We start from the raw sequence: 144179 nt of genomic DNA, 5'->3' as shown, positions 1-144179 counted from the left end.
CCATCACTGTATTTGTGACCATCATTGGTTAGATCTACTGCACCCTTCATGTAAGCCCCATGTGGTCTGTCAGTGCACTGCCTCTTCTGGCCAGCTGCGAGCCAGACTATAATCTGCAATAGAGATGTCCTGAAGCAGCCAAGCTCAGGATAGAGGACTAGTGGAGAAAGGGAAAAACAGGTGAGATTCCAAAGGGAAATCATCTCTGCCACTGTCTTTAGTTAATCCTTTCATTTAGCCTTTCTATTCTCTTCTTCCTTTTCTCTTTCTCCTGCATTGATTTTTCTTCCTGCTTCCCTCTTTTCTTTCCTCTCTCTCTCCCTTCTTTCCTTATACTTTTTACTGAATATCTAAAGTAATGCCCTGTGCTCAATGCTGTGGTCTATATGCATCATGGCGGAGGGACAGACCAACAAACATTCTCAGCTGTAGCCTTGTCCAACAGTGGGATTAGTAGTCAAGTCATTTTCTCTTTCTTAGACATATTCATAAGTTGAGGCTCTTGATCTAAATGATCTTTAATTACCTTCAAGTTCCTACATTCTATGGTTCAAGAGACTTGGATTCTGTTCCCAGGGCTGTGAAATGAGCACAAAAAGTTTTAAACCTTCTCCTCTATTTCTGGGGTCTTGTTTGTAACAGAGACTAATTGCATCCCAGTATCCATCTTCCTCTTATTCCTTAAACAATAAAATTCACCCAGTTTTAGCAAGGAAGATGATTTCCTAGCTAGAGATTATATATCCAGCCTCCCTGATTAAGTTCTGGAGATGTGATATGTGTGTGTTTAAGGAGGAAGCTACTTGCCTTCCACTTCCCCTTTCCCCTTTCAGAGGCTGCCTTGGCCCTAAAGACAGAAGTCACATGTTGAGGATAGCAGCAGTACAGCTCCTCAAGCCCTGGGCTACCCAGTTTTGCACTCCCACAAAATAGAGAAATAGAATTCTGTGTTATCTAAGTCAATTCTGTCTTTTGAGTCTTCTTGTTACGGCAGCTTAGCCTAGACCCCAAATAATAAATTATTCTCTGACCTTGACCTTGATCTTGACCTTGGATTTCTAATCTGTTAAATGAACTGGTTTAGACAGAGAATCCTCAACATTGTCTCCAGATTAAACACTGCAGGATTTATGTTCTGGAACTTGATAGTTGTGAAGAGATACTGTGTCACAGGGTGCCTTGCACTGAGATTTCTGAGCCCAACAGAAAGAATTTAAAAAGCATGTGGACAGGAACAATAGTTATCCCAACACTAAGGGATTTTTGTTGCCTAGGCATCCTGTCTGACTTCTCCCCTCACTGCTGCCCAGATTGCTAGTCTAGAATCCTAAAGAAATCCTGGAGAAAGAATCCTGGAGAAGGGACACCTCTTGCTCTTAGAGACTTTGAGCTCCTGGTTGCTGCCTGCTGGTTTTAAGCACTTACTGAACTCTGATCTGCACAGTTTATAGACTCAGAATCCTAGAGGTTTAGATAGAGAAAGTCCCCTAGAGACATCTGCCTTCTCCATGGCTGTAGACCCAGAGCTTCACCTTAACCTCCAATATCAGTTCTGCAGACTCAGCCGGCCCCGCTCCCCACCACCCTTCTGATCACCCCCTGCCAACTTGGCATAAAGGAGAGAATAACAGATCACAGAATTTTAGAGTACAAGTGACAGAAAGAAACCTAAGCATCGTTGTTTTTATTTTTAGTCTGTAGACTCTTTTTTTAAATTAAAGAAATTTTATGCAAAATCTGATACATATGAGATATAATAGCACAGCTTCTCTGATTGAACAGGCTATGGGGACCTAAAGCCTGCATGTTATTCCTCCTCTTTGAAAGCCATGATGGTCCCTGAAGCACCTGCTGGCTGCCCATGCTTTTCTGAATTTAGTGTGAAAACCACTGGTCTATTTCAACTCTCTCCCCAATTTACATATAGAGAAATTAAGGTGAGGAAATGGTTAATGATATGCCCAAATTTCTTGATTCCAAGGCCAGGGTTCTTTCCACCAACCATACTGTCCTCCCTCCACCCAACACACACACGTTGTGTCTTCTTTATCAGGCTTATTGTATGTACTGCACATGGAGACTCCACAAATGTTCTCAAGTAAGAGACACGTTGGAAACAAAAGCAAGCCTCTCTGTATGTGTCTGTTTCTCAATGAGTCTTCTGAGGTCGCCAGAATCCAAGCCTCCAAATATAGCCGCATAGTCATCAAAGTTCATTTTAATGAACAGTGATATTGCTTTACCTGACACCTTTCTTCAACACATTAGGGTGACGGTGTCTAAGTTAAGACTGATGAGCTTTTCCTTGCACTGGAGTAGACGCAGCTCTAAATAAAGGCTAGAAAATGGACTGGAGTCTCCTAAACTTCCTTCTCAACCCTAGAGTTGATGCTGTTAAGATTCTGGTTCCTTCTCCTTTGTTCAGAATGGGGGATCCATCATCTCTCCCATCTTCCATTTCCACCTGGCTCTGACTGTAAGCATCCCAGAGACCCACTGACTTACTCTGAGAGGTTCTACTTTCATCTTGTAGGACAGAGGTGGCCAAACTTTTTCTGAGAAGTGCCAGATGGTAATTATTTTAGCTTTGCAAGCCATGTACAGTCTCTGTGGCATATTCTTTTTTTTAATCAGTTCTTTAAAAATATAAAAACCATTCTTAGCTCAAGGGCTGTTCAAAACCTGCTACAGGCCGAATTTTCAAAATTATAAGATCCTTTTTTTTTAACAGTTCTCTCAATTTACCTCTCTCCTCTCATGTTATACTATGGGTAACAAGAAGAAAACAGGCAGCAGCTTGGAAACCTCCTTTGCTAACAACCAGGTTTATCACTTATAAGTTCTTCTTTCCACATGACTTCGGGAGATAATTTCACTAAGCTTTCTGCCACTACATAATAAGGATCCAGTTTCCATAACATCATCCTCCAGTTTCCAATAACATATTCTTCACTTCCTTCTAAGCCTCACTAGCAGGACTGTCAAAGTTCATATTTCTAACAGTCTGTTCAAGGCGATTTAGGCTTTCTCTGTTATGCTCCTCAGAATTTTTCTAGTTTCTGCCCACTGCCCTATTATAAAGTTGTTCTCATTTGTTTTTAGGTTTTTGTTACAGCAGCACTCCACTTCCAGGTACCAAACTCTGTGTTAGTTATACATTGCAGTGCAACAAATTATCGTGAACTTGGAACTTAAAACAAATATCCACTTACTACCTCAGTTTCTGTGGATCAGGAGTTTGGGCATGACTTACCTTGGTCCTTTTTTCAGGGTCTCACGAGACGTCAGCCATGACTACAGTTTCATCTGATACCCGGGTCGTCTTCTAATCTCACGTGATTGTTGGAAGATTCTTTGTCTTGAATGTCTAGAATTTTTCTGGCCTCCTCCTTGAAGGCCAGCAGGAGAATCTCCTTTCAGATCTCTCTGACTTCTTTTAACAACTCGCCTGGTAAGTGAGCCTCCCTTTTGATTGACTCAAAGTCAATCGAAAGGGACCTTAATTATATCCACAAAGTCCCTTGAACTTTGGCATATAAAGTAAGCTAATCATGGGCAGGATATGCCATCATAGTCACAGGTTCTGCCCACACTCAAAGGGAAAAGATCATACCAAGCAGGGGTTTTAGGGGCATCTGAGAATTCTGTCGACAACAATTTGGAAAGACCTTCAAACAAGTGTGAAAATGCAGCACAATTCTCTGTTTCATTCTCATGAATAATTTTTTTGTTTTTCGCTTAACCATGCAAATTGTAATAGGCTTAGTATATGACTAAATGAAGCCTAGTTCTCGCTGTTTTTAACCACAGCCTTAATACAGAGTCCTGGTCTGGGACTCAGGAGGTTTGCTTTTTAATTGCATTTCTGCCACAAGTTGAGATGGTGAATATGCTGCGAAAATAGACTGCATCTCATCTGGTTTCTATTTCTTTTTAAAGTATTGAACATAGTATCATGAGTTTTCCTTCCAGCTCTTAGATCTTTGGTTCAACGATTTATATTCCTGAGGTATAATTGTTTGATGGCATATCCATAGTGGAAAGTAGAATTACTGGGTGAGGGTAATAAGAGCCAGAGGCCACCAAAGACAAGAGAACAGGGTAAAGGGCAGGGAGCTGGAGGTAACAACACAGCTTCGCCCAGACGAGGCAGGCTCTGCTTGGGTGTTTGGAGCCTGAATCTTCCTCAGGGGGTCTTCAGTGAGCATCTCAGAAGCCAGCAGAATGTGTGCATTCCCAGGCCATGTACTTGCCCCTCGCAGCCTGAAGCTGAAATAGCCTTTTCCTGCTAGCATCTGAACTGAGAGTGTGAATGTTAGCTTGGCTGTTTTCGTGGTTAAGCGGTTTTACACTAGGAGCTTTGGAGCTAGAGGTTTTCATAAATAAAATTTAAAGACAAGTTAGATATCCCTAGCTCCTGTATGGACTAACCTCCAAGATGGAGGTTTTCAAAGGGCAATACATTTTTTTAATCAGCTCACCCATCTCTATGGTTGGAGCATTTCCCACAGATATGGCTGCCAAGTCTGTGGCCAAAGTTTTTCGTTAAAGCTGAATGTGTCTTGTAGATGAGCAGTTTTCAGGCCTTCCTTCAAGTGTGGCCAAGCTTCAGAGCAGACAAATTGCAGGGGCTGGTCCCTGGCTGTGTGGTTCTATGTTAGAGTCATAATTGAATATGGCTTCTCCAGGCCTGAGATGGAATGAACAGACCATGAGCTCTGGAAAGAGTCAAACTGACTCAGAAGGTGACTCTGACCTTGTGAGCCCTGGGATCTACTAACCAATTCCTTTCCACCCTTACGAAATGAGGGATAATTATGACTACAAATTATTTGGCCTTGTCATCCTGGGGTCACTACTGTCTGTCCAAGGTCTGCCCTTCAGCCTTGCATGTTCTAGTTGCTTACTAGGGCTGCCAAGTTCTTGAACAAAAAAGTCAATAATGATTGAGGGTCACTCTATGATGCATCAGGCATGACTGTAGGCACTTTGCACGTGTTTTCTCTTATAGTCCTCCTAACCTCATTTATGGACTGAAATGGGTCTCACCAAGATTCATATGTTCAAGCCCTAATCCCCAGTTGACTGTATTTGGAGACAAGGCCTTTAAGGAGGCAATGAATGTTAAATGAAGTCATCAGGGTGGGGCTCTAATCCCATAGGACTTGTGTCCTTATAAGAAGAGGAAGGGACACCAGGAGCAGGTACACACAGAGGAAAGACCACATGAGGACACAGCAAGAAAGGGACCATCTACAGGTCAGGAAGAAAGGCCTCACCAGAAACCAACTCTGCCAACATCTTGATCTTGGACGTCCAGCCTCCAGAACCGTGAAAAAATAAATTTTTATTGTTTAAGCCACCTTGTCTATGGTATTATTATGGCAGCCCCAGCCGGCTAATATACCACCCTCTGAGGTAGGTGGTATTTTCTTTTACAGAATACATTGGGGCTGAGAGAAGTGAAATTGGTGGCTTGTCACAACACAATTCATGGCCCGTTGCCACTTGATTAATTTGTGGAGGTAGAGGCAACATGTATGCCTTTTTGTATATAGAAAACATTATGCTGCGTACCTCCCTCCACTTACAGCTTGGGGCCTGAAACACAGAAATCTTGCTTCAACAAGAAACAAAACGTTCCAAATTGAACTTTTTGATCAAGCCCATCTACACTTGGGCTTATGTGGTTGGCAGCCAGCTCCTGGCATCTTCAGGAAGAACATGTGTGAGGAAGTTCTCATTAGTGTTGACTAGACTTTTTCAGAAAAGTTCTCTCTGTATATTCTTTTTACGTCAACACTAGGCTTCCTAAGCCATTGTTGCATAAGCAAAATACGGAGGATGTTGCAGAACTTCCTAAGAAGGAAATCTCTGCACTCAGGGTCTGCGTTTCCCCACTTTTCACAGAAAAGACACCAGGAAGAGGGAAGGAATTGAAGGAGGGGGTCTTTTCCTCCCTCACAAGGGTACTAGATTCCTGGCAATAGGTGAATATTGAGGCCCATAACAATCGATGCAATTAGGGCGCTAATTATTTTGTATCTTTGTCTTTCTGCTGTCCAGGGTCAGTTGTATCCATCCTTAGAGCTCAGGAAAAAGTTATAGAGGTCTAAATGTTTAACTTACCCCCAGCAATCTTTCCTCCCCTAGTTTTCTGTCATCTTATACAAAAGAGGACCTGCTTATTGAAAGATTTCTTCATGTTTGGAAAAGTATTTGAATGAGCTCTATTTTGAGGTTACTAACATTTCCCTTTGTTGCTGATGCAACAATTTTCAGAGAAATCCTTTAGACTTAGCATCAAATTGCCCTTCATTTATTTGCAAGCTCTGTTCTGTTTCCTTTGAAGATTATCATCTAAAGCACAATCTCTGATGAAACTTCGTACATGTGTGAAGACATAGGCGTAGCTAGGACATGGCTCCTTTTGCTTGATTAGAGAATGAAAATGCAGAAGACTTGGCTGTTGGAAAGATACATGTTCTGAACACATTGAGATGACCCAGACTTCTCCCTTCACCCTTCTTCACTGCTGGTGGCAGTGCAAACTGGTGCAGCCACTATGGAATGCAGTATGGAGTATCCTCAGAAAATTAAGGACAGATCTACCATATGATCCAGCTATTCCATTGATGGGTATTTATCCAAAGAACTTGAAAACACAAAGGCATAAAGATATTTGCACCCCTATGTTCACTGCAGCATTATACACAATAGCCAAGACTTGGAAGCAACCTAGGTGCCCATCAAAGGACGAATGGATAAAGAAGATGTGGTATTTATACATGATGGACTACTCCTCAGCCATAAGAAATGATGAAATTCGGCCATTTGTGACAACGTGGATGGACCTTGAGGGTATTTTGCTGAGTGAAATAAGTCAGAGGGAGAAAGGCAAATACCATATGATCTCACTCATAAGTAGAAGATAAAAGCAACAACAAACACATAGCATTGGAGATTGGATTGGTGGTTACCATAGGGGAAGGGAATGGGGAGAGGGCAAAAGGGGTGATTAGGCTCACATGTGAGGGGAGGGACTATAATTAGTTTTTGGGTGGTAAACATGATGTAATCTACAGATAATTTGAAATATATTATGATGTACATCCGAAAATAAATAAAATTAATTAAAAACAAAAGACTTCTCCCTTCAAAAGCTCCATCTTCAGATCTGGGTGGGAAAGCCATATATCAGAATAACCAATATGCTATATGCCCAGGCTTGAGTTCCTAGAAAAATTAGACCAATAAATCATCTTTTTTTTATTTCTTTAGATTCTATCAAAACTCCCATATAAATCATACCATTTTTAAAAGTCATATTAATCATACGAATTATTCTGAAAATGACAGTTTAAACTCAGATCTTTCGGTTGTAAAGCTAAAACACCACCAGCATGCCTAAGTAATATACCTATTAATTATATTTTCTTTAAAATGTCACAATTTGATACACACCAGAAAAAAAGGATTTTCTTAAATGATTCATCACATCTAATTAATGATCAAAATACTCTGGAATAAGAATGTAATTGAGTCATCTGTTCATCCTATACCCTTTTCATACATGAGAAGACCAAGGTTCTGAAAACTTAAGTCAAATACTCAAGGTCACACCATCGGTGGAGCAATGGCATGGTCTAACTTCCCTGACTCCTCAGTGTCAGAGGGTTGGAAGGTCATAGATTCTTCCTCTTGTGGGACCAAGTGTTCTGACGTATTACTGACTGACCTTCTCTGAACATACTTTGCCAAGCAAAACTAATCAATATGCCATAGTTGACAAAATAGTATAAGAAATAAAACTTTTTTCTAAACCTATTATACTAAAGATAGATCATAATAACTGGAGAAGCAGGAGAATCATATGTGGTTTGCTTTGATCATTACTATGGTCTGTGTTGTAACATTTTAAGAGAGCTCAAATACATAGTAGCTGAATTAAAATATTATTAATCGTAACACTGAAAATTCAGGTCTATAAATATTTACTATAATCCTATTAAGTTCAAACCTTTCCCTAAGGAAATATAGGAGTCTAAATATGAATAAAAATCAGCTCTTTCCAGTGAAGAATGTCTAACAGAGGACATGAAAAAGTCCACAGAGAACTGAAAATCAAACAGAAAGTGATTGGGCCATAGACTAGATACAAGTTAAAGACGATGGAAGCACAAAGGAGGGAGTCATCAACGTTGATTTGCTGTATTCATAGCAAAACTATTCAATTTTCCAAAACGCTATTCAATTGACTGACTTTAAAACTGTTCATTCTCCAAACTAGATCTCAGTTGGAGCTACACAGTAAGAATAATTGATAACCTTTCAGGACTGCAGTAATAGCCTTAAATAATAAACTGATTTAATCCTCACAACTCTCTATCTGCTATTAATATCTCGTTTTATAAAGAGGAGGAAATTGTGGTTTAGTGAGGGTTAGTAAATTGCCCACGTCTGCATAGTTGTTAAGTGTGAACAAAGATGTGAGCTTAGGCAATGTGAATCCTACACCCACGGTTCAAGCACTCTGCTGTGCACACCAGTATTAACAGTCGCAGAAGATTCCTAATAACAACTGTCAATGAAAATAATCCATAACCAATCTATAAATGAAAATTTGGGTGAGTTTATTCTGAGCTTAAATCTGAGGATTATAACACGGGAGAGTCTCTCCACAAAGGAACAGAGAACTCCAAAGAAGTGGGGGTATACAGGGTATGTATGTTTCACATATGATTGAAATGTCCCTTTTACAATAGTCACAAGGCTGCTCTGTCAGCACAGCGATTGACGGAAACAGCAGATAGGTCTGCTGTCTCAGTGAATGCCGCGGGTGGCAGGTGTGTTGCCTCGGGCTGGGCAGTCACAGATGAGCGCTGCAATCGGTTCCCAGCCTAAAGAAAGATGCTTAATCTTTAAGGAGATGCCAACGTTGGGAGGGGGAGAGAAGTATCACCTTTGTCTCAAGGGCCTTTGCTCTTGCCATAGGGAATCTCTAAAACAGATAGACAATGCATGCTCAACGGCCTTGGTCAGGCCCTTTTGGAAAGACAAGGTCAGGCCGAATTAGGTTTACACAAAATGGCTTCCTCATATTCTCCAATATATCCTATTACTTGCCATTTTTATTTGTCACAACAAAGTTGGTTGACTTTCTATAGGTCGTTATTAGCAACATAATAGTTAAATGTTGGTGGCAGCTCTCATGAATAGTGGCCTTTGTTTTGGCCCAGTAGATTTGTAGACCACTTTTCTGGTAGAACTATGATACCAGCAAGTACTGACTGTTTGACGTCCTGTGAATTTGTGATAATAAAATTATAAAATCTGCATATAAAAATATAATTTTGTTTCTATTATCTAACCTAAAACAGGAGAACATACATCTAAATTATTCAAAATTTGTATCCTATCACTCAGGAATGCATGTTAAACAAAGATAAAGCATTTGCTGATATTGTTAGCTGATAAGAGAAATTTGCATTGACCGTACTCCCCTTGGCAGTCTGAGGACACAGGATATAAATGAGTAACATCAGCTGAGGGTCTTTATTGAGCTCCTGAAGCTCAGTCATAACTGATCTCTGATCATACACAACGGTCAAAGGAAGATTCATGAAGTAGAGCAAATAATCTTATGTTATTACTCACAGATTTCTCCATAGTGAGCTATTTAGGTATGAAGTATAATCAAGGAGAGTCAGAGAGATACAGAACTTTCGTGTCTACAGTTACATTGTGCCCTATAGAACAATGATCTATCCACAAACACACACACACACGCACATATTTATTAGGTGAGAATTGACCTGTAGGAAAACTACTATAATCTCCACTTTATTGATGAGATTACTGAGGCAAAGAGAGGTGAAGTGACTTGCCCACAACCACTCAATTGTGCGTGTGCGTGTGTGTGTGTTGCACAGTGGGGAGTATGGAAAAGAGGTCAGAAGCAAAATGTCTGAAAATCTAATGAAATTTCTTTCCGTTTATATCATTGAGGACACACACCTTTATGACTCACAATGTTGCAACTAAAAGATGGCCTAGTCTGTCCCTCTCATCAAGAGATAAATTAATTTGATGGGAGATTCAAAGTCTGAATTAAACATCCATGTGCAGATCACTGTGATATATCCAAGTTAAATTACAGCTGAGCCATCAGATAAAGGCTAGTAACTCCTGAGTTTCTGTAAGATCCCCTAAAGAACTAGGTTTATCCTTAACAGAATTGCCTTTGCCTTCCCCATGATGACTCGACCCCTGAGGGGCTCTGACAAAGAGCAGGTAGCCATATTGCAAGGTTTCTCAATGGCAAGACTATGAACATTTTGGAATGTGTAATTATTTGTTGTGGGGGGCTTTCCTGTGCATTGAAGGATGTTTAACAGTATCTCTGGCCTATTTTCACTAGATGCCAACAGCACACCCCTCCCAGTTGTGACAATCAAAAATGTCTTCAAGCATTGCCAAAGGTTCCTAGGGGCGAGGGGATGAGGGAAATCACCCCAACTTGAGAATCCTTGCTTCATTAAAATCCAATTACAATGTATTACAGTGCTGAGCCATGATTCCCATTGATAGTCATAGCTATCTAACCACAGGCTGGATTATCATTGGTTCAATCATTTTTTCAATCTGATATTTATAGAGCATTTAATAAGCATCAGATATTGTGTGCATTCATATCTTCTATACTTGCCCTTGAAGAACATTTTACATAAGTATATAAACTTCATCACCAAATGAGAATCTACTTTTTACAAGTTTATAATCTATATAAATCTATGTGATTTTTTTACCACATTAAATCTTGAATTTTTACTTTATATTACAAGGATATTTTCATATTTTGATTTGGTCTACACAACTTTTATTTTAAGAGCCACCTTATGATATTCCACTAGACACCTATTAATGCTTGGGGTATTTTAAAATATTGATCATGGTTCAAATTATTTACTATTATAAGTAATATCTCAATGAATATATTCATATTCATGTTTCTTTGAAAATAATCCTAAAGCTAATTAGTAGGGCAAAGTGTGAAAATATGTTTTGATCATGGTGCAGATTGCTACAAGCTTTCTAAGGAATATAAAAGCTCTCAGGGTCCAACATCAGTGTCATATAATAACACTGGTTTTCTGACACCTTCTAAACAAATGTTAATAACTATGTTGAGTGCTTACTATGTATAGTGGCCTGTCTAAGCATTTTTCATGTGTTAGTCATTGACACTCTTCATAACCATTATGACGGGTACTGTTATAAGCCCCATTTACAGAGAAGAAAATTGAGCAATTGACAGGTTAACTTGCTCAAGATCACACAGCTAGCTAGTGGCAGAGCTGAGATTTAAACTCAGTCTGGTTCTAGAAACTTTGGTCTTAATGACACTGCTATATGGAAATCCCCATACTACTCTTTACATTTTACCCACAGCAAAACTATGCAGACATGATGGCAAGATCCTTAAAAACAACTGAGGTTTCAATCTATATAATTAACATTCAGTGAATGAAATAAAATTTATACAAATGTCAATGCGAAGGTAACGTCAACAAAAGTTTACCTATGATTTGAAATACTCTTTGCGATCATAGACATGAAGCCCAGATTCCTAATTCTAAATTCAGTCCAATTATAGAGAATGGAAAAAAACTTCCCCCGTACTCACTGCTGGGCTCTTCTGCTGGAATAGATATGTACATTAAAACTTAAAAGCAGGTATTTTTTCACTTATTTCTAAAACTTTTAAATTCATTTTTCTTAATATTTTATATAAGGATAAGTTATGAACAGTCTAAAAACTCAAAGCCAGTATCAAGTCATACATACTACCAGTGCCCAAGTTAGCGCAAATATAAAATTGGAACCTGGGTTTATTCATACATTTTTTTTTTAAAAGATTTTATTTTTTCCTTTTCTCCCCAAAGCCCCCAGGTACATAGTTGTATATTCTTCATTGTGGGTCCTTCTAGTTGTGGCATGTGGGACACTGCCTCAGCGTGGTTTGATGAGCAGTGCCATGTCCGAGCCCAGGATTCCAACCAATGAAACACTGGGCCGCCTGCAGCAGAGCGCACGAACTTAACCACTCGGCCATGGGGCCAGCCCCTATTCATACATTTTTAATTATTTTCTCACTCATTTCATGAGTGTGGGAACTTTCTCCTTTTTGTTGTTCTTTCTCTAGTACTTTAAACCAGCCCTGGTACATAGTGGACACTGAGCAAATGGTTTTTGAATGAATCAGTGAGTCCTTATCATGTGCCTACTCTGGGGAATATAGTATAAATAATGTGCCATTTCTGCTCTCAAAAATCTTAAGGAGGAATAAGGATGAAAAAACAAAACAATACAAAATATTGTGAAATGTGTTAAAATGGAGTATGATAATGCACAACATTTTAAATTAATACGGAAGGTGGGATGATAAACTGGCAAGAAAGGGTCAATCAATATAGCAAAGCTGGGGCCTGGGCAGCAGAGGAAAAGACGAAAAAGTTTCCCGGGCCACCAAGGAAATAAATGGATGTTATGGCCTGGAGATTGAAGACAATGTATAAATGCATGAAAGAATGAGACAGGATCATGTGTTCAGGAAATTGTAAGTAACTCACTCTTACAACAAAATAAATTGTAAAATGCAGGATGGGCTATTATACAGATCAGAACATGAACTTGTTGAATGAATGGTGCTGGGAAGAAAGCAGGTTGTGAAATGTCGTAAATCAGTGAGGAATTTGTTTCACTCCTTCATTTGCAACTAATCATGGAGCATCTACTGTGGAAAGCACAGCGCCAGACCCTGCGGAAATGTGGAGAACATGACAAGCACTATTCTGTCTGCATGGCGGCTAACTTCTAGAAGGTGGAGGCAGACGAATCAATGAACAGGTAACAAATAAAAGTAAACAAGGTAATCTCAGATAGTCAACAATATAATGAAGAAAATAAAACAATAACATGTAAGACGAAGACTGAGAACTCTTCTTTGCATTGGGTCATCTGAAGCCTTCTGAAGAGGTAACATTTGAACTGACTTGAATGATTTGAAAGAGCCAGGTTCGAAAAGACCTAAGGTCACACAATTCTAGGCAAAGAAAACAAGAAGTGCAAAGCCAAAACGTAAAATTGAGCGTGCCATATTCTAGAACAAAAAGAAGGCAGGGCACCTGAATTTTAGTGAGCAGAGGGATGGAAGAAAGATGGTAAATTACTTCAGGAAGGCAGCCAGGGTCTTTTTAGGCCATGGTACGCCATTTGGATTCTTTCTAAGCGACACTAACTGTCTTCTAAAGGTTTTACATAGAAGACTGCACTGCGTAGTACAGATTTAATGGGGTAACACCAAAATCAGGGAGACTAGTTATGAGGTGATTTCCAGGAGCCCATAAGAGAGATGATGGTGGCCTGGAGGGATAGAGAGGAGTGGATGGATTTAGGGCCAGGTGGTCAATGGTGGTGCCATTTCATGGGACTGATCAACACTACTTCTGACTCTGAATCAGTGATTATTTGTAAAGTTGTCCTTGTCAACTAGTTATAGGCAGATTCTTCAGAAAAGGACAATTTACCCATTGTCCTCCCTTTTCTTCTCCCCAGCAGTGAATTGCCTAATAAGGCAATTATGCTCTCTGAAGGAACCATCTTCTCTGTGACCTCTTTATGCCTTAGGAAAGAGAAGCTGACTCTTGGAATCTTACAGAAGCAATTACACTCACAGAGGCTCTGGTTTTGCATTTCTACAGGACGTGGTTTGATTGTGTGGCACAGAGTGTTGCTCACCTCAGGGTCCTGGTGGAAAAGTTGGCATACTAATTAGGAGCATTTCACAGTGACTCAACATCTCCTTTGGCCTCTTTAGACTTCCGCCTTTTGAATACCTGCTAACTGGTTTGGAAAAGCACAGTGATTAGCCCTCAGTGTCCTTTTCAGGCAGAGCTTTATGTAGCCATCTCATAAAGTTTTTCATATATTATCATCTTGGTCCTCTCTCCTCCTGACCCAGAGACAGTAAATGAAGACACAGCGGTGATTTGAGCCCTTCCTGTGGCCATTTCTTCACTCAGTCCTCTGGGATTCTTCCTGATGTTCACAAAACCTAAGAATCCAATCGCCACATCACGTCCCTGGAAATCTTTCTGCAGCCCCCAAATAGCTCACCATTTCTCCGAGATATCTAAAACATTAATTAAATCTACTTTTAAAACTTTTCATTAAAACACAAAATACATACACACACAAAAATCATAAAATGCATCACTCAATGAGTTATTATGAAGTATAAAGACCCTCTAACCACAACCCGGGTCAAGAACGAACTTTGTCAGGTAAACAAGTCTCTCCATACACTTCATCCAATCATAGCCCAATTCCTCTCCCCAAATGTTACCACTAACCCAATTTTTATAATCATTTCTTTTTAGTTCTATTATCCAAGTGTGCATCAGGATATTGCTTCACGGAGCTCCTTCCTCTGTTTTTATGCAGTGTTCAAAGACATGGCAGTCTTCTTTCTGAAACCTCTTGGTTTGGTTGCCCAGCACTTTATTTAGAATTATTTTACCTTCTCCTCTCTTATTTCTAACCTGCTCAATACTGACTCCTGTCTTAGCAATTTCTCCTCAGTGTGAGGCTCTGTCCTGGAAGGGTAACTTGGTGGCTTAGTTTTAAATTTTCTTGGTAGCCAAATTCCAACAGCCCCTTCAGGTCTCACTATAGATTCTGATACTGTAGTGAACATACTACACTCAGCTTAAGCTGCTGTTCTCAAATTGGTTTGCAGCATTTTACAGCAAATATCTATTGGCCGAGTTGAGGTTCTAGTCTCAGGTCCTTCAGACACCTTGTTGCTTCTCCCGGCTGTTATCTGTGCTTCTCTTTGCTGATGTCAACACAGATGCTGACACCACTCAGGTTTGTAGCTGTTGGTGGGTTGTCCTCACATGCTTGCATTTTGGGATTCGTGGGGATACCTGTTAGTTTCGTTGTGAATGTTGCCCATGAATTTTGGTTTTGCTATCTAATTTTCTATTGGTTTTCATGTGGATATTCAGAGAGATTATTTTTTAAAAAAAAGAAAACTACATCTTTGCTGCAGCCATCTTTCCATAACTTTCTCAAATTAGTTTAATTTTTAATTTATACCCAGGCATCTTTGCCAAAGTTGTGGGTATATTGGATCAGCGAATACCAAATCTGTAATCTTGACATTCCACATGTCTCAAAACTTATCATCATATTCTTTTTTTTGTTTATTTTGCTGAAGAAGATTCACCCTGAGCTAACATCTGTGCCAATCTTCCTCTATTTTGTATGTGGGTTGCTGCCATAGCATGACCACAAACTAGCGGTGTAGGTCCAATTCCAGGAACTGGACCAAGGCTGCCAAACTGGAGCATGCCAAACTTAACCACCAGGCCATGGGGCTGGCCTGATGATATTCTTTTAAAAAGTTTCTCCAATATTAATTCAGTTAGTAGCCAATGGTAACTAGTAAGTATCCATTCTATGCATGATCTAGAACCATTTAATGTTAAAAAGGAAGAAAATTAAGTAACTTATTCATTAATTCATCTATTTATTTATTCTTTCATCAAACATGACTATCTACTAATTACAGACCCTATGCTATGAATTGGGGTAATAAGAACAATGGCCTGACTTTTTCACTATGATATAATCACTCCATTCGGCACATATGTCTTAGGTGTCACCTTTTATGTTAATTGCTGCTTCAGATCAATACTGAATGTAGAAAAACCATGACTAACTCCCTCACATCAAGATTCGTGACCTTGGGAACATCACAAGGCTTTTCTGGGCTTCATCCTCAAAATGTGTGTAGCAGTACTGTTTATCTACAAGATAATTTTAAAAATTAAATGATATAATAATTCAGAAGGCTTTTAAAAGTTTGTTATAATTTTCATATTAATTTTTAATTTGTTAGATGCCTTCCACATGCAAGATTCATTAATTTATTCATTTAATAAATATTTAGTACCCACTGTGTGTCAGGCACTATATTAGTCTTTGAAGATACAGCCAGTGACCAAGACAAGATTCTTGCTGTCATCAAACTTACATTCTTAAGGAAGAAGGAAGGCATAAAATAAATACATGATCAAAATATCTCAGGTGATATGTGCTATGATGTTTTTAAAACAGAATGAGGTGATCAAGAGAAACCAAAGTGTTCCGTAGACCGAGGGGTCATGGATGGCCATGCCAAGGACTTTGTTCTCCTTCCAAGCCCTCAATGATAAAAAGAACCAGCCATGCAAAGATGATGGTATAGAGTGTTGCAGGCAGAGGAACAGCCATTTTAAGGTTCGTGGTCAGGAATGAATTTGATGTGACCAAGGAATAGAAAGCAGGTGAGTGTAGCTAAAGTTGTGGGAGAGAGTGGGGAACTGACAAAGAGATGAGGTTGGAGAAAGGAAGCTGGGAACTGGATCACCAAGGGCTTCACGCTCTAGAGAAAGAAGTTGGAATTTTTTTTTTGAGAGACAGAGATAGAAACTATGGGGCAATTAAGCCTTTAGGACATTATTTCAATAGTCCAGGTAAGAAATGGTGCAATGAAGAAAGAACGGTGGTGGCTTAGATTAGGGTCATAGCAGTGGAAAAGAACAGAAGAGGTTTTATTAGGAAAATGTTTTGAATATAGAGTCAAGAGGACTTGCCAACGCATTGCTTATGAAAGACTATGTAAAGTGAGTAAGCAAGGATAACTCCAAAGTTTTGGCTTAAGAAATTGGAAGAATGGTAAAACCATTTAGTGAAGTAGGAAAGAACAGAATGAATGGAAGTACTGTTTTAGAATGGGTAGGAGTAGCATTTGGGGGAGAATCAAGAGTTCTGCTTCAAATATGTTCATTTTAGATGCATATTTGACATTTAAGTGGATATGTCAAGGAGGACTTAGATATACAAGTTGGAGACTGTGCTTCCTGGAAGAGGTCAGACATGGGGAGATGAGTATTAGATTACTTATATATGGACGTGATTTAATGCCACATGTGGCTATTTAAATTTTAATTTAAGTTACTTAAAATTAAATATTATCAAAAATTACTCATCACATTTAAAGTACTCAGTAGCTACATGTGGCTAGTGATGACCATATTGGACAGCAGATATAAGACATTTCCATCATCACAGAGAGTTCTACTGGGCAGTGCTTTCATAAAGGACAGATTCCCCTTCATTGGCCTTAACTACCAAAGGAAACATAGGGGCTTAAGTGGTTTAATTAAGAATTTAGAGAAAAAGGAATCTGACTACATCTCAATTTTCTCTGCCTGCCCACAAAGCTGAGAGACACACTAACCACAAGGTCCTGGATGATTTCCAAGGCTGTATGAGGTGAAGAAAGAGATATCACAGTGAAACAGACCAGCAGTCATGAGATGCCATTATCCACAATACAAATGAAAATACATCAAGAAACTCAACTTGACCAGTTAGGTGTGCCAAGGGACTGAGACAGATGCTGCCGGGCCACACTAGCCCCAAGTCCCAAGAAGGTTCCCAAGAGGGAAGAGAGAAGAGGTTCCTTTCGTCACATTAGATTGACAAGTCACTCATCAAGCACTTTATATCCTACACTCTATACCCTCATCTTTGCACAGCTGGTTCTTTTTATCATTGAGGGCTTGGAAGGAGAACAAAGTCCTTGACATGGCCATCCATGACCCCTCAGGCTGTCTGTATGCCCTTGCCTTCTTCTAAAGTGTCCTCTCCTCTCCATCCCTTCCTATTGACATTGCTATCAAATGCTCCCCTGCATGTGAAGCCTCCAGTGATGCTTCCTTTTGTGGTGCTCACATAGCACTTGTACAAGTCATGCAGAACTTAACACGCTCTGGCTTTTCATGTAGCTGTTTGTAGTGGAAAGACTATAGACTTTGGCAGAAAGCCTTGGATTCGAGCCCTCATTTTACCTATCAACTAGTAGTGTGATTAGATAAATTATTTAACTTTTCTGATCTTCAGTTTCCTTCTCTGTAAAACTGGAATAACGATACTTCTTCTGAAGGACTTTTGAGTTTTAGATGAGATAATGTGCTTGAATGTCTTCAGCATCATGTCTGATAGATTGTGGAGGCTGCAAGATGAAAGGTCAATCCTTATGATGCATTTCTCCCTACAGTGAGGGACTGCTATTGAGCTAAGACTGCTCTCTGGAACTCTGTATCACAAGATCCCTTCAAAGCTTTTCATTTGTTATATTGTGTAATTACCACTTGAAGAAAACATGAACTAATTCAGAGATTCACAGATAACGCACGAGGTAGAGATCAGCCTTGACTATAAAACATGAATATAGAAAGCAACAAATGATCCATTGGGAGCTTCAACTCAACTGGGACTGAGGTTATGTTTGTTATTCTTCTAACTTATATCAGACGCAACATCTTGAAGTTAAGTTCTAAAGAATGAACTCCAGGATAATGTCTCAAACTTTTAGCCAATGCTGTTCAATAAAACTGTCTGCAATGATGAAAATGTTCCATATCTTCTCCATCCAATATGGTGGCTATTAGCCACATGTGGCTTTTGAACAAACGAAATGTAGTTAGTGCAAGTGAGAAAGTACATTTTTAATTTTATTTAATTTTAATTATATGACATTGACTAGTTTCATGTAGCTAGTGGTAACAGTCTTAGAATTCACAGCCCTGAGATATTAAGATGGAGAGGACTTCGAGTGCAACCTCTTCATTGTACAAATGAAAGACAACAAAAGAACCAATATTTTCTGAGGAAGTTTCATATGCCAGGCCCTGTACTAAAGACTTTCATGTTATTCTCTTGTAAGCCTCCTAACGGCCTTATTAAGTATATATTACCAACATTTTACATTTAAGAAAACTGTCTTAGAGGCTCATGGTTATGCTCATTCAGTTAGTCTTTGCTAGTGAGGATAGAAAGGTGTGGTGTAACCAATGCGGATCACCCTCTGTAAATTTGAGCCTCATGCAGGGGTCAGTCTCTACCACACGGGAGCCTATAAATCAATGGTGAAACGAAAATCTAATATCAACATCACTACAGCAGAACAAGTGAAGATTCCTCTCAATCACCTTCACTCTCCTGTCTTTCCTACCTTTCAGCACCAGGAAGTTTGTCTTTATATCTCACCCAACTTCCTGGCAGCCATATCTTTCTTAACTGTGTAATGTAAATTTTAGTGCTAGCCTAAGCAGGACATAATCAGGTGGTAGGATTGCTTCAAAAATATGCTGATGATGTATGAAAAATTAACACACCAGTTCCTTTTGCATTAGTCAATCCCATTAGTTGCACCACAACTCCCACAAGCAAGGAAAATTGAATGCTGACAATTTATCCAACAAGTTAGAAAGTTCCTTTCCATCTATCCTTGTGTGGAGTCTAGCAATCCAAACTGAAATGATTGTGTTGTGCAGTATACTGCTGTCTGTTGTCTCACTCTTCTCTTTGACCCTATTCCTATATTCATTTTCTCAAAGCACAGTTTTAATGATATCATTCTCCCTATCCTCATTATCCTAGCATTTCAGACTTTATAACTCTCTCAGGTTACAGAGGGCAGATCGTGGGATTTTTTTGGCCTCCATAATTACATGAGCCAATTCCTATAATAAATCGCTTCATATAAATTCTATTGGCTCTGTTTCTCTGGAGGACCTTGGCTAATACAATGTGGTTGAGTTAGAAAATGAGGTAGCCTTCACTCTCCTGTCAAGGAGCCATCCTAGGTGTCTTGATGGGCAGAGAGGAAACGTGAGGGGATACCAAAAGGATGAGTTCCAAGGTCATTTCTTCCTCTTAAAGGACAGCTTCAGGCTTTGCCTGCAGGAGAGAAGAGATTTGCTTTGCCCAACAGGTTAGAATGAAGAAGTTTTTAGCACCACAAACACAAACTTAGAATTGAAGGAAACATTCCAGGAGTGAAAAAGACAATTCATTCACACTAAACAAATAGAGAGGCTTTAGGAGTGGGAAAGCATTTGTGGTGCTGAAACACAGAATACAAACACTGTTCCTGGAAAGAAAACAGTCAAGACTTTCTCGGCCATGGCAGGAAAGGTGTTGAAAAACCAGGGAGGCAGAGACATTGCACCCGCTCTGAGAGGCAAGTGAGTCTTTGTAACTGGAAATAGGGGAGGATGTGAGCAGAGGGTTAGGAATAAAGTCAGAAGTTAGAGCTGTAGGAAAGAAGAGAAATGTTTTCTCCTCGGAACCACTGTTGATATAATGAAAGGTGGTCCCATTACTGTCATCACATTGTGAGCACAGAACGGCAGAGACATCAAATTTTCAATACTTCAATGCACAAAATGCCCCAGATGTTTAGCCTTCCTGGACCCGCAGGGGTCTGCACAGTGAACAGCCCTGACACAGCCTCACTGTCCTGTTCATAAAGGCCAATGAGGCCTAATGTCTGCAAAACTGTGGCCCCAAACCTTGCAGATGTGTCCACAGGAGAAAGCTGGGGACTCCACATTCTGTTCACATGTTGCCCCTTTCCACAGTAAATTAGGGTAGCCCAGACTATCTTCTCAGGCTTAAGAGGACCCAGCTCTCATAAAGAAGAGATTTGTATAAGATCCAAGATAATTCTTCCCAGAGCAAGGTGAAATCTGTTTGCGTGAATGCCTAGCCAGGCATTTCTCAACAAGCTTTAATATAAAACAGTGAGAATGGCCAGATGAAGGAACACGTCATCCACATGCTTATGAGATTACAGCTGGTTATTCACACCAATTCCTTTTCATAAATTGGTTTCCAGAGTCTGATATTTTAAAATCAAATCAGGTCTCCGAAATCCATTTTATGTTGATAGTCTTAATAACTGACTTGAATTGTTTTCTTATCGGGAAATGGAAATCTCAAAGACTTAGATATGCTCTGCATATCCTGCTTGAAATTTGACCTGAATTGAGGTTTCCACACCTCTTCTTTTGACCGAGTACCTAAGAAGACCTTCTACAGAGGGTGAACATATGCTTTCCCTCACATTCTCAACATTTACCTCTGGGTGCCAGGAAAGTGAATTCACGGATACAAGGAACTTGGGCGTCTATTAAAAAAATTCTTAACAATAATCACATTGGGTCAGTGGAGAAGTTATTTCCAATTTGCCTGAGGAATAAACCAGATTAAGAGAATAAGAGAAGCTCTGAAATAGCTAAGAAGCTACAGCCATCTTAAACACTCTGCTCTGGAAACAGGGGCCATGGGATCTGGGAATAGAGATGGCCTAGATGAGGGCAATTTCACATTTCACAGAAAGGTCTCAATGTAGCATGCATACACAGAGACATCATGAACATGGGCTCTGAAAATGACAGTGACTAGCAAGGGGCAAATTACTTAACCCCTCTGGACCTCTATTTCCTCATCTGTACTTAGGTAAAGGTAGCTGTAAGAATTTAATGGAGATAAAATGCATATAAAATGTTTAAAAGGGACTTAGCACTAGCAAAATAAACAGTATATATTTGATTTATTATCATTTTTATTGTCATTGTTATATGGGACTCCCTAAAAATATCTCCTAAAATAGGTTGGAGTCATATCAAGGCCTTGTCATCAGCCAACGTCTTTTTTCTGTGGCTGCAATCCTGATCCTTTTCTATATCTTTTCTCATCTTTTCTGTAGTGTATTTAGCAAGAAAAATGCTCTTATACTCTGAGACTCAGGATCTAAACTTTGGCAAGATACTGTACCAGTTTATTCATGTAGAACTTTTACAAATAATATCTTAGAATGGAGTATGTGCATATGACTATGCAAACATTCTGGGCGTGACAACAGCAAACAGATGTGGATCCATCTTCCAAGAGTTCATAGTCTAGATAGAGAACAATAAATAAACAGGGGAGAAGATACCCAGCACTAGAAGGCAGGCCATGCCCAGTGGCAGGTGAGTGGAAGGGACTTTTAATACAGCCAAGATTAGTGCTCCAGCTGGACTGGCTGGTCCTCAAAGGGCCAGTAGAATGTGATGCATAAGTGATGAGGAAGTGCAGTCCCAAAGAAGACTACAGGAGAAGAGCCACCCATGTGAAAATTAGCACAGAATGATGGTGAGTGAGCTTTACATTCTTTAAAATAAAATCAATTTCAGTTTCATACTTTAGTTATTTAGACAAGATTTATTTTAGTTATTTGAACATATATGCAATATTGACTTAAACTCTTTGCCTGTGAAGTCCAATGTCGGGGTTTCCTTCGGGAAAGTTTCCAGTGAATGCTTTCTTCCTATGTATGGGCCATACATTCCTGTTTCTTGACATTTCTCATAATGTTGGTGCTTTTGGTTGTTTCTATTTCTGCTGTTTTTTTGTAACTGTTTGTTCTTGGTTGTGTGTAGCCACTGAAGTCTTTATTCAGTTGGCCTAGAGGTCACCTAATGATGGGACAGAGATTTCCTTTTATGTCTTGGACCAATAAGTCTAATAGTCTTTGCTGAGAGGCTCTGGGTGTTGTGGGACACATCTTCAAAGCTCCAGCAAGCAGTTTCCAACTCTGCTTTAGTCTTCACTTCCTGCCTGTGCAAAGCCTCAAGGTCAGCCAGAAGTGAGAGATTAGGGCCTTCTCCTGTATTTCCTGGGCATGTACACAGCCCACATGCATGTGGACTTCCAGATTCTCAGGAATATGTCAGCCATTTCCGAAGCCTCCTTTGGACATCTCACTCCCCAGTTTTTCCTTTTAAGTGTCTTGGTCAGCCTTTTATGAGTCCCAACTGGTATGACTGCCTCATACTTAAATTTGTTTTCACTTTTTGTTATCGCAAATAATGTTGAGATAATCATTCTTATGAGACCAAACTCTGTCTTATCCTTTGAACATACCTGGCACCTCTCTCTGCTCTTGTCATTCTGATCCAGCTGCCAGGAAGGCCCTCTTTCTTTTTCACTCCTCATGTGCTGCAACCTCTGCTTTATGATCCAACCCAATTATTACCTCTTCTGTGAGATCCCATCTGGCTCTTCCACCTAGAGTTAGTTGGTGCCCTTTCATAGCGCTTGATTTTGATTTCTAGGATAGGGTTTATTTTTTGGGACTATAACGTATACATGCTGACATTCCACATAGGCTCCAAAGTCCTTGAGAACGAGACATTTTCTTATTTATTATCCTGAGTCCTAAGAGTATTAACTTTCTATACTCTATTATCATTTTGTTCAAAGACTGCTTCTCAGAGTTCCATCCTTGTCTTTTAAGAATTTGTTTAATATGTATATTCTGGACATTGTATCTTAAAACCAGTGTATTACCTAAGTATGACAAACTGACCAATAAAGCTGGGTCCTCCAGGATTGTTCCACATGGTTTTCTCAAATCTCCCTTAGTTTATTCATAGACTACACCATATTGGCACTCCGTTTCATACCTCCATCTGAACATGGTACCTGAGGTGGTTACTGTCCTGCACCATGATCTGATCTCTATATTCAATGCCCAATGCCATTCCTGCTCTCTCTACCACTTTCCCCCAGCTCTGTGCACCAGCTTTCTACAGGAGACTAGAACGTTGTACAGTGCAGCATCAATTCAACGGCATGCTGGGAAGAGGAGGGGTTCATCAAGATGTTAGCAAATCATAGGCAGAGAATTGCAGCCCCTAGGGAAAGAAATCGCATCTAACCATATAGTATGTCAGATCTTTTCCAGCTCTGGACCAGGTATGGAGAATCAAAGGATCTCCAGGTAACAGACTAGTGATGATTTTGGAGGTGCAGGGTGGTGGGGGTGTCAAAGAGAGAGAGCCAGAATATCCTAGAAACTTTGTCTAAAATAGGGCATGGAAAAATAAGAAGAGAATTTGGTGCTGAGATGTGGCATGGCAGAATCCAGTACACCGGCAAGTTTCCGTTGGAGTCTAACTCGGGGCCCTGCACAATGACATCTACTTCCCTGAGGCCCAAGTAGGACTCCCCACCAGGTTACAGTGTCCTGTAGGATAAGAAATCCCAGGCACAAGGGGCTTGAGAGTTCTTTCACAGGTGTATTCAGGGGGTTATTGTTGATAACAAGGAAGAATCAGCACCTTCTGCCATCAGATAGAAAACAATCACTACAATTTGAAACCCTTTGGGTTTGAGTGATGAGAGCGACTCATACCCTACCCATTTGACGTCTCCCTGGTTCCAACACAGCCAGCAGGCAGCTATCTGCACTGGATCTGCACTGCATTCATTTACTCGTTCACCTGTCTTTTATTTAAAAAATGCTGCTTGTCAGACAAAACGTAGGAGAGGAGGACATAGTCTGTTGATTTGCTGTAGAGAGAAAGGGAAAAAAAAGATTTTAGGTATTCTCTGTGTTGTCACTTGGCAGTTTCAAATGCTTCATTGCATCTATTTACAACAGAAAGAACTGAGAATCTGCGACAAAAAGGTGCCTGTCCTTTGACTGCTGGTTTGTGATGGTCAATTAGGTTCCCTGATGGGGAGTTTGCTTAAAATGCAGAACATAGTGTCCGTCTGTTTTCTTCTTGATGTTTACTGCAGTTTTGACATAACAGTCTTTTTTTTTTTCAGCATGATAATTACATCAGGCCAGTCAGTCCTCTTATGTCTGAGGGACAGGTCTGAGCACCGGGGCTGAACGTAAATATTTTCAAATGAGAGGACAGACAGCATTCTACAGTAAAGAGGGTCTCTGTAACTATTTTATCTGAGAAAAAATGAAAACATATAAGGTCCTTGAAGTAATGAACGCTATTCTTTATAATATTTTTTTTCCTTTGTCTACTTCCTCCCTTACATAGGTGGTGAGATGGCGTGAGGATTGTTAGTTGTGGGTCTGATTTTAAACTGCCCTTAGAATTGTTTTATTTCCTGTCAGTGACTCAGCTTAAAAAAAAAAAAAAGATTCATGGGGAAAAGAAAGTGTCTCTTCTGAGGAAGCAAGTTTTCAATAACCCGAGGTCGATTTTATGGGGGTCAGGGTCAATGACTGGAACGTCAATGGGATTCTAATCTTTGATCAGATTTGGTTATCATAATAAGCAAAGGCACTAGAATTTTCTGAGCTCTTTTACTTAGGCAGACTGTTCTTGGAAAATGGATCCATTCAATTTATAGTCCTAAAACAACATTTCATCCTAAAAATGTTTGAATTTCTCTGAGAACACTTTAGCATGATGAAGTAAAGCTCTGTTCACTCAGTGGCTCGCCATGCTCCTAGGGAACACTCCAGGCATCTGGACTTTACCCTGCTAAGTACCAGGACTTTTCTTTGTGAAAGATGTCGAAAAGGGGAAAACTTTTATTTACATCTTCTGAGTTAAATATTTCCAGAATTTACTATACTTGTGTTTTTCATAGTGAATTCTCTTGAAATCCAGTCCCGTGGCTTGTATTATGAGGGAGATAAAAGAGTTTTTAAGGTCAAATAAGTTTACGCAATGCTGAGTTAAACAGCACGAATGAAAATGGTCTATTTATTATTACATTTATTAATTTACATGGTAATATGTAGTGTGAATCATCTAAAGACTTACATGAAATGCTGTAATTCAAAATCTTATCTGGCCATAAAACTCTCTTCTTTTCAGCAGTTCATTTTTGAGGGACTGCTATGTCACAAAATATGTGTATAGAATCCTTTTATTATAACTTTCCTGCCTTTTAAAATAAATTACACTACATATTTCTCTTGGTGACTTCTATGCTTTGGGTGATCAATATAATTTTGAGTTGTAACATGATGGATGACCTTAGATGCTGGAGAGGAATAGTGAGTAATTTCTTCCTACCTCAAATGGCTAGTAGTGATGTGTGTGAGGATGGGGTGGGGGGTGTAGTTCTTTTGCGTGTTTATAAAAAGCAAAATTCCATTAGTAGCTGTAAGTCACTCACATGACGCTGGTGTGACTTTTCTGTCCCTTTAGGCAATGGTCTGTTGTGTGCCTGTGGTAATGCCTTCGCCACCTGCTATTTTTTGTGCCTCACTTGCTACATATTAAGGAGCCAAATAATGGATAATTTGGGAAAACGGCACAGGGCAGGGGAAAAGGACAAGCGGGGCCATTTGGAGTCAATTAGAATCATGCAGACCTGACTTCAAATCTGGCTCTGCCCCTTACCAGCTGTGAAACTCAGAGAAATAGGTGACCCCTCTGAGCCTGTTCTCTCACCTACACAATGAAAGCAGTGGCATCTGTAGAGGAGAGAAAGCTATTTCCTTTCCCCCTGCCTGTCTGCCCCATCCATCCTAGATCACTCCACCACTCATGAAAGGAGGGATTTCTCATCAAATGGCTCAACGTCTGGAGTATTAATTATGCCCATTTACTAGTAGACAGATTCAATGGGCATTATGTGGTCACATCTACAGGCTTGAGGCCTCCACTTGGAGCATGGCAGCTCCTTCTCTCTCCTATTACGTCATTAGGGGGTGAGAGGATGACAAAATTTGGATTGAAGGCCTGGGGGAAGGTGGAGACCAGTGTCTTTTTCTTAGTGAGCCCATGACGGCGCTGACACAGTTAATAATTAGGCAGTAGTTTTTCATTTTCTTTCCGCCAGTATTCACTGTGTTTTCACAGAGTTCAGTCCAGAATCTCTAAGGGAGGGAGAGGTGCTCTGTGGGGCTGTATTCACCCTAAATTTTGGTCACATTTCCATTAAATGCCACAAATACATCTAAACACACCTACCTCACTCTACCTCACAGCGTAATAGGGAGAGTTAAATGAAAAGATTCTAAAGTTGTTGTTTTTCTGCACAGGAAGAACCCTTGTTTTTGTTATAACTACTTCTAAAGTACAAATTAATGAACTCAGAATGCATTTCTGATGATCTCTCCTATAAGTAAAGTGCATACGCTGTTGTGTAGACTTCACAGATCACACCTATGTTCCAGACACACACCTGGATAAATGAGTGTTGCCATATTGATGCTTGCCATTTGGTATCTAAGAAATATTTAGTTTAACCTTAATGAACATAATAACATGAAAAAAGAAGATGATTTCTTCTTAAACAGTCATTTAACATGTTCTATTACAAATAATAACCTCATAAAGGGGTTGGGAACCTGTGAGATGGCTTCAATTAAAATACCTGGAACCACAGACCACATTAGGGTTTGTTCTTCAATAGGTTTAATTGGTTCACTTATTGGCTACACATGAGATGCTATTTTCTCTCTCTTTAACCTATCTTATTGAGGGCTTAAATGGCAATCTATTTGATCAGGAAGAATAGCATCCCCTGGGCCACAGGTAAAATTAAATATGCCAGTGGCATTGTGTGGGTTAGTCAGATCTGGCTATTTGTTGAATAAATGCAGATGTTAGGAGAAGTTCTCTGCTCTCCCTGCCTCATTATCCTGATGAAGATTGAATTTGGATTTTTTTTTTTTTGGCTGAGGAAGATTAGCCCTGAGCTAACATTGGTGCCAATCTTCCTCTATTTTTTTGTATGTGGATTGCCGCCACAGCATGGCTGATGAGTGGTGTAGGTCTGCACCCAGGATGCAAACCCATGAACCTGGACCACTGAAGGTTGGAGCATACTAGGCCATTGGATCAGCCCTGAATTTGAATTTTTAAAAATAGAAAACACACTCAAGAGCTTGAGATGGGATTTTTTTTTTAAAAGAAAAAGATTTCTGTTGGCCAATGGAGTAGGAATGACAGTACCTTTTTTTTTTCTTTGATCTAATGCTGCCTTTGGTAAGTCTGACCTCTTTTGTTAGGAATTAAAAATTTTTTACAGAATACTCTGGGAGAAAAAACTCTTTATAGTGTCCAGAAAAGTGAGAAAATTTGTATTCAATACCCCAGAAAAGTAAATCTCACAGCGCTATGCTAGTATAGCATTTCTAATTCATGTCAGTTACGTATTTGGAAAGTTAAATTTGAATGTTTTTCTTAAGGGACATTCTTTTATGACCTTAAACAATAATAGCGCTAAGCAATTTGGATGAAAATCATGTGTTATTCATAGAGGAAAAGTAATACTCCATCACATTTGTACTTTGCTGTTCCATTTGCAAAGCTCTGTCACATGTGACCTTTCATCCAAACCTCATTATAGCCTTATGTGAATAAATTTTAATAAACATAAGGTAATTGAGTACAGAGAAATTAAGAAACTTACCCAATGTTATCCAGCTATTGAGCAGCATGGACATGTATAGAAATGGGCTTTGATTTCTTATTCTCAACTCCTCTTCCCCTCCTTTTTGAAATTTGACAACACACATTCATACATGTGTCAGGTACTATCCTAGGCCCAAGGTCTCTGGGATGTAGAAGGCAGGCTGATCTCTGCTTTCAGGGAGTTTCATTTCAGACAAATGACATGAAACATTTGTCAGATGAAACACTGGTCAGACAGATTTAAACGGCCAAACCATTTAACAAACAAATGTGATAATATTGAATAATCACAAGTGAGGGGAAAAAAATTACTAGGGAGGGCAGGCATTTGGCCAATTTATCTAGGGTGGTCATGGAAGGTGTGTCAGCTAGGACTCATACAAATGGCAAACCCCAATTAAAGCTTAAACTATAGCAATGTTATCTCACATAATGAAACCTGCAGGTAGGCAGTTCTGGGGTTGGTTGACTCAGCAATAAAACAATGTCAGGCTCTGGAATGTTTCCAGCTTTCTTCTCCTAAATGTATGATGACTGCTACAATTCCAAGCTACAATTCCATAAATGATAAATGAAGGAGTGAGATTTCTTGCTTCCTTTGTGAAGAGGAATGAACTGCCCTGAATACTCCATCTTTGAGGAGGCTGAATGGCATCACATGACCAAGCCTAAATCCATCATCCCTGGCAAGGTGAATGACATGATCAAACTTGGCCTGGATTAACCGACAATCCTCCCACCTGAACTGCAGAGGTCTCATGGGATACTTGGGCAACCGATACTTGAACAAAATTGGCAGAGAGGCCTTTGTGAGGCAGTGGTATTTGAGTTGATGTTTGACTGAATTGAAGGAGGCCACTTGGTAACAAGCAAGAGAAGCACATGCCTGATAGCCTCATGATGCCTCATATTTATTGAGCACCTTATATGGTCCAGACACTGCCCTATGTGCTATTTATATTAGCTCATTTAATGCAGCAACACTACTATGAAGTAGTTTCTATCATTATTCCCATTTTACAGATTAGAAGACTGAGCCACAGAGTGGTTAGGCGACCTGTCAAAGGTCTTGGAGATAATAAGCAGCAGAGCCCTGATTTGAGCCCAGGCAGTCTAACTCCAGATCCCACATGCTTAACCACACACTACATTGAGAAACAAAGATTCTAAGGCAGAAAAAAGCCAGTTGTGCTCAAGGAACGGGAAAGACGGCACTGTGATTAGAATATAGCAAGAAAAAGGGCAGTGGCAGGAAATGAAATCTACATGTTGAGACAAGGGCTCCATCATTTAGGGCCTTGTAGGCGACATTTAGGATTTTGGATTCTATTCTCAATGCCTTGGAGAGAAATTGGACAGTTTTAAGCATGGGAATAACGTAATATAATTAACATTCAGAATTAAAGATGGTTGAATTAGTCAGGATATTCTAGAGAAACAGAACCAATAGGAGATATCTCCATCTCTTTGTCTATCTCTATCTCTTTATCTATCTGTCTGTCAATCTATCTATCCATCTATCTATCTATAAAGATTTATTTTAAGGAATTGGCTTATATGATTGCAAAGCCTGAAAATATGAAATCTGTAGGTGAGGCCAGCAGGCTGGAAATTCAGGTAAGAGTTAATGTTGCAGTCTTGAGTTCAAATTCTGCAGAGCAACAAGCCAGAAACTCAGGCAGTAAGAAGAATCCCTTCCCTGGGAAACCTTGGTCTTTGCTCTTAAGGCCTTCTACTGATGGATGACTCTCACCCACATTATGAAGAGTAATCTGCTTTACTTTAAGTCTACTGATTTAATTATTAATCATATCTAAAAGTTATCCTCACAGCAACAACTAGACTGGTGTTTGACCAAACAACTAGGCACCATAGTCTTGCCAAGTTGGCACATCAAGTTATCAATGACAATAGCGTATAAGAGAGTGGTCTATAAAATGTAAATCCTGCTCTTCAATGCCATTATCTCCATCCTTCCACTTTACTCTATAGTCTCCACACTAGCAATCCCTCAACTGTTGGTCCTACTGGCTTTGTACTTTCAATTCTTCCCCACGTGCCCTTATTCTTTCAGTACTCCAACTTAGATTCCACGTCTTGGCATTATAACTCTTCTGTCACAAACACCCTGACTTCCTCAGTCCCTCCCTCCCTCCCAAGGTTGTGCTTGCCTGTGAAGGCCCAAGTCGCAGTTAAATTCAACTATCCACTCACTCCACTTCTGTACTTGAGTCACTGAGTGTTATTGGATTGAAATTACATAGTTGCATTCACAGGACTCACGTCATATTTATGAACACTTATTTCAAATGTCATTCAATACTGCTAGTCACTACATTTCTCTATTGAATTCATTCTTCCATTCTACAAGATGGCTATTTCACATCACCTTTTCTCTCTTCAAAGCTCTAAGGACTAATCACTCATACTCTCAGCTGATCACCTTCATAAAGAAAAGAGAGCATTCAAATGAAATCTACCTCATTTTCACAGGACCAGCTTAATAAACCACGGTATCAGGACTTACTTTTTTGATTTCTTATTACAATAGAAGAAGTAAGCTCTCATTTGAGTCCAAACCCTCCACTTACCCCAACTGCATCCCATCTTACTTTCTATAGATCCAAACTTCAATGTTATGAATTTCCTCTCTAACTGGATCACTCTCAGCAGCATATTAACGTGTTTCTAAACTCAAAATTGCACTCCAATTGCAATCACATTTCTCTGTTCTTCTGAGTGTCAAAACCCTTCAAAATAATGGTTAATACTCATCCCCCATGTTGTCTCTTCACGTTACCTCCTCATCCCACTTCCAGGCTTTTCTATCCTTTATACCACTGAGATGGCTCTTAACAATTTCACTGAAAATTACATCTTGCCAAAGACAATAATCAATTTCGGCCATCCTTGTTTGAACTCTCAGTAGCATCTTAAGACTGAGTTGATCTTTACTTTTTGAGACATTTGATTACATAGCTTTCAATAAAACTGTCCTCAACTGGTTTTCCTTCTATCTCAGAGTGTTTTTCTTCTCAACCACCTTTGATGTATCTTCCTTCTCTTCCACTTTAAGTATTGAGGTGACCCAAGAATACTTTCTCCACCTATGTCTTTTCTCTCTTCTTTATTTACATCCTCTCCTAGGTAATCTCATTTAATCCCAGGCAGTAAATTCCTCCAGCCCAAATCTCATCCTTAAGTTCCATGTTCTGATATCCTATTGCCTACTCAACATCTACACTTGCTGTGTAATCATCATCTCTGTCCCAATATGGCTGAAACTGTGACAATGTTTTCACTCTTCCTCAAATTGGCTTTTCTTTCCCCATCCAGCCCTGCCTCCAATCCCATTTTAGCATTTCCTGTCTCTCCCATCTGGTTGCTCAAGCCCGAAACTTCACTGTCATCTTTCTCTTTCTTGTGCACCCTAAATTCAATCCAGCAGTAAGCCTTGTTGCCATTACCTCCAAAACATACCTTAAATACAACAATTTCCCATCATCTCCCTTTCCACAAGACTAGCGCAACCACCACTCTATCTCCCTGGACTATTTGTTTGCCTGTTTTTGCCCCGAGAGTCCCTTCTCTCATAGCAAACACAATGATCTTTCAAAGCACAAATCAGGTCTAGTTGTTCCTGCTTAACACTCCACAATAGCTGCTAGTGGGAGATTTAGATTATTTTGCACTTAGAAAATAATGCAAACTCTATCTTGTCAAGTTGCTTCTTGATCTTTCTGTCCCCTGCCTCCCTTTCTGACGTCATGCCCTTCACGTTTCCTCTTCTGTTCACTCTATTCTATTTTATCTTCTTTATAGCATTCTTCTGTTCCCTCAAAGAATCTTAATTATTGGTTTACTTGTTTTATTGTCTGTAAATTTCCACCTGAGTGTAAATTCCACAAGCATATTTCTTTTTTATTCCCTGCTGTACCCTGTGTACTTAGATTAATCACCAACACTTGGGAAGCACTAGTTAAATATGTGTTTGCTGCCCATCTTCTGTTTTCCCACTTTTGGTAGAAGTGTGCATAAAAGAACTATTCTACTTTCCTCTGAACTTTACTATAAGAAGACAGCAACTCCTCATTACAACCAATTAAAATCAACACCCAACCTTGCTGAGGGGACATTAGGGACTGGAAGGATCTGTGGAGATTAGGAAAGCATACATCTCATGCAAAGGAGATGGCTGCTGTTCAGCATTGGCCAACACTTACCCAGACGGAAGATGAGTCCAGGGTCACAATACGTTCAATTTTATTTACTCTTTAGGAAGCCTCAAGTTCTGATTTTAAGTGATATCTCTAGATTTATGAATATTCATAATTAACTCTATTTTTTTAAAACCCTGTATGAGGACCAAACATAACCCATTTGCAGAATGGTTTTAGTTTGTGGACTCTCGTTTTTCAGCCTTTACTGTAGGATGATTTCATGGCCGAGGAAAAAAAGCCTAAAGAGACTTAATTGAGTGTCATGGCTGATGAGGAGGAGGACACTGGAATCTCTAGGCAACTCTGAGAAGCTTCACCAGTTTCAGAGTTTTACCCCTAAATAGGGCCTGACCAAGCATTGTGGAGTTGGGCCAGAATAAAGTCTGAAGCCACAGCCTACACAGGCAACTTTCAAAAGGGCAGAGACATTTTGTCTTCCTGCAGGACACTGGTTTTCTGTGGTCCACAAAAGCAAAAGTCACAGAGAAATAAGAGGAAGGTAAAAACAGCCAGAGACTTCTTGGGTGATGGGGGGCAGGGCAGGCAGCACAGAAATTAAAATTCTGCACCTAGAGTTTGAGGGGACCTGGAAACGCATCTAATTCAGCCTCATACTTGCCTTAAGCTCTCACATTCTGTGATCAGAACAAGCTGGAAATTTATCTTGAGAAATGTTAACATACATTTATAAAGAACAGTGACAGGGGCCTGCCCTGTGGCGGAACGGTTAAGTTTGCACTCTGCTTGGTGGCTCAAGGTTTTGCCAGTTCAGATCCTTGGTGCAGATGTGGCACTGCTCATCAGGCCATGCTGAGGCAGGATCCCACATGGCACAACCGAAGGACCTACAACTAAAATATACAACTATATACTGGGGGGCTTTTGGGAGAAGAAGCAGCAAAAGAAAAGAGAAGATTGGCAACAGATGTTAGCTAAGGTGCCAATATTTAAAAAAAAAATTAAAAAAAAAGAACAGTGAGTATGTCTCCTCCTCCATTTAGATGACTCACAAAGGTTTAATGTTTCAATTCAGTTCCTTTCAATTTAAATAAGCAAACATTCTCTGATGTTTTCCTATGGACTACACACAGTGTTTGTTGCTGTACAAACAGCTGAATTAAATAATACAGGTTTTGCCCTCAATGAGAAAAATATATTCTCTACCCCTCTTCTTCCCTGTCACTTGGGATCACTCCCTCATCTTCAGAGCCCCTTTGGAGGAGAATCCGAGAGAATCATTGGCAATTGCACAAGCCTTCTACATGGTGTTGATTGATCTATCATGTTCATGTCATGTTTCTATCACCTTGACTGCAAGCTTCTGAAGGGGAAGAACATTTCGAACGTCTCTTTTTCACTTCAAGGACCTTGCATGGGTTGGGCCTCCAGGATTTTTTCAATTATTCCATGTTGGCGGATGGACCAGCTTAAAACCTCTATGCCAGTCGAGGACACTTGCCACTGGAGTTTGCCCAGGAAAGGGCATAAATGGACAACTGGCCAAACTTTATTTTTTTTGTCATCATCCCTCCTAAAGTAGGAAGAGAAATGTTTACACTGCCACATGGGAAGATCTATTTTTTAGACTAGCTGGCTGTTTTCAGAGTTTCAGCAGAAATTCCAACAAAAGTAGTACCTTCTCGGGGTTAAGCTGCACAGAAAATGGTAGTAGAGCCTCAGTCTGGGAGTTCTGGGGAGTCATGGCTTTTCTCACAGCCACGAGATTTAAAAGAACCTCGGTGGTATGCGTTCTACCTCTTTCCCATCTTGGACATGGATAATAAATTCCACTATCAGACAGAACCAATCTGCCTTCAAAGTTGATTGAGATCAAGTTTCTCGCTAGAAGAAAACAGCAGGACGTGCCTCAGAACTGAGGAGAGTCACCTCTCCATTCAGAACAGGCAGAAAGAAGCTTGTGATGAAACAACACACTTGAAACTCAGTATGGGCTCCCCTCACACTGGGCTTTAGCCAATGAAATGCTGTGAATATCAAAGCTCTTAATTAATGCATTTAACACTTCTATTAGGCAAATTCATCTGTTTAATCTCATTTATACTAAGAGACAGAGAGAAATTAAATGACTCAGAGTCATGGAAGCTGAGGAAAACAGGCTCAGCCACAGTCAGTCTTACCTAGAGCATTTGCAGGGAAAACAGTGGCTCTACACCCACAGAATCCATTTCAAACACCTCCCTCTCTGCTGTGCTGGTCAGTGTCCCTTCTGCGTTACTCCTGAGGAATGAAGGGGGCCTGTAGAATAAACCCAGAAGTAATGAGAAAGAAGGCTTTGTGACTCTGAGTTTCAACAGACAAGAAGGGCCCAGAGATCTTGGATAACCCCAGCAGACCTAAGTTTTATTTGTGCACTTGCACAGGAAGTAAAGGGGGCTAGACCCCAGATTGTCTCACTACGCAACTTCATACATTGTCCCCTTTGAGTCTATCCTCTCAACAACCTTCTGACATAGATCTATTAACCACATTTTACAGATGAGTAAGCCATAGCTCAGAGAGGTTAAACAAATAGCTGAAGCTATTAAGCAACAATATTGTGATTTGAAATGATCTCAGAGTTCATCCTCTTTGCATGACTCCAGTCACCTTCCACACAGCAATTAATAAGCTATGTAACCCTGGAAAAGTTACTTCACCTCTCTGGGTCTCTATAAAAATGAAGGAGTTGGAATCATATCCTGGCAACTGTAAAATGTCTGTAGCTCTGGAGGGGAACTGCTTTTCTATTTGGCACATTATGGGCCAACCCTGTAAAGAACTGTGGAACGTCTGAAATTTTACCCTCCTTGAAAGCTAATAAGTGAACCTGCCACCATTTCGTAGATATTGGCAGTAAAAATGCGATTCCTGGGTCAGAGACACAGGACATTATTACTCACAGCACAACAGGCCACATGAGCTTTAAGTTTTTCATCAGTTCCTCTTGCTCCCCAAGTCCCACATAGTGATGCGAAGAGATCCAGGTGGATGCTACACGTATTGGATTTGTGTCACTGCTGAGTAACCTGAGCTCATGATGCCCAGTCTTATAAAGTGGCTGCTAGCAAATCTCCCCAACATTTGCCCCAGAGGGAGATACGTGATGCTGGTAAGGAAACAGATCTGCCCTCTGTCTTAGAATGAAATAGTACCACTATCTTTGGACATTGTTTGCTACACGGACATCCTTGGAAGCATAGTCTGCAACAGAAGCTGAGAGAAGACTTGTAGAAACACCACGGAGAATCATCTCTCAACAAACAGTGCTGAAAACCATGAAGTGCTGTGGCCAGGTTTGAGACCAGCACCCTCTCTGGTTCAGTTCAACACCATATGAGCAAAGCTTACCTGAAAGTTTACTCTGTGCTGGGTACGGAGGTAACACTGTGGATAAAAAGATGAATGAAGCAACTTACATGGGAGAGACAAGTGAGTAAAGGAATCATTGCCCTACCAGTCATAAGGCCTGGGACAATGTGTAGCACAGGTTAATGAGCGAGCAGGGCAGAGGTACATTTAACATAGCCCACAGGTTAGAGAAAGCTGACACCTGAGCTGAATCTTCAGAATTTGCAAGAATTTGGGGATGTGGAGAGATGGATTTCTAGGTGGAGGGAATAGCTTGAGTAAAAAGTGCTGACAGATATTCAAGTAAACACAAGAGGCTCTGTCTTGCGAAAATGTCAAGTGTAGGGCAAGGAGGGGGTGGATGCTCTTGGCTAAGTCAGCAGCGCTTGAGAATAAAGGTTCTTGTTCACAAAAATGCTTAGATTTTGTCCTGAAAAAAAAAGAAAGCAATGAAGGGTTTTAGGCAGTTGAAGATAATTCTGGATGCTGTAAGGAGAATAGATGCAGAGTTTGATGCCGAGGGCCTGGAGTACGGTTAGGAGGCTGTTGCTTTTCTCCAAGAAAGAAACAAATTAGAACACTAGCAATTGGGCTGGGAAAAGAAAAAAAGACACAATGACCCAGAGTCTTAGACCCTTAGTAAATTCACTGTCAGGTAGACAGAACCAGTGGCTTTTTATGGAACAAAGGTGAAATGACTGATTCCAGTAGAATTTGGAAAAAAATCTTACCACCTTGGGATATCAACCGGTAGTTAAGCATAGAAGACTGGGGGCAGGAAGACTTGGGTTTGGGATTTAAGCTCAGTCACTTAACAGCTTTGTTATTGTGAAAATGTTACTTAACTTCTCTGAGCCTAAATTCCCTTATATGTACAATGGGGAAGGTAGTAATACCTATGACATAAAGTTGTTGTGAGGATTAAATAAGGGACAAAATAAAAGCATGTAAAGTACACAGCACAGTGCCTGAAACATAGTGAATGCTCACAAATATTAGGTTTACTATTATGAGCCAGAAAACTCCCATTACCTCTACTCTCTGCTCCCTGAAATTCAAGCAGTAGCAGGTTGGCATGTATATGTACATCATCCATGATTATTGCTTGTTAAATTCATCAAGGTGATAGTTTTGGGCGTCTTAGATCTTTTTCTTTTTCTTTTTTTTTTTTTTTTGCTGAGGAAGATTGGCCCTGAGCTAACATCTGTGCCAATCTTCCTCTATTTTGTATATGGGATGCCACCATAACATGGTTTGATGAGTGGTGTGTAGGTCTGCACCCAGAACCCAAACCCACAGACCCCAGGCCACAGAAGTAGACTGTGTGAGCCCAACCACTACACCACTGAGCCAGCCCCATCCTAGTTCACCTTTAATACACTCACTTAATATTCCCACTCAAGAATTAAACGACATCCCCTAAGGACATTGACTACACTAGTTCCAGTTACTTCAAGTGGTAAAAGTAACAAAACTTCATTTCTATAAAAATAGGACAAAATTTCTATTTTCACTAATTATAATCAGCCTTTCCCCCAAATAGTGTGAATTAGTAAAGCATAAGGACTTATTGAGATCTAAGGCTTATTCAAAAGATTAAAATAGCTTTTCCTGTTGACTTAAAAAAATACATACTGTTTTCTAAATGTCATTTTACTCTCAATATTCTTATAATTCTATATTTTGCCAGGAGGCAAGAAGTGAGCACTACTGGAACTAAGCTTCTTTAATCAAACTGGGGTCAAGTTTTCACTGACTGTGTAGCTTTGAAAAAGTTAATAACTTCTCTGAAGTTCAGGTTTCCTCATCGCACTCCTCATATCTACTTTGCAGAGCTGAGGATTACATGAAGGGTGATGAGTAGGATGGAGTAAACAGAGGCAATTCCTTTCAAATGTATAGAAAAAGAAAAATATAAGTTCCTCATGTCCTCATGGCTTTGGCCCCCAGTATCTATGTTTTACTGCATCCATCATGGTCCCTCTGGTCTCAATTCCTCCTGGATTAGCTGGCTAATTGTCTTGGAAGTTCCAAGTTTAAATTAATGAAACAGGAAATTGAATTTATCCAGCTCAAGTTTGTGAATGAGGTCATTGTACAGAGATTGAACTCCAGACCATCGGACACACTGGTCTTCGGTCAAATTCCCACCCTGCTGCAAATACCTACCCTGGGTGTTATTTGAGTGGGGAAGGAGGGACATGTCAACTCGTAAGAAATGTGGACACCCAGGAGGAAACTTCAGTGTAGTCTTTGGGCAGAAGAGTTCTCCATGTGGGTTGTGGGTAGGCATAGTGATTGGCACACAGAAGGACGTCTAGGAGTGTTTGTTAATGAACGAAGTTCTATTTCCAGATTTACATGAAATTACTTATTTCCAAAGTTCTTCTCTAGAGTATAGTTTTAGATATTTAGCTTCTGTACAGGTTGGGCCCAAAGCATGTATTTCTTACCCCTCCACTTAAGAGTCACAGAATCCACCACACATCTGGGATTCAACCTCTTCCTCCTTTCTGGGCAGATAACTTCCCAGGTAGGCCTGGTTTTGATGTTAGGTGTGGGGGCTGTTAAGGAATATAGGGAATTCATATACAGAAGTAATTGTCTCAGAGAAGATTTTCCTCCTTTTGTTCTGAGCCTGACCATGGAGCTCAAATCCAGTCAAGGCAGAACGAGTCTTCAGGCACCCAGCTCTTGTTCCGTACATAGGAGGACAACAACACACAAACCTCTTTGGTGTTTCTTTACACTCTTCTACTTTACCTTCCCCTACAGGATCCCTGTCAATACTGTTGTTCTTTGCATATGGTCACCTACCTCTAGCTTAATCAATTTGGCCTGGTTTGCCCAGTAAACCCTTCAGTCCTGAGCAAACTGAGATTGTCATTCTACTTACCTCATGCCTCTTTTTATTCCAGAGGTCATGACTCACCTTATTGCACACCTGCTCCTCTTCTCCAGTTGTCAGTCATATGGCATCTATTTACCATGGTATGACATGTACACTCAATTCTTATTCCATAGCCTGTACAATAAATGTTGACAGCTCTGAACCAACCCAAGGCTTCACGTTGGCTCCTTGGTGATTTGTTATCTAGCCAATGTGGCACCATTAAAGTGATACCCCAAATCTGAGGCACTTTATTGACACCTTGATAACCTATTGCACCATACGAAACTTCCCTAATGAACACCTTTCTCCTATTTTCTGATAGTCATAATTCCCAGGCATTATGATTTCATGTTGACTCCAACCCTTATAGTCGATTGGAATGATTTAATGGGTTTTAATCACTTTGAAGTTTGTATTTAACATTATTCCTCCTGGGATCTTTAAGAGACTTGAAGAGAGATGCAACTCTTGATACAAAAGATTGGCTCTCTAATTGTGCTCACAATCAGTATGGCATATGCCAGCGGGTAGGGCCATGTTGGGGTACATGCTTATTTCCTCTGAATTTGTGGTGCTGTGCTTTCATTTTTCAAGGCTACTATGGAAGTGGAGAGTGGTGACAGGGACTAGGACAGGGGGATGACCACAAATCCCCCTGGTCTTCCTGAAATTCAGCTGCTTTTCTTGAATAATGTTCCCCAGGTTGCTATAAGCCTTTGGTTACTCTCCAGATTTCTGAAAAGAAAAAAGTTAATTATAATCTTTTTGCTAGTCTTTTAAGTTGCTTTTAAGGAGGGTAGAATATTCAGAGGTTCTTAACTCCAACATTTTTGCTCACATCACCTCTTTATTAGATTTTGAACTCTTTAAGAGAAAGAGAATTGTCTTATTCATCTGTGTATTTATAGTAATAATTATAGGGCTTAAAACACATGGAATGATCAATATATTTAGGGAGAAGTAAGAAAGAGATGGAGGGAGGGAAAAAGGCAGGGAAATAAAAAGGGAGAGAGTGAGTGAGGAAGGGAGGCCAATAGGCAGGTACATGGTTGTGTTCTCTTCCAGCTGATGGGAATGTGTATTTTCTATATTACCCTGGAAAAACAAAGGCATTCAATATTTTAAAAGAATTTTTGAGCATCAGAGAGCAATTGAGAATACCTTTTGCTGAGAGGGAGGATATACGTGAGGTGCCCTCAAAAACACTGTGTAGGAGTCCCCAGTCATATGGGCAAAGAAAGAAATTGTAGGAATGGGTTCTTTCACTCCCCTGATCCTTCACATCCAAATCTGGCTGGGACACTGTGGAGCCCAGGACCACCTCCTTCACCAGAGCTTATAGTTAAATATACCTGGGCTTATAGTTTTTTTTTCCTCTCTCCATTTTCTGCCTTTAAGTTATTTCCTTAGGATAAAGTCCCAGAAACAATTTTACCGCATAAACCTGGATATGGATTTATTTTTATGACTTTTGAAATAAATTGCCCATATCCAACACCCAGGGCAGTGCACGGTGTCCCAGCTTTATTGCATCATCTTTCCTTATATTGGTCATTACAATTTCAGTTCCTTTTCTTCTACCTTATTCACCATAGCACATCTTTAAATACTAAAACCTTACTGTGCCTGTTAATTGAATGTGCCTAAAATTAATAGGCAAGAATAGAAAAGGTGCTGGTGAAAGCTAAACTCCAAATGATTACTCTAGAGAATGAATTGAATCACCAGTTAAAAATACAGAAGAGAAAAAAATCTCATAAAGAATATCTGATTTTTCAATTCTCTCCAAGACAGGTTTGTACAATCTGTACACAGTTTCAAACTTACTTATTCCAGCTCTCTGGCTCCAAGTAGGGAATTGACAAAATCTTATCAAGTATTGTTCTATATTGCATTGTGAGAATTTCAGCATTTATCTAGAATGAAGGAGGCAGAATTGGAGGCAGTAAGAGCCTGATTGGAATTTGAAGACAGGCACAACTTATTCTGAAACTGTCAGGCAGCTCCTCAGCGAAGCCCAGTTCAACCTGATAATTAGCTTATAACTGAACTGTTCAGATTTGTGATGAGCTTTACCAGGTCCCTCTTCTCTCCAAGCTCTACTAAAGATGACTGATTGCAGTTATAAAGTTTGAACGACTGAGATTCTCTCCAATTCTGATATGTGATTCATGAGAAATGTCACTTGAAAATCAAATATAAGTTGAAAGTGCAGGTACCCCCTGAGATACATTACTAAATTTAACTTATTTTATGATCGTTTCAAACAATTGATGCATAGAACGTGCTAGATTTTTTAATCAGCTGTCTGAGAATATTCTTGCTATATCCTTGAGTGCAAACTTGACCTAACCCTCCATCAGCTCTCAGATTACTAACAGCATCCTCACTGGAATATCTGCCTCCACTTGGTTCTAATAACCAGAGTGACTTTTTTTTTTATTAAGACTTTACTTTTTAGAGGAGTTTTAGGTTCACAGAAAAATTGAGAGGAAGATATGAGATTTCCACCTCCCCCCCGGGCCCCAATCGTGCATAGCCTTCCCCATTATCAACATCCCCCACCAGAGTGGTACATTTGTTACAACCGATGAACCTACATTGACACATAATAATCCCTCAAAGTCCGTAGTTTACATTACGGTTCACTCTTGGTATGGTATGCGTTTGGACAAACCTATGCCATGTATCCATCAAGCTTCTCAAGAACAAATATAAAGCAATGCTACAGTGGCAGTTTTATAAGCAACTCAAGGAAATCAGGCCAAACCATCATTCAAGTAACAAGGCTATAGAAAGCTATTTTTGAACGTGTAAGAACCCAAAGAACACCATACTCTTGAGTTCTTTTCTGAGGACTATATTAAAGGATGGGCTCCAGGAAACTAAGAGTTGACTCAGGGAAATTTTAATTTATCCCCATAGAAACACAAACAAGCTTTTTTACTATAGCTAGACAAATTGATACTAAATCCATATGGGAAAAAATAAGCATACAATAACTGTCACAGTAATACTGTAGAAGAAGACATGAGGGAAGGAGGACCAGTGTTAGCAGATATTAAAACATAAGCTAAGTCTACTAAAACATTCTAATGCGTGAATAGACAGAAGACCGATGGAATGAAATAGCAAGTGCAGAAACGCATTGAACTATGTATGGATATTAGTATATAAAAAAGGTAGTATCTCATATCAATGGGGCAAAGAAAGAGTTTTTAGTAGATGCTGTTAGGATAACTGGATAGCCTTTTGAAAATAGTTTAATTGAGATCCTTTTCTCCCATCATATGTAAGAATAAAATCCAAATAGATCAAACGCTTAAATGTAAAAATATATAACTATCCAAGTATTAGAAGAAAAATTCTTCTATAACCCGAGTATAAGGAAAGGCTTCTATGACACAGAATTCAGCATCAATTTTAAAAAAATTGATATTTGGCGACGGACAATTTTTTAAATCATGATAAAATATATAAACAAAGTCACAAGAAAATAGATATATTGTGAGAAAAAATTGTTGTATAGATCACTGATAAACGACTAATATTACTAAAATATGAATACTTTAATTGGTGGGGAGAAGACCAAAAATGGGCAAAGGACATTAAAAAATTCACAGAGAATATATAAAATGTCTTTTAAACATATGAAAAGATACCCAATCTTATTCATGATAAAAGAAAAGCAAATTAAAAACTACTAAAATATCCTGTCTCACTAATTAGATTAATAAGAAATTCAAAAGCTTGATAAAAGACACTATTGGCAAGGCTGTAGGCAGTCACTCATATATTGTTGATGGAAATGAAAGCAGTATAACCACGGACAGACACTTGACAATATTTAGTAAAACTACATGTTCACTTACCCCTTAACCCAGAAATCCACTTCTAGGAATTTAGCTGATAATACATGTCCAACAATAGGAAAATACATTTGCATACAGTTATTATTTGCAGCATCATTTGTAATTACAAGATGTTAGAATCAGCATAAATGCCCCAAAATAGGAGATTGGTTAAATAAACTGTGTTATATCCACACAATGGAGTGCTATACAGCTGTAAAAATGAATAAGGAAGGTATCTATGGACTGATATGAAGTGAATCCAGGATATATTGTTAAATGAAAAAACACAAAGTATATATAAAATGCTAACTTTGGGGTAAGAAAGGAGGTAACGTAAAACACATATATCTGCTTATACTATTGCAAAATGAAACACAGGAAGGATGAACCAAAAAACAGTGAAATTGATTATCTGCAAGGAATGAAAGGAAAGCTGAGTGGAAGCCATGACGGCAGAAAGACATTTTCTGAATATATTGGTTTTGCATAGTTTTGACTTTTAGAAGCATGGTAATGCTCTATAAATTAAAACATACAATGAAATCAACAAGGATAGGATTAAAGAAAAATCTAAAAATGTAAACAGAAACAAATGAACCCTACTATACTTCAGTTTAACAGCATAACATGCAGAAATGGAATCTCTGGTGTGAAGGTTAGAAGAGGGAGGTTGTTTTCCTCGTTTATAAATGATAGCCCCGCCATTTTCACAAAGAATTTGTGTTCCGCCAGACCCTTACTGTTCAGGTGGAAAAGAGCATACTTGAGGCAGAGGTTGCATTTGTGTGTGTGTGTGTATGTGCACACCACTACGTGTGCGAAACACGTGCATGGAAGAGTGAGTGGATTGAGCTGGAGAAGTCCTGAATGCAAATCCCAGATGTGGGGTTTGGAGAGAGTAACGTAACCTCTAGTTTCCTTATACAAAATATCTTGATTGGTGTAATCACAAGGAAAGATTACACGGAGGATTCAATAACATAATGTGGTTCAGGGCAAAGGTTGTGCAATCCTATGCCAGGGAGCCAATCCCAGCTTGATCTCATTCTAACTTTGGAGTCGTGGCTACAATATTTAACTTACTTAAGTTTCCTCTCCTGTAAAATTGAATAAATAATTGTACCTGCATCCAAAGTTTAGGGTAGGGACTAAATGATTGTATTCATGCAAATAAATGAGGGAATTCCTGTGGAGGATTTCACTGGAATGCAAGCTCCACAAAAGGGCAGTACCTTCAGTCCTAGACTCTGCCTGGCATACATTCAGCACTCATCACTTACCTGGGGAACGAACGAATAAAAATCTTTTCCTGGCCCCTGACACATAGAAAGCTACATAAATGTTAGCTGTGTTGTCATTATCCTCATAATTATGAACATGCTCATTATGATTAATATATGTACAGGTGTTTTTCTTCAAAAAACAAGTGGAGAAATGTAGACAGTCTCTTTTATTTTCAACATGTGTTGAATTTCATTGTGTAACATGAAGATTGACAGCTGACGAGGAAGCTGGGGAAAAAATGGTTTGATGGCAGAAAAGAGTATATGCAGGCCTTTCTTGATTGATGCTCCACATTGCTGACTGTGGTGCCCCTACACTGCTCTCCTATAGCTCGAAGGGGGAAAAAAAAGAAAAAAGGCATCCGAAAGCTAAAAATACTGAGTCTGAAACTACAAAAACGAGGTAGCAGCTCTGAGTGTCGGTAATTGATCCCTTTGAAGTTTTATGTTAGGAGAAACTCAGGCCCCTAACAGAACGTCCTGATCTCTTTGGGGGAAAGTAAATCCTTTAGAAATAAGTCTTTTCACAGCTTACTAACTTAGGTTTCATTTCTCCTTGAGAAAAATTCTTGGCTTGATTACACCCCAGAGCCATATTTCTCGCAAACTCTGACATCTGAACTTCTGAACTGAGCAATGAAATAGTTTTGGGAAGAAAAAGGGAGTTTATAGTTGGAAAGGGAAATGCCTTTGATGGAAACCCAAACCCACACTGTGCATGCCACGCCAGCATGATTCAAAGCAGGGAGGGTTTTGTTTTGGCTCTGCTCACTAAGAAATTATTTACTTTGGAAAATGAGAAATTTTGTAGTGAAATAAAAATAGCATGGTTCCAAATGACAGGTGGAGGTTTGTAGCATAAAGACCAACATGGATTCAGGGCTCCTATCGTGAAAAGACTTCATCCAGATCTTAAGAATTTTATCTAGAAAGAATCCAGGTCTACGTCTAGCTTTCATGTTAAATGATTGGTTACATCAGGCAGGTCACTTCTCCTTCTAGACCAGTTTCCTCATTTTTAAAATACCCAGGGGACAAAGGAGGTAAGTTGGACTAAATGTTTTTAAAATTCCTTGCCAGCTTTTCAATAACTACAGAAGTGAGTTCAAAATAGACAGCAGAGGGGCTGGCCCCGTGGCCGAGTGGTTAAGTTCACGCGCTCCGCTGCAGGCGGCCCAGTGTTTCATCAGTTCGAATCCTGGGTTCGAAGCGGACATGGCACTGCTCATCGGGCCACGCTGAGGCAGCATCCCACATGCCACAACTAGGACCCATGACTAAGAATATACAACTATGTAGGAGTGGGGCTTTGGGGAGGAAAAGGAAAAAAAAATAAAATCTAAAAAAAAAAAAAGTCAAATATTAAAAAAAAAAAAAAATAGACAGCAGAGCACACATGCAGCAATGACCAGCTGGATCCTCCTCCTGCACTGGAAATGGGAAGGGAGCAGTGACACTCACTAGCATTTTCAAGCCAGTTCGATCCATTTCACCTTTATAATTCTGATTTCTCAAGCTTAAACTCTGATTCCCACCACTAACAGCAAAAAGCCTTACTAGCTCCTCTGGACACAATTTTCCCTGTACCATGATACTTGTGCCATAATTCAACACTTATGTTAGTTTGCTTTCCATTAGCAGCTCCCAGACAAATGTCTGTCTCCTTACTGTATTATAATCACAGAAGATGAGGGCCCATGTACCGCACACCGTGTGCTCCCCACTGCACCTGCACAGCGCTGACCACGTGGTTAGCTTTAACACGTTTCCTTCGCTAGTAAACCCATACCGCCATTCTCTCCAGCCTCCTTCACAGCTCTTTCATAACTCTCTATAAAATGCCCTCATGATCCATTCAAAATGCAACATGCTTTCTAAAGACAGTAAAAAGGTTTTGTGTACCTCTTTGCATGTATAATAAGCTCTTTCCAGGCAGAACTAAACTTTCTTAAAAACTGCACCTGTTTGGTTGGAAATTTCTCACTTTGGAGAGATTCCAAAGGTCTGTTACTGAAAAGCTAGCATTTTTGTTTTCGTTTTTATTTCCTGAGAGATAATTCCTCAGACAAGCCATCACTTCAATGATGAAACAGGGATGTGGGGAGCAAGTCAGCTATTTCCTCCCAGGCTTGCTCTCACTACACTCAACTGTGCCACTCTTCAGAGTTGAATTTCAGGCTGGCGGGTCATTGAGCTTGACTTCTTTTTGCCCACAGGTCAGCAGTGGCTCTTTTTCGAGTGCGGTTATCATTTCTCCTCCCTCTGCCCCGACAATGATTAGTGCAAAGCTGGCCTTCAGCCCTTGTCCATGAGACAGGATGGGACCTGGATTTGAGCTTTGGGCCAGGGACCTCTCACTACCTTTGTATGACTGACTGTGTGCCTGTTGTACAGATGTTGTATGAGGCGGGTAGAACCCACATCACCCTGAGGAACAATCATATTCTCCACTCCAGCTTTTTTCACAGAGCCACACTTGAATGGCAGTAAGAGTATTGATAGTCTGGGCCATCATGTGCCTCCTGGACATTAATGAAGCCGTTTTTTTGATCCCCATTTGACTAGTTTTTTGGTTGTACAGTCCCTCTGCTGGCACCTTGGAAGGGAGAAGAAATGAGCTTTAGGCTAATGCTCCAAGCACTGATCATGAGAAAATCCAAAGCTTCCTCTCACGCCCGCTGGACTCTATTCCATTCAGGTGGCTTAAGATTCTTGGTCAGGAATGACAGGCAAAACCCTGGCCTGGAAGCCAAGAGATGAGGCTCCAACTCTTGACCCTTCTATTTCCTTTCACTTAGAGTAAATGAGAAGATGGAGAAAGAATGTTAGAAGTTGGGTTTTTTGCAGTTTCATGAATAAGTCTGAACACAACAATCTGAATTCCCTATTACTCTATAGAGTATTTTTATGAGTTTGTTTTGGGGGGACTAGGAACATGAAAGCAATTATTTCCAAAGATGAAATTTGACTTGTAGCAAAGAACAGACTATTTTAATGATTAAATTACTTTTATTATTAAAAATAAGCTTTCTCTTGAAACCTACAGCTAAAAATAAAGGAAAAATGTTTAGCAAAATCTAAATCATTAAATTATTAGTGAAAATCAGAGTCATTCTACACCCCTTTAATTAACAGGGAATGAATAAGCAGTTCAGCTATGGGTGGAATTTTTACTTTAACTCACTTTAAAACAGAAAAATACATATTTGTCTCTCTGTTAATTCCAAAATACATAAACGTATCACCATAAATCCTAGGCATATGAACAACTCTTATAGGGTAATACTTGCATAGATACAGTTGTATGTAACTACCAACATAACTTATTGAAATCTTCTTCTCCTCATCGTGTCCATGAATGACAGAATGTGGAGTTACCTAATGAAAGAACAGAATCTGTTGAAAACGTGTATAGTGTATTATCTAGAGCAATGCCCAAAAGGCTTTTGAGTTCCTTGTGCCATTTTTCCCCCAAATTTTGATTCTATTTATGACTGACTAAGAAGTCCTGCCGTTACCATGGCAGGCTAATACATATTCCAAAAGATGTAATTATTGTGTTGTTCTTAATTGTGAGACAAACCTTGTCTCCTTCTAACTTGCAACCCATGATCTGAAATCTGCTCTTTGGGTTTGCCAAGTTCTACTTCTTCCAAATGATGACTCTTCAGATAGTTGTTAACATTTACTACTTCTTTTGCAATATAAACCTTCTCAGATTTTTCAACTCTCCTTAATGCTCTTAATTCAAGTAAATTGCCTTGAATGATCATCTTTTGAATATGTTCCAGTTCTCTGGTGGCCTTCTTCTGATTTGAATAATGAGTTTAATTTAAATTCTAGATCCCAACTAACAGATACTTTAGTTATTTGTCTGTTTGTTGTATTCCCCACTAGGATATAAGTGTCATGGAAATAAATATTTGTTTAGTCCCTTGCTGTCCTTGTTGCTTAGAATAATGCCATCACAGAGCAAGTTTTCAACAAATATTTGTTGTATAAAATTGAATAAATAAATGAATGTATCATTTCTTATTAAAATCAATATGATCAAATAAAAGAAGAAAGCTGTAAATCATCTACAATTTTGTAACTCAGGAAAAAATTAACATTTAGTGAACTTTTCAGACCTTGCTCTATGCTGGAAGGGATGAAGATATAGATAGATGACAGATAAAACCATGATGGATAGAGCTATAGAAAGATTTACCAATGAAAATATTTTTACGTTTATAAAAAGCAGGTCATACACTAACAGTTGTTTGAAAATAAATGTATTGAACTTAATTGAATGAATTTAAGAAACATAAAAGAAAGTGAAACTGAATTTCTGAAACAGGGAAACATTTGGTAAAACAAATAAATGTCTCTTCATTTCAAGAGAGATTTCCTAAAAGATCCCCCTAAGGCTAAGAAAAAATGTTATAGAGATCATCAATTGACTCCAGTAGTAATTTTTAAAAAATTTTATGAGTTAACTTTAGCCCATTGAATTGCGTGATGTGAAAGATAAGGATGGGGGCCGGTGCCGTGGCCGAGTGGTTAAAGTTCCATACACTCGGCTTTGGTGGTCTGGGGTTCACAGGTTTGGATCCCGGGTGCAAACCTGCTCCACTCATCCGCCATGTTGTGGAGGCATCCGGCATCTAAGGTAGAGGAGGATTGGCACAGATGTTAGCTCAGGGGAAATCTTACACACACACACACACACACACACACACACACACACACATAATGATAGTCACTTTTATACAGTTCAGTTCTGCTCTCAATTTCAAAATTTTTATTTTTTATTTACAGTTTTTCAGGCTTTTTAAGATGCATATTCTATTTACAATTCATAATCCCTCCTGTTTTTTAATCTTCATTTTATATTTAATGGGTTTCTGGTGCTTTTACTATGGTTTCTCCCATACCTTAGTTCTTTATTTTGTTACCTCTTGGCGGCTTTGATTGTCAAGTCATTAATTCAGAAGAATGGTAAGGGCTATATCTCCTACATTCTTTCATGTTAGCAAATTTCTGTCTTTGTGCTTAAATGGCAACCTGACTGGATATATTTGTGGATTATGTTTTTTTTCCTCAAAATATTGACATTGAGCCATTATCTTATTATATTGAAATTTGTTGTGGAGAATTCTGTGGCCATCCAGGGTCTCCCCTCTTAGATAACTGCTTCGTTCCACTTAAATACAAGAAGACTTTTTCTTTGCCCATTAAACTCATTGACTTATCCAGAATATCACTTATTTTTAGTTAAAATGTATCATTTTTTTCTGTTATATGGAGTAGTTTTTTCATCTGAAAATTAAGTCCTTACTTAATCTCAGAGTTCTTTAATTTGAAATAACTCTTTTCTTTAGGATGAATCTTTTCCATTTTTCATGCTTAGAATTTGTCTTATCATTATTTTATTTAATTAATTTGTTTTTTTGAGGAAGATTAGCCCTGAGCTAACATCTGCTGCCTATCCTCCTCTTTTATTTATTCATCTTTTTGCTGAGGAAGACTGCCCTGAGCTAACATCCGTGCCATCTTCCTCTGCTTTATATGTGGGATGCCTACCACAGCATGGCTTGCCAAGTGGTGCCATGTCTGCACTTGGGATCCAAACCGGTGAACCCCTGGCCACCGAAGTGAAACGTGCGCACTTAACCACTGTACCACTGGGCCATCCCATAATTATTTGAATATTTTGTCTTTTTCCTTTGTATTCCCTTAGACCTTTAAAATGTTCTATTCATGCTATTAGTTTGGGTAATTTAACTACTCTAAGTCTGTTCTTTTCCTAAATGCGTGTATTAGATCAGTCATAAGGATGTTTTAGATTTTAGTGTGTTCCTTAGAGTTGTAATAATCTTGTCTTTGAGCTTATGTTTCCTTGAATTCATTTTCCTAAGTTTTTATGCACTGCAAGCACCTGACAGGATTCAGTTTCTCTTTCTCAAGCTTTGTTTTCCTCCTAACTATGTTCTTCTTTTATTTTTTATATGCTACAATTTGTTATTTTTCAAATACGTATTATGTTGTAGATTTGCCATATCATTTCCTTTGATTTCTGTTACCTATGTCCAGCCTCCCTACTTGCTCAGTTGATGTAGATGTGTTTTCCTTGACACTTTTCCTACCTCACCTGGTCTGCTTGCCTACCCTCTGATCTATAGTTTGAGGATTTGTTGTTGCTTCCTTCTTACCTTACTGGAGTCTGAGGAAGAAGAGTCAGCATAAACTGTGGCTCTTTCCTCACTTGGTAGCTGCCAGTGGAGCTTTGTCTGTGCTTTATTCCATTGTTTTATGTTTATAGTTTCTTTTTTTTTTTTTTAAGATTTTATTTTTTTCCTTTTTCTCCCCAAAGCCCCCGGGTACATAGTTGTATATCCTTCGTTGTGGGTCCTTCTAGTTGTGGCATGTGGGACGCTGCCTCAGCGTGGTTTGATGAGCAGTGCCATGTCCACACCCAGGATTCGAACCAACGAAACACTGGGCCGCCTGCAGCTGAGCGTGCGAACTTAACCACTCGGCCATGGGGCCAGCCCCTGTTTATAGTTTCTTATTCGTCCATCGGCCATTGGGACATAGAGTCTGTGATTCTGCTTCATTCTGACACCCTTATTCAGAGACCTCGCTTTTCTACCCAAGTCTCTTTTAAACCTGCCACTAAAAACTGATCATAAATCTTAATTGTGTTCTGGCCATGCTATGCACATTGATGTGTTCACCTTCTTTGTCTGAGATACTATATTAATGTTTCTGCATTTTTTTCTAGGTGAGCTTATCTGCTCACATATCACATATATGTGTGTATACATATGTATATATCACAAATGATTATCAATTCCCTATCCTCAGCCCAGACATATTTTCTGGTTTTACATTTGCAAATCTAATTGCCTCTGGATATATTTACCTGAATGTTTTCCCAGGTAATTCAAGCTCCATATACGTAAACTGTAACTCCTTTTCTCTTGCACCCTCTAAAATTGCTTTTGCTCTTTATTATCTATGTTAGGGACCATTAACACCTTCCACTCAGGCACCTAATTCATCTTCTGCTTCTCTCTCCTTCTTATGCTCTTCTACATTCAATTGATGATGAAATACTACCATGTCCAGACGCTATTCTGATTTGTAAAGAATAAAGGAAGAATTGGTCCCTGCTGTCACATTGCTTAGAGGAGAGAGGTAGTAATCAAATAATCACACAAAGGCATGTAAAACTCCACCTGTCACAACTGCTACAAAGGAGAGGTACGTGGTACCCACAAAGCATAAAATAAGAGATTTGGCCTAATAAAGAGTTCAGGGGAGGAATGACTGAGAAGGTGCCAAAGTAATGATTCACCTGAGATCTGAAGAAGTAATGATTCACCTGAGATGCGCAGCATGAACCAGGACAGGAGGGGAGGAGAAACGCCTTTCAGAGGAAACAACTTGTGCAAGGTGCTACGTTGGAGGAAGTGATGTGCCAGACTGGCTAGAGGCAGGGGTCAGGGGAAGCAAGGTGCCAGATCAAGTGGGACAGGTAGGTGGGACCATGACCGTGCAGGAAAAGCCAATAGTGTATGTACCCCTCGTTAAAGAGCTTTGTCTTCATCCTTTGAACCACTGCATGAATTGAAGTGTTCTGTGGAAGGGGTGCCTGGCCAAATTTACATTTAAAGAAATCACTCTACATCTTAGAGAACTAACTGGAGACCCCGCTACTGTCTATAGATCTTGAAGGATCCACCCCAGGAATTCAGTGACCCCGTCACGCAGGCCTCGGATGACTTTCAGTAAGGTCAGGGGGTTTGAGCTACTTTAAAGCTCAAAGGTCTTTTATAACCTTTCTGTGAGGCCCTTTCCCTGCCTAACAGAGCTGTCCTCTCCTTGTGCTTTGAAGATCAGTCTCAGATTAGAACTGTGGGCCCTCTGTACCCAGCAGCACTGGCATGGCCATTCTACTGAGTCCCTTCCATGGCCACTGGGTCTGGGGGACACCTACATTTCACCAAGCCCGGCTCTGTAACCCAGCTAGACTGGTAATGGTGATGATAACAATAACCAACACTGTAATAGAACATGACAGTTTGGCTCTCATGAGCAACTGATAGAATAGATATCGCTGTTATCTCTATTTATAGATGAAGCAAATGAGTATCAGAGCATTGAAGTAAAGTGTTCAATTCATAAGCTGAGGAAAAAGCAGAAAAGGGATTTGTACCGGTCTCTTCTGGCTCTAGACTGTATGGTTTCTCCATGAATCCAGGTTCTTCAGTGACTGGACAGAAGGTTTTGTTCAGAATGAGCTCCTACCTACTTGGCTGGGAGTTCCTGGGGTCACAACACCCCTGTGAGGCTCAGTTGCCTCATCTGTAAACCTGGGGTAACTGCTAGTACTTATTGAGTGCCTCCTTTCCCAGGCGCTGTTCTAAGTGCTTTCCAAGCGCTAACCCATCACTTCCCACAACCTTACACCATATGGGTTATCAATATTTCCATTTGCCAGATGGAAAAACTGAAGCACAGGGGGCAAAAGGACAGACACGGTGACCAGAGTCAATGCTCTTCCATTCTTCCCACTCATCTCTCATGATGTCTGACTGGTAGAATCAAATACACGTTACTCATTAAAATTTACTTTTTATTTATTAGAAATTTCTATTTACTATTTTATGTAAAAATCTAAGTGTTTCTGTATTTACAAACACACCCCATCTGAGGATTATCCATCAAAGCCTACCGCATTTCTATAATTCCATTTTTTATCTAAATGAATATTAAGTGACCATTTTGCAAGGGCCTGGTGTGGGACAAACACTGCACTAGGATTGCAGATACCTGGGTCCTTGTCCCTGGTCTGCCACCATGTCGCTGCACAATCTTGAACAGGTCACAACAGAGCAGATTTCTACTCTGTAATAAATCATGAGTCTGTTGATCAAGACTTTATTTTAATTCAGCAGTGGTGAAGTAGATGTTTTATATTCAGTGATAAAGCCACAATATATTGTTGAGATGACCTGATTCAACCAGTTATTTTACTGATTCAAAAGCTGAGCCGGAGGATGGGAAAATGACTTGTTCAAAATCATCAAACCAGGATCAGAGTCAGGACAAGAATCTTTGTCTCCTGACTCCACTAAATATTCCTTCCTATGCTTCACACTGGTTTATTTTCGCTATAAAAATCACAGATATTTCCAAGACTTTCAGGGGCTTCCAGAAACTCTTATTAAGGATTTAAGACTTATCGTCATCAATATTTAAAATGCACATTATTCACTAATAGGAATTGGTCAATGATTCCAGAATCCCTATGATCAACATCACCCGGACCTTGTCCCATGGCATATCTGAAATGCCCATTCTTTGCGCAAAGAAGCTTTCATAATCTGGTGGATATTGGCAGACAAATTGACAGCAGAGATTTTGTATTATACAGATGTTGAATCTGGGCTCTACCACTTACTATTTATGTGCCTTTGGGCAAGTAGTTAACTTTTCTTTTTCACCGTTTCATTATTTTAAAAATCAAAATAAAGGGCCATATATAATAAATTGGTTAATATTTATAAACAAATGCATCTAAATCCCGTGACACTGTCTGGCACAAAGTATGCACTGAATGCATACGATTATTATGATTTGGGAAAGAAAGTCACCACTTTTTCTCAAATGGCTTCTAGTTACTTGCAGGGTGATTTGGTGGAAGAAACAGGAATGCATCCTGCAGTGGCTGTGAATGAATACGTCAAGGACCTGCCACTGCTTTTATTTCTCTGTCTTGATGTACAACAACAGGTGCTACCATGTCTCTCTAGCGGAACTGAAGGAAAATCCTATTGTGCATTGAATATCTAAAATATCACATGATGCAGTAGAATACTAAAAAGCAAAACTTTCTTCTTGAGTAGGAAATGCTGCCAAACCTACCCAGGATGAGTTACTCATTCCAGGATCCCACATTGCCACTGGTCATAGTCCTGTATTAGATCCTTTGGCAAATGCAGTGTGCTCCACGGATCAACACCCACACAACCTAAGAGCTTGTTACAAGTACAGAATCTTAGCCCACACATAGATCTACTGAGCCAGAATCTCCCTATAACAAGCCCCCGAGGTGATTCATAAGCACATGAGATTTTAGGAGTTCTGCTTTAGAACATTGTTTCTCAAACTTTGACAAGTATTTCAACTAACCTGGGCAGCTAAATAGAAGTAGGATAGAGCTTGTATCTCTGTATTTTTACTAAGTTCTTCAGATAATTCTGATAGAGACCAAACTTGGAAAAAGACTGCTTCAGAAGACACAGGTGAGTAAGATGAAAGATGCTGCGGTGAGCACAATTTTGTCTGTTTTGTTTTTTAAGAAGTTACGGAGTTTGATTAAGTCACAGAAGGAAGTGTGATGTGGAGGGAAGAGCACATTTCTGGGCATCAGAGGACGAGATTATGGGTCCTGTTTTGCTACAGAAGAACTGCAGGAAGGGGGCATGGCAGGGCACCATCCATTCTCTTCCTCATTTGGGAGGCGGTAGCTAAAAGGCTGCTCTATCTCAGGGGTTCTGAGCTGCGGAATGCTGAGCCAGTTGGATTTAACTAGAATTCTGGCACCCAAAGGTCATGTCCAGAGAAGACCCAGCTCTGAGTCTTCTGCCACTAATTAGCTCTTTGAGTTCTAATAACTTTCTTAAATCCCTGAGCCTCAGTGGTATTTTCATAAACATGAAAATAGAAAATTCCTGAGTTGCCTACCTCACAGAGTGAATGAATAAAGTGGTATAAAGGAAGTGGGTATGATCCTTCATTAGGGCTCTTACATTTGTTCTTCCCTCTACCTGGAATGCTTCTCTCATCAGTCAGCTGAAAGATCGCCTTCAAAGGGACTTCTCTGAAGACCCATTTGATAGTAGAGTCGCTCTTGTCTAGGGCATTCTTTATCTTATCATTGTGATTCCTTATCCTTGCATTTTTTTAAAAAAAAAGTATAGACCCTATTTTTTAGAGTAGTTTTAAGACTACAGAACACTGGGGAAGGAAATACAGAGAGTTTCCATATACTATTCTCTGTCCCCCCTGCACAGCCTCCCCAATTATTGACATCTTACATTAGTGTGGTACACTTGTTATAACTGATGAAACAATTGATACATTGTTATCAACTAAAGTCCATAGTTTACATTTACACTTACTCTTTGTGTTCTGACAAATGCATAATGCCACATATCCACCATTGTGGTGTCATGCATGATGGTTTCACTGCCCTTAAAAGCCTCTATGCTTCACCTATTCATCTCTCCCTCTACCCTAACCCCTGGCAACCACTGATCTTTTTACTGTCTCTGTAGTTTTGCCTTTTTAGAATGTCATAGAGTTGGAATCATACAGTATGTAGCCTATTCAGATTGGCTTCTTTTTCTTAGCAATATGCAATTAAATTTACTCTATGCCTTTTCATGGCTTGGTAGCTTATTTCCTTATATTTCTGAATAATATTCCTTTATACAGATGCACCAGAGTTTGTTTATCCATTAACTTATTGAATGACATCTTCGTTACTTCCAAGTTTTAGCAATTATGAATAAAGTTACTATAAACATTTGTGTGCAGGTTTTCCTGTAGACATATGTTTTCAACTCATCTGAGTAAATACCTAGTAGTGTGATTGCTGGATCATATGGTAAGACTATGTTTAGCTTTCTAAGAAACTGCCAAACCGTCATCCAAAGTGGTTGTACCATTTTGCATCCCCAACAGCAATGAAGGAGAGTTCCTGCTGCTCCACTTCCTTGCCAGCATTTGGTGTTGTCAGTGTTGTTGATGTTAGCCATATCATTGCATTTTTCACTATCAGAAATTATCTTGTTTATTTATTTGGTTATGGATTTAATAGCTGTCTTCAATCCATGACTAGGTCATGAGTGAAGATTTTATCTGTCTTGTTAACTGGTCCATGTGTGCATAGAGTTAGAAAAAGAAGGCCTGGCTCACAGTAGGCACAAAATAAAGACAAGACTAAAGAATGCCTAAATGGATAAATTTGTTTTATGATCTGTTCATTGATACCCACACCTACCATCCTCATTTAGTTCCAACTTCCATCAATTCTTTCATCTCAGTCTCTCCCTATGCATTTCCTTCCTTTCACTGTTATTGCAAACTCTGTTTTATAATTTTGACTTGCTGTTTGAGTTGGGGGGTGGGTATTTCATTATTTTTATCAAATATAAATGCAGTTCCAGAACTTTGAAACTGACTTAGTGCTGTTTTGTTTTTTTTTTTAAACTAAGGTTTCTATTTATTCTTGTTCTTCTTTGATAAGAGGACATAACCTGGTTTTCCCTTGTTCCTGCTGATTTGCTATTTTGGGTGGAGGAATCAAATTGACAACATGAAAAACTTATTCTACAGAGAATCCGACTCCCCAAGAGCTCATAACTCTTACAAACTGATGAGATGAGAGCCCTCTCTGATGTTCTTCCATCAGGGATAGCACACATTTCTACCAACAGCTTCCAGGGATCAGGCTGGGTAAGATTCAGGAAACAAATATTTGGAGTGGTCACCGGAGCTGTGGACAGTTATATCAACCAGTCACCACTGTTGTTTCTAGAGAACTGCTGTGGCTAAGCTTTGATTACAGCTGGGTTTAAGTTGAGACCATGGAGATCAACCAAAGGTAGAGCACAGAACTAAGAGAATAAAAAGTTAAGAGCCAAAGCAACTGGGGCAAATTTATTTGTTCATCTATCTGCTTTGTGCAAGTTGCTCCTCATCTATTGTGGCTTTTATGGATCCAGTTAATCACCTTGACATCTCCGGGCAGGTCACCTGGTACATAAATAACAGTGAAACTTCTGCTCTAGCAGTAACCTGCAGTGTGATCTTGGAAAGGTCATGAAAATCTCTATCAACAGAAACATCAACCTCAGGGATATGTCTGAATTATTCTGTTGTTTCCTCATGGCCTACATTTAAATGAATACATTTGCCATTGGGAATGTGACAGGAGGAATGAATCCAATGCAATTTTGCTGGATCCTCCTTTCCACAAGTTCTCAGATTCACTGCAGAGCTGGTCCCCACTTCTTTCTTTATATATTGGGGAAGACTGAGGCCCATTGAGGGAGAGCTATTGGCAAGGACATGCAGTGAATTTGTGGCAAAATCAGGGCTAGAACCCACAACTGCTGGTTGTAATTCCATGCCCATCTTTGCAACCTTTCCCCAAATGGTCTCTTGATCCTTTCTGGTATGGTATTCAGTAGAAAAATCCATCATTGCCCCAACTTCCTTAATAGACAGGACTCACCAATGGTTCCTGAAGGATGGTCAGTCACATGTGCTGCTAATTCAGAGAGTGTTTAGGGTAGTCTGAGTCTTATCTCCATTTCAGGGTAGGGATCATGAGCCCTCAAGAACACTTTCTTCTTTATGAGACACTAAGTCCACCAGTTGGTCTGTACTTCTTGAATGAAACTTCCTAAAAGTGCCTATGGCTATCCGTAATTGCCTGCTAATTTAAAAACCATAATGTCTAGGGAAATGATCGTTCTTTGGACATTTTTAATAAATGGGATTAGCTCAGCCAATGAACATTTTATTTTTGGTTATAGATTTAATTTATTTGAAATTGAATTTATTTGAAGAACCTGGCACATTCCAAGCAGATTCAGAGAACTTTTCAATGTACGAGAAACTGAATTTCAAAATGAGTCTTATCTAGTGATGAGAGCACTTGCTCACATGTTTAGCCTATTTAGAGTTCCTTGGAGTACTTGAAAGCAATAAAAGCTCACTGAAAGTGTTTTCCCCAGAGTTTTCGCTCGTTCAAAATGACCGCTGCTCTTCAATTAGTCCAAATTTGTGAAGCTCTGCCATGAAAACACACTTTCCATATGGATTCAGACGGAATCTTAGACTTGGGAAGGACTTGGCAATCAGCTTACTTACTCAGTTGCTCTTGTGGCACTGGAATTCTGGGAGGATAGGTGACTCATTCAAGATCTCACAGTGAGTTTCTTGGTAGAATCATAAACATTTATTATGGCCTTTGATTTGCATATAATCACTTTTCGAAAGACCATTTTAAAGAGCTGATAAGATGGCATAATCTCCATTTCTTCCTAAAGATTTGAAGCCTGTCTAAGAAAACAAGATCCACACAGCTAAATACATGCATGGAATTTGGAACTTGCTGTTTCTGAGTAGCACATTAATAATGACTATGGAGCCTTGTTTGGTCAAGAACAGTTGGTTGGGTTAGCACAACTTAAACAGAAAAAAACTCTCTCTCCTCCTTTTACCTCTCCTCATTCTGTAAACCCTTTCAGATGAAGGAAACCTTTGTGCCTTGCCCAAGCTGTTTCCCTGCCTCTCTCTGACAAATTCCTCTTCATCCTGCCAGGCTTGTCTCAAAGGACATCTCTTCCATGAAGAGTCCTCTACTCCTCTTTCTAGCCCCAGGCAGTTACTGCTCTCTTCTCTCTACTATCCCTGAACTTTATATGCAGCTCTGTCACAGCACATTGCACATTATTTTGTATTTCTTTCAGTTTTGTAACGATTTCACTGCAAACTGTGAGATTCTACAGAGCAGGAGCCAACTCTTATCTTTTCTTCCCAATGCCTAGAACATAGCAAGCAACATAATAATATGTGCGCCACAAATACTGCTTGAATTTCTTTCAGCATCCATTCACCTCTGAAAGATGAAACAAGCCCAGTCACTGCTATGAGGTCTCATTGACAGGTTCCTTTTGAGCCTTTGAAATTGTGAAGGTGAGGGCATGAACAGAATTATCTAGTTCACACTCCCAAGATCTCTTCCTTCTAAACTAGGAGAGGGATATGCAGCCTCTTGGATGTTGCTTTCTAGCCAGGAAAGAAATCGACTTGTAGCCAAAATATTTTGGTAGGAAAAAATAAAGGGACTTTTCAGTAACTGTGAGCTTGGAGTCTCAAACCAGTTCTTTTTTTTTTTTTGTTAAGGATTGGCTCCTGGGCTAACAACTGATGCCAATCTTTTTTTTTTTTTTCCCTGCTTTATCTCCCCAAACCCCCACTGTACACAGTTGTATATCTTAGCTGCAGGTCCTTCTAGTTGTGGGATGTGGGACGCCACCTCAAGGTGGCCTGACGAGCGGTGCCATGTCTGCGCCCAGGATCCGAACTCTGGGCCGCCGCAGCGGAGCACGCGAACTTAACCACTCGGCCACAGAGCCGACCCCAAACCAGTTCTTGTTATAGTCCTATCCCCAACCCCAATTCCATTGCTCCTTATTCAACAAATATTTATTATATACCTACTTTCTCACAAGACAAAGTGAGAATGGAGAAAAGAAGGGATTAAGAGTTTCCCAACAATTTTTGTGTGTGTGTGCCATGGATGTGCTGCTACAGACTAAGTGTTTAAAACAAATTATTTCATTTCTTAGATATGATTTCCCTGTTTTTGCAGAAAATAGTACAGAGACATATAGGGATAAATTTATTTGTCAAATATTGCACAGCTTTTGATTGCTGGAGCTGGGGGGTTGAACTGTCTGTCTGAGTTCAATGTCTGTGCTTGTTGCACTGCAACTTGATATTAAAGAGAAAGACAAAGCCCTTCATGATCTAAGAGTGGGCGTCCTGCAAATAGCCATCAGGTACAAGCCTGCCTTGCATCATTTGCCCTCGATTACAGGACTGTGTGGACCTCAGTTTGGAGACACTACAAGAGGCTTGGAAGGCTGCCAAGTAAGCTTCCTGAGAGGAAAGGCTGGCCAAGACCTCATTTTGCATTAGTAGACAAGACATTAATTATCACAGCCTGAGGGCAGAACCAGCTCTTTCTCTACATCTGCGACTTTTTCCTAAACAGCATGAGGGAACTGAAAACACAACCTTACAGGCTCAAACTGGTCTCTGTCTGTGAGTCCCTCTATAAGGCCCTGACTTCTTGGCTTCTGCATATCTGATGTGTTCTCCAACCTCAAGCACTTCATGGCCTTGTCGTTGCTGGGCAGACTGAAGTAATTGCTCTCCGGAGATGGACTGGCTTCACAAAGGCATGGGCATAATAAAGTAAAGAGGATGGTGGAGAGGAATGATGTTGTTAGCCTATGTGCCTGATGTCTTGCACAGAATGTTTTTGTCCTGTCAAAATTCATATATTGAAGCCCTACCCCACCCCTAATGTGATAGTATTTGGAAATGTTGCTTTGGGAGGTAATTAAGGTTAAATGAGATCATGAGGGTGGGGCGCTCACGTGGGAATAGCACCCTTATGAGAAGACCACTAAAGTACTGTCTCTCTCTCTCTCTCTCTTTCTCTGCATGCAAACAAAGAAGAGATCATGTGAGTACACAGTGAGATGGCAGCCACCCATGAGGCAAGAGAAGAGGCTGCAGACTGAAACCTACCTTGTACTGCCTTGAGCTTGGACTTTCTAGCCTCTAGAACTGAAAGAAATAAACTTTTGTTGTTTAAGCCACCTAGTCAATGGTATTTTGTTACGATAACCTGAGTTACGATAACTAAGACACCCGGACAAGCAAATTGGGACAAGAATGTGTGTGGATTGATTATCAAGTCAAGAAGCTTAGACTTTTAACATGAAGACACAGGAAAAATGAGATTTTTAGTGAGAAGAGTGACAAGATAAGATCTGGGATTTCTGAGAACCCAGATAGAATGGCCATACCTGCTAGTTTATAAATCTGAGATACTCCTTGATTCTATGCATTTAATTTTGCCCAGCTTTTATGGAGCACTTCCTCTGTGCATAGCACAGTGTTAAGAGTTGGGAGATTGAGAGGGAGATGAAACATTAACCCTTACTTTCAAGGTAGCCATCACAGATGAAAGAACAGGTGAAAATGGGAGGGGGGAACTTGGAAGGTGCGCTGAGAGTGTAAGCAGATCCCTGAGGTTTCATTTCAGAGCTCTACTCGTCACAGTCCTTCATTTAACTTCTTTTCAGCCACACAGTCTACATGAGAGAGTCCTAGGCCCAGGAGGAAAATAAGTTACCATTGTCACTAACTATGGGCATGCTGAAAGGACCAGGCGGTGCCCCGTTCTTGACACTCTTCATTAGAGATGTTGCTCCATGTCAGCAGCAAACTATGTGCAAACGGCTAAAGGTAGTAACCTGGTGGTTAGAGTCCTGAGTACTAAGGTGCGAGAACTCAGCTCAAGGCTGCAGTGGACTTCCTGGGTTTGCTCCTTAGCCTTGCTCATTAGATCCCAGGCGGTGTTGGGTCTTGGTGCCCAGAGCTGCTTTTTCTTTAGGAAATGGATTCACTGTCAATCAAAGATGATGCTGGAGGATAAATGAGAAAGGAGGAACAGAGATTTCATTTTCAACAAGAAATAACAAAGATAGGAAATTATGAAATACTTAAGAATAAACTAAAAAGAGATCTGGAAATTTTAAGAGGGAAGCTAGAGCCCCGCATTATACTATTTACAAGGCCATTTGGACAAATGGAAAGAAAATCCTTTTGCTGAATGGGAAAATGGAATATTATAAATATTTATTTTAATGAAAATTACTTTATGAGTATACCAATTTTACACTAATATCACTATAGGATTTTAAAAATTCAATAAATAATTGTAAAGGTGCATTTAGAAAAATAAATGTTAAAGAATTAAAAGGCCAGATAAAAGGACACCAAATCTAGATGTGGTGATGCAATAAAGATAGAAATATAGATAATGCAACAGAAGAGAGAATCCATAAGTAGAACCAATTCTATATAATAACTTTATAAAAGCTAAACATAATTTCTAAAATAAGATAGGAAAGGGTGAGTTAATAAGTGGTATTTAGAGAATAAACTGAGAAAAACATTCTGATTCCCAACTTACTTTTCTCAACCAAATAGATTTCACCTAGATTAAAGGCTTGAATATATACATGTATATGTATATCTATGTATATATAATATATAAGTATATATACAAAATCACACTGTAGAAATCATAGTAATAAATTAGAGTATTTATTAAATTAAAGGGTAAGTCACAACTTCTAATCACTGAAGCAATAGATAAAATCTCTAATAAAAGCATTAGTAAAGATTTGGGGAATAAGCTTTTAAAAATCATGTTCAACAACAAAAAAAACCCAACAATCCAATTAAAAAATGGGCAAAGGATCTGAACAGAGAGTTCTCCAAAGAACATATACGGATGGCCAACACACATATGAAAAGATGCTCAACATCATTAGCTATCAGAGAAATGCAAATCAAAAGTACAATGCGGTATCACCTCGCTCCGGTCAGAATGGCTATAATTAACAAGACAGGAAACAACAAATGTTGGAGAGGATGTGGAGAGAAGGGAACCCTTGTTCACTGCTGGTGGGGGTGCAAACTGGTGCAGGCACTATGGAAAGCAGTATGGAGTATCCTCAGAAAATTAAGAATAGATCTACCGTATGATCCAGCTGTCCCACTGCTGGGTATTTATCCAAAGAACTTGAAAAGGCAAAGGCATAAAGATACTTGCACCCCTATGTTCACTGCAGCATTATACACAATAGCCAAGACTTGGAAGCAACCTAGGTGCCCATCAAGGGATGAATGGATAAAGAAGTGCGGTATTTATACATGATGGAATACTACTCAGCCATAAGAAATGATGAAATCCAGACATTTGTGACAACATGGTTGGACCTTGAGGGTATTATGCTGAGTGAAATAAGTCAGAGGGAGAAAGTCAAATACCATATGATTTCACTCATAAGTAGAAGATAAAAATAATGACAAACAAACATGTAACATTGGATATTGGATTGGTGGTCACCATAGGGGAAGGGGGGAGGGCAAAAGGGGTGATTAGGCTCATATGTGAGGGGATGGACTATAATTAGGTTTTGAGTGGTGAACATGTTGTAATCTACACAGAATTTGGAATATATTATGATGTACATCCGAAAGCTATATAATGTTATAATCCAATGTTACAGCAATTAAAAAAATAAAAAATAAAAATAAAAATCATGTTCATTAAAGATTAAATCTTAAAATAACATTAAGGAGAGCTCGTGGTTAGGTTGGTTCCATGGTGTCACAGACTTTAGTGGTAATAAGACTGAGCAAGAAGTAATGCAATGGTCTAGCAGGGTTCAGAGACTGGTCAGTAGACAACCGTGTGAGGCCACCAAGCTGTGGGATTCAGGGCCAAGTGAGAAGATGATCAAGCAAGACAGTGGGGAGGTGGCATTTGGACCAAGTAACCAGACAACCACTGAGAAACAAATAGGTTCACGAGATTGATTACATGTAGGGAGAGGAAACAAATAAGTAAATAGACTGGGGACAATGAGAGAAGGATAGAAAGGGTGGAAGTTAGAACAAAGCTCCTAGTATTGGATTGGTATGTGAAGTATTGTGAACTCACGATTCACATGGTCTCAGAATTTCATGTTCATTGGTGAATCAGCTCACTCCTTTCTCTGTGAGGTCTGTCTTCTTAAGGGCTATCTGTTGCTTCATTTGACAGACTGGACCTGGCTTTGGGGAGGAAGCTGAAGATGTGGGAAGAGAAGTAAAGTCCTTTAAGGAGGAGGATGAGGGAGGGGGACTCACACTTAGCTTGCCAAGCAGACACCACACGTCCTGAAGGATAGATGTACTTTGGATTTGTTTGGGTGCTTAAAGATGCTCCCTCACTTCTGAGCATGAAAACAGTCTGAGAGGAATAAGCCAGCATATCCGTCTGTGACCCCCATGCCATCATTCTTTCTTCTCCTTTTCCTGTGGAAGTTGTGTGTAAGGAAAGGTGAGCATTATTACTGCTGTTTTCCCTCCTAGAGATATTTAAACAGAGCATGGTAACTCCAGTTGTGGGATGCTGGAAATGGGAATGTGGCCCTGATGGTGGAGTGGGGCAGCCTCTGAAAATATCCCCACTCCCTCCGTGCCACAGCACAGAGATGCTAGGGTATGCAATTCCTTGAAATAATGACGGCAATAACTCCAAAGGCTCCTTTTCTGAGTAGAAGGAGCTCTAATAATAACCTTCTCCCTTATTTATTTCATGTCACTGTTGAATTTACAGTCTCCAGATCTCCACACAATTCAAGGAGGATGATAAAGAGAAAATGAATTTTTTAGGATCAGACAACATTGGCAGGATCTTCTGCACTCTGGATAGTTGACAAAAGACACTAAATGATGGTGATGTTTGTCTTTCTCCAGGAAGGCAAATGCAGTCCACCAAAATGGCGTGTCTCCAGCTTCCTCTTTAACGGAGAGGACGGAAGATGTAGCCTGGACTAGAAAATTTCATCATGAATCTCAGGATCCACCACATCTCTAGAGATGGAATATTCTGCTGCTACTCTCTCACTGAGGTCTCAATCACTTTTTCAGGCAAGATCACAATCTTTTTTCACTCAGTGAGAGCCTGGGTTTGATGGATAGACTGAGAAAGCAAGAGGATGCTGGCCGTCGTCATGGATGGGAAGGAGTGGCAGGTATGGGTTGAGCTTACTTGATTTTCCATGATAACACCCAAATAAAGTCTTTGTGACATGCCTGCTAAAGCCTGAAATCCTTTTATTAAGGGAGAAATTCTTAGTGAGAAACTAAGCTTAAATGCAAATTTTTTCTTTTCTCAATAGTGTATAAAATAATCAGGCTTCTTACAATCAATGGCATCTAAGATTTGTAAAACTGCCATGGTATATCCTTGAACAGTAAACACAGAGATTACGTAAAACTGTAACTTTTAGAATTGATTTCTATTTAAACTTTAAAGAACAAATAATTTCAATGTTATTCTGTTTCAGGTTACATGAAAAAATGATGAAGTCTCCAATTCATTTTGTTATGATAGTATAACTTTATCATCAAAACCTCAGAGAGCTAGTACAAAGGAGAAAAACTATGGTTCCGTTTAACTTACTAATATAGGTGCAATAATTCTAAACAAAATATTTTCAAATTAAATCCAGCAGCATATTCAAGCCTAACATATCAAGGTAAGAGGATTTATTCAAGGAACACAATCATGGTTTACCATTAGAAAAAACTAGAAACATAATACCTTACATGAGAAAAGAGAATAACCATAAAATTATGTTAATAGATACTGAAAAGTCACTTGATGGAATCTAGCAGCCTTTTCTAATAAAAATGCTAAGCAAGTTAGCTCAAAGGCTGACAATCTGCAAACATTAGCAGTACACGTTGACATAATAGTGAAATAAAGCTACTGCCATTAAAATCAGTAATAGGACAGGGATTTCCTGCATCACTATTTACAGTCGATAGTTTTGATGTGCCTTTCTAATAGAGCCAGAGAGGAAAATTAAACTAAATAATCAGTATAAAATATAGTGAGAGATAAAATGTATTTTCAGACGCTATGATTATAAACCTAGAACAAAACAAAAAATACTAGTCAAAGTAAAAGAACAAAAATCCTACTTGAATGATAGTAGAATTATATAAAAATGATGTTATACATGATCATTACACATACATTCATTCATTTTTCATTCAACAAATATTTTTGAATAGTTATTTTATGCCAGGCAATATTTTAGGTGGTGGAAATACAGAGGCAAGCAGAAGCTTCCATAGAGCTTACATTCTAATAGAAGGGATATAGTAATAAACAATTTTTAAAAATCAATAAAATATTGGATAGGGAATGCTATGGTGAAACTAAAGTGGGGTCGTAAAATGGGCATTTATATAGAGAGAGGGAGAGACAGAGACTGGATAAGAGGGTGGTTCTTTTAAGTGGGATGACCTTGGAAGGCTCAGGAAGGAGATGCCATTCAGGTTAAGACATGACTGTCAAAATTCTGTAGTTTTTATTCTTAAGAGTAACAAATCAGAAATTAAAAAAGAAAAAAGTCCCTTTATATTGGCAACAAATCTCTAAAATGTACCTAGGTCAAATTTTAACAAAAACGTGCAGGACCTATAATGAGAAAGCTGTAAGTTTTACAGGAGGACGTAAAGCAAGATTGAAACAAATGGAGCAGCATATGCTATTCTTGGATGGGAAGATTTACTACTATGATAATACCAATATTTCTGATATTAATATATACATTTAATGCACACATTGGTGAGTATTGTGAAGGTAAAAGGAGGCGGGAAGAAAAGAAATCTGCTACTCGGTTGGGAAGCTAAGAACATTGGGGGAAGATGAAGGATTTGATCTAGACATGTTGAGTTTGGAGTGCCTGTGGGACATCTAGGTATGGATGTGCAGGAGGAAGTTGAGTTCTGAGTCTGCAGCACAAGATCGAAGTCTGCACCGGGACCCTCTGTTACTGACTCCCTTCCACCTAGCACAGAGCTGACAAAAACTAGGCCCTTAGTAAACTTCTGTGTACAAATTGAGTGCACCACATAAATGTGATCAAGCTTTGTTAATAAATCAGGTTATTAGTTTTCCACTCTTGAGTTGTAGGAACTCCCTATATATTTTGGAGATTAACCTCTTATCAGACATATGTTTTGCAAATGTTTTCTCCATTTTTTAGGTTGCCTTTTCACTTTGCTGATTCTTTCCTTTGTTGTGTAGAAACTTTGCAGTTTAATGTAGTCCACTGTTTATTTTTGTGACCTGTGTTATTAGTGTTGTATCCATGAAATCATTGCTAAGACAAATGCCATGAAACTTTTTCTCTATGTTTTCTTCTGGGAGTTTTACAGTTTGGGTCTTAGGTAAAGTGTTTAATCTATTTTGAGCTGATTTTTGTGTACAGTATAAGGGTTCAATTTCATTCTTTTATCCTACACCATTTGTTGAAGAGGCTATCCTTTCCCCATTGTGTAGTCTTGGCACCATTCTTGAAGATCAGTTGACCATACGTGTATGGGTCTTTTTCTGGGCTCTATTCTATACCATTGGTCTATATGTCTGACTTTATGCCAGTACCATACTGTTTTGATTATGGTAGTTTGGTAATATATTTTGATATCAGAAAGTATGATGCCTCCAGGCTTATTTTTCCTTATCAAGATTGATTTGGCTGTTCAGGGTCTTTTATGGTTCCATACAAATTGTAGCCTCTTTTTCCTATTTCTGTAAAAAATGCCATTGGCATTTGGATAGGATTGCGAGAATCTGCAGATTGCTTTGCATAGTTTGGACATTTTTAGAAAATTAAGTCTTCCAATCCACGAACACAGGACATCTTCCATTTATTCGTGTCTTGTTTAATTCTTTCATCAGTGTTTTGGAGGTTTCAGGATACAAGTCTTTAACATTCTTGGTTAAGTTTATTCCTAGGTAGTTTATTCTTTTTGGTGCTATAGTAAATGGGATTATTTTCCTAATTTCTTTCTCAGATATTTTGATGTTAGTATATATACACACACAAGTGATTTTTCTGTGTTGATTTTGTATCCTGCAAATTTCCTGAGTTTGTTGATTAGCTCTAACAGGTTTTTTAATGGAGTTTTTAGGGTTTTATATATATACAACTATATCATCTGCAGGCAGGGACAATTTTACTCCTTTTCTGATTTGGATGCTTTTTCTTTCTTTTTCCTGGATAATTCCTCTGGCTAGGACTTCCACTACTGTGTTGAGTAGAAGTGGTAGTGACAGTTGGCATCCTTGCCTTGTTCCTGATTTTGGAGGAAAGGCTTTCAGTTTTCACCATTGAGTATGATGTTAGCAATGGGTTTTTCATATGGCCTTTTATGTTGAGGTAATTTCCTTCTGTTCCTAGCTTGTTGAGGATTTTTATCATGAAAGGATGCTGAATTTTGTCAAATATTTTTTCTCCATCTATTGAGGTGAAAAAGAGAGAAGACTCAAAGAAATAAGATCAGAAATGAGAGAACAGACATTACAACTGATCCCACAGAAATAAAAAGGATCATGAGACTACTACAAATGATTACATGCCAACAAACTAGACAACCTAGAAGAAATGGATAAATTCCTAGAAACATACAACTACTTCAAGATTAAATCAGTAAGAAATATAAAGTCTGAACAGACTTATAACTAGTATGGAGATTGAATCAATGATTCAAAAACCTCTCACCAAAGAAAAGGCCAGGACCAGACTGCTTCGCTGGTAAATTCTATCCAATATTTAAAGAAGAATTAATGCCAATTCTTCTCAAACTCTTCCAAAAATTTGAAGAGGAGGGAACACTCCAAACACATTTTTGAGGCCAGCATTACCATCAGACCAAAGCCACACAATGACACCAAAAGAAAAGAAACTACAGACTGTTATCTCTGCTAAGCATGGATGCAAAAATCATCAACAAAATACTAGCAAACCAAATCCAAAAGCACATTAAAAGGATCATACACCACGACCAAGTGGGATTTATCCCTGGGACACAAGGATGGTTCCACATATGAAAGTCAATTAATGTGATACACCATGTTAACAGAACAAAGGATAAAATTCACAGTTGTTTCTTTTTATATGACATACACTCTCATTTGTTTTCTGACGGCAAACTAGGACTCCAGCAGCTACAAGTGGAAGCAATTATCTAAGACTTTAAAGAAATCAGCAAAGGCATTTTGCATATTGAAATCAGAATTGACTTACAGAAATCAGTCAATGTATCTGCTAGAAATTTAAGCAGATTTAAGGGAAATTGAGTCTGGCTGTTGGCCAAAAATTGTATGCATGATTTTTTTCAGGCCTGACCATAGGTAATTACAAAGACTTTACTTAACAGATTTCATGGGGGACTTGGTGTAGTTCCTAAGGGGAATTGACTCAGGATCCTTGTCTAGTCATGCTCTTACTCATATTGCATTCATAGTCCAGGTGCCCTCATTGAGAGGTCTCTAACTGGGACCTTCAACTGAGGCCTATCTCAGGCATCTCAGCAGAGGCCTCCTTATGGCTGTAGTGGGATATTGAAGACCCTTTTCTCTAGAATCAGTACTCAGTAGTTTCCCACTCCTAGCCCTTTCCTAAAACCCTCCCCCAGCCACCAAGTCCATAAAATTGCAGGAGCCTTGTGTTGAGGTTGCCTTGGCAATGAGATGACCCCCACATCTGTGCGGATCCACTTGGTTACACCAGTCCATGGGTTAAAATGGAACAGCAGGGAGTTGGCACTTTATCCAGTTTAGCCTCTTGCTTAGACTATCACAGTAAGTGATTAAAGCTTGATTTTACTTTCATTTTTGGTTTGTTGTTTTAATCAACTACTCTGACACCTGGAAACTCAGTTCTCTTTCCAGCTCAGCTGAGCCATAGACAAAAATCAAATCTAAAACTTGCTCAGGAAAATGTGCTTGATTCAGAGGTTGGAAAGCTCCTGAGACTTGGGACATTCAGGAGGGCCTGAGAGCATATTTTTCTCTTAATTTGTTAGCCACTATGGGCTTTTCACTTTTGGAACATGAATAAGTAGCCCTGTCAAAGCTAGATGAGATGTGGGAAACATATGCTCCAAATAGTCTCATTTAACAAGAGAAAAACTGATACCTAGAGTGGTGATGAATTAACAGCAGAGAAAGGACAGATCATGGAAGAAGTACCATGCTCATGCTTTGTCTTGGGGAAGGAGCCTGGCTATTAGAGAGGAACAGAATGGACAAGAGCTTGAATAATTACTTGACAGACATTTTTCTTGACCACCATCAGCATCTCTCTCTCTCTCTCTTTTGAGCCCTGCCAGTTGTCTATCTGCTGATAAAAGTCTGCTTGAGAAGTTTATATCTGCCTTGACCAGCACCAAATTCAGGGGGCCTCTATCAACTCTTTAGTCGAGAACAGGCTCAGCAGCCTATTTTAGGCCAGTGGTTCTCAATTGGGGGTGATTGTGCCCCTACAGGAATTTGGCCCCTACAGACAGTTTTGGTTGAGTATACATTTGGAGAGGGTGCTACGGGCAATCAGAGCATAGAGGCCAGGGATGCTGCTAAACATTCTGCTTTACACAGGACAGCTTTCCAAGACAAAAGGTTATCCAGTGCCGAATGTAATAGTGTCAAGGTTGAAAAATCCTGTACTGTACCATTGCAGATTAAGGATCCCATCCACAAAACGCATAGCCTTGGCAAGATCCCTTCTTTTCTTTGTGCCTCAGTATATCCATCTAAAATAGGGCTGGACAAGCTGATTTCTATAATTGTTTCCCATTTGATTGCACCACAATTATAGCCGTATTTTCAGAAATTGAAAGTAGTGTTCCAGAAAATATCTTTTTTAAAACCATACCTCATACTTTTTTTTTTTTCACAGTCTGATTCTTTGCTGATTAACCCAGCTCCTGAGCAGGCCTAAGGAGTTAATCAGTACTTCATCCACTCATTCATTTATGCAGTCCCAACTCCGACACAAACGCATCCGCATTGCAGAGGCCCGCCTCATTAACAAAGAATCCTACCAGCTGTTCCAGCCTAGCTGCCATGTCCTTCACTTCCATGTCCTAATTCAGCAGAGAAAAAGTTGTGTTTCACGAGGATGTATTTGACTGCTAAAATGTAAGGAATCTAGTTGCCGACAGGAAGTGTTGACAGGCGCTTGGGAGCTGGCTAGCTCAGCGGACTCTGCTAAGTGCTGGCAGTAACGAAAGGTATTTTCCAAGCCTCTTTAAAGATAAGTATGAAAGCCTGTAAAAAGAAAAAAGTAGGTGAGGACGGAGTCATTACTGGAGATCACAGCAGGGTGTAGACACTGGGGAAGGAACAGGAGGGAGGAAGGGAAAGTAGAGGAAGATAGTGAACTTTTATATCCTGTTTTTTTCTATGCCTCCACCTTATTTTCCCATGTCTCTGTATGTAGAGTAAAGTTAAGTGTCAAAGATGCTATTCATATTTCTACCCCTGCCCTTCATGCAGCCCTACACAGGTCACTGAATGAGACAATCATTTAAATACATGGTCTAAGAGAGAAAAGCTTATAGAGACACAGAACTTTTTCACTAGTCAGAACTGAGTATCCCTTATGGGTGCTGGCTTCGTGCACCACAGCCCTGAGATGACTTTGAACATTTGTCAACTACATGTCCTTTCTAATCCAAGATGCCTCTCTCACTGAAGCTGGGTATATTTTAAATTGTGGTGCTTGTGTATCATCATCTGCCATTTCCAAAGATTTGAACACCACAGTGTGTGAGGAAGAGGAAGAAATAAACTCAGGCAGGCAAGAAGGAAGGAATTTTCTGAGTTGCTGTGCTGTACTGTGTGGTCAAGAATCCCTGAGTCCTCAAACAAGATGAGAATGTTTCGGAAGAAACAAATTATTTTTGATAGTGAGTTTGATTTCTTGGGTCAGCAAAACAGACAGAAGCAACTGTGAGATTTCCTGTCTGTAATCGTGCCAGCCTAACATTTCACCTCAGTCTGTGGAAGATGTCTGCAACTGGGAGAGCCAGCCTCTGCGGCCAGGGGGTCATCAGAAAATTGAACCAAGAATGAGACACTATCAGGACACTGAGAGGCACGCTCTGACCTGACTATGAGAAGGTGGAAGGCAGAAGCGACAGATTTCCACACAACGCTTCAAGCACATTCATATTAGTTTTCCTGCTTCTCCAGGGGAGAGAGGGAAGGGCAGCCGTTCCCATCCTCTGCCACAAGGAAAGTGCTTTGTGCATAGGCAGACAATATTGAATTAAAAGCAACTTTTATTAAAGATTGAGATTTGCTGAAGTTTTACCAACTAATTAGAAGCAGAAATGGGACTAAAACTGGTTTCCAGACTGATGATGTCCTGTACCAAAACCAAAAGCGATTGCAGGCACCAGTTCCACAGAATAGGTCAAAATCCTTATATGTTATGCTTCTTAGAGGATAGACAGCTTCAGAAATCATCACCAAAAAGATCCATTCTAGTGGAACACCAAGAAAACTACTCTTTAAAACAAATTCAGATATATAGAGATAATATATATATTTTTAATGAGGTGTTTATTTTTTCTAACACCATAGAAACACATAGAAATCAAAGGCTTTAGTCCAGAATGTAGTCTGATGTTGAGGAAGGCTGGAGGAGAAAGACATTGTTGTTAATGGCCCAGCAGTGCCAGTCTTGGTTGGTTAAAGAGCAATGAGACATAAAAGCAGTAACTCAGAGACACCCATGGGTCATAAAGAGAAGTCTCACTCATCTGAATAGGGCTCTGCTTCCTCCTCCACATGTGTTCCTAAAATTAGCAAACCTGAAAAGATATCTTTGGTCAATAAGTAGTAATAATAATAAAAAAATAATAATATAATCTATGCAGTTATAAGAGGAGAGAAAAGGAAAAAAAGAAGAGGAGTAAAAAAGAGAATAGGAGATGAAGAATACTCACGAGAAAATATATTATGACGTACTAGATGAAAATTGTAACCACATATATTCCCATGGATTAAAAAATATTGTAAAGTAATTATCTCCATAATATGAAAACACAGTCAGAGGTATAGGAACTTAGGGAAGGTATGATGTGACAGCAGAGAGAGACAAATCATGAGTGACAGAGCCCAGGAAAAACAACCATGTAAGCAATTAGAGGCAACCCCCAAATGGGGAAGACAAGGCCAAACAGACTACAAGGGACATAAGAAGAGGAATGATGAACACAAACAACATGGAATTTTTAAAAATAGAGAGAAAGTGTAGATATATTAAAAGGAAAGGGACATTCCAACTATGTCTATTAATAGCCTACAAAAATATTAACATACCCAAAGAAGAGCAACAAATAGTGCGACAAAAACCCCAAAGATATAAATCAAAATATGTTTTCAGAACTAAAAGCAGATTTAAATATATAGGTTGAAGTCACTCGACATCAGACAATGCAGGACGGTGATCAGGGAGATGGGAGATAAATGATGTGAGCCCGTGATTGCTTAACTTATTGCCTTGAGAGAATTTCCCAGACACAGATCAGGGAGGGGGAACCTAGGCAAAGTCCTGTGGCTTCTTGAATTGAGAGATGGAGCTGACACGTTGGGGAGACCAAGGTGGCTAGAGTTGTCAGGGCAGTGCACCAGAGAGGAGAGAGGGGCACAGAGAGAAAACCCTGTAGACGTGCAGAGGACCCTCCCAATTCCCAGCAGAGGACGGATCAGTGCAGGCCCGTGAGGAGACTTCCTGAGGCTGCCATCTGAAAGGACTGCAGGAAACAGTGCCCAATACGCAGATGCCCACAGGGTCAGGAGAAGAACCCATTCCTACTACCTAGACTGGACCACAGAGAAAAAAAAGTTGAGAAGCCAGAAAACCAGAAGCCTTTCTAATGAAATATAAATTATGGAAACTGGCTTCATAGGAGATAATAAATCCAAACTAATCCATCACCCTAAGAAATAGAGAAAGTTAGCAAAGTTATACCCATTAAAAGTCTTCGATTCAGATGATTTCACAAGGAAAAGATCTGTCCAAATTTAAGAGTAAATATCTCCAATACTATTAAAACTCTTTCAGAGCATTAAAAGACAGAAGAAAACCTTCCAAATTCATTTTATAAATTTAGCATAAGATTGATACCAAAATTTCTGACAAAGGTAATATAAAAAATAAAACAAAATATTGTCAACCAAAATTGCATATTTATCCAAGTCAATGGACCGTATCACAATATCCACTTAAAAATTCCAATTAGCATTGAGCGCTTACTATTGGATCAATTTGGCATTTCAAATCACTGATAAAAATATGGGTTATTTAATAAATGATATTGCAACAATTAAAAAGTGATCTGGGAGGCTGGCCCCTTGGTGTAGTGGTTAAGTTCAGTGTGTTCCACTTCGACAGCCCAGGTTCATGGGTTCAGATCCTAGGCATGGACTTACACCACTCATCAGCCATGTTATGGCAGCGACCCACATGCAAAGTAGAGGAAGATTGGCATGGATGTCAGCACAGGGCTAGTCTTCCTCAGGCGAAAAAGAAAAAGAGGAAGATTGGCAACAGATGTTAACTCAAGGTGAATTCTCCTTAGCAAAAAAAAAAAAAAAAAAAGCCATCAGGGGAAAAATAAGCAGTACAAATTCTTGATACCTTAGACCAAAATAAATCCCACAAATAGTTTGGGCAATTATTTAAATTTGAAAAATAAAACTACAAAAGTAGTAGAAAGAAACATGGATAATTATTTTTAATAACTTTCTCATGGGAAAAGCCTTTTTAAGCATAATACAAGTCTGAGAAACCATAACACAAAAGACTGATAAATTGACCCAGTGACAAGGGAGTGGGTGGTAGGGTGGGCCAGAGTAAAGATGGAACAATACTGGCCATGAATTGCCGATTGTTGTAGATAGATGGTAAGTACATGAAAGTTTATTATATATTTATTTCTGTTTTTATGTTTTAAGTTTAAATAAGTTCAAATAACAGAAAAAAAAGTGTAATATTATATAAATAATTAACGTAAAATACACTTTATTCTGTTATCCAATACATATAACACATGATGCTTATTCTCATTAGGAAGATGATTTTTGAGCCTACATTAGAGTAATAAAAGAATTACATGCCTCTATAGAATATTACCAGAAACTAAATTGTATAACAGGAAGTCAGTGGATTAAAGTATGTATTTAGAGACATCAAGATGAGATAATCATTCATTGTGTATCACAAAATGCATGAAGTTACTTTAAGTTCAAGAAAAAAACTACTTTGTACTTGTCGATATAAACACATTTTATTAAATCATTTTTGAAATCAAATGAGCTACAAACATTTCAGAACATTTTTCAAGGCAAAAGACAAAGTCAAAGGACAAATGGTAAACTGGGAAAGAAAATAAGTGCAACCCACATCACAGGTTACTGTGCAAAATGCTCCAGACAAGCACTGTATGCCTCTTTTGGTGATCCATTAGCAGAGGGTCAGCAAGTTGCATGGGCCCCGTTCCTCTGAGAACTGGTTATGCTTGGGTCAGGTGCAAATGGATTCTCTTGGGGGCTGTGCTTCAGGAGAGGGGCTTTGCTTCCTTGTTGCTCTCCCAGTCTATAAGGAAAGCATGAGAGCAGCCCTGCAGGTCCAAGGACGGACAGAGGTTGGATGCCAGCTGTTTAGCAGAGTTGCTTATCACTGACAGATATGCAAGATACTTCCACCTTGTAATATTGTGGAAAGTTGAGACTGAAGAAGTCCATGGTATTAAGGAGAGAAGGAGCCACTAACTCATTACCAGGCAACCAAGAGAGGAATGCTTGGGTTACCCACAAACATTCTCTTTTGTCTTTCCACACAAAGAGTTCATTTCACTAATATATAAAGAGTTCCCATAAATCAATAAAAGGACTGACACTGTAATATAAAATGGGCAACCTTGTGAACAGAAAGTTCATCAAAAAGCAAAAGTACAAATGGCTCTGAAATACACGTAGAATTACTTAGTTCTAGTAATAATTATACTGATGCCCATTCTAAGGGAGGGAGACATGTAATTGGAGAAGGTCAAACATGGAGTTAAACTGTATTTCTAACATTATATTTCTTTGGCTGGTGGTGGGCACAAAGATCCTTGTCAAATTATTCTTTATACATTTTCTTATGATTAAATGTTTAATGATAATACTTTACTGAGAAAAAGACTACAATAGATTCATCCTATATGCTAGCTGTATTTTTTAAGTAGGAAAATATTGAAAACGTCTATCTTTAGAGTGTTGTTTAAATAAATTATATTCCCTTCATTCAAAGTGATAATAGGTAGTAATTCAAAAAGAATGAGGCAATTCTATATGTATTGTATAATAATTGCTGATATATCAATAAGTATAAAATCATCCTGCACAACCTTGAGTGTAGAATGTCCTTACTGTATAAAACTTAGAAATTATCTATATAAAATACAGGGACACAAGCACAGACTGTCTCCTAATGTATCTACAAGAAACTGGGGAAATGATTGCTTCTTGGATGGGAACTAAATGGTGGAGAGACAGAGGAGCAGGGATAGGAGAGAGGAAATTTATTTTTAATGTGTATTCCTCTGAACAATTTGGATTTTCTGTCCCTGCATGTATTACCTTTTCAGAAAGTAAATAAACATTTTAAGTGAATAGAAGTATCATAAATATCCTTTATGGTATGCTGGAAGAACATTCAATACAATACAAATACTTACTGACTGCCTACAATGACCCTACTGTGCTGGGTACTAGGGATACAGCAGATCCTGCCTTTAAGTAAGTTACATTCTAATGGTGGAAACACTTCTAACCAGCCTCCCTCTCTCCTCAGTCAAAAGTCTTCAATGGCTCCCCGGTCCTGCAGTCTCAATTCTAGTCTTCTTTGTTGAATTTTGACACTACACTACCACATTCTCCTTCCTTTCTTCTTCAATACCCCTTTGTTACAGTCTGTGCTGCAGGCAAACTTGATGACTTGCTGCTCCCAATATATACCCACATTTTCCATCCCCATACATTTGTTCGCCTTCTTTCCTCTAATTGGAACCTACTTTGTTTCAACTCTTCTGTCCAAAAGTTTTTCCCTTTTGTGGCCCAGTTCAAAGACCACGACTTCTGCAAATTTTTGCTTAACCTCTCTAAAAGGAGACTTTCCTTTCTCTCCATTACCAGTCTTTTAATTTCTCTCACTGCATTCCCCTTTATATTGCTTTTATACATTTATGAAAACTTTATTAGTATGCATTTTCCTTGAAGACAAGGACTATTTCCTAGACATCCCTGGGTCTCCAATAGCCCCTAATATTTCGTAATTAGTCAACATGCAATCACTGAACCAATTAATAAAAATCACCACAACAATAAACAACTGAATTAATGAATGGAAAATTATTATAAAAGGCAGTGCTATTAATACATGTCAATCCCAGGAAAATTAGCATGCAACTAATTTGTGGTATTATCTCAGGGGAAGCTCAGTATCTAACAAAAGAGCGTCTTAAGTCTAATTGACCCAGAGAATGTTAGAGAGCACGGGGTGGAAGCAGAAACCTTCCAATACACCTCCTCCATCCACCTCCTAGCCCTGAGTGAGGCAAGTTCTCACCATCTGTAATTTATTAAGCCACAGGACTGTGTCTGTCAACCTGGCCTATGCATTGATTCCTCAATGGAGGGCTCTAAAAGTCTTTATTTTTAGACATAATGAAATATAATTCTAGGACCTATTCTCAACTAAATTAACATGTTTGTTACCTTTAGAGTAGACTGCACATTACCTATTTATTTCAGCTGGAAAGCTGAGTATAATATTCCTTTTAAACCAAGACCAAAAATAACTCCTATTTGGCTTCACATGTGGCACCCCAATTTGGGCTATCAATAATCCTTTTAGATTCTGTAGCCCCCTGCTTATAATAAACCATCAACAGCAGTACCTCTACTGTGCCCTTGGCCTGAGACACAGTGTATTTTCTTGGATGAAAAAGGTTCAAGCTGGGAATTCTAAAGTTGCTGAACCATTTTATGTTCCATATATTTGACAGTCCCTGCTGCTTTTTCTTCAGTATTGCTATGTATATGCACTAGATTTACATTTGAAAATACAATTGGCACACTGGAGCATCTATCATTTTAAACCTCTCTTCTTAAAGGGAGCTGACCCTTTCAATGAACTCAGAGCGCCAGCACAACATCACGGAAACTTCAGAATTGGAAATATGACTTTACTTACTATATTTTAATCTTTTTCCTCCAAGCTGCTGTGACTAACTCTTCATGTGAAACCTCTGTGTTTCCATATGTGTGTCGTTTATTTAAAGTTTGATCGATTGATTGACCTATTTATAAAATATGCATAGACAAGAGAGCACTTGTGAATGTTCTCAAACTGAGCTTGTGTAACCAGATCGGGAAACATAGTCATCAGCACTCTAGAAGTTTTCCTTGTACTCCCTTTATGTCATTACTTTCTCCCAAAGTTAACCCCAATTTGGACTTTGAACAGCATAGATTACTATAAAATATGATTGCTATTTTGTTTGAATAACAAAATATGTGCTCATTTGTGTGGCTCATTGCATGCAGAACTCTATTTGTGAGATTCTTCTATACAATTAGGTGAAGTTGGAGCCAATTCATCCTCATTGTTGTACAATATTCCCCTATGTAAATATACCGTTATTTATTTTTCTATTCCACTTTTGATGGGCATTGGGTAATTTCCAAGGTGGGGCTAAGTGTTGCTATGAGCTTTCTAGTAGCTATCTTCTGGTAGAATAAGTACAAATTTCTTGTTCATGGGATATGTATATGTTTAACTATAGTAGATACAGCCAAACAGTTTTGTTAGCAACACACTCTCACTAGAAATATATAAAAGTACCGGTTACTCCAAATGTTTGCCAACAGTTACCATTTTACAGCTTTAATTTGCATTTTCATGCTGACTAACAAAGTAAAGCACTTTTTCCTTTGTTTACTGGCCATTTAGATATCTTCCTTTGTGGAGTATCCATTCTTTTAATTGTTTGTCCATTTTTCAATTAGATTGTCAGTCATTTTCCTATTGATGTCTATTGATTTAAAAACATATATTGTGGATATGAGTCCTTTGTTGAACATACGCACTGTAAATGTTTTTTTCCCATTCTGTGAGTTGCTTTTGTACCCTCTTAATGGTGTGTTTTGGAGAACAAAAGCCCTTGATTTTAATATAGATAACTTTATCAAGTTTTTCTTTTGTAGTTTATACTTTTTGTGTCCTATTTAAGAAATATTTGTTTACCTCAGGTTTATAAAGATGTTTGCCTATGTTTTCACCTGAAAGCTTTGTTGTTTTAACATTTAGATCTATGATTGATCTAGAACTGATTTTTTTGGTGTGGTTTGAAGGGTCAAGGAAATGTCTTTTCCCCTTGAAATCAAATGACTCAGCACTGTTGATTAAAAGGATTACCCCTTCCTCCACTGCACTGCAGTAACATCTTAGTCATAATTAGGTGACAACAAATGTATGGGATCTATTTCTGGACTATTTATTCTGTTCTGCTGTTAGATTGTATTTCTTTGTCTTAGTTTCATTGTATTAATTACTATGTCTTTATACTAGAGATTGGTAGCTGGTAATTTAGGTCTTCTAGCTTTCTTTTTCTTTTTTTGTTCCCTTGCTTACTTTTTAGCCCATATGAATTAAGATTCAGCTTGTCATTTTCTCTCTCTGTGCACTCCCACAAAAAATCTGCCAAGATCTCATCTGGAATTGCACTGACTTTACAAGTTAATTTGGGGGAAAACTGACATCTTCAAAATACTGAATCTTCCAATCCATGAACATAGTTTATCCCTGCTCTTATTTAGATCCTCTTAATTTGTTCAATAAATTTCTGTAGATTTTGAATCTATTATGTAGAACCAGTTCTGTTTTCTAACCATTTCAGGTCACTATATGCATGACTAGGTCATAACTTGACCCACATGTCCCTTACCAACTCAATTCAACAATATGCAAACTGGTTTGCACACTTTTCAATGAATCAAATCTCTGGATCACATGCTGGATGCTGCAATAATGTCAACTCACTGTGAACGTTTCTAAACACTTACTTTTAGTTTCTGTACTTATCTCGTTGCTAACAAGTAAGAAACAAAATCACAGACTGGTTCTGCTCCATGAGCCATACTTTGAGTAGCAATGGTAGAGAGGTTCTGCACATTTTGTTTAGATTTTTTTTCTATTTGACTTTTTATGCTTTTGTAAATGGTACCATTTTAAAATTTCCAAATATGATTTCCAAACTAATTATTTCCTTCAGCATTTTGCTTCCCTCCAGGAAATAAACCTTCAGATGTCATTGTTTTCAAGAACATCTGTTTCTAACATATTCTCTAGTCTTTTTGATCTGCCATGTTTGGAAAGACAAGGTAGGTTATCCTAGCATCAAACCTTTTCCAGAAGAAGGAAAGTTTTTCTATTCTCTATTTCCTACTCTATTTTGGTGACATCAAACTGATCTTCACTCACATTAAATGATTCACTTGAAACATATGGGGATGACATTATCATTTGCTTTTTAAATGAGCTTAATAAATTGACAGTTTCTGTCTATGTAAATTATAGATTAAAAATTCATGCATCCTGTGGGAACTCAGTGAAGATCTACTGAGAGAAAAATAACAGCATTAGACTGTTCACTATTTCTCTATTTCACCTCAGGGTCTGATTATAATATTCCTTTAAACAAAGGCCAATAATAACTTATATTTTTAGAGGATATTTGCTAGGACAAAAGCTGTGGTGCAGGAAATTTAAGTGGTTTATCTGAAGCTCTTAAGATTGTCAAAGGCAGAATAAATCCAGAACTTTCTCTTAACATGCATTCCTGTACTTTTCCTTCTCAATTACGTTGTTCACAATCTCTGCCAAAAGCTCCCTCCTTAGCACTCTCTCACCCTCTGTATAGACTATCCACAGGTGTGGTCTGAAAGGATAGGACAGTGGGGTGAGTGTTGGTTTCTGGTTTTAAAACCCCTACTTTCCTCCATTGACACAAATTCCCACTTCTCTTCCCAAACAGCTTTCTCCCTGGAATCCCACATATATTCTTCATGAAAATGTCAGGTATATATGTGATCTGCCTCCAACAAAGTCTTACCTCTTTGCCCTTTATCTGTAGTGAATAAAACAACTTTAACTTTGCCAATAAAATTTTGACTTGCTATTGAATGAGCTATCATTCTTAAAACTCAATATCCAGAAAAGCCTAAGGGAAAATGTTTCCTTAATCATAAAATATTAGATCTGGAAGCATCCTAGTAGTCATTCATCAGAACAAAAAATGACCGAGAGATCTATTGGAATAAATGTGCAACTTCATTTTTATTAAGCTCTCTGAATACAGATGAGTTACATGATCTCTCAAGACGTTAGTGTCTTCTTATGTTAAATTGAGAAAAATATTAATACCTACTTAGTGTTTATGTGAATAACAACTCATAACGCCTGTAAACTATTACACAATGGTTGGTATGTAATACGTACACAGTAGATATTTGTTCTTATTTACAAGATATTACATTGCATTGTAGATAAAAATAATGTGTGTTACCATTCTTTAACCCAGTGTCCTCCCCTCACCTTCTAGCAAGACTTTTTTACACATCACTGTGATTTAGTCACTCTGTTCCCTCCCACGAAGCTTGTAATTATAGACTGTCTCTCCATGGACACAGTAAGCACAGTCTCTGGGAGGGAGATTTATGGCCTCAAGGAGCTATGAGCAGAGACTCTGCCTGAAACCCAAGATGTAATATAGGCTACTCAACAGCTTCATTTGCTTAATAGCAGGAGCACTATCAGGATACCCAGGAAATGAATACATACTAAAGACAATTTTGAAGTTCGCCTATTTACTAAGCTTTTGTTGAGCTCCTTCTTTGTATTCAGGTCTGGCCTGAACATCTTTTGGACAATAAGAAAAAAAAGTTCACATACCTGCCCACAAGGAGCACAATCCAGAAAAGAATCAGTCAACAGGATGAACACATAAGCAGTTTAGTTGTGAGAGATTTCATTTATTTCTGATCCTCTTTGACTCTTTCTGTTTTATCTGCAACATAAAGGCAGTACAAAATATTGAGGACAAACTAGCTATTCTTTGAACTTCTTTCTCAGGAAATTCAATTCCAGTGGAAACATTGTGAAGCCATCACTCCATCCTGCAGGATCCACATAAAATATCCTTAGTATATTTTCAAACTCATTGGCATGTTTTGTAGACTGCTCTTAAGACCAATGGCCTGGAGACAGTGGGAAATTTACTGAAACACAAAGTTGAAATAAATCTGCAAGAGAGTCACTGAAGGACCCAGTGAGTGAGGCCAGCTGACCACACACCATCCACCTAGGTCCAACCCTGCTGTTTACTACTCACTGACTGGTTTATAGCAACTCAAATTCAGGACCTAAAATGGTCACTTGAATTGCTCAGTCATACATTACTGTAATTTTGTAGAGGAAATTATCGGCTTTCAGAGTATTTGCAAATTAGAAGAAAACAGCACCTGTGACAAAAAAAAATATAAAACTTTGAAACAATCCATAAGTGTCCACATGGACTTGATAGCTGTTTGTTCCTCTTTAAGATGTGGCAAAAAATCAAACGATAGCATACCATCAGTGAAATGAATCTTTGCTTTGCTAGTATGCACAAGCTCTGTCATCATTGCCCCTCCCTCTCGACATGCATCCTTCTTCAGAATATTCACGTGAGTCTGGGAAGGCATAAATCAACCTCACTCTCCATATAACTACTTAAGAAGTAGATGCAATTAATAAGCTTTTCTTTTTCTTTTCCTTTTTAAAAGACATGTTGAGTGTTACTTTCTAACTCAAAAACATTCGAAGTTCCCCTATTTTCAAACTCTTTAGTTTGGTACGCAAGATCTCCAGTATGTGAATGCACATCTTATTTTTTCTACTGTAGTTCCAAAAAGAATTCTCTGTTCCAGAAACACACATCAATTCTTGCTCCCTTGAACCTGTTACTTGCACCCTCATTTTTAAGTTTCACTCACGTCATTACCTACACCCAGAATTTACACCATTTCTTTCTGTTAAACTTTTGAACGTCCATGCTGTGCAAAGAACAGCTTAAATCTCACTCTCAGTAAGGAAATTTCTCACAGCACCTTAGCATTCCTTGAGTCTTTCCAGTATTTTTTTTGTATCATCCACTTGGTACTGTTGCTATTTGTTGCTGTTGTTGTTGTGTGTGTGTATCATTTATTCAACTGATATTTACTGAAGGTCTCTTCTGGCACTGTCCTGATCCCAGAGGGCAGGGAGATAAAAGATGCTTCTATGCCCTTAAAGATCTCTGAGTTTGACAGATAAGGGTCCAGGCAATTAAATTATCAAAGGCACCTACAGAGATTTTTGTGGAGCACAGACAAAATACGGAGTAATTAAACAAGAAGAGAATAATGGAAAGATCATAGGAAGTTGACAGGAAAGTTCCACTTGAAGAATATCTTGACACAAAATAAAACAAATAATAGCCCAATATTTCTTCAGCACTTAGTGTTTATGTCAGGTTCTACCTGCTTTACATCCATTATTTCACTTAATCTTCACAACAGCCCTATCATGTAGGTATCATCAGTGCGTTTCAAACTTTAATGAGCATGTAAATCTCCGAGGATCCTACTAAAACCCAGATTGGAGTCCAGTAGGTGGTGAGATGGAGCCTGAGATTCCGCATTTCCAACAAATACTCAAGTAACGCTGGTGCTACTCACATTAGGAGTAGCAAGGGGTGCCATTATATTTTCCAATTTTACAGATAAGAAAACAGGCAAAGAGAAGGTATGTGATTTGCCCAAAGATACAAGAAAGTAAGTGGTGGAGCCAGAATTTCAACTCAGTCCATGTGGCTTCAGAACCCACAATGAGGAAGATTATCTAAGCTGATTATAAGAGGAAAACATTCTTGGCCAAGAGATCAGTAGGATCAAAATCGAGAAAGCAGGAAAATACCCAAGCAACCTGAAGAGCCATGATAGTTTAGTCAGGCCAGAGAATAGAGTAAAAGGAAGACAGCGCCATACACTATGATTAGTCCTGGGTCTCAGACCCTTTCTCCTGAGGGCCTCACCATACCCTACCTCCTGAACCTGTGTTATTTCAGCTTTTACTGAGAACATCAGCTTCTTCCTCTTTGCAGGAGCCTATGTCCTGGGAAGATTTAAAAGAGAGGCCTTTGAAGTGGATGCATTTAAATATCCAGTAGGCTTTTCTTCCTTCTAGGAACAGAAAGTTTAGAAACAGAGGGCCATTCTCTGTCGTGCATCACATTCTGACATACCCTCATCAGCGGGCAGTTTTCCATTGCTGCATGAATTAGGGCTTTCTCAGAGTCAGGGGGAAATAGAGAGCCATTGTTTTGCAATTCCTCAGAAAGTCCAACACGTGCTATGACTAAGGTCAACTATCCAATATCAAACAAGATGGTGCACTGAGGATGTGCTATTAAGAGTGGGCATGATGTCCAGGGTGACAGAGCCCCTTCTCATCCTTGTCATATCAATAACATCATGGTAATAACAGCTACTGTTCATCAAACACCCACAATGGGCCAGCTCCTCGCTGCACTTTTATGCACATCATCTCTTTTCCTCTAATCAATTCTGCAATTCAGGGCTGTTGTCTCTCTTTTGCTTATGATAAAACTGGAACTAGGAGTAAGTCAATTCATAGTCTAAGGTCACAGAGCCAGTGAGGGTGAGTACAGGGATAAAAATCACATCTGCTTGGCTCTAAAGCCCCAAATCTTATCACCATGTATTACTTCTTTTATTTCTCAATCTGTCCCTGATAACCTTAGATGGCTTAGAAACAGCCCTTCAACTGGAAAGCCCTCAGCATATGGATATTTGAGGAAAGATATATTTCTTCTCCATTGCCTCCATCCCGCATTGCTGGACTGGGAACACTGTCATTGGGGGCAAGAAATCATAAATATTTCGCCAAATGCAAGTAACATGCTTAAACTTGCTTTAAAGGAGCCAATTCTAGGCTTTATTATCACATATTAATGGAAACAAATTAGGGGGTTGGCAATGTCTGACTGATAAAAAAAAAACAATCTGTTTTGACAAGCATTCCTCAAAATCTGAGGTCTGGAGGGCACCTTGTCATCTGCACGGGATCTCTGCAGTCTATAGGCAGGAGAAAAGTAACATTATCTGAGCAATGAGTAAAGTTTCCACTCTGAAGGTTGTCAGAAGCCTCCAGAACAACCTGGGAAGGAATACTCATTGTATTAAAAAGTTATTTTCTTTTAGGAGAAATTCTTTTTCTTGTCATTTTCTCTGTTCCATGAAATCTAGTAAGAAAGAATCATGTGGGAAAGGAAATATTTAGGGGAGTTTATGGGAGGTGAGAAACAAATGTCTCTGGTTTCTATTTAAACTACAATTTCGCTGGTACTAAATAATTGCTTCCTGCATTAACAGTTGTCCGAAGAAGTATTTTAGGTACCTCGTTTCATTTTATCATCATAAGAACTTTATTAAGTATATATTAGCCTCCTTAATAGGACGATGGGCTCAGTACCTTGTTAGAAATCACACCGTGAGAGCAGAATTCAATACTAACCAAGGTCAGCCTGACTCAAGGATCTAGAGCCTGGTCCACTGCTCCCAAATTGCCTCCTATGTAAAGTCTATGAGAGACCAGCTTAAAAGTTTGCTCACTGTCAAGGCTTGGATCAAAAATCATGTCCCTTCTGATAGGAAATATTCAAAGTCAAAGAAACATAAAAATAAGTATTTTAACACAATTAAAACTGTTGTAATCTTTACAGACTGAAGAGCTCATGAGGACAAGACAACCCGTCGTATAAAGCTGAATAAGCTATTTACCTATTCCTATGATAAGAGACTGACATTTTTAAAGTTAACAGTCAGTAGGGAACTCTTTAAAAATATCCTTTATTTCAATGAAAATGCAGGTCTCTTCATCACATTGACATATTCACCCGTTCCCTTTCAGTAAAGCACCAGCGGCCATGGCAGCCGTGCCACAGCAGAGCCTACTCAAGCAAAGACTGTAAGAAAGAACAGGTGCCTCAGAAAGGGTGACAGTCTTAATCAGAGAAAATTTCTCTGTTGAATAATCACAAGTCATTTGATTAAGTGCTCTCTCTCTGACACCAACATTTTCAAGTTGAGGTTCCGGGCTGAGTTGTCCCAATACTAATTAGTCGGAAAACGGACTGTGATTAGAGAGCTAAAAAGCCATAGGGTGATAAGACAGAAGAAGCTAGTGGTTAAACTGGTTTCCTACAGAAAGGAATCTTTCCTTAGGAGCCAGCTGTGTGTGCCCAGAGAGTTATATGTCCGATCTCTTCACACAGGAAACTTGAGAGAGCAGCAGGTGGGAGAATCGATTGAATAGTTTACAGTAGACTTGGCCATTGAGAGGCTACTATGACTGTCATTGCCAAGGTTGTCTAACCCAATAGAGAATACTTCCTCCAAGCATGACCATTTTTCTCCCATGTAAGGCTAAGTCTAAGAGCTGCCAGATGGACAGTTTCGCTCATTACCTACTTGGCATTCCAGTCATTCATCAAATGATTATTAATGGTCTTTTTTTTATTAAGACTTTATAAAATTGTATATAGTTTTAGGTTCACAGAAAAATTGACAGGAAGGTACAGAGATTTCCCACATACCTCCCGCCCCTGCACACAAATAGCATTCCACATTATCAAACTCCTCCACCAGAGCGGAACATTTGTTAAAATTGGTGAACATACACTGGCACATCATAGTCACCCAAAGTCCAGAGTTCACATTACAGTTTGCTCTTGGTGTTGCATACTCTGTGGATTTGGACAAATGTATGACCATACTGAGCACTTTCACTGCCCTAAAAATCCTCTATGCTTTGCCTATTTATCACTCCTTTGGCCAACCAACAAACTTTTTACTGTCTCTGTAGTTTTGCCTTTTCCAGAATATCATATCATTGGAATCACACAGTAAGTAACCTTGTCAGATTGGTTTCTTTCACTTAGTAAAGAGCATTTAAGTTTCCTCCATGTCTTTTCATGGCTTGAAATATCATTTCTTTTAGCGCTGAATAATATCCCATTGTCTGGATGTACAACAGTTTATTAATACACTCACCTACTGAAATATAGCTTGACTGCTTCCAGTTTTGGCAAATATGAATAAAGCTGCTGTAAACATCCATGTGCAGGTTTTTGTGTGGACATAAGCTTTCAACTCCTTTGGTCAAATACCAAGGAGTGCAGTTACTAGTAAGAGTAAGTTTAGTTTTGTAAGAAACTGCCAAACTGTCTTCCAAAGTCACTGTACCATTTTGTATTCTCACCAGCAATGAATGAGAGTTCCTGTTGTTCCACATTCTTGCCAGAATTTGGCAAGTGCCAAGTTGTCAGTGTTCCAGATTTTGGCCATTCTAATAGTTGTGTAGTGACATCTCATTATCATTTTAATTTGAATTTCACATTTTAATTGACGTGAAACATCTTTTCACATGCTATTCGCCATCTATATCTTTGTTGATGAGGTGTCTACTAAGGTCTTTGGCCTATTTTTTAATCAAATTTATTGTTTTCTTATTATTGAGTTTGAAAAGTTCTTTGTATATTTTGGATAACAGTCCTTTATAAGATGTGTTTTTTGCATATATTTTCTCCCAGTCTGTGGCTCCCAATGAGTCTCGTCTTCTTATTCTCTTGACACTGTCTTTTGCAGAGTAGAAGTTTTTAATTTTAATGAAGTCCAGCTTGTCCATTATTTCTTTCATGGATCATGGCTTTGGTGTTGTGTCTAAAAAGTCATTGCCATACCCAAAGTCATCTAGGTTTTCTCCTGTTATCTTTTAGGAGTTTTATAGTTTTGCATTTTACATTCAAGTCTCTAATTGATTCTGAGTTAATTTTCGTGAAGTGTGTAAGCTCTGCCTCTAGATTGCTGTTCTTTTTTTTTGGCATATAGATGTCTGTCGGTGTCGCAATCCAATGTGCATACCAGAATAGATGCAGAGAGGGATGATGACCACTCTGAGTTTATTATAACCAGCGCTTCAATATATACACAGCTTACATCTGTTAATCATACACAAAGTGTTCTGGACAATGTAATTAGTGGATGCCAAGAATTCTTAGGGATTTCTCAAGGAGCCCTCCCTCCGTCTCTGTTTTGATATTATCATGTTTTTGCTGTGCTCGTATATTCTTATCTTGGGGCATGCAAGGCCTCCTAGGCAACGGCCCCTCCTGCTCCCAATATCCTGTCTCCATCTGTGCCCTGGGAGGCTGTGCCTGTCTTAGGTTGCCTCCCTCTGGAGATCTTACCCGTCTTTGGCTAACCAGCCTTCTCACTTCCAGGTCACAGTTTGTTGGCAAGCCTTTTCCAGTGATTATTAATCCTTCCTGCATCAGGGGCAGTTACAATGTCAGTTGTGGAAGCACCAATTGTTGAAATCCCTACCTTTGTTCCATTGTATTGCCTTTGCTCCTTTATCACAGATAAATTGACTCTCTTTATGTGGGTCTATTTCTGGGCTCTCTGTTCTGTCCCATTGATCTACTTGTTTATTCCTTTGCTGATACCACACTGTCTTGATTATTGTAGCCTTATAGTAAGTCTTCAAGTTGGCTGGTGTCAGTCTTCTAACTTTGTTCTTCTCCTTCAATATTGTGTTGGTTATTCTGGATCTTTGGCTTCTTTCTACAACTTTAGAATAAATTTGTCAATATACACAAAATAACTCACTGGGATTTTGATTGGGATTGTATTGCATCTATAGCAGGTTGGGAAGAACTGATATTGTCACAATATGGAATCTTCCTATCCCTGAACACTGAATATCTGTTTACTTAATTCTTCCTTGATTTTGTACATCAGAATTTTGTAGTTTTCCTCATCTAGATCTTGGACAGATTTTATTAGATTTATACCCAAGTATTTCATATTTTTGAGCACTAATGTAGATGATATTGTATCTTAAACCTCATATTCCACTGCTCTTTGCTAATATATAGGAAAGTGATTGACTTTTGTATATTAACCTTATATTGTACACATTTGCTATAATTGCTTATTAGTTCCAATAGTTTTTTGGTTGATTTTTTCTGATGTTCTACATAGATGACCATGTCCTCTGTGAACAAAGGGAATTTTATTTCTTCCTTCCCAATCCGTATAGCTTTTATTTTCTTTCTCGTCTTATTACATTAGATGGAACTTCAAGTACAAGGTTGAAAAGGAGTGGTGAAGGGGGATAGCCTTGCTTTTTACTTAATCTTAACAGGAAAGCTTCAAGTTTCTCACCATTAGGTTTGACATTAGCTGTAGGTTTTTTGTAGATGTTTTTTATCAGGTTGAGGAAGTTCCCCTCTATTCCTAGTTTACTGGAGTTTTTATCATTAATGCATGCTGAATTCTGTCAAATGCTTTTTCTGCATCTGTAATACGATTGTGTGATTCTTTTCTTTTAGCCTATTGATGCGATAGATTATTAATAGTCTTTAAAACATCTTCCAACTCATCCTCACTGTTATGGTAATGATTTGAATATGCAAATGTGATCATGCTACTTCCCTACGCATTATTCACCAATGACACCTCATCTCACACAGATAAAATCTAAAACTACTGGCTTGGCAAAGACGATCTTTCACAATCCAACTTTTGCCTGGGTGTTCAGACTCACATTCTGCCTTTCTCCTATGCTTACAGTTTGCATTTCAGGTGAACTCAACTCCTTATAGTTCACTGAATTCCTAAGCTTGAAATGCCTTCTCCAGGCTTGTCCACCTGAACAATTTCTGTGTAACCTTCAAATCTCAGCTCAAATACTTCTCTTCTGTGATACCTTCCCTGATGTTCCTCAACAGATTTAGGTTCTTATTCTCCAATATGCTTATAGAACTTTTACAACAATTATCATATTGCATTGTAAATATATGTTTATTTTTCAATTTCCCCTAGTGTACTGAAAATTATTTGATATTATTTTTCATATTTTTGTACAAATATACTAGGCACATTAGTCCCTAGTGTAGAATTCAGAATAGAGGAGATATTTCATCTGTACATGAATAGATGAAAGGAAAAAAAATAAATGCATCTCTTTGGATCCCATGACCCATATACTTCTCCGTTAAACCATGTGGTCTATTTTACATATAACCTTTCTCATTCAATTTGGGTTCTGTTATATTTGAGTACCAGTAGCAAGAAGAGGATAAGCAAGTTTCTAAAAAGATCCTTTATTACAGCTGAAATTACTTGTCTTTACCCTACTCTCTTTAGCCATCAACCCCAGACTCCCAAAAGGAGCTGGACTAACAAAGTTCAAAGGTACAAATAAGCTCAGAATTAGAGTGATTTGAGTAATTGATGCCATTTCTCCTGCTCATATTGGAGCAGAACAAACATTTTCTGGATGTTACGGCCACTTCACATTTCCATCTTCTTTCAAGCTTATCGTTTTCCTTTTCCCTTATCCCTTCCCTATATTCAACCTGCTAGATAGGACAAAGTCCTTCCCTTCCATTTGCTCAAGCTTCTCACCCCCAACCCATTTTCAGCTGAGACGGGGCTTAGCCTGCCCCAGGCAGTCAGGCAGCAGTCGATTAGAGGCACACTTGGAAAAGGCCCTTAGACTATAGTCGGAGTGGAAAAGCTTGATGAAGGTTAAGAAGTTGGGCTCTGGGATTAGTTATAGGTAATCATTATCATCTATATTAATCACACATTCTATTAGTCTAGAAATCCATAAACTAAATCCATTTAATCATGAATTAAATTGTTCCTCGTCAGCTCAGCAACTACTAAGTGTCAGATACAAAGTACAGGCTGAGTACAAAAACTGAAAACACAGTGCTGGGCCTGGGAGTTTGTGGCTTCTGGTAGCTTCAAAGCAGCTGGTGTGAGCCAGACCAGAGGCAAGGAGCTGAAATATAATGAATTCACAGATCAGAGTATCTCAGAGGAAAATCAAGAGTAATGAATTTTATAAAGTTACATCTCTAAAAACTGTCGGGAGGATCTTGCAGCGCTTACATACATTGTTTCCAGAGGCATTCGGTGTTTACTGATGCGTCAACATCCCTGCTTTCCCTCACTCAGGCAGCTCCATCAGTCACAGATTGTTATCTACATAACAAGATTTTCTTCCTGCTCATTGCCACTGTGTCAGTAGAAGAACATAGAATAGAACAAAGTAAAAGAAAAGAAAAGGGGGAAAAGTAAGATGCAGGCTACATGGGTAATTCATTTACCTGAAATTCAAGTATCAGCTTTGTTCTCCCCAAAGAGAGAAGAAATACAAGAATCCTGGCAGGAATTGTCAACAAAGTGACTTGACTTATTACTTTATTCTTTTTCTATATATGTATATAAAATTTTTATAATACAAAATAGTATTTAGTGCTGCATTTAAATTTTCCAAGCACTTAAATATTTGTTTCACGCTCAATTTCATAAAATCTCTCTGCATGTTGATTTGCCCCAGCATCTTCCCTCAGGAAGCTCACAGCTCCATGGAAGAATTATCTTACCAAAAAATTCCTATATAAAGGTGGATAACATGGACTCAATGATAGTTCTAAAGTGCAAATTAAATGCTATGGTTGTTTACAGAAATAGAAGATGATTAGCACGTTGTTATGCATTGAGATGTGTCCCCCCCAAATTCACAAGTTGATGTCCTAACTCCTAGTACCTCAAAATGTAACCATACTTGGGAAGAGGATTATTGCAGATGTAATTAGTTAAGATGAGGTCATCAGTGTGGTCTCTAATCCAATAGTATAAGGGTCCTTATAAAAAGGGGAAATTTGAACACACACACACACACACAGGGAACACCATGTGAAGATGAAGGCAGAGAGTAAATTGATGCCTCTACGTCCAAGATTGCCAGCAAAGCACCAGAAGCTGGGGGAAAGGCATGGAACACATTCTCCCTCGCAGCCCTCAGAAGGAACCAGCCCTGATGACACCCGCATCTCAGACTCTGCTCTTCGAAACTATGAGACAATAGATTTCTGTTGATGAAGCAACCCAGTTTGTGGTACCTGGTTACAGTAGCCCTAGCAAACTAACACACACACATTCTTTCTGTCACTATATTCTGATTGTCCTTTTTCTCCTTCACCTCTTGAAAAGTGTTTCCATCTTTGCTGCTTGACAAACGCTTTTTCAAAGAACCCCAATAAGGCTCTAATCTTCAAACAAACTGGCATGGCCTCTTCCCTCCTCCTCCTTGATGCTCTGTGGCCTGTGACTCTGCGAACTGTCTGCCCTCTCCCCTGTTGGAAAGGTGGGCAGGGGGCCAGTCTCTCTGGTGGGGTCCTCAGTGCTGGGGCCCTAGTGTTCAGGTCCCAGGATAAACGTATCAATTATATCTGAAGGTGACTGCTATGTTTGAAGGAAATTCTACCAAAGCATCTTTTTCAGTGAGATTGAGAGGACAAGGTTTAAATAGAACAACCCAGGGTTTCTCAACTCAGCCCTAGTGTTGCTTTGGATCAGAAAACTCTTTGCATTTTTTGCAAAAAAAATGTGCAATTCTTTGCATTGCAGGATGATCTCAACCCTTTGGATGCCAGTAGCATTTCCCTCGAGTTGTGACAATCAAAAATGTCCACTGATAGGAGTGGAGGATTAGGGGCAAAATTGCCCCAAGTTGAGAATGACGGAAATAACAGTACTGAGATCAGCAGCCAAACAGAAGGCAAAGAACTCCAGCATATCTGAGCCAGGAGAGCAGAGTGAAGTGGGCAGATAGGAGGAGGGTCTGATTAAATCTAGAGAGATGCCACTGAGTGGAGAGAGGCTCTGCCACTACTTCTGGGCCTCTGCTTGTGTCCTTTCTCCCACTTGAATATTCTCTCTTGTCAGTCCACTCCATCACTACCTGTCCTTCAAAAGCCAGACCAAGGCCACTTCCTCCAAGAAACCAATCTTGACCGCATCACAGCTCAGAGCTCTTTCCCTCTCCCCTCTGAGTTCTACCAGCCCGACAATCTTTACCCTTTGGACATCCAGCAAAGCGGTCATCTCAAGCTGTTGTTTACACTGCCTAAGTGTGAAACTTAATAGCCAGTTACATGGTAGCTCCAGGCAGGTGGGGAACGGTCATTGTCCATAGGGCCCTGTATATCAGAGATGTTCTAGACACCCTTAAAGAAGGAATGAAATTATTATGAATGGTTGTACACTTTCTGATACATAGAGAGCTCTTTTCAGAGCCAGCTCCTTCTGATCTGTGTTGTGTTGCCTTTCATAGGAGACAGTACAAACTGCCTGGGGTGGAGCTTCCCAGCAGCTGTCATCTGAGAAGCAGCAATGAGATGGTCAGACTCATGGGGCCACAATGTCTCCTTTATCCCATCTGCATGGAAATGATGACCCATCGTGGCAGTTTTTGTGCTCCTTGGACAGCTCAAGACTAGAACATTTTGATAAAGTTGTGTTTCTGAGAGGCCTGGCACACAATACCACAGGGATTCGGGGTCCTCCTCCCTTGGGTGCCCATTGTTGCCCTGATCACACAGCTGCTGCTTATGCTCATGGACCCATTACAACTTCTGTCCCAAGCAGATACACAAGTCTCCACACATCTGGGAACATTTGGGACCACACAAGAAGCTCTACCAGCCATTTGGCATACAAATTTTCTCTGCATCCACAGGACTCCCCTGACATAACCAATCCATTGACCCAGAGCAAGGACTCCCAGATGCCAGAATAATTAATGAACCAGATACCAGTGGGCTTCACCATCTATCATCAAGCTCTGCAACATTCTTATTATATGTTATACAAGGACCATCATCATTCGATCCTCGGACTACCTCTTCAGCCCCACCTCCCACTGCTCTGCACCTGTTTCTCACTGTGTACTTAACTACTTACTGTCCTTCAAACCGACTTGCCCTATGCCTTCCATGCCTTTCTCCTATTGGTTCCCTGGCAAATATCCATTCACCCTTTGAGACTCAGCCTGAAAGTTATTTCCTCATTGAAACTTTCCTTGAGCCCCATAAACAAAGTAGATTCCCATTGTCCTGGGCCACCTGTGTCCCCTGCACCTACCTCCATTATGCACTCCTCTCTCCCTGTTTTAATTACTTATTTTCCCGTGTCACTTTCTCATCATCCCTGACCAATACTCTTGACCAAGTAACATTGACTCATCTCTGGAAAGTGAGAGAAACAGCACCGGCTGTACCAGGCCTGGTTCTACAGCATCTGCTGTTCTCTATCTTAAATACTGATCTATCACTTGAGAAAACATTCCACACCTTCTAGGTCAAATTGCTGGGGAAAATTGACTGACATTAATTTAAGGATTTTATCGTCCCTCATTTCTCTGACTTTCATGGCATCAATAAAACTACCCATGCAATTTTTAGATGCATAATGTTTACTCTGAAATGATGGATTAACGTTCATTTGACTAAAGTGCAGACTGTTTCAAGTCTATTAAAAATTACTCATTAAAACTAGTGTATGGAATATCAATCTTTTCTCAGAAATAGAATTCCTTATTGCATAATGAGGGGAAGAAATTCTCCTCTAAAAAGAATGCATTTAAGCTTCAAAATCCACATCTAAATGTTCAAGGATTTGGCAGTCCCAGTTGCAGTTTTTATATTCACCCAGAATTTAACAATTCTTTTCAGAAATGCATTCTTTTCTGATCACAAAATTTTATTTGAATGATAGTTGTCATAACAATAATTGCTAACTTTTATTGAGCAACCTTCAATATTATCATAAATTGCTTTATTTAAATAATTCTCATGGCAACACCTTGAAGTAGATTGTTCTTAATCCTCCAGAAAAAGAATTTGCGGCTCACACAGGGAGGTGACTTGTCCTGAACGACGCAGCTGCGAGGGGTGGAGCTGAGATTTGAACCCTTCAGTCTTGCTCCAGGAGGCCTACTCCTACCCACAAGCCTGCATTGCATTTAGACTGCTTAATTTGAAATCCACGCCTTCTTTGCAGTCCAGCTGATAACACTTTAATGTGCATGACTCCGTACGATTTGCACTTTGGGCACACATAATAGCCAAATCTGGCAATTCATGTGCTTGTTTCTCACATTACAAATAAATCATCTCTGGCTCACCTATGTAAAATGACTTGATTAAATTCAAAAGCTAAAAATGAGCAAAACTGGGATACCAATGCCAGGCATTGTGACTCTTAATTCAGTGCCTAATCCACTCCAGCACACCTTTTTCCTATATTTGGACATTTAGAAGAATTAGGAAACTATGCATAAGCATATGCATATACCAGTTTGGCCTAATTTTGAGGCCTTTAATAGCAACAGGAAACAGAGACATTAAAAGGTAAGAATTTGCCACCACTGTTTAACCTCCAGGCTGAATTTAGATATATGTCAAAAAATTGGGATCGACTCTCAGAATTTCCCCATCCTTCCCAGGGATGGGGGAGTTTTGTAGTTGCTTGATTGAATAATATTGTTAAAAAGATTTTTGAAAGGTATAGCAACATATGATTCCTTGTGTATGATGAAAATGAATCAATTCTTTTTAACTTAAATTTGAGAAAAAGATGCAATTTTCTCTGCAGGTTAGATATGCTCATTTTCAAGGTCATTCAAGATTCAAATCGCTCACAGCACAACCAGAATGCTTGCTCAGATTTACTCTCAGACTCCCAGAGTCTGTGTCTGCTGGGGAAGAACATGAGCTGCATACAGATGACTTCACCCCTGCAGCACAGAATTTAAATCAGCCGAGCAAGAAGCCAAGTAGGCCCCCAAATGCATGTGAATCTGCCTCCAGAACAAGCCCACGGACTGACTAAATATTTTGGTTGCATCAGAATTTCATCATATCAAACATAACTTCAAATAGGGGGACTGTTAGAAGCAATTGATTTTATAGAACTACTCAGCATTTATTGTAAGTAGCTCCGCTCTGTTCATCTCATTTACACCTTCACTGAAGAATAATTGACATAAAGCAAAATGTGTATATTTAAAGTGTTCATTTTGATACGTTTTGACATAAATATATACGCATGAAGCCATCACCACAATGAAGATAATGAACGCATTCATCACCCCAAAAGTTTTCTCAAGAGCCTTTGTAGCCACTCTCTCCTGCCCTTCTCTATCTCTCTCCTCACTGTCTATCATTGACCTGATGTCTGTCACTATAGATGAGTTTGCATTTTATAAAGTTTTCTGTAATAAAATTTAAAAAATGCACTTTTGTTTGACTTCTTTCACTTAGCATCATTATGTTGTTGCGTGGGTTGCAAAATTCATATTGTCTGATGCACCAGTAGTTCATTCTTTTTTTTTTTCTGAGTAGTATTTCATTGTATGGATGTACCCCAATTTGTTTAGCCATTCATGTGTTGATGGACATTTGGCCTATTTCTAGTTTTTGCCTTTTTACAAATAAAGTTGCAATGAACATTTGTGTAGAAGTCCTTACAAGGATATACGCTTTCTTTTCTCTCAGGGAAATACAGAGAAGAGGAGTGGCTGGATCATATGTTATACATATACTTACCTTTTTTTAAGAAGCTGTCAGAATGTTTACCAGAGGAGTTGGACCATTTGAGAGTTGCACATCCTTACCAACACTCGGTATGGTCAGTCTGTATTTTTAGCTCTTTTATGAGAAGTTTATGGTATCTTGTGCTTGTGATTTACATCCTGCTAGTGACTAACGATGTCAGACAATTTTTCTGTGCTTATTTTCTATTCTTATTTCTTCTTTAGAAAAGTATCTCTTCACATCTTTTGACAATTTTTAATTGGATTTTACTGGTAATTGGATATTACCGAATTCTGAAAGATCTTTGTCTAGATAATGTTTTTTTAAATCACATATATGCTTTTAAAATAAGTTTTCTTTCAAACTGTGGATTGTCTTTTCATCCTTTTAATAATTCCTTTTGAGGAGCAGATGTTTGAATTTGGTGAAGCCCAATTCACTGGTTTTTTTTCATGGATTATGCTTTTGGAAGAAATCTTTCCCCAACCCAAGGTCACGAAGATTTTCTACTATTTTTTTTCAGAAGTCTTATATATTTAGGTTTTACATTCAAGTCTATGATCCATTTTGATTTAATTTTTGTACATGCTGAGAGAAATTGATCAAAATTCTTTTGTGTTTTTGCATCTTGATATCCACTTCCATTTGTTGAAAAGATAATCAATTCTCCCCTAAATTGTCTTGGGAGCTTTGTCAAAAATCAGTCTTCCATATATGTATGAGTCTGTTTCTGGACTCTCCATTCTGTCCATTGATCAACTCATCTGTCTTGATGCCAGTATCACACTGTCTTGATGACTGTTGATTTAATAAGACTTCAAGTCAGGTAGTGTTCCCTCTCCAGCTTTGTTTTTTGTTTTCAAAGGTATTTGGGCTATTCTACTTCTGTGCATTTCAATACGAATTTCACAAGGACACTGTCAGATTCTACAAAAAAAAAAAACTACTAGAATTCTTATTTCAATTACTTTGAATCGATAGATAAATTCGAAGATAATTGACATCTTAACAATGTTGAATCTTCTGACTTTTGAACAAGGCATTTAGATATTCTTTAATTTAGGTCTTAATTTTATCTTAATTTTTTGCATTTTCAGTGCACAGATCTCTCACATCTTTTGTCAGATTTATCTCTGATTGTTTCATATAGTCTTATACCATGGTAAATTGTATTTGTTAAAATTCAATTTCAGATTGTTCATTCCTAGTATACAGAAATACAAGTGATTTTTGGATGTTGATTATGAATCTTGCAAGTTTGACAAGCTGCCATTACTTCTAGTCTTTTTTGTAGATTTCATCAGATTTTCCATATAGACAATGATGCAGTTTGGGAATAAGATGGTTTTACTTCTTTCTTTCAATCTAGAAGATTTTATTCACTTTTCTTGCCTGATTGCACTGTCTTAGAGCCTCTAGTGTAATGTTGAATAGACTTGATGAAAAGTGAACATCCTTGTCTTACTCCTGACCTTAGGGGGAAAGTATTTGATCTTTCACCATTAGGTGCGATGTTAACTGTAGGTTTTTCACAGATGTGCTTTATTATGTTGATGAAGTTTCCTGATATTCTTGGTTTGCTGAGAGTTGTTATGAAGAATAAATGTTGGATTGTGTCAAATGTTTTTTCTACATTTATTAATCTGGTAGGTTAGATTGTTTGATTTTTGAAGGTTAAGTTAACCCTGCACTCTTGAGATAAACCACCCTTTCTCACAATACATTATACTTTTTATACATTTTTAGATTTGTTTTGCTAAAATCTTGTTTGGAAAATTTGCCTTTACATTCATGACAGATATTGGTCTTTTTTGGGGACATTTCTGTAAATATATTTGCCTGGTTTATGTGTCAGATAATGCTGGCCTCATAGAATGAATAGGAGATATTTTCTCTTTTTCAATTTTCTGAAGCAATTTGTATTATTTCTTCTTTCGGTCGTAGAATTTACTGGTGAAACCATCTGGACCTGGAGTTTCCTTTATGAGAAGATTTTTAACTTCAAATTCAATTTCCTTAATAGATTCAGGTTACCTATTTCTACCTGTGTGAGCTGTTGTAGTTTGTGTTTTTCAAAGAACTTGTCCATTTCATCTAAATTTTCAGATGTATAGACATACTGTCTTTAAAAACATGCCCTGTTAATACCTGTAGAGTCTAGGGTGATTTTATCGCTCTGATTCATGGTTTTGGTAAACTGTGTCTTCTTTTTTTTCTTATCAAATTCTAGAGGTTTATTAACTTTACTGCTTTTCTCAAAGACTCAGTTTGAAATCAATATATGGGAAGAAATATTGAAGTATGGGATGGAGACAAAAGGATAAGCAGAATTTCCATAGGCAGAGTCTGATAGACTTAACTTACTTAAAATCAAAATACTCTTAATAGCAAAAAAATAAAAACACCTTTTCGAGAAGGCTTGATCTTACTACTAAGAGGCAGCTGAGTATGATGTTTATAGACAACGGATTCAGGAAGCAGACTGCCTGCATTTGTGGCCTGCTTCTGCCTCTAATTATCAGCATGAGCTTGGGCAAGTTACTTAACTGTTCCATGACTCAGTTTTCTCATCTATAAAGCACAGATAATAATAGCACCCACCCCATAAGGTCGTTGTGATGTTGAAATAAGTAGGCGTGGTGAGTATAGGTGAAATGATTTGAAATTTTCTGTCACATGATAAACACTATATAAGTGTTAGCTCTTATGATAAGACAAAGGATCTAGAAATGACCTGCTATAACTTAGAATTACAAAATATAAGCATTGCATACTGCAGATAAACACTTTTTTTGCCAAGGAAGTAAAGTAAAAGTTCAATGAAATTAACTGGCCACAAAGGAAGAACTGGTCTTTGAAAAGAACAAATTCAGATCCTACAATATGTCATCTTTCTCTAGGACACATCTGTCACATCTCTAGAAGGCTTACAGGTGTTGTTTAAAGTCAGAAATCCTCAAATCTTGAGGGGGGGGCGTTAACATTGTTATAATTATCCCTCTTAGTTATAACACAAAAATAGACATAATTTCAAGTACTATGTCACAATTTCTTTGTACATATAAACCACCAACTTGTCCCTCACACGTTAACATTTCAACATCCACAATATATTTCTAAGATTGCCTCACCATCCAAGATAGACATCAAACTTCATGCTCTATTTCTTGGCTCAGAAAGTGTGGTTCTCTAGTTCAAAAATGTCATTATACAGGTGAGAAAAATGAGGCTTCCACAAAAGACATGCCCAGACGTAGATTCTTTATTTTACAAAGTAGAACTGATTAGATTCAAGTTTTCCATAGAATCAATGTCCTTTTATAAATCATGAATGGAAATAAAAGGATCGAGTGTTTAGCAACTTCACAAAGTTCAGAGCATCAGATAGGAAAGTGATGAATATAATGAATATTTTGGCATTTCCTCAGCTGTCTGGATAATAGATACCAGGCAGGATGAAAAATAGAGCTTCACACCTGAATCCCAAGAAGCACTCTACTCTGATTCTCCAAGGCCCCAGCTTATATTGGAGGATATCACACACCTTAGACTCTTGACATGCTCAGATGATATTTCCTTTTACTGAGATGGCAAAATTTCAAGGAGAGCATCTTGGGTGGGGCTTGGGAAAGATTAGGAGTTCAATTTTGGATTTGTTACTCATCTTAGTGGGAATGTCAAGTAGGCAATTGAACAAGTGAGGTTGAGTTCAGTGGAGATGACTGGGCTGAAGAGAGACATTCAGAAGTCATTGGCATTTGGGTTGAATTTCAGGACACAAGTCTTGATATCATCATGAGAGTGAGGATACATGGAGAAGCAAAGGACCTGTCCAACTCCATGGGCCGCATTGCCTCTGAGGTAAATATATGTACATATGTTTCTAATGTATATATTAGATATACATATATAAGTATATATATTTCTAGTCCATTGCAAACTGATTCTTTTGTAAAAGAAAATAAAAGTAAATTACTAGAAATGGGAAATGAAATAAAAATAAAGACATATAAAATACGAGCCCACATTTTCATTATTAGATTCAACAAACATAAGAGTACATTTCAATAATATAAACAGAAAAAAAACACAGTGGAAAAAAAATGACCAAAACTACACATTGCTCATTGAAATTATGCATATTGGTGATTAATAAGAGCACTGCATTTGTAACTTCTTATACCTTTGCAATTAGTACTAAATAAAAAATTATGAATTAAATAATGATTGCTCATTTCCAAAATCTCTACATATATTTTGAACATACACTGTGGATATCAATATCCAACTTTTTAAAATGATAAATGAGCTTGCTTCTTGCTTGTTAATTTATCTACTCTAGGTTGGATCAATGACAAAAGAACTCATTGAGGGCAATGTACACCTAAACCATTCCCATGTTTTGTTTCAGTATTACTCATGGCAGAATAGGCAGGTTGATGGGAATGGAAGAAGAAATTTTAAAGCAATTTCTGCAGGCTCAGAATATTCATTAGTGACTTTTATACAAAATGAAACAAAAGAAATCATATTTTCAACATTCATCTTCAATCCTTCATCAGTAGCCACTTTCAACAATTTATAACAATATAGTTGATTTAAATTATTTTTCAATAAAAAAAGGATTCAGATTTCATGTACTTTTCAGTCGACTAATTAAACTTAATACACCAAATGCTGCAACATGGTCTTGTTGCGCATGCCAGGGGCCCAGCTGGCATCAGGTGTGACTCGCCACATGAGTTCAACGATGCCCAAACTGTACCTGATCAGACTCTAGACAATGAAAAGAGTCCATCTATTGCAGATGTGGATGTAGCAACAATCTCACACTGTTCTAATGTTTCTCGGTGAGTTCTCTCAACATCTGTCCTTATCTTCTCATGAACTGGTAACAAACAGTTTGAAGATCAGCACTGTCTGTTCCATGGTCATGCTATAGTACTGGTTTACAAGAATAACAGGTCACCGCACAACTCCAGGAGTACCAAGTACATAGATATGTATCTCTGTGATACGTGTGGTGTTAATCAGTGTAACACCTAAGAGGTCTAAGAATGGAACACTGGGAGACTGTAACATTTAGGGCTCAGGTTGATGGGAACTCCATGAAGCAGAATGACACAGGCAGGAGGAGTCAAGCCAGGAGCCTACGGTATCCTGGAAGGCAAGTAATCCACTAGGTCAAATGCTGCTGATATGTCAAGTAGGGAAAGTCCCAAGAAATTAGCTATAGAATTAGCAGCATGGTCACTGGTGAGTTAATGTGGAGATGTACAGCATGCTTAGGAAACTCAGAGAAAGGCACCACCAACCACATCGTTCTAAACTGCATTCTCCAAGAGGAGCTATTTATATGGGCTCAAGAGTTTTGTGTGCCTTTATTTTGACCATGAGGGGATAAAAAGCTTTCCAGAAGGAAGTAACATTATGTACAAGGCTGTAATGTCACAGAACATAGAGGGCCTGCTCAATTCCTAGATTACGCTAATCACCGGGCTCAGATTGCTCTCTCTCTGACTGCCCGAAGCAGTTAGAGTCCTCACTGACAAGACACAGCTGATTCTCATGTCACTTGTTTTGCTGATATCCTAAATGTGAGCCTGCAGGAGTGGTGGCCTCCTGCTGAGCCCAGCATGGAGCTCGGCACCCAGCACATACCTAAATTCTATCAACATCCATGATGATAAAAATCATATGTGTGGGTTTTTTTTTGTCTTAATGATCAAGATCAGGACAATCATTTATTTGAAAAAAAATTAATTGAGAGAATAACTCTCTGAAATAGAAATGGCTCTGGGGAATCAAACTGTCTTAATCCTGTGCTCTCTCCAACTATGAATCCTGCTGGAATATTCCTCCAGTATGTGTGTAAGGACCTATGTGTGTATGGTCTCTTTTTCTACTGCCTCACCCATTAGAAACCTCAGGATGCTGCTGCTGACACTGCCACACTGAAAGACAAATCAGGAGGACAGTCACTGATTAAGTCAGCTCCCCCAGTTCACTGGAAACCCAGTGAAGGCCTTTGCAGAGGAGAGAGTAGCCAAAGGCAGCTGCTCTCCGGGACCCACTTCCAAAATGGGCTTTAAACAGTTGCGTGGTATTTTGCTAGCTCCCACCATAAACAAGTGAGTTAGGATGTCTGGTTTGTCAGGACCCAAAGAGCATCGCAATATTTCCTCAAGACTCAACATCCATTTCCCTTTTCTTTAATCTTAGCAGAAGGGAGATGCAAGATAATTTTTTAAATAAAACAAGCTGAAATTGAGGGTTTTATGAGGGTGAGATGTCTAGTATAAGTATTCATTGGCCTTAGACATGACCTCAAGAGAAGTCAGTGGGAGCTACCGTGTGGAGCCATGTGGCCCAGCACTGCCTCCTCTCTGCTCTTCTATGAAAGGTGTGGGCTGGACTCCATGCCACCAAAGGTCCCTTGCAGCATGGGCAGTGGTGATGCCTCATTTCTGTCCTTTACATAATTATTCGTGGTGGGGTGTCTCGACTATCTTGACATTTGAATGCTGAGTAATTTTCTCAATATGCATACTCTCTGAGGGATGAAGGCAGTTTGCGTTGTGTTACAGACAGCAGTGTACATGAGGTAACAACAACACTTAGGGGCCTGGACCAGGTGGGGATTGGGAGACTTTTGAGGTCTCAGAAAGCAAAAGTCAAAAGCTCCTTTGATAAATATAACCGTTTTGTGAGCCCCAAAGTAATACACAAAATCTGAGATCATTTAAACTGAAGAGAGTAAGAAAGAGGATTCCGAGAAGGAGTGGGGCTGGCAGTGGAGCTCCACGGGAATGCCTTCCACTGCCATGAATGAGGGGAAAGAGGAGAAGTACATCTCTAACTGCTCTGCCCCCTGAGTCTTAAACACAAGCCCACCTTGTTTGACCCCTTGAGTATAAAATCTGGAGGAGTGTATCCACTCTTCAGCAGAAAGTAGGAAACATCTGTCCTGCTGGCAAAGAAGGGAGGACAGGACTTCTCAGTAGCCCTAACCCTGGGCCCAGCCCAACCCTACTGAAAGTAGTGGAAAAGGAGCCAACTCCGAGCTCAACTGCTAGAGACAAAATCCTGGAAGGACAGATATGCTGGGAGGATTGTCAGACAATGGAGAAGAGCGTGTCCTTGTAGCAGCTTTGTGCTAGGTACAGCTATGCTTGGAGTAGTCAGCCATCACATTGGGATCTGAGAGTGAAGAGGACTCCTGTGACATGGAGAGTGTGGGTAATGTAGTGCCTAAGACCACCCTCCATCTGAGTCAGGAGGAGGGATTTCAACAGAGCCAGAGTTCCAGTAGATCAACCAACTGGGAGTGTGGAAGGGGAGCAGATCCACCAAATAAGGTTCCACATTGCTGTGGCTGGGGAAATACTTGTTACCCAAGCCTGGAAGTTCCTCTTAAAGAGGCCAAGGAAACTTAGTAGGGGAGGCTACAAGAAAGAGCAAGTCTGTTCAGCTTAGGGCTCATTATCAAATCTGCATTTGCATTAGAGGGACCAGCCAATGCTGGGAAATCAAAATGGCTTCCAGTGGAATCTTCCAGAGGTTCCTCTCAATTATCCACATACATCTGCTTAATGGTTTTCACTGGGAAACAGTTACCACCACCCTCTGGTGATTTCAAAGGTTCTGATCTGCTCTGATGATTTGTGATTCTATTTGAAATACCTTTGTAAATAAAGTTAGACAATAGGATAAATAGGTTCCATTATTTCCTTCCAAATAGGTATCCACAGGTCATCTTACAGACATTTACTGCACAACTACTCTGTGCCAGACACCAGGCTGGACTGAAAACAGCTATGGCTGAGACTCAGGGACCACCTGTAAAGACTTCAGTCAAGTGTGGGAGAGAAACAGATATGAGGGTGGCCTTCAGCATGCATTGTGTTAACTGCAGTGCTAGAGGGATGCACATGGTACTGTGTGAGCTTTGAGGAAGAAATTAACTGTCTTTAAGAAGGGAGAGTATGAGGGAAGGATGCACAGAGGAGGAGATCTGTAAGCTGGATCTGGAAGCAAGAATGAGATTTCACCAGGTGCTGAATTGGGGAAACAGGGCATGGGGTTGGGAGGAAGTTCTATGAGTAGGGATTGGCATATGCAAAGTGATGTTGGCTTGAAATCTTGAGCTAATTAATTAGGAGTAACCATCATGTGCTTGGACCAACCAATTGCCAAGTGCCCAGGAACCAGTCTTCCAGTTCCATAGAAATAATAAAACAAGACCGGGCCAAAGAAGAAAGGGATGGAAGCTGCTAGGCTCTAGAACCCACCTGTTTCATCACTGTCAATGATCCAGTCTCTGAATTTCCCTTCCGGGCAGTAGGGACAAAAATAGAGAAGTGGAAATAACCAAGGACGTCAAAAGTAGAGGCATTTTCATATTGAAGCAAATTATAGACTACATTAGAGGGGATCAGAGCTGCTACTTTGCTTTTGGCAAATCTGTAACAGGAAATGAAATTCACGGATTGGAAAGATGGGGATAAGTAAAAAAAGAAAAAGAAAAGGCTTTTCTAAAGCCACAGAGCATACAGCTGAGAGAGAGGGGCTTGGCAGGAAATGAAGTTTGAGACATAAGCAAAAGCCAGATTAAGGAGCACAGACTTCACTCTGCATGACTGAGAGCTTTTGAAGAATTTTAAGCAAGGAATTGGCATCACTACATTTGCATTTCACAAAGATTACCTTGGCCTCAGTGTGGTTGGATAGAAATGAGGGCAGAAACTGAAATCAAGAGACTGCTCAGTGTTGTTTCTATAATCCAGGAAAAACATAACTGATAGCTAAAGTAAGTCACAGGGACCTGGAAAGGTAAAATTTGGTGCCTGACTTGATGTTTGGGGTGAACATGAGGAAATTATGGGTGACTCTGAGGTTTCTGAACTGGGTATCTGGATATAAGATGGTGTCATTCACTGAGCTAGCAAACACCGGAGGAGCAGGTCTGGGCAGGATAATGTGCAGGTGGTCAAGAACAGGACAGCCATGTTGATTTGAGAGATCTATGGGATGTCCAGGTGGGGAAGTCCAGATGTCCAGGGTTGGACTCATGTAGCTGGTGCTCAGAAGAGAAATGCGGACTAAAGACAGAGATTTGGGAGACGTCAAATCAGAGAGTGAGAACATCAGGTGAGGAGGAGTCATGCAGGACATCACTGTGAGAAAAACAGCAGAGAAGAACCCAAAGTGGTGGTGCCCAGAAGTCAGGAGGAGTTAGATTTGGAATTGTGGGAGTGGTTGAAAGTATCAAAGACAGCAGCAAGTACAGGAAGGTTAGAGACAGAAGAGTCTCTTTGGCTATGCTGAGGTTCTTGCTTCCTTGGTGTGGGCAGTTTCAGCCAGGCTGGATGAAAGTTAACTGAAGCTTGAACAGGAAGGGAGGAGGCAACTATGAGGGGAGAGAAAAGATGTGGCTGTGGCTAATGTGGGGTGCTGAGCTGCAGAAGAGATTAGTGAATCTTTTTTTATTTTCTTTTTCTCAGGTGGAAGAGATTTGTGTATGTTATCAGATGTGTATATTGTCATATGTGTGTATTTTATCAGGCGGAGCTCAGATGGAGCCAAGTCCTGCCAAAGCACATCCCAGAGTGCAGGCAGGGAGACTTCTCTTCACGTGGGAGAGAAGGAAGAGAAGGATGGCTGTGTGTACCTGTAGATGAGTTTAACAGGGTGAGAGAAAAAGGCTAAAGGATGCCCAGCCTGGTTTCCTTTATTTTCTAAATTAGTCACAAGTTGATCATCAAATAAAAGTCTTCCACTTTCCATTAACTTTTATCTTGATCTTATAAAGTGAGTATCAAAATATCACAAAAGCCTTTGTGATTTACTTTTCATCCAATTGTACCTGAGAAGTCCTCTTCAAGAAGAGCAGGTTGGTCTGAGTAAGGAAAACAAGTATTTCAGACATTTGATGAAAGCAAAACTCCATACACTAATATCAACCCAAAGCAAGCAAGAGCACGCACATGCACACACACACCACTCTAAGACATGGATAGAACTGCAAGAGCCATAATTAAGTGATGAGAACTACCAACCTCTGTCAAATATGAATCTGATCAAACCAGTGCAGCTTCTATCAGGCTGAGCCTGTGCCTAGGACTCTCTCCAAAACTCTTTCCTTAGCAGGGAATCAGTCATGACCATAATGATAAAAAATAGGTTCACGTTCAATCAGGAAAGGGTCCAGTAGATCCGCTCCTGGGTAAGAAGTGTGTCTCTTCGATTTCCTTGTTCCCAACCGAAGATGAATGTACTTTATGAATGTTTGCTCACCGAAGAATAAACAAATTATAAAACTAATTTTTTAGTAACTGTGTCAAGATATGATAAGATCTATTCAAGTGAAGAAGCAGCCAGAGATTCCAGAAATATTAGAAGGTAGGTAGAGCAAAAAAGGAGAGAAAAAAAGAGTTAGTGACTACAGGGCTTAGCACATTGGGACAGATTGAATGGGACCATTTCCCCTCATCTAATTTCCAATGACTAAGAGGCAACTTTGCTCAATATTAATTTGGTGGGCACCTATGTGCTTGGGTCTTTGTTCTTTGGGAGCTCTGTGGCTCTGAGTGCGTCCTGGGTATCAGAGGTGACCATTTAGGGGAGTGATTTAGTCACCTCTGTCTTAAAGTCTCTCCAAGGCATCATTCCTGCTTCATGGTCTTATCTGCGGCAAAATAGAATCCAGGCTGATTGTGTGCTTAATCATGAGAATGCTTGAAAGCATGTAAACGGTGAGTGTTTGATAAAGACAGACTAAACTTAATATTAATTTGAAGAGCAGTTTAATTATATTTTATATTCAGACAAAATAGAGATAGTTTATCTTTTCCTTTGGTTATCTGTGTTTCTGCACAAGATTTTTTTATAATGATTTTTTTCCTTAGAATGCAAATACCCTCTCTAAATTATTCTTACAACAACTTAAAATGGATAGAATAGTGGACATCTTTTAAGAAGTTCTCCTAGGCTGTGAGGCAGACACTCTGTTTCCTTGGAAACGGTCTACTCCGTTCATACATGTAGGCTGGTTATAGTCAGGTCACATGGAAGATGCCATCCCCACGGCCAAGGTTGACTAGGCTGAGGGTGGACATCTAACACAATCTGGACAGATCCCAGTCTCTTTCCTAGCAATTTGGAATTGTGGCTAGAGATTTCAATCTCAGTGCTGTCCAGTGTCTGAAGTAGAGAAGCTGTAAACCTCAAAGCTGCGGGGCAGGCATCTCCTGCCATCTCCCTGAGTCATAGAGAAAGCCAGTCAGCAGGGAGAGAAAAGAGAAGTGCAGAGAGAAGCAGGCATGAGAGAGAGGGAGAGAACGCCTTAGCTTTCATTTACTCCACTTCCTAGTTCTGCACGATCATGTCTCCTCTTTATTTAGCAAGCTTTTATCTGCAACCACAACACCCCCAAAAAATACAGATAAATTTCCTCTAACTCTACTCAGCCACCCACATAGCTTTGCCCAATGCCTGGCACACATTTACCTTAGAATCAGCAGATATTCCTTTAAACTCATTCTCTTAATATTAACCAAAATGAACTTCATTACCCAAACAGTTTCATTCTGAGGAGGAAAGGGAGCCTTAAAAGTTTTGACAGGATATATTTTGACAATGAAATTGCTTCAGAGTTTTTGACGAATTCAATTTGGGCCTGAATGTCTTTTGCAGCGTTTCAATTGTGTGTGTGTGTATGTGTGTGTGTGCGCGTGTGTGCGTGTGTGTGCATGTGCACAAAGACACTTGCAGGTTGCGCACCTGCAGTGTGAGCCAGGAAAATCAATGAACTCAGTTGTCAAAACCAAGTCTGTCAACCTATCTTCACAGCTCAGCACATGAACCAGATGCATATAATTCCTTAGCTTGTAGAATTGATATTCTGGAGACATTTTCCAGTTTAGGATCCTTGGAGCACTTCAAATGTGTGCTGTGAGGTTCGTAAAATCCAAAGCAGTAACATTCCACAAAGCCAGCGTGAGCCCTTCTGGTAATGGCAGGCTCGTTATCTCATAAAGCAGCTCATTTCCTTAAGTGAGACAGCACCCTATCCTCCAATAACATCCCCTAATTAGTAAATCTAGAAACACTAAACAATAAAGCCATAGGTTTTTAAGAACTAAAGTTAAATGTTTTATCAAAATTATTTCTGAAATAAAATCCAAAACCAGTAACTGCAACAGCATTAATTTAATGATTATTTGTGTATTTATTTATTCAATATAGCTCTTTCATAAGACTGTGGAAGCTCTGCCTGTCTGGATTGATAGATCTCGTATCTGGCTTTCTTTCTTTTTTTAAAATAACTAATGAAAAATTAAGCATTAGTTAGTCATAGCCAAAAATTCCAAGAGTAAAATTATAAAAACATTTTTCTAACATATTTTACAGCAAGACCATCGTATCAAATGTGGGATGTGAATTCATTTGAATATGTTTGATATGATGAGGGGATAGACACCCCAAACGAGAATGCCTAGCCCTGAAGGGAGTCTTTAAAATGCTCTGGGAAAGTTACATTCCATACAAATTGGTGTGACCTTCAGAAGCCAACACTGAATGAGAAGACGAGCAATTAGAGGATTTTTAGGCTGACCCTTTTGCCCTGGCTAAGAGAGAAGTCCACAATATCCAAAAGCAAGGCGATCCCACTGTGTGGAGAAGGCGAGGATCTTACTGGGGAGAGAATAAGCTCGGCAAGGTGCCTATGAATTTGCCCCAATCCCCAATGGGTGCGGCAAGAGTTAAGTCTGACTGTTGTTAAGCGGGGTGGTATTTTCCTCAGTTATTTATTTCTTCATTGACACCTAGGATAAATTCATTCATGCAACTAATATTTATTTATTGAAACTACTATGTGTCAGATAACATACTAGATACTGCATATTATTTTTTCGTCCATAGAATTTACGGTCTGAGAGGATATAAAGTATAAGCAAGTAAACCAATAATCCTGTAATTACACATTGTGATGAGGGTTCTGATGGTAATAAACCAGATGCAGAAACAGAAAATAGGCAGAGCATCTGGGAAAACCTCTCCAAGAAAGAGATACATAAGCCTGAAAGATGAGAAGTGCCGACCATAAAGAATGGGATGAAGAGCGACCTGGACAGAGGGGCCATCTGCTGTGAGAACTTCTATTCTAGGACCCAAAAGCGGCCTGCATTGGCAAGGCAGGCAGGGGTCAGGTCATTGAGACCTGGCAAGAAATTTGAATTTTATTCTAAGTGCAAAGGAGGCCTGGCACATAGTTGCCACTTAATATCTGTTGAATGGTGAATGCATTAATGAAGTCTATTTCTTGCCTTTTACTAGGCCCCAAAGAAATGAGACTTAGTTCATGTCTCAGAAGCTAACAAGGAATGGAGAAGACAAAACAAAACATTTTAATGTGGAATCATCATGTTGGGCAGCAGCGCAAAGCATGAGGCGCGAAGAATCAGTACTCCAGAAGCAGTAAGAAGGATTGCAAGGCCCTCATTAACGGAGGGCTAGTCCTATTTACTGAAACCCGCTCTCCAGGCCTCTTCTAAACATTACCTCCATCATACCATCCAATTCCCACAGCAACTATGATATAGGTAGGTGTTATTTTATCCACATGTTATAGATATGGAATAAAGGCTTAAAGAAGTTGCACGATGACACTGTAAAGATTTGAAGCCAGGATTGTCAGCTTCTAAACACCTCATCTTTCCATGGCACCGGAGAAAAGTACTGGATGTGGAAGAACGTAATCAAGAGAGACCTCGTGGCAAAGGACAGTTTGGAGCACGTTTGACAAGACTAGGTATGACTTTCACTGATTGAATGCTCATTATGTACTAGGTCCTATTTTCAGAGCTTCATATGTATTCGCTCATTTAATTCTCATAACAGCCTGATAAAGCCCTGTGAAATAAGTGCTGTTATTATCTCCCTTTCACAGGTGAGAAAATTGAGGCATAGGCGGGTAAGTAACTTTTTTTAAGTTTACATAGATGGAAAATTGTGGATCACGATTTAAGTACAGGCAGTTTGCGCGACAGCATGTGCTCTCTGCCATGATGGCACACTCTCTCTAGTAAGTGCCTACTAACAGCTACTTTACAGACGTGTCTGTTATACCAGGAGAGCTTGTTAATTTATATTTTAGTCAAGTCTAACCATTCATGCCCAAGTGAGAACCTAGAAGGATATTCCCTGAATCAAAAAATATGTCAAAAGAGTTTGATAAAAGGATGCCGAGTAGTTCAGTATTCCCCATGTCTTTCCCTAATCCATCTGCCCAGAAGCTCCAGCCAAGAAATTAATCTTGGCCATGACATTAATTTGCTCTAAGAAAAAATTTTGTTCAAAATGATATGCCATTTGTTTAGTCAGAGATTCACAAGAAGATGGCTGTTCCTCAGCAATGGGAACAGCAGCATCCTCTGGTTTCTCTTTAGGGTTGAGATTTTCACCAAAATGAATCATAATTGCTCCATAAGAATTAACAACTCAACTATATTAATTAATAAATACCAATACCTCAACTTTTCTTAGAAACATAGAAACATAAAAACCTAACCTAGTCAACAAAAATAGATGGTCAAGGGCAGAGGATGCAGAGGGCCCACATCAACCATTTAAGCAAGGGAGATGCTAAGGGAATATCCTCAGGGAAGGGGACAAGCCCCCTTTTCGCCTATAAACGACCACATTTGTAGCATCCTGGACCACAGATTTCATAGGACATTAACCATAATCAATGGAATTCCAGAACAAAGGGAAGGAATAATACCCAATATGTGAACAAGCATGGAGGAGAAAAGAGTACTGTGCTGAAAGTCAGGAGAGTAAGGTCCTAGTAACAGCTATGCAATAACCAGGCAGGTGACCTCGATCATTCCTCTGTAACTCCTCCCCACACCTGCACCTTTTACCATCACCCTGAGACACTGATTCTGTCTGAGAAATAAGGAGTTACCCTAGATGTTCTCTGAGAACTCTTCCGGGTATGAGATTTCATTCACAAGGACTCCACCCTCATGACTTTAATTAAAGGTCCTGCCTCCTCATACCATCAACTTAGGGGTTAGAATTTCAGCACATGAATTTTGGAGGGATGCAAACAAGCAGTCCATAACAATTATAAATTTCATTTTTTCATCTCATCACTCCCTTCTACTCGGTCTATATTAACATAAAGCAAATTCCAGATATCCTATCATTCCAGTACTAAATATTTCAAATTCTACCTCTAAAAGAAAAGGATTACCATGAAACATGACCCCAATACCATGAGAATACTATAAAACAGTAACAGTTCCTTAACACTATCAAAATACTCAGTGTTCAAATTTCCAATCGTCTTATAAATGTCATAAGTTTATTTCACAGTTTGTTTGCAAAAGGATGGAATTTAATTTAGATCCACATATTATGATTGGGTGACACAAATTTTATATCTCTTTTAACCTGTAGGTTCCTCTTCCATCTCTTTCTTTCTCTTTCTTTTTCCTTGCAATTTATCTTTGGAATAAATCAAGTCATTTATCCTATAGAATCGCCTGTCCAAATTTTGCTGATTATATCTCTGTGGTTAGTTGAACATATTCCTCTCTCCTCTGATTTTCTTGTAAATAGATATTTGGATCCAAAATTTGGATACCCCAGAATCAGTATCCATTTTATGTTAAAACTATTCTATAGATAGTAGTGTGTTCTTCCACAAGGAGAAACATAATTGTTGTATCTCTTCCGGTGATGTTAGCAGCCTTTGATGTGCAATATTCAGCCCCATTAATTAGGGCATTAGTTTTTCATGCACTAGCTGGAGGAAGTATAAAGAAAACTCTCCATTCGTCTAGTATGTGGTTGCCCAGTGGTTTAATTTACATAGGAAAGATAGAATAAGTATTTTACTCTTTTCCTTTATTTACTCAAGTTGCTGAAGCCACCAAAATCATCTCTAAGTAGAACTTAATGATTCTCCTTGCTGCTGCCATCTTGCTTCTTTCCTTTACCATTTCATTTTTCCTGCCTAGCCCAGAAAGTCATTTCGTCTCCTCATTAGGCCACACAGAGCATCTTCGCTAAATCATTCCCAAATTCCTCCCCTTTTCTATTGAATCCTTGTGCTATTATTATTATATGCCTTTATCACCAGATTGTTTTACAATGTTGGTATTAGAAATAGAGACTGTACAGTATTCTACCTTATTCTTTCAATTATAAGACATTATAATATCTTAAATATTACTAAAAGTGAGAGACTATGGAAGAATGTCATCCTTAAGATACTTGAAATAAACAGGATTATGCAGGCTCTTTGTCTCCTTCATACTGCAGAAAGACTCAGTCTAGTCTCTCTATTTTGTTTGTCTAAAACAAAGAAACTGCAATCTCTTTGTCTTTAAAAGAAATATACTTTATTACATTTAAAAGAATATAAAACAATGGGACTACTGCATGCATTATCTGAGACAAGCAGTGGTCTTGTGCTTTAGTAAGCATTATTGACCTTCCTGGATGCTTCCTTTCCCACTACTGTGAAGCCACCCACAGCTGGTTGTCCGCCATCCAAGACAGAGTCAGAACTGGTGTCAGAGTGAACTCAAGGGAAATGTTTTACACAGGCCCAGTTCACAGTTTCAGCATTACTTTATCATGTTTTTTTTGAAATTGTCACTGACTTTTAAAATCCCAGTATTCTCAGCTGTAAAATTTTAAAAACCACATGCTTTGAAAGATATTGTAAAGATTAAATGAGAGAATATAGGTATAATGCCATTAAATAGCAGCTGTAAATACTATCGTATTCCTAGCTTGTAAAAAAAGTACAAGTTTCAGAAAGCGGGTAAAATATTCACTTTCCTTAGGTCTTTAAAATTCAACAAGTATAATAATCACTTCCTTTAATAAAACATATTCTAAAATCTCCCCTAAAGAGAACACTCACTAGGCTGCAGCCTCCTCATGCACATGATAAACTTCCTGAAGAGAGGCACCCTCTTTGAGTCCTAAACTGATGTCACTTGACACATGCCACACGCTCAATAAATAGCTTCGAACTGAACTTATCCAGGCTTAATGCAATACCAGCAATGCATCACTAAGTTACAGCATTTGATTTGTATAAAATTGCTTTCCTTGGAAGGTTATGAGAATTCTAGAAGACATTGTATGGGACCATGCTCTATTTCACATGGATAACACATGGTTGTTACTCAAACAATGCCATGCCAGTTGTCCCTCTGGGATAGTTTCATGAATCATATCTCCTCCTCCTACGTGTCTCTAGAACGCAGGAATGTAGCACTCTTCTGCCTGTCTCAGTAGATCAGCAAGCTTCATCTCTCCCACCTCTAAATGAAGGCCATACAAATTTGGTTAATTAGATGACTTATCTCCCCAACTTTATCATAAAATTTGTAACAAATTCATCTTGGTTTGCCTGGCAAGTCTGGGTTATGCCTGTTATGCAGTGCATTTAATTAATAGTGCCCCTTTCACTCTCAAAAATGCCCTAATTTGGTCATCCTAGTGAAAAGCTACTGGTGAGGTATGCCCTATGTCTCAGTGGTATCCCCAAGTGCAATATTTACTCTCAACAGACATTTGTGGGTTGAAACAAGGACAGCACTTTGCTAACCAACCTAATAAGAGGCAGGTGTTCCTGTCTCTGTATGTGCATTTTCCCTCAGCTCTTCTCTGAATAGAATATCTTCTCCAAAAGACTTTACTTTTGACATATTAATAATGCCTCCCTTGCCCTTAAATAATTGATGGGTTTAAAAATATCAGTCAATAGAAACAGAGTGATACATGGAGTGAAGGAAAACTGAATATTTTGGCAGAAAAAGTAAAAGATGCATTAATGACTGTATAAAACTCACTAATGGGGCTTATCAGCCTTTTCACAGCAAGTTTTCAATTCCTTTGTCACCAGAACCAATAAATCCTGGCCATGTAACTGGTCCAGCTGCATATTTAAGACTGACACTAAGTTTCTTAAGGAAATTGGTACCTTGGTCAACTTGTGCTGGGAGACATGAGGTAGGTGATGTTGACTGCCTGAGAAGAGAATGCAGAGCATGGAAAGACAGGCAGACGCTGGGCAGGAAAGCTCTCTAAATTCACTAGCTTTGATTACAGTGACACAGAAGCATGTATATTTCCTAACGCCCACTGGCCTGTTTTTATCACTTCTAAGGGGTTTAGAGGGATACCTTTCTCTGGCATAGCTACTCTTCAGTGAAGTGTCAAGAAGAGACTCAATCAAGTCAAGAATTAATTATAAGTAATTTCATTTTCACCACAAACATCAACCATATTGGCTAAAACTCTGATGTTCAAAGTAGAAGAATATTGTTATCATCGATAGGACAAAATGCCTTCTCATATAGTCTAATATTAGAGGTTCTCATCTAGGAGTGATTTCTCCCCCAGGGACATGTGAGAATGTCTGAAGACATTTTTGAACGCCACAACTGGAACTACTCATATCTAGCAGTCAGAACCCAGACGTGCTGCTAGACATCCTATAATGCAAAAGAAAGCCCCTGTAACAAAGAACTATTCCCCCCAAAATGCCAATAGCATCACTGTTGAGAAACCTTCATCCTTACTGATTAAAAAATAGAGTATTAGAGAAGGAGCAATTCACTTCAATAACCATTTACTAAGAAATTAAGCAGCACCAAGTTTGTCTTAGAGTCTGATATTAGAGATAAATATGACAGTCCTGAGAGATCCTATTCTGGCTATTTGATGGCTTAGAGATCTTGAAAGCCTCCTGTAATACAATTATGAAAACTCCGAATGTACTATTAAGAATACCTTCACAAAAGATGGAACGAGGCTATAAGAAAAAAAGAAAAGAAATTGTGTTCATGTCAAGAAGTCAGACTACTGAGACCAAGAAGGTAGACACACACAGAACCTCCACTCGTCCTGGGAGTTCATGGAATTCCATGGCCTGGAGCCTCTGCAGACCAGGGAAAGGAGGGGACATTCGGCATTTTGAATGATATCAAAGTTTCATATATTCAGAAAATAAAATTTACTCAAAGAGAAGAAAATGCAAACCCTAAAAATGAAAACAAATAGAAGCAAATGTATCTCAAATACGTAACAGTATATAAAACTGTTGTATATAAAAATAAATTATTTCAGGTGATTTTGAAAGCAAAACCCTAATCTCTACATTTTTAGTGGGATATATTTTAAGAGGAAAGTAACTTGTTTCAGATATATAAATACATGTATATGCATACAATTATACATATATATATACACACATATGTAAACATTTGTATGCATACAAATATACATACACAAATGTAAATATGTATGGACTTATGAGACAAAAAGTAAATAATTCTTGAATATAAGCAGTGGGTGTGTGACTGTTCATGGTAAATTTTTTCAGTTTTTCCTTATATTCGAAGCTGACAGTAAAAATTTGCAAAAAGTATAACGTTAGCATTTATAAAGGACAGTGTAATCACTAGTACATATTTAGGCTTTTATAATCATCATAATTTTTTTAAAAATTACTGAAGAGGAAACTAACCCTCAGAACGTGAATTTATTTGTCTAAATTACAGGGTAAATAGCTTCTTTGGCAAGGAAATCATCAATGGAAAGCCTGCCCTTTCCATTGCTTACACATTAACATGTTGGAATACTTCCCTCAATCAAAGCCGCCCCTTTTAGAGACTTCTTGTTAGTTAACATGAGTGAAATTGTTCTGCAAAACAGAGTAACTGCTTCTGCATCCCTTTGTTGTTCTGGAATCTTAAACTGTTAGTTATAACATTAAATATTGATTTTTATAGGAACTAGTTTTCTGACTGCTTCTGGAAATTACAAAGGATAAAATAAAATCCAATCTAGTATTCTCATGATAATAAATAATTATTCTGGCCATTCTTACCTACTCAAGGACATATTTTAGACTTTATACTTTTGTATCTTTAGCTATCTCATAGAATTCCAGTCCTGATAGATTCTCAACAAATACTGAACGAGTGTTGAATCTGTATGACTTGAGGAATGAGTTGGCTAAGCCAAATTTGTTTATTTTTTAACTTATTATTTATTTATTTGTTTTTATATTTGCCACCTCACAAGATAGGCAATTATTTGTAATTATCTTTCATTTTGAGATAGTTTGGTATTTTAAGAATCAGTGTTTTATTTGCTATTTTCTCTCTTTAAAATTGAAACCATTGTATTTGGTAGTTCTTCTATTTTCAAATTATCTCATCTTAAATAATAATTTGATTTTATTAAGCAAATTTGGTGTTGTTTTATAGAATTTCAAAGGGATGTGAGAAAGCACTTATACATGTATTAAAAGCTTAAATAGTAGCTATCAAACTAGAATTTTTGTACTAAGCAAAAGTATCTTTTGAAAATTAGAATAAAGTAAAAACATTTCAATTAACAAAAAGTAAGATATTACCTCCAAATAGTGTCCACTAAGGGCACTTCTAAAGGATGAGAAATAATAATCTCAGAAGAAAGATCTGACAATCAAAAAAAAGTGGTGAGTAGAAAAATGATAAATATGTTTGTAGTCTAAACAAATATTGACCATATAAAAAGATTAAAATAATTCCACTTGAGGTATTAAAAAATTCAAAATAAAGCTAAAATACTGACAAATCATTGGATATCAATTTGGAGGAGATGATTGGAGGTAACATTTCAAATTTATATTTAAATTAAGTATAAATAATTAAATTTGTATTCAAAAAGATTACAAAGTTCCTGACAAAATGTAGACCTGCTTGAGTTAATAATGCAGGTTAAAATAAGAGATGGGGGGCTGGCCCCGTAGCCGAGTGGTTAAGTTCGCGCACTCCGCTGCAGGCAGCCCAGTGTTTCGTTGGTTTGAATCCTGGGCGCCGACATGGCACTGCTCATCAAACCACGCTGAGGCAGCATCCCACACGCCACAACCAGAAGGACCCACAACGAAGAATATACAACTATGTACCGGGGGGCTTTGGGAGAAAAAGGAAAAAAATAAAATCTTTAAAAAAAAAATAAGAGATGGTTATCCAAAGAACAGGAATAGCAGAAAAAAAATTAAATGAGAAAATAATTTATTCAGTTAAGAGGTATTCATTAAATATCTCAAAAACAGGAAAAAAGTTTTAAAAACCCGATTAGATAGAAGTAGAAAATAAATTAGAAATATGTGTGTTGTATAGAGCCATAAGAATAAAGGAATAATTTAAATGAACTGAATCTGGTTAAAAGACGTAAATTATTAGACCATAAAACCCAAAGAAATGGAAATGTGGAAAGTAGCCAGATTTAAAAGGATGAAATGTAAATGTTGCTGTAGCTGTATCAATATCTGACAAAATATGCCATATGGTACAAACAGTATTAATAGAATTAAAGAGGCTTACTCCAGAACAATAAAATTTCACTTTGCCAGAAGGATATAACAATTTTAGATTTTTATGCATAAAATATTATTCTCTTAAAATACATAAAGCAAAAACCAATTGGACTATAAGAGGAAATTATTTGGGGAGTATATGATAAAATCCTCTTTTATTCTGAAAAAATGAGCAGAAAATATAAGACTATCACAGATTTTGGTGTGTTTAACAAACTTCACCTGGACAAATGCTGAATATCTCACAGTACTATCCACCAATATTCATGGAAATTAACCATACACAGGCCTTAAAGAAAATATATATAAAAATTATAATATTAAAAGCATACAGTCTGTTCTCTAATGAATATATCATTAAGCAAAAATAAATAATAAAATGATAACTAGAGAATGTCCTGTTTTAAATTTTTTCTTATAAATAATTCATGAGTTAAAGAATATTAAATTACCAAGAATATTAGAAAGAAATTTAAACTGGATTATTGTAAATATACATCATATTAAAGCTTGTGGGATGAAACCAAAGCAGTATTTTGAGGTTTAGATGTCTTTATGGATAAATTCTATCAAATATTATAGAAGCAGATATTAACCATCATGTACAATCACTTTCACAGAATCAAAAAAGCAAATAGCGTTAAGATATTCCTCAACTCATTTAGGACACTAGGATGTATATTGGTAATTTTTCCCTGCAGGAGATGTGCATGTCAATCCTGATTCCTAGTTACAGACTGGAGTTGTAGCATTTGGAGAGATTCCATACTGATTCAGAGACATTGGTAGTACAAGATCTTTTCCTTTCGCCCTTGGTGTCTGGCCATTCCTCCCATATATTTAATGCTAGCCCCTGGCTCTGTGATGCTCATTGTCCACCACTATATTTCTGTCTTTAGATCATTGATTTCTCATTTGGTTTCCAAATGCAGTATGAAATATAGTAGAGTATTTTGTCCAATAATTAGCCTTGGCATGTGAAGTCCTTTGTCCCAGTTGGAAGTACTTGCTTGAGGATAAGTTAACCTCTAACAATCCTTAGAGAAAAGCCTGAGATGAATGTATGTGGCAGAAAGAGCTAAGAGCTATTTAAACAATTAGGTTCAGCCTAGACACACTATTTGGAAAATTTTTCACTTAAACTGAAATTTAGAGAAATGTTCATGTTACTAAATTAGGTCTATCTCATTCTGTATGAGCATAACGTTGACAACCATGTCACAGTTGGCATTGTTTCACTGTGTCTGTGCACACGGTGTGTTTGTGCATGTATGTGTATGCGTGATTCCTCTATTATGCTCTTTCATGGTATTCTACATTTTTCCATCAAGAAACCCGACATGATTCGTAAGTATGCACTCCCTTTGGCTGTTGGGTTTCTTATTTAACGTCAGTCTGCCCAAGGAAAGCAAGATGTATTGGTGAGATAAGAAATCATATGTGTTTTTTTCACTATTTTATATCCAACTCTTAGGACAGTGACTGATGCAAGGTGCATATTTGAGTATTTTTAAGGTAAATTTCTGAAAGTGGGAATTCTAGGTTGAAATATATTATGAGCACTTAAATTGTTAGATGGTGTAAAATTGCCTTTTAAAAGATTTATGTTCAAAAATTTCTTAGCTATTCATAGACTTTTTTTCAGAAAAACTTTAGAATCAAATTATTAATTTCCAAAAAGTATGCCTTTGAGAAGACAATTGAATTAGATTTTCCTTCGGAAAGAATGGACATCTTAACAATATTTTCCAATGAACAAAATAGAAATGAGAGCAAAATGAATTTTTTTAGATCTTATTTTATTTACTTCTATGCCATTTTATACTTTTTTCCTTATAGGACCTAAACTTTTCTTATTATGTGTATTCCTAAATGTTTTTGAGATTTTTCCTTCTACTACAATCAAGATCTTTTATTTTCTCACTACCTTTTGTGATTGTTATCGGTGTGGTATGTGAGATAGCTAACGATATTTTTAGATGGATCTTGCATCCAATCACTTCATTCTACAAAAGTTCTAATGGCTTAAGTAGATGAACCCATAGACCAATATGGATCTAAATGGTTCATTTTTACTTATTTATTTTTTTGCTGAGGAAAATTGGCCCTGAGCTAACATGGGTGCCCATCTTCCTCTATGTTACATGTTGGTCACTGCCACAGCATGCCTGATGAGTGGTGTAGGTCTGCGCCCCGAAACCAAACCAGCAAACCCAGGCTGTAGAAGCAGAGTGCATGACTTACCCTCTAGGCCACAGGGCTGGTCCCTAAATAGTTCATATTTTGATGCTAGTATAAATGATAGTTTTCTTTTACTCTTACTAATTTCTTCCTTCCACTTTTAATTTTTGTTGCTATTTTCCTTTCCCTCCTGTATTTGAATGTTTTGAATATTTCTATTAACTGGATAAATGCATTTAAGTATGTAAATTGTCTCTGAGCACCGCCTTGGCCACAGTGTGAATTCTTTAAATGAATTCCATTTATTAAGAGGCCCTAATAAAAACATTTAACAAAACATTAAGCTGATAATTTAAATGACAACACAAACAAATCTGTTCATTTTCTGATTGCTCAGTTCAACAGATATTTCCAATTATCTGCATTTCTACTGTGCACCAAGTGCAGACATTGACATTTTAAAGAAATAAGGCTACCACAATAGAACGTTATCCACAGGGACCTCTTCTGCTACTAGTTACCCTGGACCCTACTTCTGATCCATACTTCACTTCTGCAGATTTGATATGAGAGTAACTTTCCCATGTTTCCTACTCAGACCTGGAGCAGTGAGCAGCATATGGCCTGGGTTGAGTCCCTGAGTCTTCTTTGGCTTCTTCCTCTGGCATCTTGTCCATGATATCTTGACATTAGATCCTTGGCCTAAAATTCTAAAATTTTCTGTGCTACTCCTGTCTTCACTTCACTTACAATTAGTTATATAGCCTTGGGTATGAAGCATAGAAAACTTGGGTGTTTACAAAAAATAACCAATTTCAAAGTTATCACCACGTTTATCCAAACTTTGCTAAGAGATAGACCTCAAGGCATGTCAGAAGTTGTATATATACACATCTTCTCATGCCCAAAGCTATATAGCTTGCACAGCTGAACCTTGCTCATTAAACTCATCCACTTCATCGCCCTTTCCTGCATAACAAAGAAGAATGCAGTCCTAAAGCTCTGCTCTGTTTTGATTCAGTCTCTCTAATCTCTCCCAGGTTTGTACTATAAAAATATTATTCCTATTCTACAATCTAGCTTACTTCTATTTACTTTACTTTCCTACTACTTTTCTTTCTACCTACTTCTTCTCTAAGTTTTAAAAAATTATTAAAATATTCTTTTAATAGTAAATGTTATTTGAAAACATTCCCAAAATGGCTGCATTATATTCCATGATATTATTATATTCCTATTGAATAATTTTTGTATTGTTTAGCATGTTCTTTTCAATTTCCATGTAGCTTCATTTTTTTTTTTTTACAGATCTCTCATTATTACTCTGGAATACATTACCTGAGATGAAGTCTATAGGCAAAGCATTAAGGATATTTTAAAGCTCAATCCATACTACTATATACTTTCATTAAAGGGTTAGACCATTAACATCAACAATTATATACATTATATCCCTCTTATTACACATTTTTAAGTGAAAATTTAATCTTTATTTATTTTTTGCTGGGAAAGATTCACCCTGAGCTAACATCTATTGCCAATCTTCCTCTCTCTCTCTTTTTCTTCCTCCCCAAAGTCCCAGTACATAGTTGTATATTCTAGTTGTAGGTCCTTGTAGTTCTTCTATGTGAGTCACTACCACAGCATGGCTACTCACAGATGAGCAGTGTGGTATGTGATGAGCATGTGGTTCCCATGCCTGGGAACTGAATCCAGGCTGCAGAAGCAGAGCATGCTGAACTTTAATCACTAGGCCATCATGGCTGGCTCTTATTATACTTTTTAAATCATTGACCTCTGTTTTATTTCTTGTATTAAATAAGTAAAAATAGTATTTAGCTTAAATTTGCATCTGTAATGACTAATAATTTTGTAGGTTTTTATTTATGCTTATTATAAACTTGTATTTCTCACTCTTCTAATGTTTCTTTGCATAATTCCTTTTTAGTTTTAGTGCCTTTCTTATCGGTTTATCAGAAGTCCTCACAAAGAAAGATATCAACTCATATTTTTTATATGAGGTAAATATTATTAATGTATTACATTTTAAAGTTTACCATAGTCAAATATATTGGCCTTTGCCTTCATGATTTTTCTTATTGTTTATATCCTTACAAAGTTCATGTTCTTTACAAGATCAATTAACTATACATATATATATTTTACAGCTTATAATTTCACTTTTCTTAAGCACTTTACACAACTAAAATTTATTTTTGGTGCATTATAAAGTTTGATAACCTGTGAAAAAATTTTCCCCTTAAATCCAATTCTTTTAACATAATTTGTTGAATAATTTTCAGAATACTTATACGATTGTGATTTCATAAATAGTTCAATGGATCAAAATAGATCACCTAGAAAAAGTTTTTAGAGTAGATTTGGTCACATTTCTAAATATACACCTGAAGGATGGATAATTGTGTATTTTTATGGATTCACACTCATTGGTTTGCTATTATTTTTCAAAGTTCAATATGTCACAAAATAACAAATACATGCTTTCCAATGCCTTTTTTCACTGCATTTATCCTGAATTATCATTCCGTACTCCGACCTGGTAATTTGACCTCAATTTTAGATTATGTTCTTTGCTGCTAGTGGAGTTCAATCTTATCTGGACCTGACTCTGAACTCTGTGGTTGACTGATCTCCTTACCTTAAAAAACAAGTATATTATCTCTAGAATGATCCAAACAGTTAATCAGAATGCTGTTTTGCCTCCAACAGAATCTCTTATGAGCAATAAAATAGCACAAAGATTGATTTCATCAATATTTTAAGCTAGAATGAACTGCCAGAGAGCTCAACACTGCCTTTGGCCTTCTCATTTTCATTAGTCTTGAGGAAGATAAATCATATTAATTAAATTTGCTGTTCTAAATTGGATGGTATTATAAACCAGGGAGAAAGGACCAAAAGGAGGAAATTAGAAATGGCTCGGTAGCAGTGGTAAATAAAACACACAGGATCCATCTCAGAAGAGGAAAATCAACCTCTAAAAGAGAGATTTTCTGTTTATTTTGGCTACACTTCAAAGAGAAGTAATGCAAGTAGAGAAGCCCCAGAAACTGATGCTGGTGAATCTACAGTTTGTTTGGGAAGTCTATAAAAGTGAGAAGCTAAAATCTGGAAGGGAAAAGCTGAAATAACTCCATCAAAATCATAAAATCATGCTTAATCCTTTGCTTTCCAAATCTTTAATACTTAGAAAACTGGGAAGAAAATGAGTGATTTAAGCAGCTGTGTTAGATATACTTTCCTTACCCAAGGTCACTAGTCTCTGCCCCAAGAAACAGAACGTCACCTTTCCAGTTACTCCCTGTGTGACTTTGGGCAAGGTACTCAAATTCTATGAGTTGCAAATGCCTTATCTGTACAATAAGGAAAATAATCGTTTAGAGGGCTCACAGGGTTGTTTAAGAATTAGATAAGAAAATCTATGTAAAAGTCTGAAAAAGTGCTTATCATTTAGTAAGTGCTCAATACATGTAAACAATTTCTAAAGTATTATTATAAATGATAAGATAAATGTATAAGCAAAAAAAGGTTGAGGCCTGTCAAGCCAGATCTAAAACTGTAAAGGTACCTGGTAGGAAGGAGTGATGAGGCTATGTCACGGGCAGAGAGGATTAGAGAAATAAGTTAGAATGCCTGCCCTGTAGAATTTCACCATCTAGAGAAAAATACAACTAAGTGTAAGGGAATACACTGATTTCGACAACAAAGACATGCGTTAAGTGCTATGAAACTCCAAGGAAAACGTCACTAAATCTGTATTGAGCAGTTAGCAAAGGCTTCGCAGAGGAAATGACATCTGAGTTGGTGCTTTAAAGATGAGTGGGAGTTTTGCAAGCGGAGAATGATACAGGAACATCCTAAAGATGGAGAACAGTGTTTCTGAGGCCAGAAAGTGAAAAAAAGTGTGGAGTGAGTAGTTTGATATATTTAACGTACAGAGAACTAAAGCAAAGAGTAGAAGAGAGGAAGAGAGTAAAAAGATTCAGCTGAGAAAAAGATGAGTCCAGCTTGTGAATAACATCGAATGGCATGCTGGGAGTTTAGACATTATCTTGAAGACAATGGTGAATTAAGGATATTAATCTGGGGAGAGAGAAGTCTTCAGGGTACAACCATGGAACAGGACAACAAGAAACCTGCAAGGGCATAGGTGAGGCAGATGTTTATCCTGGTCAAGAAAATCCCCAAGGAAGAAAATCTCCACAGGAGATATCTGCATGTTCAATAAAGGAGCAAACACAGTTCTTAGAGCTATACTCTGAGGAAAGAGTAAGAGAAGTACAAGTTATAGATCCTAGACTGTATGTTGGAAGGATACGTGAGAGGCTGTCCAAATAAGAAGCCTCCTGTTGTAGTAAAATGCTGCCTCCCTGATCCATTGGTCAGGAAGAGTTTGCATGGAGTTTTCCAAGGCTTACAAAGCCAGGTCCACTACGGGCTAGTTTAAGCACCCTTGAGAGGTAAGAGAAGCTGTTGAGAAGGGACTTTCGAAAGGAAAACCAGAGCCAGTGAGAAGTACCACCTTCATTACCCATGTGATGAATTCTCCTTCTTGAAAAAAGCCTGCAAAGGTCAATGAGGAAAAGGAGAAACACACACAGCAAGGACCAAGTTTGGAAAATAATACTTCCAGGGAAAGGCAGGGAAATAAACATGGACTTTGTAGACATAATACCTGAGATAGAACTCTAACTTCATCCTTTAGTAACTGTATGATCTTGAATATATTATTTAAATTGTCTTAGTTTCAGGTCCCTCATCTGTAATGTGGGGATTGTAGTACCTATATCACAAGGCTGCTGGGAAGATGAAGCAAGATAGAAAATGCCAAGCATGTAGCACAATGATAGATGCATCATACCCAGTCAGACACATTAATTCTTCTCCCTCACCAGCTATAGCAGTGTGGAGGTACCAACACATGTATCTTGATAACTTTACCCCATCTCTCTGTAGCATTCAAAAGCACGGGAGAAGGAATGGAGGCATCCAGCCCTCAGACACAAAGAAGACCAGCAAAACTTGCCCTAACTCTGTTCATTGTCCTTTTGTTGGCTTTGGTTTTTATTATTATTTTCTATGTCTTTAGGAGAGAAGTTTGTAGTTGTTTTCAGTGCAGGTGCTTTTCTGATAAGCTGTTAATTCCGTGGAGCTCATGTGAATATGGCTTTAAAGGACCAACAATATAATGTAGATTCAAGAATAACTCTCTGGTTGTTTTATTAAAACAACAATGATAATCGATGGCTACAGTCATGCCTGACAGCCTTTGATTGTCAATTTCTCAAAGAGAAGTTCAAGCAATGTATGAATTCATTTGTTTTAGTCAACAGGTATTGAGAATCTACAGCATCATTTCAAAGCCACTGGAAAAACAAAATTCACTGCTATTATTCCCTGAGTTCCAGACTACATTATCAATAAGAGATGACTAATTCTCCACCTCTATTGCACTCCTACTGCACCCTGATTTCCTATCAGCTTGTTAGCCCACAACTCTAAAAAAAATTGCTTATCACCTGAACTTTCAGAGTTTATCTAACATCTGCTAGAGCACAGGCTTACAACTTTATGAAGAATCAAATTATTAAAATTAAACTACAGTCATGTCTTGTTTATTCACTGAATACATAATAAGAATGCTTTCATTATTATTAAGAGGACTGAAAATGGTGTAATGCAAAGAGCTGATGAGGGTCAAATGAGGCGGGCTCTCTGTTAGCTTCTCTGGGACCTTGAGTAAGTCACTTGACTCTTTGGTGCCTCAGTTTACCCATCTATAAAACAAGGATGATGACTGCACTGGTAACATTCAGGAGATTTGAGAATCTATTTTTAAAATGTTATTGAAAATTATAATGCACAATGTAAAAGTCTGCTGGAATTATTGGTATTGGAAATGGTGCAATTTATGTTGAATTTTAAACTGTCAGTTTATCAAAGACTTGTTTTCAGCACTGGGTTCACTAATGCCTGACTCCCTCTAAAAATAACCAGCAATTTCAGTAAATTGTAAAAGGGGAACATTTGCATGGCTTCCTGTCAGTAAAGACCATTTATATGCTTGAAAGAAATGCCATTTAGATATGACAAATATAAACCCTGAAATTTTCTATAACCAACCTCACTCAATAAGGAGAAAATTCCCTTAGAAACTTACCATGTCAACAGGATCTCCTGATTACAAGAAAGACCTTTATTCCAACAGGTGAAGTTGAAGAGTATTCATAAGTCTCACTGCAATTTTTAAACTTTTTTCCAAAGGCAAGTTTTTACCACCTTCTAATTTACAACAAATGCTATCCATATTGGGATGACTCCTCAAACTCTATCTTCAACTCAGGTGACTGTTGAGATTAAGTTCCATTCGTTCAACAGCCAACTGCACGTTCTATGCTCAACATAACCATGAGTAAACTCATCAGCCTCCACATCAAACCTGGTCTTCTTCCTTTCTTCATGTGGTCATGACTGATTTCCTCTGCACAAGCCAGAATCTATCTAGCCCATTAAGCGAAGGCTCTATGCCATCCACAAGGCTGACTGCCTTTTAAACACAGAACATCCGTCTTCCCTACCATTGTGTGCCTAGCTCTGTGTCTAATTCCAGGAATGCCTAAAGCAAACTTACTTCACCATTTCCACATTCCAGTAAGTATTAGGTAGAAAAAGAGTAGAAAGTAGAGAAATGAGAATGAAGTCAGCAATATTTTTGCTTGATCCTGGGACTAAGAATTAGTGGTTGCCATGTCATTTGGAAAGGTCATTTGGCATATCTGATATCAGTTTCTTCATTTACAATTTAAACAGCATGATAACTACTCTTCTTTCTCACACAGCTGTGGTGGGCCTAAAGGTGAGATATTTGCATTTAAAGAAGCAATGTAGGGCTGGTCCTGTGGCCTAGTGGCTAAGTTCAGTGTGCTCCACTTAGGTGGCCCGGGTTTGGTTCCCCAGCACAGAACTACACGACTTGTCAACCGCTATCCTGTGGTGGCAACCCACATGCAAAACAGAGGAAGACTGGCACAGCTGTTAGCTCAGGGCAAGTCTTCCTCAGGAGGAAGAGGAGGAGTGCATGGGGGAGGAGAGGGAAAGGAGAGGGGCAGGGGGAGGAAGGAGGAGAAGGAGGAGGAGGAGGAGGAGAAGGAGGAGAAGGAGAAAGGGAAGAAGGGGAAGGAGTGGAAGGAGAGGAAGAAGAAGGAGGAGGAGGAGGGGGAGGAGGAGGAGAAGAAAGTTATATTGTAAAGTTTTAGGTAGTATGAATGCCATCATCTTTTCACCACAAATTCTACAGTCATGGCTGCATCTCTATCCATCCCCTCCATCTTTCCTTTTCTTAGAATGATACATGAAGTCTCCTCCTGCCTCAGTCCAATCCATCTCCTTGTGGTCTGCTCCATCTCCATCTCTCCTCATTCACTTAGGGATTTAATTTTTCCTTTGATATCTCCTTTCTGTCCTGTAGCCTCTCCCCATCAACATAAAAACATATTGCAATATCTTCCATTGAAAACAAGTCTCCCTTGACCACACATCTCTTTCCAAGGATGTCTTGTCTCTCTCTTCCCCTCTAAGTATATTTATCAAGTCATTTGCTCATACACATTATCTTCTCTTCCTCACCTCATATTCAGTCTCCAATCCTCTTTAATCTAATTCTCCCCTCCCCTGAAGTTAGCAGAACTTGTTCTTATTAAGGTTACCAGGGACCTCAATGTTGCCATCTTAAACAATTTCATCTCATTCAACCTCCCACCTAGGATTTGAAATGGCTGGCCACTCCTCTCACCTGAAATCCCCTCCTCTGTGAGTTTTCACAGTGCCGCACTTTCCTTCCTACCTCATTGCCTTCTTTTCTACTCTTAGACCTCCAATATTTGAGATAACTCTCAATCTAATAACTTCTGCTCATATGTCTCTTCCATACTCTAATGCAAAAGTTCAATTCTTTACTCGAAATCTGCATGTTATGGTCTCATATGTGTCTCAAGTTTCATTTGTCTGAAATTGAAAATTCCACTCCCTTTTTCCAATCTCTAACTTTAATCTCCTCTGGTATTTTCTATCTCAGTAAACGATATCATCAAATTCCCAGTTATTAAAACCAAAAGCCTAGAAGTCACTCTTGGCCCCTCTCTTTCATTTCTCTCTTCATCAACATTTAATGCATCATGAAATCATGTTTACTATAATCAAAACAAGTAAACAAATCAACAAATGAGCATAGCTTGTATCTGTCTATGTCTACATCCCTAACCAGTTCCTGAACTCTAATCAGTCACTATACAATCGTAAAAATCTTTTAAGTTGTCTCCTATCTACTACTTTTCCCCTCTTACATGACATTATCCACAGAACATAGTGATCATTTAGAGATCTATTACATACCATTCTTTTTCCAGCTACTCATCGGTAGCTTCCCATTATTGAGACTGAAATACAGATCTGGAAAAGGCCCCCAGACTTTCCCACTTCTTGTGTGTCAGTATTCTTGTTCACAGTGCTGCGGGAGCACTGACTTTCTCTGAATGCCCTAAGGCACAAACACTTTCTTCCCACAAGGGCTTTACAAGCCCTCTTTCTATCTGGACATCCTTGGATATTTGGGTGGATGGCTCCTTCTCAACAATCAAGATTTCACAGCAAATATGCATCTTCTGGGGAGAACTTCTCTGATTATCCAATCTAAAATAGGCACCAGTCAATAAGTTGTTTTTATATTGTCTCATAAGAATGTAAATGCTATGTAGAACTAAAATGTAAGAGAGGGTATAGATTATCTATTTTGGAAACTGTGATATCCACAAAGACTAGAGTGGTGCATGGTACATAAAAGTCATTTTCTATAACACTAGTTGGATTAATTATTTAATCAATCAATGTAATAGCACCATGCTTATTTTCTTCATTGTCTCTGTGATAGAATATTAGTATCAACCCTTAATTTGTTTAGTCATTGATTGTCTCTTTTCCCAAGAAGATGAGGAGCTTGTCAGTCTTGGTCACTGTATTTCCAGTACCCAGAGCAGTCCTTGAAACTCTAGATGCCAGATTCACACAGCCGCTGTATTTCTCACTAAGCTTAGTATAATACTACACGCAGAGCAGAGTTTCAAATACTGTCTGTTGTGATGTGAATTCCCTTATCTTTCCACCACTAAAATTAAAATATTCACTAGATCTGGCTTATCTCTACCCTGAGGCCACAGAAAACCCAATCTCACCCTTTGTCTTTGCATTTATAACAACGTATTTATGTATTTCTTTTTTTAGTATCCCTCTAACCCCTAAATTGAGACTCTGACCTTACTTAGTTACAGGCTATATCTGACACATATGTGCATCCTCAGCTTTGAAGATTGCTACCAGCATCATGTTCAGTACATGTTTTTATGTGCCTTGCTTATTTGTTTATAAAGGAACTGTGTGGTCTACCAGTTTTGTTTGTTTGTTTTGAGTTTAAGAAGGATATTACGTTTAGATAGAGAAGATATTCTATTCCAAGTAAATTATAGGGTTTTTCCCAATTCATTAGCGATTTCTTTATTATATGGTAAATTTTTTATGTATAGTATATTTCAAATACATATACATATATATGAACTAAAGTGGTAGATATTTGTCTTACGCTATCTTTGGCTTTTATTTTCTATTTTTTTAATCACTGCTATACTGGCCTCATAAAAGGATCTGGGTTGCTCTGGTTCTTTTTCTACACCTGTCCTAGATATAGATGTCCCATTCATTTATTTAGTGGAAATGTTACAGCTGCAAATGTCTCATGGAATCATCCACCAAATCTTCAACGTCTGATGTACTTTCCTCAATTCATGGTTTTATTTTTTTGTCAACTTTTTTACTGCAGTAACATTGGCTTATGACGTTATATAACTCTCAGGTGTATATCATAGTATATTTTGAATTCTGTGTAGATTACATCCTGTTCACCACCCAAAGACTAATTATAATCCATCACCATATGTGTGCCTAATCACCCTTTTCGCCATCCTCCCACCCTTCTTCCCCTCTGGTAACCACCAATCCAATCTCTGTTGCTATGTGTTTGTTTGTCATTGTTTTTATCTAGTATGTATGAGTGAGATCATATGGTATTTCACTTTTTCCCTCTGACATATTTCACTTAGCATAATACCCTCAAGGTCCATTCATGTTGTCAAAAATGGCTGGATTTCATCATATCTTATGGCTGAGTAGTATTCCATCGTGTATAAATACCACATCTTCTTTATCCATTCATCCCCTGATGGACACCTAAATGCTTCCAAGTCTTGGCTATTGTGAATAATGCCGCAATGAACATAGGGGTGCATGTATCTTTATGCATTTGTGTTTTCAAGTTCTTTGGATAGATACTCAGCAGTGGAGCAGCTGGATCATATGGTAGATCTATTCTCAAATTTCTGAGGATACTCCATACTGCTTTCCATAGTGGCTGCACCAGTTTGCACTCCCACTAGCAGTGTACAAGGGTTCCCTTCTCTCCACATCCTCTCCAACGTTTGTTGTTTCCTGTTTTGTTAATTATAGCCATTCTGACCTGAGTGAGGTGATATCTCATTGTACTTTTGATTTGCATTTTCCTGATTGTTAATGATGTTGAAAATCTTTTCACGTGCCTGTTGTCCATCCTTATATCTTCTTTGAAGAGATCTCTGTTCAGATCTTTTGCCTGTTTTTTAATTGGATTGTTGGTTTTTTTGTTGTTGAGACATATGAGTTCCTTGTATATTTTGGATATTTGGAAATTAATGCTTTATCTGATATATAGTTGGCAAATATCTTCTCCCCATTGTTAGGTTGTCTTTTCATTTTATTGAAGGTTTCCTTTGCTGTGCAGAAGCTTTTTAGTTTGATGTAGTCACATTTGTTTATTTATTTATTTTTTATTTCCCTTGTGTGGTCAGACATGGTACTTGAAAATAATGCTGCTAAGACCGACGTCAGTGTATAGCTTATGTTTTCATCTAGAAGTGTCAGGGTTTCAGGTCTTAGATTCAAGTCTTTAATCGGTTTCGAGTTGATTTTTGTTCATGGTGTAAGATAATGGTCTACTTTCATTCTTTTGCATGTGGCTCTCCAGTTTTCCCAACACCATTTATTGAAGAGAATCTCCTTCTCCATTGTATGCTCTTGGCTCCCTTGTCAAAAATTAGTTGTCCATATACATGTGGGTTTATTTCTGGGCTCTCTATTCTGTTCTATTGATCTGTGTGTCTGTTGTTGTGCCAGTACCATGCTGTTTTGGTTACTATAGCTTTGTAGTAAATTTTGAAAACAGTGAGTGTGATACCTCCAGCTTCGTTCTTTTTCCTCAGGATTGCTTTGGCTATTTGGGGTCTTTTGTTGTTCCATATAAATTTTAGGATTCTTTTTTCTATTTCTGTGAAAAATGTTGTTGGAACTTTGATAGAGATTGCATTGAATCTATAGATTGCATTAGGAAGTATGTATATTTTAACCACGTTAATTCTTCCAGTCCAAGAGCATGGAATATCTTTTTATTTCTTTGTGTCTTCTTCATTTTCTTTCAATAATTTTTTATAGTTTTTGGTGTACAGATCTTTCACCTCTTTAGTTAGGTTTATTCCTAGGTATTTTATTCTTTTTTTGCAGTTGTAAACAAGATTGTATTCTTAATTTCTCTTTCTGCTACTTCGTTGTTAGTGTATAGAAACACAACTGATTTTTGTATGTTGATTTTGTATCCTACAGCTTGACTGTATTCATTTATTATTTCTAAAAGTTTTTTAGTGGATTCTTTGGGATTCTATATATAAAATCATGTCTTCTGTAAATAGTGATAGTTTCACTTCTTCTTTTCCAATTTGCGTCACTTTTATTTCTTTTTCTTGCCTGATTGCTCTGGCTAGGACTTCCAATACCATGTTAAATAAGAGTGGAGAAAGTGGGCATCCTTGTCTGGTTCCTGTTCTTACAGGGATGGCTTTCAGTTTTTCTCCATTGAAAATGATATTAGCTGTGGGTTTGTCATATATGGCCTTTATTATGCTGAGGTATTTTCCTTCTATACCCATTTTACTTAGAGTTTTTATGATGAATGGATGCTGTATCTTGTCAAATGATTTCTCTTCATTTATTGAGAGATCACGTGACTTTTCTCCTTCATTTTGTTAATGTGGTGTACCATATTGATAGATTTGCTGGTGTTGAACCATCCCTGCATGCCTAGAATAAAACCCACTTGATCATGGTGTATGATCTTATTTTTTTCTGTTTTTTTTTCTCCCAAAATCCCCCCAGTACATATCTGTACATTTCAGTTGTGGGTCTTTCTAGTTGTGGCGTGTGGGGCATTGCCTCAGCATGGCCTAACAAGTGGTGCCATGTCCACGCCCAGGATCTGAACCGGTGAAACCCTGGGCTGCCAAAGTGGAGTGCACAAACTTAACCACTAGACCATGGGGTGGGCCCCTGACCTTTTTAATGTATGGTTGTATTCTATTTGCTAGTATTTTTGTTGAGGATTTTTGCATCGAGGTTCATCAGTGATATTGGCCTGTAATTTTCTTTATTTGTGTTGTCCTTGTCTGGTTTTGGTATCAGGATAATGTTGGCTTTGTAGAATGAGTTAGTTAGCCTCCCCTCCTCTTCAATTTTTTGGAAGAGTTTGAGAAGGATAGGTATGAAATCTTCTTTGAATGTCTGGTAGAATTCACTAGGGAAGTTGTCTGGTCCTGGACTTTTATTTTTTAGGAGGCTTTTGATTACTGTTTTGATCTCCTTACTGGTGATTAGTCTATTCAAGTTCTCTACTTCTTTTTGATCCAGTTTTGGAAGGTTGTATGATTCTAAGAATTTATCCATTTCTTCTAGATTATCCAATATGTTGGTGTGTAGATTTTCATAGTATTCTCTTATTATCTTTTGTATTTCTGAGGTGTCAGTTGTAATCTCTCCTCTTTCATTTCTGATTTTATTTATTTGAGCCTTCTCTCTTTTTTTCTTGGTGAGTCTAGCTAAGGGTTTGTCAATTTTGTTTGTCTTTTCAAAGAACCGGCTCTTGGTTTCATTAATTTTTTCTATTTTTTTTTAGTCTCTATTTCATTTATTTCTGCTCTGATTTTTATTATTTCCTTCTTTCTGCTGATTTTGGATTTATTTCTTCTTTTACAAGTTCCTTTAGGTGTGCTGTTAGATTGTTTATTTTGGATTTTTCTTGTTGGTTGAGGTAGGCCTGAATTGCTATAAATGTCCCTCTTAGAACTGCTTTTGCTGTATCTCATAGATTTTGGCATGTCTTATTTAAATTTCTTTTGTCTCCAGGTAATTTTTGATCTTTCCTATGATTTCTTCATTGACCCAATCATTGTTCAGCAGCATTTTATTTAATCTGCACATTTTTGTGGCTTTTCTGATTTTCTTCCTATAGTTGATTTTTAGTTTCATAACTTTGTGGCCAGAAAAGTTGCTTGGTATTATCTGAATCTTAAATTTATTAAGACTTTCTTTGTGACCTAATATGTGATCAATCCTGGAGAATGTTCCATGTGCATTTGAAAATTATGTGTATTCTGTGTTTTTCGGATGGAATGTTCTGTATATATCTTATAAGTCCACCTGGTCAAATGTGTTGTTTAAGCTCAATGTTTCCTTATTGATCTTCTGTTTGGATGATCTATCCATTGGTGTCAATGGAGTGTTAAATTCCCCTAGTATGATTGTGTTACTGTCCATTTCTCCTTTTATGTCTGTTAATAATTGCTTTATATATTTAGGTGCTCCTATGTTGAGTGCATATATATTTACAAGTGTTACATCCTCTTGTTGGAATTTTCCCTTTGTCGTCATGTAGTGTCCTTCTTTGTCTGTTACAGTTTTTGTTTTAAAGTCTGTTTTGTCTGATATAAGTATTGCTACCCCAGCTTTCTTTTCTTTGCCATTTGCATGGAGCATCTTTTTCCATCCTTTCATTTTCAGTTTGTGAGTGTCTTTAGGTCTGAAGTGTGTCTCTTGTATGCAGCATATATATGGGTCTTGTTTCTTTTTATCCAACTGGCCACCTTATGCCTTCTGGTTCGAGCATTTAGTCCATTGACATTGAAAGTAGCTATTGATAAATATGAATTTATTGCCATTTTGTTACTTTTTTCCCAGGGTGTTTTAGTAGTTTCTCTCTGTTCCTTTCTTCTTCTCTTCCTCCCTTCCCTTGTGATTTGATGGCTTTCTTTAGTAATATGCTTGATTTCTTTCCTCTTACTTATTTGTTTATTTATTATAGGTTTCTGGTTTGTGATTATCATGAGGTTCGTATATAATATTCTACATATATAGCAATCTATACTGAGTTGATAGTCCCTTTAGCTTGATTTCTTTCTAAAAGCTCTATTCTTTTACTCCCCACCTCCCACATTTTATGTTTTTGAAATCATATCTAATCTCTTGTTTTGTGTGTGTCTATCCATTACCCTCTTATCAGTGAAATAAATAATTTTAGTACTTTTGTCTTTAATCTTCATAGTTGGTTGATCTGCTACCTTTACTGTATTTTTGCCTTTACCAGTGACTTTATTGCCTTTTTTTTTTTTTTTGATAATTTTCTTATTCCTATTTGTGGTCTTCTCTTTCCCACTTAAATAAGCCTCTTCAGCGTTTCTTGCAGAATTGGTTTCTTGGTGATAAACTCCTTTAATTTTTGCTTGTCTGGGAAGCTCTTTCTCTCTCCTTCCATTTTGAATTATAACCTTTCTGGATAGAGTATTCTTGGCTGTAGGTTTTTTCCTTTCAGCACTTTAAATATGTCACGCCACTCTCTTCTAGCCTTTTGGGTTTCAGATGAGAAGTCTGCTGATAGCTTTATGGGCTTTGCTTTGTATTTCACTTGTTGGCTTTCCCTTGTTGCATTTAGGATTCTCTCTTTATCTTTAGTTTTGGACATTTTAGTTATAATGTGTCTTGATGTGGGCCTCTTGGTGTTCATCTTGTTTGGTGCTCTCTGTGCTTCCTGTATTTGGATGTCTCTTTCCTTCCTTAGGTTAGGAAAGTTTTCAGCCACTCTTTCATCAAATACATTCTCTGACTCTTTGTCTCTCTCTTCACCTTCTGGGACACCTATAATACTAATGTTAGTGTGGTTAATATTGTCCCAGAGTCCCCTTTCACTGTTCTCATTCTTTTTTAATTCTTTTTTCTTTTGTCTGTTCAGCTTGGATGATTTCCTGTGGTCTTTCATCCAGCTCACTGATCTGTTCTTCTGTATCATCTACTCTGTTATTGAGTCCATCTAGTGAATTTTTCATTTCCAGTATTGTATTCTTCATTTTTAATTGGTTCTTTTTTTATATTTTACAATTCTTTGTTGACATTCTCACTGTGTTCCTCCACTCTTCTCCCAATATCAGTGAGCATCCTTATGAGTTTTTGTTTGAACTCTTTGTCAGGTAGACTGCTCATTTCTGTTTCATTTAGTTCTTTTTCTGGGGTTTTGTCCTGTTCCCTTGCTTGGAATGTATTCCTTTTCCTCCTCATTATGCCTCTTTCTCTGTGCTTATATTTATGTATTAGGTGAGTCAGTTATGTCTCCTGATCTTGGAGAAGTGGCCTTATGTAAGAGATGCCTTTTGAGGCCCAGCAGTGTTCTTCCCTCTCATCATCAGTCCAAATGATCCAAGAGTGACCCCTGTGTGGGCTACTTGTGTCCTTCTGCTGTGGCAGCGTTGCTCTTATTGCAGGTACCCAGGGAGTCTAGTCTTTCCCTCCATGGCTAGCTGTTTATAAATTGTGTTTGGGAAGCCCCAATACCTTTGACTACAAGGTCTAATAGCACACTCCTGTTGCAGTTTTGCTGTTAATTGGGTAGGTACCCAGTGTAGCTGATTGCTAGGTTCAGGGGCTTACCGTTGCTATAGGCCTCAGGCCTGCAAGGCTATTGTCAGCTCTCTTAGGATTGCAGCTGAATGGGCCTGGCCCTAGGCATGAGAATACCCAATTGTTTCAGGCTTTGGAAGGTGGGGCTGATCCTCTTTGTGGCTGTTTGTGAAGCACAGGTCTCCTGCAACTGATAAGCCCCACTCCCCATGGGTCCACACACACTGTCAACACAGTTATGGTCCATGCACATTTCCCAACCCCCTGGAGCATACCCTGTTACCCCACTATAGAGGTCCCCACCTCTCCACCAATGCCCTCCACAATCCATGTGGTCCTCACAGAAGCCTTGTCCCACAGAGGCAGACACACTCGCCTGTCTGTAGAGGATCAGGCACCCAGTCTATACAGGCCGACAAGTAGCCTGAGGGCTTGCTGTTGGGTGGAGCTGATCCTTGGGCTACCTGCCCTGTCTGCACTGGTTTAAATCTGCACTCTAATGGGTGTAGCAGAACCCAGGGTTAACAGACCAGGGGAAGAGCTTCAATGGCATCTGCCAGTGTTTGTGTCAGCATATCTGTACTAGGTCACAACAATGGCCACCACCAATGTGTCAGTGTCTGAAGAGGTCTCTCCTCTCACTGATATGCACCCAGAGACTACCACGTGAATCAATTTTCACCAAAGGACTTTGCAGCCTTCTTTCTGGTGATTTCAGGTTGTTCTCTGTGATAAGTGAATTTGTGCATGGGCCCTTTAAGAGCCAGGTTTTTTGGCTTTCACAGATAACTTTTCTGGAGGTACTCCCCTCTTGCAGTTAACAGCCAGTGAAGCTGGATAGTAGGACACTCGTCTCAGTTGTGCTGAGACTGAAGGATGCTGGTAGCAGTAATGTGCCCCTACTCAAGTCCCCACTCCTCCAGGGAGGGCTGCATATCTTAGGGTGGCTCCTGTCTGGTAGGCTGTGAATCTCCATGGCTCATGAAAGTAGTTTTTTCCTGTCCAGAAGGAATTTCTGCCTCTTCCACCTCAGTCAGGACTGTCCCTTGTTGTGGGGCTTATTTTTATTCAGTTTGCAGTTTTTTCTCCAGGGTAATTTTTCCAAGAATAGTTGTAACCTAGTTGTGTTCATGAGAGGAGGTAATTTCAGAGTCTGCCTATGCTGCCATCTTTTCAAGATCCCCAATTCATGGTTTTAAAAGCCCATTCTTTTTATTTATGGATATTGGTGAGGTTAAGTTTTTTGCTTCCATTTTGTTTTTAGGTAAATTTTACATACAGTAAATCCTCAATTAAAAAAATAGACTCATTTGTATTAAAGTAAAATGTGAATACATTAAAATGTACCCTTTTTAGTGTACAGTTCTGCAAACGTTGACTAATCCATACAGTTGTGTAACCACCTCCACAATCAGAATACAGTACAGATCCATCACCCTAAGGATTCCTCTGCCCATTACAATCAAGCCCTCCCCAAGTCCTCAGCTCCAAGCAACTACTGGTCTGTTTTCTGTATCTGGAGTTTTGCCTTTCCCAGAATGTCTAATAAATGGAATAGTACAATATGCAGACTCTTGATTCTGGCTTCCTTTACGTAGCAGAATGTTTTAAGATTTATTCATGTTGTTGTATGTATCACTAGTTCATTGCTTATTGCTGAGTAGTATTCTATTGTATGAATTTATTACATTGTGTTTATTCATTCATCAGTTGTGGCAGACAGACTAATGACTCCCTAATATTGCCCACATCCTAATCCCTGGAAACCATGAATATGTTACCTTACATGGCAAAAAGGACTTTGCTAATGCAATTAAGTTACAGATCTTAAGATGGAAAGGTAATCCTGGGCCAAGTATAATCACATAAATCAGCTGCCCTCTTTCTGGTTCTGAGACATAAGAATTTACATGCAAAAAACGAAGAGAAGAGTTTAGGAGCTTAATGTGGCACCCAGCTGACAGCAAGCAGGAAATGAGACCTCGGTCTTACAACACCTGGAACTGGGTTCTGCCAATGCCTGAATAAAGAAAGAGATTTTTCCCTAGAGACTCCAGGAAGGAATGCAGCATCATTGACACTTTGATCTTATCTTGCTGAGACAGCAATAGACTTCTATCCACCAGAAATGCAAGGTAGCAAATCTGTGTTGCTTTAAGCCACTGAGACTGTGGAAATTTATTGCAGCAGAATAGAAAATTAATAGACAACTTGAAGGACATTTGGACTGTTTCTACATTTTGGTAATTATGAAAAAAGCCACTATAAACTATAGAGTACAAGTTTTTAGGTGAACTTAAGCTTTCATTTCCCTTGAGTGGAATTTCTGAGTCATATAATAAGTGTATAATTAATTTATTAGAAATTGCAAAGCTGTTCAAAGTGACTGCATCATTTTACATTTTCACAATTAATGTATGAAAGTTTCAATTGTTCTGAATCCTTACCAGGACTTGGTATTTACAGGGAATTTTTCATTTGTTTGTTTGTCTGATACGTATTTGGTGGTATCTCATTGTAGTTTTAATTTCCATCCTTAGTGATTTCCATCCTTAATGATTTTGACTAGTGATGTGTCTGTTCAAATCTTTGCCAAACTTTAATTGGGTTACTTATTTTCTTATTATTAGGTTTTGAGAGTTCTTCATATAATCTTGTGTATTAGTTTCCTAGTGCTGTGTATATTACCATCAACTTGAACTTAAAACAACACCTATTATATCACATGGTTTCTGTGTTTCAAAATTCTGGCCATGACATAACTGGGTTCTCTGCTCAGAGTCTTACAAGACTAATTTAAGGTGTCAGCAGGCTGCATTCTCATCTGGTCTCACTTGGAGCTCAGGATCCACTTCCAAACTCATTCAGATTATTCGCAGAATTCCATTCCTTGTGTCTGTAGGTAGGGTTGGGGTCTCCGCTTTCTTGCTTATTCTTGGCCAGCAGTTGTTCTCAGCTCCTAGAGGCCACTCTCAGGTCTCGCCAAGTAGTCCTTTAACAACATGGCTGCTCATCTTGACATCTCTCTCCAGTCTCTGTGATGGACTCAGCACTGAAGTGATTGTCACTTCACGTTTCCCATATAATGTCATCTAATCAGGAGATGATCATCCCATCTTATGAAAAGGCTCTGCCATCCTCAAGTGGAGGGGATATAGAGGCCTCATGAACCAAGGTGCAAAAACCCTGGGAACCATCTTAGAATTCAGCCAACCACATCTGTGTACAAGTACATCATTGGATATGTGTTTTACAAATGTTTCCTTTCAGTCTTTCACTTTTCAATCTCTTTTTTAAAAACTATTTTGAAGAACAGAAGGATTTAACTTTGAAGTCCAATTTTTCATTTTCTTTCTTTTCTGTATCATGTTTTTAGCGTAGTATCTAACTAACCTTTGCCTAAATCAAGGCCAAAGATTTACTCCTGTATTTTCTTCTAGAAGCTTTGTAGTTTTATGGTTTACATTTGAATCTGTGATCTATTTTGAATTAATTTTTGCATATGGTACATGGGTATGAGTCAAAGTGTTTTCTCTTTTTTCCATATGGATATATAATTATTTAGTACCATTTGTTGGAAATATCATCCATTTCTCTATTGAGTTGCCTTTACACCCTTGTCAAATATCAACTTTTCATATATGTATGGGTCTATTTCTGGAGGCTGCATTCTGTTCCATTGAACTATGTGTCCTTCAGTTTGCCAGTGTTTGAATTACTGCAGCTTCGTATCAAGTTTTAAAATCAGACAAATTGAGGCCTCAAAATTTGTTTCCCTTCAAAATATTTTGCTATTTATATTTTTTACTATATTATATTTATATTTATAAGACAAAATATATAACCCTATCAGATGAAGTTTAGAATCAGGTTGTCAAATTCAACAACAAAAACATCCCACAGGATTTCGAGTGAGGTTGTGTTGAATCTATAGATAACTTTGGGGAGAAGTGACATATGAACAGTAGCGAGTCTTCTCATTGATGAACACAATATAGCTCGCCATTTATTTAGGTACTCGTTAATATCTTTCTTCAGGGTTTTGTAGTTATCAGCAAACAGCTCCTGTACATATTTTCTTAAATTTATACCCAAGTATTCCATGTTTATTGGTGCTATTGTAAATGGTATTTTAAAAATACAGTTTTCAATTGTGCATTACTAGTTTATAGAAACATTATTGACATTTATATACTGACTTTGTATCTTGCAACTTTCCGTTTGTTATTTCTAGTAGATCTTGAGGATGCTTTGGGGTTTTTCTATATAGACAATCATGTCTATGGAATAACTGCAATTTTTATTATTCTATTTAATCTCAACTATTGTTTTACTTTTCATACATCTTTTAAAATTCTTTTTAATTGTTACCTTTGAGGTTATAAGATATATCATCAATTAATTACGGTAATTTCAAATGATATTGTATCACTTCACATAATTATGAGAACTTACAACCCAATGATTCCTTCTTTTCTTTTGTAGTATTTTAATAAAATATTTTACTTTTGAATATATTGTAAATCCAAAATACAAACTTATTTTTACTTTGAAGACAATTAACTTTTAAAGTAAGCACAAATTTTTTCAAAAGTATTTTATACTTCCTTTAATTTTAATCATTTCTGGAGACCTTTGTTTCTTTTTTATAGATGCAGGTTACTGTGTATTATCATGTTCTTCTGCATGAAGAATTTCTTTGAACGTTTTTTCTAGCATAGGTCTGTTGATTAAGAATTATAACTTTTTCTGAAAGTCTTTATTTCTTCTTCACTGCCAAAAGCTATTTTCACTGGATGTAGAATTCTGTGTTGGTATTTTTCTTTTCTCAGCACTTTGAAGATATCACTCCATTGTCTTCTGGCTTGCATAATTTCTGATGAGAAGTCTTTTATATTTCTACCTTTGTTCTTCTGCTTGTAGTGTGCCCTTTTTTCTTAAGCTGTCTTAATGATTGCCTGTTTTCTTTTGTTTTCAACAGTTTGAATGTGATACATGTGTGTGTGTTTTGATTTTATTGTACTTGGTGTTCTCTGAGCTCTCTGGATGTGTGGGTTGATATTTTGGGGAAATTATCATCACTCATTACTTCTTTAAATAATTCATATGCTTCATTATCTCTCTTTTTCCCTTCTGGAAATCAAGTTACACATATGTTAGCTCTTTTGATATTATCCCATGGTGTTTAGATGCTTTGCTCTGTTTTTATTTTTTCACTATCATTTCTCATTGTGTTTAAGTTTGGATAATTTCTATTGTCTGATTTTCATATTCCTTAAGTCTGTGGAGTCCGCTGATGAATTAGGGAATGGTATGCTTCATTTCCATTACTATGTCTATATATTTGCGTGTATGTGTGAGGAAGATTGGCCCTGTGATAACATCTGTTGCCAATCCGCCTCTTTTGATTGAGGAAGACTGTCACTGAGTTAACATCTGTGCCAATCTTCCTCCACTTTATGTGGGATATCACCAGAGCATGGCTTGACAAGATGCTAGGTCTGTGCCCGGGATCTGAAACTGTGAACCCCAGGCTGCCAAACCAGAGCAAGTGATATTAACCACTATGCCACTGGGCCGTCCCCCTTCATTACTATATCTTAATTTTAGCTTCCAATTTGATCTTTTTTATAGTTTTCATCTGTCTGATGAAATTCCCTATGTGTTCATGCATGTTTTCCACAAGTTTCTTTAAAATACTCATTATAGCAACTTTTAACTCCCTGTCTCACAGTTCCAATACCTGGTTCTTATCTGAGTCTGGTTCTGTTGACTATTTTGACTCTTGCCAGTGGGTTTGTTTATTTACTGGATTTTTTTGTGTAATAGACATATTTTGTTGAAAAGCCAGACAGAATGTATAGAACAGTAGAGATTGAGGTAAATAATACTTATGCCTGAACTTATTAACCCCTCTTGTTCTGCTTGGCCATTAGTAAAGAGTGTTTGTGTCTTCCAGGCCTGCACTGCAATGTATGCTTTCCACTGTCTCCTGCCTTGCCATCAACATTTTCCATGATTTCCTGGTGGAGATCCATGTAGAAGAACCTATGAGTGGTTGCAAACTCCCTTTGTATCTGACGCCCCAGGAGCCTTACACTATCCCACATTCAGACTTTAACAACTCATGAAATATGTTAGCTGATTTTTTCTTTCCCACCTAAATGAAGGAACTGTCTTCCTCCCCTGTATTGTTAGGTTAGTCATTTCTTGTGTTCCATCTTTCCTTGGATATGCCTGCCTTTCCATAGATCTCAGGCTAGTTGCTTGTTCTGCAACTCCAGCCCTTTGAATTTAATAAAAGTTATAATTTCTTTATATGATTTGGGTTTTCCTTGTTGTTATGGGGGAAATAATCTTTCCAACATTCTATATATTAAGTGGAAGTTGGAAGTCCACTATTTTCTTAAGACAATGAAAATAGCATGTATATATACTAATCAAACCAATCTAGAAATCACTGAGAACTTTAGTTTTAACAAATGAATTCATCTTAAATATTTCCAGAAATTGTAACATGTCTGAGGCAGTTAAAGATACAAGAAAGAGTCAAAATCTATTCCTGCTATTAAAGAGTCTATAATCTAGTGGGAGAGCTTACAATGATGAGAAGAAAAGTGCAAAAATCCAGCATCAAATTCTTTCTGCTATTCCTCTCGTTCAACTTTGAACAATAATAATAAAGTGGGTTTTCTGCTACTAAAGACTGTGGCTTGGAGTCTGACCTCATGGGAACTCATCCACCATCTCTGAGAGGCATTAAGCAGCTTGTAGGGAGCCTAGAACCACCGGAGTACAGGTGTCTTGTCTTAACAAGTCACTATAAAAACTGACTACACAAAAAGTGAGAGGGCAGATTAAGAAAATTTATAGTTAAATTTGGCTCAAAAACAATGCTGAAAATGATAGTTTGATTCTCATTGGTCTTCTTTGATGGCATGAGTATATTTTCAACAATTAATTAGCAATTAATTGCTACTTTTCTTTCATGCCAAGGTGGGGGAAAATACTAAAAAGGAAGTGCAAGTAGATAGAAATCAGAAAAGTGTGTGACATCATAACAGCCCAAGTGATAGTTCACATTCAAATATACATGGAAATGAAGAGTTTAAAATTCTCTGCAAGACCAATCTTAATCTTGGGTTATATAATGTGGTCTGAGGACAAACTTGGCTTTTTAAGCAGAGAACAAAATAGAATCAACCAGATGTTCAGATAAATTGCTGAGAGCCCACAGCAGTTTTACTTAATTCCACCGCATCATCTGGTTTAGTACAATTTAAAATGGAGAGCACAGTCAGACTGAAAAATACATTTGCTCAAGACCTTCTCCATTATAATTCCATTAATATCTTTGGGCCCAGAGCCAGACAGAAACATCTGGTAGGAATTATGTTTATGCAGAGATAAACTTGCAGATGTTCCAAATTACTTTTAAGAAAATTTGCCTATAAAATGTCCTAACCAAAATGGGGGTGGGTGGAATGAAATCAGGAATGATATAGAAGTATTTTGGAAATTTTTAAATATTTTCATATCATAAAATCAATATATCCACATGATAAAAAAAGATAAATCTATATAGAAATATAAAAGAACATTTAAAATATTTCATCCAATTCCTTGCACTCTCAGTCCCACTCCCCATTTAATTTCCTTTGCAATTGTTTGTGTATGTTAATAAAGTTGGGAGTTCTCACAGTTCCAAAGCGTATACTCATAGCTCAATTTCTGTAGCTACAAACTTTGTTTACATTTGGCTCCCTGTTAAAAGAGAAAATATTGGTTTATTTGATATTGCTCCTCCTCTATCCAATCATCTTATTTATTTTATTGTCTTCCACTTACTATTTCACTCTTAAAAATAGAATACTTAAGGGGCTGGCCCCGTGGCCGAGTGGTTAAGTTCACGCGCTCCGCTGCAGGTGGCCCAGTGTTTCGTTGGTTTGAATCCTGGGCGCGGACATGGCACTGCTCATCAGACCACGCTGAGGCAGCGTCCCACATGCCACAACTAGAAGGACCCACAACGAAATATACAACTATGTACCGGGGGGCTTTGGGGAGAAAAATAAAATCTTAAAAAAAAAAAAAAACTAATAATCCATGCATTTAAAAAAAAAATAGAATACTTAAACCTGTATTTCTTCATCCATTAGATCGTCAGATATTAGATGCATCTAAGATCTCACCACTGCATGAAACAAGGAAGGAATACTCTCTACTCCTTCTCCAGTACTAGTCCTACTTATCTGCTATTGTCAGCCCTAATATTATTTTCACATTCTTACATTTATGGAATGGGAATTCTCCTTCATAACTATGATTAAAATAGCCAAGCATTATCTATAGGAGAATAATAAAAATGAAAACTGAGAAAAATAAATTAAAACACTATAACTTTTCAACATTACATATTGCGCATTTAGTAGTGTGATTGATTCCTAGAGAGGAAAATGGAAGCCTATCTCTAAACTCTTGCCACTTAAAGAGCATTTCAGGTTTCTAGGTCAATGGATTTTCTTTTTTTCTTTACTACATCAATTGATAAAATACTATTTCTTCACAATTGGATCATGATTTTCTTGTATATGGTCCAGGGATAATATTCAAATATACCATCCCATATATTTTTAATTATGATTATTCAAATCGTCCATTGACCTCCGTTTATTTGGCCTGAGGTCTCCAGAGGTAGGGAAGGGTTCAGCTCAGAGTAAAAGAGCTAGTGGATGTTTTTTCTTTTACTTCAGAGATAAACTCTTACTTAAGCTTATTTCAGGAAAAATAGTTGTGAGAATTTTCATCCTGGAAGTCCTTGGTTTATTAAGAATAGAAAAAAATTATTAATGAACAGGACAGAAATGGCAGCCCCAAAATAGGGCCCCTTGCCTAAACATGGACTCAAGAAGATGCAAAAGTTCTTACACAATGCAGTGGAAGACCCACAAATGTCAAAAAAGCCAATAGACTGAGGGATGCATATCAAAGGGACTGGAAGGGTAAAGAAAGCACTGACCGCATAACAAGAAACCACAAAGGGGAAAAGGCATCAACACCGTGTTGTAGAACATACACAAGAACAGGTCTG

Source organism: Equus asinus, chromosome 6, assembly GCF_041296235.1.
Source record: "Equus asinus isolate D_3611 breed Donkey chromosome 6, EquAss-T2T_v2, whole genome shotgun sequence".
NCBI lineage: Eukaryota > Metazoa > Chordata > Mammalia > Perissodactyla > Equidae > Equus > Equus asinus.
Note: the sequence above shows the minus strand (reverse complement) of the source record.